The sequence below is a fragment of the Cynocephalus volans genome, chromosome 4 (genome assembly GCF_027409185.1).
Source record: "Cynocephalus volans isolate mCynVol1 chromosome 4, mCynVol1.pri, whole genome shotgun sequence".
Classification (NCBI taxonomy): domain Eukaryota; kingdom Metazoa; phylum Chordata; class Mammalia; order Dermoptera; family Cynocephalidae; genus Cynocephalus; species Cynocephalus volans.
In genome coordinates, this window is record NC_084463.1 from 5,364,269 (window position 1) to 5,489,281 (window position 125,013).

Sequence of the window (125,013 nt, forward strand, 5' to 3'; positions counted from 1 at the left end):
CATCGCAGCGCTCCCAGCGCTGCACTCTACCAAGTGCGCCACGGGCTCGGCCCAGAACATTCTCTAGTAGAGACTGTATGCTAAGATATAAGGCAAGTCTGGATAAATTAAAAATGATTGAAATCATACAAACTATGTTCTTTAACCACAATGGAATTAAATTATTAATCAATAATACAAAGAACTTTGGGGAATCTCCAAATATTTGAAAATTAAGCAACACACTTTTAAATAGCCATGAGTCAAGGAGGAAATCACATGAAAAATTAGAAAATACATTAAACTTAATAAAAATGGAAACATAACATGTCAAAATTTATGAGATGCAGCTGAGGGTAAAAGACACAAAGAAATTTTTGTTTGCACATTTCTTCTTTTCCGTGGAAGGCTTCTGATTCTATGTTTGCATATTGAGAGTGGTCAGTATAATGAGAAATTATACCAGTTCTGTGCCCGTGTGTGTCTTTCACATTTTAGTTGGTATATTTGTGTTGGAACATATTCAGTACATTTATTAATGCTATTGCATTAGAACTTGCTCATACTAAGCAAGTGAACCTTCTCATTTGAGTTTTTGTGATGACTGGTGGCTTAGGAATAGTCTTTTTATGAAGGATGTATCTGGATTTGTTTTGGAGGAGGGTAAGGCGACCACTTGATCTATCCCATAAGAAGGCCTGTTAGGTCTTTTATAACAGGTATCCTCAGAACCTCTTACATTATCATTTTAATCAGGGTTCTGGGTGATAAAATAGAGCATCAATTTATATGCCCAGCTGACACTAAGCAGCTACAAGTCCTAGGTGATGTTAGATGTAATCTGAATTCATAGTGAGCTTGGAGAATTGGAGAACTAGTCATAAACAGAAATAACTTTGGGGGATAGTTTCCTGGAGAGGTGCATGCTAGAACAAACATGAAATGCAGCAGGTGTTGTATGGTTCCTGTATTCCACAACACAACAGTTGTTGAACATTTCAAGTACTTATCCTCTCTCACAGTTCTTGTTAATTGGCCTAACTGGACTATTATTGCAGGGAGCATTGGAGTTACCCTTAACTAATTTCTACATTTAAATTCCAATCATACTGCTAGTGAGGAAAATGGAGACGAACTGGTCAGGCTCCCTCACCTCATATCCAGCTGAGCATGACTCAGCCTGTCTGATGTAAATACGTTAATTGTACATGTGCACCCAGGTGTTCCTTGGCTATCTGACTCTAGTATAAAAGACAAAGGCTCTGATCCACTGGCAGGCTGAGCTCCCATCCAAATAAACATGTCAACCTCGCACCAGGATCTTTTTCCAACTACCTGGCTCACAACCTGCATATGAGGGGTCTATGACCCAATCTGCATATGAGGGGTCTGTGACCCAGTTTGCACAGGATGGGTTTGAAGGGTCTGTGACCCAGCCCGACACTGCTAAAACCACTACACCCATCATTACTTTTTAAAATAGCATATGTCCAACAGGACTGTACAGTGGTAATAGTGATGGCTAACATTTTCTGAGTACTTAATGATGTACCAGACCCTGTTCTATGTTTGTTACATGTATTAGTTAATCTGTCACAGTAGCCATGGAAGTAGTAACTATTATTTTCCCTCATATTCTGGATGGAGAAACTAAGGCATGGAGTGGATGAGTGATTTGCCAATAGTTAACTAGCTAGTAAGCAGCAAAGTTAGGATTCAAATCCAGAAGCCTGCCACCTGAAACTATGTGCTTGACACCTATGTAACCCAGCCTGTGGAAGCTCAGTTGTTTGGTATAAAAACTATAGCCAGGGCCCCAGAATTCTTTAGTCAGGGATTTTAAATCTTTGCAGAAAAGAAGCTTGACATTGGAAAAACTAGGAACTGTGGTAAAACATCTCTCTCATTTCTTTGATGGTAAGCAGGACTGTATGTATGTGTGTTTGTTTTTTTGTTTTAAGACTGTACAACCAAAATGGCCAGATCCAGCAAGCCCACTCCCATGGGGGCAGAAGGACAGGGAGGTCCCTGAGTGATCAGTTATCTCAGAGAATCTGGTACCCAAGACTATCCATCACACAAACCAACCAAGATAGAAAGAAAGAAATTAGAACAAAAGTAGGATTTCCAGGGAGACAATCTGTAGTGCCAGAGCTGAATATGAATGCCTGAGAATCAAGGGCAGAATCCTTGACGATTGGATTAGAGAGGGAAATGTTTTGTTTTTTTCTTTTTTTGTTTGTTTTAGAAAGGCAGAGACAAAAAGATGAGCCAAAGGAGTCAGGAGTCTGTATGAAGGAAAATCAATTGAGCCTCCACCTGGAACTGATAATCTGAAGTCTAATTCCAGAGAATAAACACAGAAGCAAGTTCAGGAAGGAACCAAAAATCCTTCCTGAGATTCCACCAGAGATCACTTTTTCCAAAGTAACCTTGGGCCAGAAATCTGAGGAACTTCGTCTAGAGTCTGCTGTATCAGGCGAGACTGTGTGGAAGCCAGGAAAAAAAATTGGAGCTGGGTATTCCACAAACTGTGCCAATCCAACCAAGCTTTTGCTAGACCTCACTGATATTAGGATAAAAAAATAATCTGGGTTTTGTAAACCTATCCATTGCTATGTGCCCATATTTGCTTTCTTTTCCTTCAGTTTGTTTATTTCGGTTTTTTTTTTTTTTTTTTTTATTCCAACCAGGTCCAAGCTGAACCAAGGGGAAAACTGATTTCCCTCACCTAAATCAAGATAAATAAAAGAAATTCTCCAGAAGCAGATAAGGTGGGGTAGAGCCAAAGAATCTGAGGCTGAGAGAAAAGTGAGGAAGTAGGATGGGGAAGGGTTCTGAATAGCAGGGCACACTAGTACCTTTCTTTCTGGGGATTCTTACCTCAGCTTCATGTTTTTTGTGCAGTGGCCTTGGGCACCAGGTGAAAAAGTCTCCGTGATTTCCCATTGTCAAGGCAGGAGGAACAAATAAATGATTGCCTCCATGGAATTGTGGAATGTTTATTATCCTAAGAAAAAGCATTTGTCTTCTCTCACAGGGGAAATCCTGTCATCTTATCTTAGAACTGCCACTGAAATAAGTACTGTCATCTCCATTCCCTTACATTAATAAGGGAAAACCAGGAGCACAGGACCTAACCAGGTGGCCTGTCTGTGGGCACCCAACCAGGGGCAGTGGCTAAATTCAAAATCAACCCCGACAGCTGCTCAGGCAATTGAAATTACTTTGAAACCAAACCTTCTTACCTGATCCCTATCCAAGTGCCTGCCCTGTCCTTTCCTCCTCCATCCTTGCCAGGAAGCAGGATGTGGAACTCTTCAGACTTGAGTCAGGCAGGGGTCAACCTCAGAGGTGAGAAATGGAACTCATGGACTGATTTGGGTGTGAGCTCCTAGTATGTTTAAGAGCCAGGAAAGGTCGATGCAACCTGGCTTGCATTCCAGCTCACCCTATCTTGCTGACTTTCTGTACTTGGACAACTTTATGGCACACAAAGGTGCTTTCACAGCTCTGAAATTGACCAGAGATTGAAGGACTTTTTAAAAGTCTCTCCCTATTTTTAAAAAATACAGTATTTTTTTCTTTAAGATTTTATACGTTGTCTTTCCTTAATCTCTTCTGTAGGATTTATGCAAATAATGTGACATTAACAAAATTCATTATTATTTTCTGTGACTAATAAGTAAATATTTTACATTCCTGCTTCCTTTCTTTCCCTTCAATTTCTGGTGCTTATTTTTCAAAATAGCTTTCCAAAGTAAATTTAGGAAAAGGCATGCTTTATGTCTTTGTCTTCCTATTCTCACTGGTCTCTTTTGCAGTCTTGTCTATAATACACTCACGCATACAAACCAAAAGAAAACACATTTATAAGTTTATACAGGGTAATGACTGAGCTGAGGTTATCATTATTTCATTAATCCATTACATGGATTAATTTGTAAAAATGTAGTTTAGCAGGTGTGGAGTCTGATTGACAAAATAGTTCTCAGTTCTACAAAGGACAGAAATGGAGGAATTTGTACTAAAAATGCAAAAAGAAATAGAAAAAAAAGAACTTTCTAACCCCTTGTAATATAGAAGTTAAATAGTGGAAAGAAGACCAAAAGATGCAGTGAAATCTTCATCTCTAGAAGAACAAAGCTAGCACTGGAATTCCATGAGAATGTATTACTAAATGAAATCAGGTTCTTATTTGCTTTAAGGTTATATAATTTTGTAACACTATCACTAATTCTGTCTACTGGAGATCGTTAGCATATGTTTTACTCAATATGATTCCCCGTAAGTAGTAGAAAATCCTTATATTTATGAAGTCTAAATTAAAGCAAAGACTAGAGAAGATGGCTATACCAAAAATAATGGTAGCTGATTGTATAATTTTTCCTAAGGTAATAGGGTTTTACACATTTCCTCAATTTACAAATAGTGGAGATTTACAAATCACACGTGAACCTTTGAAATTTTATCAAATGTGTGTTTAACAAAAAGTGAATTATTGTTTTAGACAAGTAGAGACTTTCAAGCCTCCGACTTTTTATAAATGGCAGAAGTGTACATAGCTGCCGAGGATCTGTCTGACAGGAATTGGCAACGATAACAAACAGAACAATGAAGGTCCATTATCTTAGAGTTCACAGAAGAATGGCTTGGCACCTAGCCAGCTGTATAATCAGTCTATTTTAGTGTTTATCACACAATCCAATGGATTTTTCCAAATAATAGTAAGTTAGGTGTGGCTTTTATTTCTTTTTATCTTTTTAGTAAGAGGATTTCCTGACAATCTGTCTAGAAGTTATGATAATATCTTTGTATATTTTCATTAAATGGTACATTATGCACCTATGATAAGAAACAATGGGTGTTTGATATTAGTTTTTTGATTTGGCGGTGTTTGGAGAATTTTATTTTCAACGTTTCTCTTTTGACTTTGTTAGTCTACATCCAGGCCAACTTAACCTTCGTCAAATATGTGCTTAACCTAAAATATGTGCTGTGTGATGCCCCATTAAAATGAATAAGGATGGCCACATTGCCCATACAGCAGCAAAGGCAGTACTGCTACCCAAACCTCACATACAACATATAACTCTAGGGTTATACAAATGTGTCCTTATAACTAAATATCTGTATTTATCAGCACACTGCAGTAATTGCTGCCTAATTAACACATTTCTGATTTTAACTGCCCTAATTGTCACAATATATCACAACTAAAATCTAAATTGTTGGTTGTGAAGAGAACAATGGGCCTCAAATTCAAATCATTTAAGGTTCTATTTATTACTGAAGCTGCCATAAAAAAGTCAAAAATTTGTTTTTTATTATTAATAAGGAAATTCTTAGTTTTTATTAATTGGAGATATTACAAATCCACTGGTAAATTTTCAAATACAATTAAAACATGACTTACTCTTCTATGTTTTTGGTGGAGATTCTAAAATTATATTAAAGTAATTGCTCAGACTTCAAATAATACTTAAAATGTTCAAAAATCCATTAATAACTCTCAGCAAAATATGAATAGTATAGGGCTCCTTCAATCTGATAAATGATGTCTATGAAAACCTACAGCTAACATCGTACTTAATGGTAAAGACTGAATGCTTTTCCCCTAAGATTGGAAACGAGGCAAGGATGTCTGCTATTAGTTCTTCTATTTGAGATTGTACTGGATATCTCAGGCTGTGCAATGAAGCAAGAAAAAGAAATAAAAGGAATACAGATTGGAAAGGGAGAACTACAATTGTCTTTATTTGCAGAAGATATAATTACCTTTTGAATATCCTATGGAATTACAAAAATAAAAATGCTGCTAGAACTAATAATTGAGTTTTAGCAACTTTGCAGGATACCAGGTCAATATGTAAAAATCAATTATATTTCCATGTACTAGTGATGAACAATCTGAACTTGAAATTTTAAAAAGCAATGCCCTTTACATTAGCATCAAAAAGTATAAAATATTTAGGGCTAAATCTGACCAAACATGTTAAGACTTGTACATTGAAAACTGCAAAACATTGCTGAGAAAAAATTTATAAGACTTTAACGGAGACATACAGTGTGTTTATGAATTAGAAGTCAGTATTGTTAAAATGTCAGTTTTTCTGTAGTAATTCATAAACTGGTTCTAAAATTCATATGAAGATGCAAAGTACCTAAAATAGTGAAAACAATTTCAAAAACAGAAAACAAAGTTAATAGACATATGCTACCTAGTTTCAAAATTACTATAAATCTACAGTGTCAAAGTTGTGTGGAATTGGCATAAAATAGACATTTGGATCAATGGACTTGAAGAGAGAGTGCAAAAATAGACTCAATTTTTTTTTCAACAGAAGTACCAAGGCAATTCAATGAAGAAAGGAAAATCTTTTCAATAAATGGTGCTAGAAAAATTGGATAGCCATATTAAAATAAGAAAAATAAACCTCAACACTTCACATTGTATGCAAAAATTAACTTGAAATGCATTATAAACCTAAACATAAGAATTAAAAGTATAATAGTTCTAGAAGAAAACGTAGAAGAAAATCTTAATAACTTTCAGTTTGTTAAAGAATTCTTAAGTATGACACAAAAAACATAAAATAAAAAAGAAAAAATTCAACCAACTGGGCTTCATCACAGTGAAAAACTCTTGCTCTTTAAAAGACACTGCTATGAAAATGAAATGGTAAGCCACAAAGTAGGAGAAAATCTTTGCAAACCTTTTATCAGACAAAGGACTTTATCTCAAAAACAAAAATATATCTTCTAAATCAATAAAAAGACAGCCTGTTCTAAAAATGGGCAAAATAATTGAATGGACACTTCAGCAAAGAAGATATATAGATGACAAAAATAAGTGCATGAAAAGATCATCATTAGTCATTAGAGAAATACAAATTAAAATCAAAATGAGATACCACTGCACACCCTATAGAATGGTTAAAATTATAAAGACTGACAATATCAAGTGTCGGTGGGAATATAAAGCAACTAGAATTCTTAGATACTGCTGGTGGGAGTGTAAAGTGGTACAGCCACTTTGAAAACCAGTTTGCCAGTTTCTTAAAAAGTTATAATATGACCCCACCATTCCATTTTTGAGTATTTAGTCAATAGAAGTGAAAGCATATTCCATACAATGATTTGTACATGAATGTTCATGGTATTTTATCTGCAATAGCCAAAAACTGGAAAAAACTCAATGTCCATCAACAATGGAATGAATAAACAAATTGTGATATAGCCATACAATGAAATAATACACAGCAATGAAAAGGAACTATTGATACATGCAACAGAATGGATGAATCTCAAAATAATTATGCTGAGGTGAAAGAAGCAAGATTTAAAAAAGAGAGCACGTGCTGAATGATTCCATTTAAATAAAATTCTGGGAAATGCGAACTAATTCGTAGCAACAAAAATCAGATCAGGGGTTGCCTGAGTCTGGATTATAAAGGACACAAAGAAACTTTTTGGAATGGTAGATGTATTCATTATCTGGATTGTGGTGATGGTTTCATGAGAGTGTATATATGTCAAAACTCATCAAATTTTATATTTTAAACATGTACAATTTATTGCATGGCAATTATAGCTCAATAAAGGAAGGGAAAAAATAACACCGTGTTGAACATTGATCTTTTTATTGTACCCCTTTGTTTATGAATTATGAAATGTTAACAATCCAAGTTTTTATATACTTGATCCAACATCTAAAAATCTTGTACTTAAAGTGTTTAAGTTATACTTATTATAGTTGAGTTAAAGTTATATTTAAAATGTCTAAATGTGGTTTAATGATACATTATCATTAAAAGTTATTTTAGAAAATGTGGAAAATACAGAAAAATATGAAATACATTTCTTTGCACAGGAATAACAGCTGCTATTTTTGTTTTCGGACTTTTTCATACATATATAGACAATAATTTGTTAAAAATGGGAGTACGGTGCACATAATATTTTATAAATTGATTTTAATATAACACTATGAGCATTTTTACATGTAATTACATAATTGTTAAAGTTGCAATTTTTCTTTTGCATAAGAAAATTACATTGTTTATTGTGTACATTGTTATATTATGGTATATATTGTATACCATGATTTATTTAACTTTTCTTGTTTGGTGGACATTTAGGTTATTTTTGAGTTTGCATTGTCATATAGAATGTTGTGTTCAACGTCTTTGTATGTGTGTGTGTTAAACCATCTTGTTTTTAGTATAGATTCTTAGAAATGGATAAATGACTAAAGAGTATGACTATGTTTAGGATTTCAGACACATGGTACCAAATTGTTTTTCAGGAATGTCGTACCAACTTACATTCCTTTTGGAAGTATATAAAAGTATATGAGAGAGCCTATCTCACTATATTCTTCAAAGTATCGAATATTATGGAGCTTTTACATTTTTTTTTTTTTTTTTTTTAAAGATGACTGGTAAGGGGATCTTAACCCCTGACCTGGTGTTATCAGCACCACACTCTCCCGAGTGAGCCACGGGCCGGCCCCAGCTTTTACATTTTAACACCATTTTTTTCTCTCTGTTTAAGGGAACAAGAAAATTCCTTGAAGGAAATTATTATTTTGGTATGACATCCTGTTTACAGGATATGAATTAGCTTTATGGAAAAGTAAAAACCAAAGCACCACATTTATGAGACGAGTAGTGTCATGTTCATTAACATTGCATTAAACTGAAAGTCATATTTGTTACTCTCACAAGCATGTTAATAATGTACTTTTCTTTTGCTAATATACAGATTTTCTGCCATAAATAGCCTCTGCACTGTGATTTTGATACATGGACAAGTAAACATTTTGTAAGATTTTTAAGGCATAGCTTGTGAAATGATCAATTCATTTTTCTTTTTAGCTTAATGTTTTATGATAGGTTTTCAGTAGAAATTATCACCTGGTGAAGAGAGACAGTTACTTAGCTACAAATATCAAGTATAATTTTATAGACTACGAGTAATCAAAACTGTGAAGAGTCACTCTACAGTCTACAGTCTAGATAAATTTCCTGTGTTTTCATTGCTGTGTTATATCAGGGACAAAACTAAGACACAGGTCAGGTGCATTTTCATTTTTGTGCATTCTATCAAGTGCTGAGTCTTCTGGGTCTTTGTTTGATCACCCTGAACTCTACCCAAGATTGATGTGTCTCTGCGGGTCCAGCACTAATGAATGATTTAGTCACAGACAGTCTGTGATGCTGGAAGGTCCTTGGTCCTCAAGAGAATTCAAGCAGGGCCAAGGTCCATAGGCCCAAGGTTAGATCAGCTTTCAGTGGAGTATTTGGAAAGAAAAATGTAAGAAAGCAGACAAAAAGTTACACTATTTGAGGCCAAAGAGTGAATAAATATGCTGTGGATGAGGTCTACAGGAACCTGCTTAGAAAGAAATGATATAAAATGTGATTTAGAAGTAAGTAATGTGCATATTCATTAGGTATTACAGTATGTTACATAGATGCATTGAAACGATGAAGAGTGACATTGAAATGATGTGTGAAAGTATCTATCCCTGTGCCTTTCATGGTGCTTGGTGCTTTGCGGGGATTAACAAAGTTTGCTGAGTAACCAAATGGTTGTTATATTGGAATCCAGAAAAAAAGTGGAGAATAAGAACTCCAGCAAAGGAGGAAGACCTTGGACTTGGATGTTACTCTCAGAATAACTTTAGATGATTTTCTGTGTGAAGAATGAAGAAATGAATGTGAAGATGAGCAGCCTCTCAGTATTTCTGTTCTTTCCCATACATACTTTTAGAGGAAACTGGGTAGGATGGGGAGAAGAATGATGCTTTCCTTACCGTAAGACAGGAGGCCTCCGAGGCCCCATGCCTGAGAGTAAATGAGAGATCAGAGTTGCTTTGCCTTAATTCAATTTTTTCCAAAATAATGGGTCAGAGAAAAAAAACAGAACCTCAGGAACGTTGACCTAGTTACACGGACATTCCAAGAAAAAAAAAAAAAAGAGTGAGTAGTATAACTATGAAGCCTTTAAGACTACTTATAAGTTTGAATTTCTGTTATTTTACCTCCCCACACACGTGCTTTTCTTCTTTTGTGAGCTGTAAAATTCCTCAGAAACACTCAATTTTCTGGCACAGAGACTAGGAAGGGAGAGAGAAAACGATGGCATTGTTTTCAGAGTCAAAGAGGGAAGAAAACTCAGGCTGGGCATGAGAGGTAGTGCTAGAAGAAAACTAGAGTCAGACTTGGATCCTCTGGGAGAGAAGGATGAGTAAAGGGGCCAGCTGGAAAGGAGACAGGTCCACCCAAGGCACTACTAGTTTCTGGGTAGGAATAGGTGGGTGTGCTCTACAGTGGAGAAGAAAAAATCTTTAGTTTTTTCTTTCCATCAGATACTAACACGCTCTTTAAGATCAGAAAGTTTCCTTTCCCCAAAACATCTTATAATCCCACACTGATTTTGCAATTTTGTCATTATTAATTAGCACCCTGCAGCAGAGCAGCATGCAAATTCCGGATGATTAACTGAGTATAAATCCTGGCCCCGCTGACTGCCAGCCATGTTAACATGTACATTCCTCATGTGTAAAATTTTTAAAAAGAAAGGGAGGGAGGGAGGTAGGGAGAGAACAGTATCTTCCACCTGGGTTTGCTGTGAGAATTAAATGATATAGTTCCTATAAAACTTGTAGCAGACTACCTGGTCTAAAGCAAGTAGTTGCTAAATTCTGTGATTGCTGTTACTGATTCAGTTATGCAGGTATCTCAATACTGGGCATAGAATACACAAGGGCTTACTGACTTGGTCAGTGAGAAGTTAACCCAGATTTAGAGTAGTGTGGCAGACACTGCTGGATGTTCACTGCATCAGATATCTCTAAGGTGTACTTCAGATCTTTCAGCCTCCCCTGTCTCTGGGGCTTTGGCCTCTTGTTTTGGCCCAGGTGCTGCTGCAGTGACCACCTCTGCCTGCACTCAGACTTCATGCCAATGCCATGTGATGGTAGTTCCCATGCCCATGGCACACATTTCCTAGTTCCCTCTCTGAGGCTTCCCTGCTGAGGCTGAAGCCTGAGATGCCACAGGAGCTGCTCAGTGCCCATGCATGCACAACTGGAATTGCAAGGAAGTTAATGCCTGATAGGGTGACCTTCCACCCATAGGAGATAAGATGAGTGGTTGAGTTTCTCACTGGACAGATAGTTCTGAGATAGTCATTCACACTCCTGTCTGAAGACTGTCCTATAATGTCAAGCAGTCAGTTGTACTTGATGGCTTGTGATGGCCAGTCCAGTAGAGACCTGGGATGGCTCTCCCTCCTTCCCTACCTAACTTGCCTCTTCTCACTCTTGCTCCCATGGCTTTATACTTCCTGACAAATTCCAGCACATAAATTTTGCCTCAGGCTTTACTTTCTGTGGAGCCCAGGTTACAACATTTACATATCCATTCTCTACTTCTTCCATATATGGTAAGCTTACATAGAGCTTCAATTTTTAGCTAAGCACGTGACTATGAGAGTAAAAACTATAATTCCCACCTTCCTTGCAACTAGACCCGGTCATATGACTAAGTTCTGACCAATGAAGAATATGTATATATTGTCATATATATTTTTGTATCATATATTTTATATACTACATATTATATGATTATAATAATACATACACATATCTATAATAATATATAATATATAATTATATATAATATATGATGTATAAAATAATATATAGAGAGAAGCAACCTGGAAAGTGTCTTTAAAGGAATGGGAGTGCCCTTCTCCTTTTCTTCATTCCTTCCTCCTGGCTTTAATGTGAATGCGATGGCTGGAGCTGGGCAGCCATCTCTGGCCATGAGGTAGAAGTCACATGCTGAGGATGGTAGAGCCCCTGATGATTGGGAAAATACCACACCAGCTCTAGACTGCTTACCTGGACATAATTTTAAGGGAGAAATAAATTTCTATTTTTATAAAGACACTATCATTTTGGGTTTTCTGTCAATTTCTGCTGAGCTTAATCTTAACTGTTCAAGTAGAAAACTGGCTGTCTATATGAATAAAGTGGGGGGAAAGGAAGAAAAAGTAGCATCAAATGACATTTTATATGGCATTTTTACTGGGTTTAGAAGGTCTGAATCCAAAGGTCAATGTTTTTGTCATTATATTATACTACCTCTTATAGATTTAGATTATCTGAACCAAATATCCTGTGACCTGATCACCCTTGAGTTAAGAGAACATTGATATTCCAGACTAGCATAGCAAAAAATTTCCTATTCAGCAGCCTGGCCTGTCAGTACTTCACATCTGCCTTAATACATGCTTTTTATTACAACAGTATTTACTGTGGGTCAGGCCCTGTGCTAGACCTCTCAAAAACCTAAAGAAATAGCATCCTATGAAGGACGAGTTTAAGAGGTTCTGAACACTGGTCTGGGATTTCAGTTAGGAAACTTACAAGAATCCTGGATTGAGACAGTGGTAGGTAGCAGAATCAGGGAGGAGGGAGTGGTCTGGAAGACTCTTTAACAGATAAGATTAGCAGGACTTAATGACTATGGAAAGTGGAGCCTTAATGTGTTCAGGGTTATTCTCAGGTTTCTAGGATGGATGATTGGTTAAAAGATGGTTTCACCAATTGGGATGGAATATATACAGGAGGAAGAGGAGCAGAGGCAGCTGGGGTTGGGGGAGGTTTAAAGGAGAAGCTGATGGGTTCCATCCTGAGCACGTTAAGTGTGAGATATTCCTGAGCACCAAACAGGCCAAGAAGGAGATGAATACATGAGCCTGGAGTTCAGGGGAGAGGGCTCAACTAGAGGTGTGATTTTGTAAGTTTTTGCTTGGGACATTGTTTCTCCCAGTAGATTGAGTTTCCTGCTAATCTTGTGTTCCTAGCACCTAACATAGAGCCTGCAACTGATTGAGTGACAGATTAAATAAATGAATGAATGAATTTCAATCAGTCAAAAAGGAACACATTTTTGTTGTAACCCCAATATATATTTGCACTGAAACATGATTACAAACCTGAGTTGATTGCACAGTATCATTGATCCAGCCACATCATATTTTAACAGGCTTCTTCAGGCCAGCCTCGGAACAGAACCACTCTTCAACATCATTTCCATAGGGGAAAAAACAGAAACACTTTTCAAGTCTCAAAGTAGTTTATACCATACCTTTGAACCAAAAAGCCCTTCACTAATTGGGAATGTCATTCTTCTGTGTTTCCCCTGAAGAATTTACTATCCTGGAAGCCATCATGTCTAAATACAACTGAGAACAGGCCACCAAAGGGATGCAGAGCATTGGGTGACCACTACTTCTATGCTTCAGTGCCAGTTTGGTCACCTTCTTTTGGAATCTGGTCACTATTCAGCCGCAAAAAAAGGAGTCTTGAGGAACGGAACATAGCCATAGCACAGTGGCTTGAAAAGGACTCCGCAGAATAACAATTGGACTAAGTAAAGGACCCAAGGAGATTTGCAAAGGACCTAGAGTTTGCCACCTTTCTTCTCACATAGCTCCTAATTATTTATCAAAATGGCCAACTCTGATTCAGACAGTCTCTTCAACTTTAACATAATCATCACAATTATATATTAATTTCTTACATAAAGAAGCATTATATATTCAGTTACTAACTTATGAGATCTCAAATTGTATAAAGCAGTCTATTCTGAAAGAGCAGGTCGCTCTTGAATTATTTTAATAATAGTATTATTTCAGGAAATAGGTGACAGAGTCACAAAGTAAACATTCACACTACAAGTTTGTCATTTTAATAGAGTAAACTTAGATATTGAATCCCACTAGTATTGCTAAATACAATGGTTGAAGAACATCAATGATTTTCTTTGCACTTAACAAATGCATTATATTGATACTCAGAGATGAGTACATCAAATTAAGAGCAGCAGGTGGGCTGTAAATAACATTAAATTTGGAATCAAGAAACCTAGATTTTAGTCCTACGTTAACTTCTTTGGTGATTTCATTCATTTATTCACTCATTCATTTAACAAATATTTATTAAACACATTAAAGTGCCCTAGACACTGTGCTAATTGCTGGACTACAAGAATAAAAAGAAATATACACTGTCTCTGCATTTATAGACTTGAATTCTGATTGGAAAGACAGACATCAATTTTTAAAAATTCAAGCATTAGCAATGTAACTGCTATTTAGTACTACAAAGAAAAGTTACATGGAGATTGTACCAGGGAAGTTAGTACAGGCTTGAGTTATGATTCAATCTGAAGGATGATTAGGTGTCAACTAGGTGAATGGGGCTGCAAAGTTCTAGTGGCCCAGAAATGGTAGCAAGTATATTCTAGGAATTACAGAAGGCGAGAATGACTTGATCTTGGAGAACAAGTACCAACCAATGACCAGCCATGGAAAGTCAACAGAAAGTTGGTGGGGTAGGGAGGGGGAAGAAGGAGATGTGTGATTATCATAATTATATTTCAACAAATTAACTCTGGATGCAATACTGAGAATTAATTGTGGGGGGAATGTGAGATTATCATAATTATATTTCAACAAATTAACTCTGGAAACAATATTGAGAACTAATTGTGGGGTAGGGGCACAAGTTGACGTGAGAAGACCTGTTAGTAGGCTATATTCCTGGAGTGCAGAAGAGATAACAGAGTGGGTTGGTTGGAAGTGGTACAGACATAAAAAAGTAGACAGAGGGCCAGTCCATGGCTCACTTGGGAGAGTGTGGTGATGATGACACCAAGGCCACAGGTTTGGATCCCTATATAGGGATGGCTGGTTGGCTCACTTGGAGAGCATGGTGCTAACAACACCAAGTCAAGGGTTAAGATCCCCTTACCCGTCATCTTAAAAAAAAAAAAATAGTAGACAGAGGCAAGAGGAGGTAAAATCAATAGGATTCAGTAATAGGTTAGGCATAAAGGAAGTCAAGGAGAGGGAGGTGTTAAGGATGAGTCCGACATTTCTGGCTGAGATAGAAAACAATAGAAGAAGACCAGATTTGTGCAAGACGAACTCTGGAGATCTTAATTTCTGTTTCCACAAAGTAAGAAGCAAACTTTCCTTTAAAGTCTTGTCCAGTTCTAAAATTGTACAATTGTATTATATAATTAAATCATTTTTCAAAAATGAGTGGTATAACTTAAATGGGAATTCTTATACGTAAATGCATTAATTATCTATTGCTACATAAAAAATTACCCCCAAACCTTCATGACTTAAAACAACACACATTTATTATCTCACAGCTTCTCACCACGAGGGCATCTCCATAGGCTGCTTGAATGTCCCCATGACACTGCATCTGGCTCATCCCAAACCAAGTAATAATCCCAAAAGAAGCCAGTGAGAAGGCAGCTGCAGTGCCTTTTATGATCTAGTCTCAGTAGTTACATACTGTCTTAGTCCATTCCTGTTGCTACAACAAAAATACGTTAGTATGGGTAATATATAAATAATAGAAATTTATTTCTCTCAGAATGGAGGCTGGAAAGTCCAAGATCAAGGTGCCAGTAGATTTGGTGTCTGATGAGAGTAGGTTCTCCCTGCTCCAAAGATGATGCCTTGTTACTATGTGTCCTTGCGTGGTGGAAGGGTGGAAGGGGAAAAAGGGAAGAACTCTGTGTGAAGCCACTTTTATAGGGGCATTAATACCATTGATGAGCGTTGAGTCATCATGACCTAATCACCTCCTAAAGGCCCCCACCTCTTAATATGATCACATTGGCAATTAAGTTTTGGCATATGAGTTTTGGGGGCACACATTCAACCATAGCATATTTCCATTTTACTCTCTCCATTACAAGTAAGTCACTAAATACATATAATACTGGGGAGGGAGGGGAATGAGGCTCCACCTCTTGAAGGAGGGAGTATCAAATAATTTGTGGGCATATTTTAAAACCACCACTGTAAAGTTTGAATCGTATACACTTGACACTTCACAATGTGCTGAGCATATTTCCTCAGTAGTGAATAACATTGTTGCATAGATTCAACTAAATTAAAATAAAACTAAAGTGTTATAAACTCCTAGAAAACAGTTGCTTAGAATACTCAGTGCCAGCATTCAGGGGTAATATTTATTTATTTGTTTATTTATTTATATTTCTCTTTCTTTTTCTGCAATGAGGCAAGGACAGTCTAACAAGGTACAAAGCTTACTGAGTCATAAACTTGTGGATATTCGGGTGTACAATTATGAAATGTTATGGCAAGTGATTCTCTGTATATAAATGCTATGTGTGTATGTTGTAAAATATATAACGAATATAAATTAACGTTGTTATGTATGAGAAACAAATATTGTATATGTGAATCAGAGTCAGAGTTAAAGAGTTAAAGCTTGAGAAAAGCTTGCAGATGGTCTAGTCCAGCTCCCTCATTTAGTAGATAAGAAAACGGAAAGTCCACGGGGGAACAAAAAAGACTTTCCTAGAGTTCTCACTCAGCCTGAGGCAGAGAGCCACTATTACGGGATGGTCATTTGGAAATAATGTTGGAGAGGAGGTCCAATGCTCTTTGAGGTTCTCTTCCAGCCCTGAAAATCTATGACGTCATTTTTTTCCCCAATTTTTATTTTTTGAAGGTCGCTTTATTTTTTATTATGGTAAAATACACAAAATTTACCATATTAACATTTTTAAGTGTACAATTCAGTGCCTTAAGTACACTCATAGTGTTTTGAACTTTGAAAATCTATCTTAAAACAATATGCGGGAAAGGCACGGTAGGTGTAACATTCCCCCTTTTTAACACTGTTGCAAGTAGGTTACAGAATAGTCCATTAGATCTTTCAAGGTCACTTAGTAACTTGTTGGTAGGAAGTGGGAATAAAGCCAAGGTTATAGATTCATTCCTTTAGACTCCTTTCACTCTGTTTATTACTTACCTCTAAAATTTTATTGCCGTTTATCACAAACTAAATTGGCTTTATTATACAAGCAGAGAGGATGAAGTAGTAATTTTACTTTGTCTTTGTGGAAGACTAATATGCTCATATCTATAAACACATTATGAATTATCTACTTTTGTAATTTAATCTTAGATAGGGGGAGAATAAAGGTAGGAGTAGACTTGTGGTTTCCTAACTGGTAGTTTAGGTGCATTAGCCATCAAACCTCTATTGACTGCACTGAAATTTTATAGCTTATATCAGCAATTAAATTTGTATGGCTTACTAGGCATACAAAGTAAGCAATAAGATAGTTTTATTTACTTTGTCTGTTTTTACTGAGGACTATTGTATTGGTGAAAACATTGTGAATATGTACCTAATTAAATATGCGAGATAATGTTAATAGTATGAAATATGGTTTGTAATAAAAATTCTCTTGCATTTCTATGTACAGGCTTTTTAAAAATACTTGTGATTTTGCATTGTTATAGCTCTTTAAAAATAGCGAATACATTTTTTGATGGAAAAACATTTTAGTACATTACAACATTTTAGATTAATTTAATATCTAATACTGTTGTAAAATACTTGGCTTGTACAAAACTATATTTTCCAAAAAAATTCTTGGAAATGAAGAGCCTATTTTAGCATGTTATCTATGTTTATTTATTTAACAAGTATGTATTGTATGCCTCATTTGCCATGGTTCTTATAGTTCATATGTTTCCAGTTATTGATTATACATTTGTCTGTAGATTGCCCATAGACACTTAAAATTCAGCATGTTCCCAACCTAATTAACTTGATCTCTCAGTTCTACTTCTGTTACACATTTACCTTAACGGTACCCACTTGAAACCCTGAAATCATTTACACATCTCCTGTTCTCTTACTCCTTAAAGCCTATCGCCAAATCTTTTAACAGATATTTCTTCTTATTTTCACAATCTTCCATGTTGAGACCCTATCCTCTTTTGCATGAGCCTTTATAGCAAAACTGTCTCTGTGAGGTGTCCCTGGTGATCTCACCATCCATTCTCGCTGTCACTAAACCAGGCACTCCACATGGCTGCCACTTTCCTTACTAAAATATAAACAAGATCACATTATTTTTCTTCTTAATACCCCTTATAGATGGATTACTATTTCCTCAAGGATGAAGGACAAATTCTGCATTTCCCAAATGGATCTCAACTTACCTTTCTGAAACCTCTGGGTTGTAAACATCCTTATATCCAAACATCAACCCCATCTTGCTACTCACTCCCCAAAGCTGGTTGCCTTTCCTTTGCTTCTCCTCTTAGGGAACTTCTTTCTACTCATCCCTTCACTCTCCCTTCCTCCACTTGGTGTTCTCTTCTCTAGGCCTCTAGTTGCCCTCTTCTGTCTCCCTTGACACTACGTGTCTATCTTTATTATCGCTCATATTGCACAGCATTGTTTGTTCATCTTTCCCATCACTGAACCAGAGGCCAGGAACCAAGTCTTATTCAAACTAGCAAGGGGCCTGCAACTCATTGTTTTTTCTAGATTTAAAAACAAACAAACAAAGACAAAAACAAACAAACAAAAAATCAACCTTCATTTATAAACCATTCTTGCAAAAGTGAATTTTCATTTTCAAGAAGTGCTTTTTAATATGTGCTAGTGAGACAAGTGCTTTGTAACTATCATTGAAATTATAGAATTCAGAATTAGCCAATATATTGTGGTGAAGTATGAGGGTACTTCAAAAAGTTCATAGAAAGATTTGTATTATCTTTTAATTTTATTTTTCAACGAACTTTTTGAAGTACCCTGTAGAGAAGACATAGCAACAGACTAGGTTTGAGTATTTTATTTTTAAGCATATTACGGGCATTAAAAAAAATTATTTTAACTACTGATTATCTACTATCAGATTTTTTTTCTGAAAAAAATTAGTTTTAGCAAATATGTGTGATTTCCCCCCTCGAAATCTGAAGTGTTGAAATAAAAATGAGAAACAATTTTCGATTAAATCTTCAATCTTTCATTTAAATGCACATATATGAGGGTACATCAAAAGTTCATGGAAAAATAGAATTAAAAGATAATAGGAATCTTTCCATGAGCTTTTTGAAGTACTTTTATTTGATGTAAGGAACAAAAGAAAACAATGGGGTGCGAGTATTTGTGCGTGTAGATTACATTTGCGATCAATGATCAACAGTAAACCTGACCCCTGACCATAAAATTCTGTCAGATCAGTTCACCACAATTTTTAGGAAAGAGTGTCTTTGCTGCTTTTCTGTTACTGTGGACCCATATTGTAGTAAAACTCAACTTGTTTTTTTTTTTGTTTTTTTTAATGCTACAAAAGTAATATAGAAAAGAATGAAGAATGGAATAAAGAAAAAAGAATACCAAACTATGGGTTTCAATCTTTCTTTTCTCTAACACTTCATTTTTTTTTTTTTAAACATAGCTATGATAATACTGTATGGACAGTTGCATAATTTGTTTTTACCCCTCACTTAATACCATAAAAACTTGTCATGTTGTTATATACATTACATAAACATTTAAATTTTTACCTAAAATGCTACAGAGTAGATGTAGAAAATTTTTAGACAGTGTTCATATATTTTATTTTTGCATCTTATAAATAATATTGCGATGTGGAGTTTATGAATAAAGCTTTTGCTCAATTTCAGATTATTTTCTTCAGAAAAAATCCCAAATGGGTTCCAAGAGTTACGAACATTCTTACAGGCTGAATCACAATGCCAAATTGCTTCCTAAAGAGGTTGTTTCCACTCCCATTCCCAATGTCTGAGAGTACCCTTTTTATCTCACCAGCCTTGAATATTATCTTTTACTCAAATATTTAGTAATATGAGTATGATAGCCAACTGAAATGTTTCAATTGCTGGTCTGTTTGCTGTTGCAGAATATAAAATAAAATTAAGGCTTACAAGTCTACTATGTATTTGGATTTGGTCATAGCTCTGCCCCTTACTAACTATGTTACATCGGCCAAATTACCTAACCCTTTGGTGGCTTTCTTATTCATTGGTATAAAAAAAAAAAAAAAAAAAGTCAAGAGGAGTATTTACTCCTAACAGAGAGATGCTGTAATTATTAAAAGAGATAGTCATGCAAAAGCATTTCATAACAGTGCCTGGCACATGACCAACAATAGTGAACCCTTCATTTTCAGTTGCAAAGGTGTGTTAAATACTTTTGTTTGGTTAGTATATTATTTAGGAATTTGACTTTGACTATCTTTATGCATGCAACCTGACCTGGATGGCTGAACAATTACCTGGATAATTCTTGCACCCTGGGGAGAAGGTTCAGAGTGTAACCTTTTGGTGGTCTCTAAGAACCTGTTTGGTTACAGAGCACACACCTGGTTCCCATCCTTAAGGAATTTGCAACCTAAAGGCTTTTAAGTTTAACCCTTAAGTCTCTTGGGGCGTTTAATTGTTGAGAGAGGTCTCAAAGGGCAATGGTGGAAACTCACTGAAGAGGAAGCTTAGTGAAAGCAATCTGGAGAGATTTCTGGAAAAGCTACTGAGGGAAGGCAAATGCTAAGAGAGGAAGGATATGAATTATTTGTCCTATACACGTTAAATACACTCATGGTTTTTGTCTAAATCTAAAGTTCGCTCACAAAAGGTAAACTAAATAAAGCATTGCAAACAGGGCAAGGTGGGCTAATCTGACTGTGCACTTGCTATTTGTATAATCATAGCAAGTTTTGCTGTTTGAATTCCAGCGGAAAATACCGAGGGGAGGCAGCATGCTGTAGATGACAGAACACTGGTGCAGAAGTCAGGAGCTCTCTCTCCAGTTCCAGCCACTCAGTAAAGTGACTGGGCTAGAGTCAGACTATAATCGAAGGCCTAACTTTCTCCAAATCTAGAATAATTTAGGTTTGGCTGCTCTTTGGGTCCCTACTTCCAACTTTGTCGTCTTAATTTACTCCTTCTACTGCCAAAGAATGTCGGTGGGAAAAAAAAAAATCACATATCCTTGCTTGGATTAAAATTTGCACTCCCAGTTGGGGTCATATCTATTGCGGTTTTGGTGGATTAAAATTTTTAAAAGTTTAAAAACTGCCCCTGAAAAAAGCAAGTTTTTCTGGTTGATTAAAACCTGCCAAAATAATGTAAACGTTCTTTCTTGCAACACATACAAATTCCTCTCCAGTAGGCCCATTTCTCTCTCCTAGTCCAGGATTTTCAAGCCGCACCGCCTGGTAGCACGCTCGATTCGCTGTGGGAAGGAAAATTCCTCCTCGGGGGCGATGGAGACGCCCTCCGTGAGTGTGCTGGCACCAGCGGGAGTTTCAAGTTTCCACTCGTGGGGGAGGCGGCGGGCGAACTCCGAGCTTTGGGCTGGGCGGCTCCGCTTCTCTTCACAGCAGTAGGCTGCGCTCCAGCCCAGCCCTCTCAGGACGCACTTGCCCCTCCTGCGCGCTCGCCCCATCTCCCTCGGGGCTGCCGGGTCCCAGCCTTGGACCTCGGCCTTCCCGGCCCGGGACCGCGACCCCCGGCGACGCCCAGCGCGAGGCCTGCGGCTGCGAGCCCGCTAGGCGGGGCGGGGCGCGGGCGGCCTTTGCGGCGGCGGCAGCGGCGGCAGGGTTGGCGCTCGGGCCGCGGCGCGAGGCCGGCCGGGCGGCCGGCAGGGGGAGGCGGGGGGCGCGGGGCAGCCCCGCCTTTCCCCCCGAGGAGGCGCCGGGCGGCCATATTGCGGAGCTGTCTGCGGTGGTGGCGGCGGCGGCGGCCTCTCCTTTCCGTCGGCCCAGCGCTCGCACCACCGCCTCTCCCTTCCTGCCGCAGCCGCGACGCCCGGCGCCGCCGCGCAGCGCCCCAGCCACACGCCGGGCGGGCGGGAGCCGCTAGCTGTCGGGGTAAGCCGCCGGAGTCCTCCCTTCCCCCACTTGCCGCTCCCCGGCTCTGCCGGAGAGGCTGAGGTGGCGGCGAGAAGTTGCGGGACCCGCGTCCCCCCGGGGGCAGCGCCGCCGCTAGGGCCTGGCGCGCCTCAGTTCGCGCCCAGCGGGCCGAGAGGGCGCCGTTGTAACGGCCCGGCCAGCTAGGCCGCTCTCGCGGCCGGCGAGAGCCGCGAGAGCCGCGAGGCCCGGCACGAGTAGTGAGGGGGCCGCGGCCCGAACGTTCCTGTCCAGGCCGAAGTGGACCCGCAGCCGCGCGGTTCTCGTCCCCGCGGGGTGCGGCGTTAGCCTTCGGCGTCGGCCTCGGATCCCCCACGCTTCTAGGGACGATCGTTTCCCGCCGCCTGGACTGGGTCCCGGGCTCGGGCTGGCACGTCCCCAGGGTAGTTTGAATATACAGATATTAATTGTAGGTAGAATTCTCTCCGGCAGTGCAGCGAAGACGTTTATTAGAACTTCTCCGCCGGCCTCCAGTTTGAAAGTAAGGGTGATGAATTACTAGAGAGCGCGCGTTCCGCCCTAGTGGCAAAAGGGATGTTGCATTACAGGGTTTGGGGCGCCAGCCGCTCCCGCCGCCCGCACGCGCGAGGCCCAGGCCGCGGTGGCCGCTGCCGTCGCCGCTCTACCTCCTGCTGCCGCGGGCGCCCGCGGAGCCCTTTAACTTTCTGGGGCCCCTGAGGCCTCCCAGTTTAGTGTCTCTGACCCTACCTGACAAGCTCAGTATGTTACAGTCCCTCCTTCCTTTAAAAGGTCCTAAACTGAAGGCCAACTTTGAAAGGGGGCGGTACGTTATTTCAGTTTAAATAAAACAGATCAGTTGCTATACAGATATATTTCTTTAAACACTCCCAGTTTTTGGTTTTTTTTTTTTTTCTTCTTCAAGAGTGATTATTAATGAGGTTGGAAATATGTTAAAAGTCAGCTTCATCAAAAACGTTTTAAAAGACAGTCGAGATTTTGCAGAAGACATGTTAGTGAGGGGCTCGATGGCAGTCCTGTGGCACTAAGACTGGCATGATGTAAATGTAAAAGCCTAAGATAGTAAGGGTTTATTTGGTAAACGAGTACTTTGACGTAGACATTGCAATGTGTTGTTTACGGAGCATACATTTTTTAGGACACTAAGTACTCTTATATGACGGAGCGCAGAACCAACAATCAATCGCCCAGTTCATTTTGCTGGACAAATAATGGCTTAACATTTGCCAAAACAGCATCATTAGATTTGAGAAGAGAGACTAATATTCAGGATTGCAATTTTTTAATTTTCAGGATTTCTTTGCTTTCACCAGTGTGCTTTATTTTTCAGAGAAGAATAATAATTTACCTCAAATGTGACAAAATGTAGAACATTCCTAATGAAGCTGTGTATGCTGTAAAAAGGATTACACTGACTTTGTTTCTTTGCTTAATCACTTTTTTACATATGGAATTTAGTAAACAGTTGATATATTATTAGTAAGGAATGAATAGATAGACATTGGAATTCTTTACAGTTTTCTTTAATTGAGACAGAATTTGATTATGGCATTTAAAAATGTTAAATTCTTTCTCTTGTGAATCATATACATTGTTTTGTTCACTCCTGTATCCTCATACATGGAAGAGCATATAGGAGAGGCTCACAAATAATTGTAGAATAGATGTAATTAATTTCGGTGTGAGGAAAATATTTTGGGTCTGTCCTTTCTTTTGGAAGTTGTGATTACTTAACTGGAGATTAAATTGATTATTTTTTTTCCCTTTGATGGTAAGAAATGACAGACTTTACTGTTCTTTTCCTCTCTTGCTATCTCTGAGTAGTCTAAGGGATTGAGAACAAGGGTTGTTTTTTGTTTATTGCTTCACCATTCCCAAGAGCAGAGTTGGATGTATTTTATTTTCGGCAGGCTGTTGAAATAAAATTCTTAATATATTTTTATTTTACCTTCAGTTCTCAATCTTTTAGTATAATCTACTATGTATGATCTAATAGAGTCTGAAATATTGAATGACGGTGGGAGTCTTGTTTTTCATCCATTTTTAATTTGATGCATTTTTACTTATGCCATTTAAAAATGAGAACAAATCTTAACCATTATTTCCTATAGTCCAAAGCCTAAAAAATATGTCTTATTAAGATTATGAAGACTGAGCTGTGCTGGTGGAGAATATCTGTAGGGTATAGCTAATATAATTTCATGTTACTGCTGTGAATCTGGAAAGTCAGCGAAGTTACTTTTGTATATGACTTGGATGGCTTGGACCGTCTGCAGACCAAGAGCTAGTGGGCACTACTTAACTACCCTGACACTACCTCTGGGATACAGAATTTTGTGGAGTTGTATTGCATTGCTATGGACTTCACCCTTACAAGGTTATTTTAAGTTTTATGGTGTTACTGATGGGCTAAGGCTGTTCTGGGAACTTTCCTGACTTCTGCTGGGGTATGCTCACTTCTTTAGTGGAAAAGGTGTCCAGTTTGACCCCAGAGACTTCTTCAATTTCTAGCCTATTTTAGAGAAATCCCAACTTTCCTATTCATTTATGTTCCTGGTATATTGCTTAATATTTATATTGAATGTATATTTTAAACCATTTTTAAAACTATTAAAGTACTATAATATATTTTATGGTAAAGATAAAAACCCAGGAAGATGTAAAGAGAAAGGTAAAATTCCACCTCACTCCCCAGACCCCGGTAACCCTTTCCCAGTTGTTTTTCATAGATAACAGCTGTTAGCAATTCCTTTTATATAGAAAATGGCAACACTTATGTAAATATAAACATATACTTTATACCCCTTATTTGTGATTTTTAAAGTCTGTTAAAATAAGGTTATATTGTAACAAACACTGAAATGGTGTTTATTACTTGTGTTGAACATTGAGTAAATCATATTTCTTGGATTTTCATCATTTGAATGAAATCACATAGTAGAATTTCTTATACTACTTCTCAAAGTGTTTGTTTATATGTACATATGCAAATTTTCTTCATTAATGATTGAAGGTGAAGTTCTCTTTTTGTTTTCTTTCTAGAGTAAGGTGTGTGATTGACAGTGAAAGATGGCATCCTTTAAAACAAAGGGTTTATGCCTTGGGTTCATGAAATGTCCATATAACATGTGCATCTTTTTATCTGGGAACTATTTGGAAAGGAATAATGGTCTATATGATTCACTTTATTTTTTCATTTCATTTGATAGTGAACTGTAGTGTCAGCTTCCTGAAAGAGATGGATTCATCCAAGTTAGGGGTTATATAGGGCTTTTTTTTTTTTTTAATTGAATAGTTATTATGTATAGAAATCCTTGCCAATTCATTGATTTAAAATATTTAATTTTATTTAATAGGTATATATTACAAATTTGAATATGAGTAAGTTTTGTACTTTTTTCCTACTGTACTATTGGTAGTGTATTATCAGTATAATTCTAAGGTATGTGTATTAAGTCAGGTGATCTAACGATCAAGAAATGATGGTTACTTTTCTACAGAATTTATATACATTTGAAATAAGAAGCTATTTTTGAGTTTTAGTGAAGTTTGTTTGAGAAAGATTCTCTTTGCTGTTAACAAAGAGCAGGGGACAGCAAACAATGGCCTGTGGGCCAAATCCAGCCTGCTTGGCTATTTTGTAAATAAAGCTCTTTTGGAACACCTATATGCCCACTGGTTTATGTATCCACCGTGTCTGCTTTTGAACTATAATGGTAGGGTTCGTATGGCCCACAAAACTTAAAATATTCACTGTCTGGCCCTATACAGAAAAAGTTTGCCAACCCCTGATTTAGAGAAAAAATCCTGTTGAAAGAATGTTTTAGATACAGTATCAAAAAAGGAGGTACTGCATTGTTTATTATTTTCTTTGAGGTTATAGAATTTGTAAAGTTACAAACTTCAGGGTCAGTGATTGATACAGTTTTTTTTTATGAATTGTAGGTAATCTCTATGGGCTTTCAGGACCTTAAATGTTTTTTTTTTTTTTTAATTTGTGAAAAGTTGAAGTTAAATAGGAGTGGCTGCAAGTGAATTAGTGAAGTGAGCAATCTTTTTTTGAGCCCTTATGTCATTTAAGATGCTTTGACTTCAAATAACAGAAAATTCTCAAACTGGCTTAAACAGTGAGGAAATTTAAAATCTTACATAATGAAGACCAGAGGCTCAAGGATGGCTCAGTAATGACATCAAGGACCTACTCTCTCCATCTCTCTGCACTGTGGCCTTCCCCATTAGCTTCCTACTGACACTGCTTTCCTCTTGTCCACATTTGGCTGCTGTGAGGACTAGCATCCCATCCAGACACAGCAATATCCAAAGGAATAAGAGGGACTTTCTCTTTTGTAGAAGCCTCCCAGCAGATGTCTTCTCAGTCTTGTTGGCCAGGATTGAGGCACATTCTAGACCTAACCAGGGTAGTGGAATTGCCCTTTCTTCTAACTCTATAACCACTAGATTGTTTTTCTTATTCATATACCAAATGTCTTGGGTTCTTTCTTAGCCCTGCCCAAAACCAGATCCAAGATTGATCTGTAACACACAGTCATACATAGTTTAGCATGAACACATGAGTACCAAATTTAGTTAAATTAAATCCTGTTAAAATACTTAAACTATGGCTCATGGGCTAAATCCAGGCTACTGCTTGTTTTTGTAAAGTTTTATTTGAAAACATCATAGCTCATTTGTTTACACGTTATCTGTGGCTGCTTTCCTGCTACAACACCGGAGTAATTGTAATCGAGACTGTGTGGCTTACAAAGCCTCTAATGGGAAGATAGAAGTGCCACATTGTATATCATAAAGTGTATTAAGTGCTGTTGCAGTGTGTGTATCAACTGGAATTATATTCAGTGCAGCAGTGTTCTAAGCAAATCTTCTGTGATATGAGTTCTGGATATTTCTTGCTTCCTCCTTTTTTTTTTTTTTTTTAAATTTTCTTGTTCTGTAAATTAACTGATAATCTTTCAGTAAGTTAACCAGAGTAGGTGTGTTTGTAACTAAAAATCCTGTCTATTACACGGTAGAATGTGGGCACATGAGTGCAATATAGGGACCTTTCATAAAAGGCAAAATGGAGACATGTGAAATCTCATGTTAATTGATTCTAGAACCCTTTGGCTTTTAAGGGTGTGGAATGGATTAAATTTGTTAGCCATCATGAGGACTCTTGATATTTAGGCTGTTTATGGATTCTAGGCTTAGAAAAACTATACAAACTTAGTTTGGTTGTTAAGCAAAGTTAATATATGAGTATATACTAGAAACCTTACTCCTTACATCTAATCAACAAGCAACATGATAATTAGTTATCATTAAATGTGTCAAACTGGCTTTTAAATTTAATTTGATTGTTAAATTAAATGAGATTATTAAAACAGTTTTGGCCAGAGATGATAAAGGCCTAAATTTGTGAAACCTAGTTGTGAGTAGCTTTTTTCCAAGTTCATGTTTGCTGTCTTTTTGTAGTGTTGCTTATTAGCTTGGTCATTTTACAACATTCAAAATGAGAGGAAAATAATGCACTGACAATAATCAATAAAAAAATTAAAATGAGTGTTATGTATAAACTTAATTCACCAACAGAATCAACAAACATATGAAGCCCAACTGTGAAGCAGGCACTGTTCCAATTTCTGAAAAGGAGGATTAAATATCTAGAAAATTAATGAATAGAATTGCTATATAGCCTTATTGACTGTGTGAGAGAATACTGTTTAATTTTAAATTATTTGAGAAGCGTATTGATTTTGTTCTGTTTTGAAAATAATAAGCTACTGTAATGTCTGGTGTTTTGAAACATATAAAGTGTAGAATTATTTGTGAGAACTTCTCAGATAAATTTGAGTCTTTGCTACTTTCTTGCTATGTAGGTGGTTTTCATGAACCTATCTTTGTTGTTCCATTTTAAAATGTTTATTATATGAATTATAATGTCTTCTTAAATGTAAAATGAAGACGTTGGACTGGATTTAGCTTTCTTACCTTTTAGCATTTAAAATTAACAATTGTCGGGTCTGCCGCCGGCCGACCGGAACAGCCCTAGCCTCGTCGCTTTCAGTGGGCGAGTGAACGGCCCAGGATTCCCCTTTCCCTCCTGTCCCCTTTGGAAGGAGATGGGGGAAGAGAGCCGTGAAGAGAGGTGAGCACACCGCCAGCCCCAAAAACAGCCCGGTTAAAGGACACTCAGACGCGGCGGGGGTTCTGTCCAGCAGTTCCGTTTATTATCACACAAGCACTTGCTTTTAAAGGCAAATAGGGAAGGGAGTTTTTTACATAATCTTATCAGCCTAAAGGTCAAGGGAGCATGCATCCTGTCTCAATGCCTAGTTATTGCAGCCTCGAGTGCGGAAGTGCGTATTTGGCCAATAAGGGCTAAGGCAAGATTCCCGCAGACACCCCCACCCTATGTCCTCCCGGCGCCATCTTAGGCTGCCACATTAATATGCCCTTGTGGGCCCATAATGGCGCCGCTTGTAATGTCACTTAAGGTGGCGTTAGTTTTTAAAGCCCCACAAGTAATTGCAAATTATATTTATATTACTTGTTTTTCTGTTCACCTTAGGAACAATACAGATGTTTTTCTTTTAAATTGAAAAAAACTCTTTTAGAAGATATCCTAAATTTAATGTAAAACTTTGTTTTTAATATTGCAGTTTTGCTTTATATTTAAATTTTAGGAAGTTGCTTTGCATTTTCAGTAACATTTATATATTGGTCAAAAATGTTGACTATTTCATTCCCTTGAAAATATCCTTAAAACAGAAATTAGTTGTTCATGAACAAATATTTAATATTTTATTTCAAACTGCGTAGCACCCTTACAGGAAATTCATTTACAGAGATGGTCGTATGAGTTATTGATGTTCACTTACAACACCTTTAGAGGTGTAGTCTTTTGGCTTGATAACAATAGAGGACAGAACTTTACCAGCCTTTTTCTTAAAAAGCCCTATTAATTGTGATGAGATTGTCTAGAATGGTATCTGAGAAAAGCAGAATAGGGTAGTCAAAAGAGCACAGGAATAGGATTTAGAAGGACTTCTGGCTTTGTTAACAAGTGCCATGGCTTTGGGTAAGTCATTTATTTGAATCTTAATTTCTTAGAAGAACGAAGGATTGTAATACCTATGTTGGGTAGGAGGAGGGAGGTCAGTTATTGTAAGGGTGAGGTAACATAGGTGCAGTGTGTTTTGAGTGAGCATTCTACAAATGTTCCCTCCAGTCACTACCCCTTCTCCTTGCTTTTGGCCTTATTTCTTTACTTGTACAAGGGAGCTAAAAATTCTTGTCCTCTTTGTTTTGACTGGGAATCACACGGCATCATACAGGTAAAAGTGCATTTTTTATTGCTGTTAAATTCAGTATTAATACTGAGCTAAAAATATCATAAGCATAAACATAGTTCTTTGTGTATTAGAGATTTTTACACTTGGTGATCTGGGAACTTGGATGGGGAAAAAAGTTACATCTTTACACATTCTCTTCCATTATGAATGTAAGCAACAGTAGCATTTGCAGTACCAAAGACTGTTTCCAGTAGAAATTGTAGATGTTTTCATAATACGTTAAAGTTGCCTCAAAATGACATTATACTCATCATTTCTCACAAGTTATTATATCCACTAGTAGATTCTGTTATATAAAGCATTAATAAAAAGGCAAATATATAACCATATCATAAATTTGTGTTTTTTATATTTTGATAATTGTATTCCAGTACAATTGATTTATTTTGTCATTTTATGTATTTTGTGCATTTAAAATACTTTTCTAGGAGGGGGTTCATAGGCTTCATAGAGGGGCCCACGCAGGGAAAAAAAATGATTAAGAGCTTCTTTTGTAAATGTTGTTGCTTTGATTTGACTGTCAGTGTTTCCTTATTAGTTTGATTTGTCCTCTTTGTTGTACTGCTTTCCAATCCCCCATTTAATTGGCAGAAGAGTTCTTTTGGAATCTTTTAGTCTATGTAGAGACCATAGTTGTGTTCAGAGGTCACTTCTGAGTCTCAAAAGGCAGAGCAGAATTACAATTAAGCTTCAGAAAAAAAATATCTTAAAAGCAAAAATAGGCAGCCTGGTATGATTTATTGAAGCTTCAGGGTAGGACCAGTGTGGACTAGACTTAAAACACCTGTTTTACCACCTGATAGGTGGGAGTCTTGTGCCACTGACTTAACAGAGCTCGGTGTGTTAAACATGATGTTAATTTTCCATTGTATGAGGGAAAGCGGGGGCTGTTTTAGGGTTACCCTTAGAGTTTAAAGACAAAGTAGAAATGTTTTATGTGAATTTTCTGTCTCTAATATGTGGCATTGTATTTGAATACATCTTTATATGGATAATTTTCTGGAAATGGGAGATGTGTATGCCGGCAGCATCTCTTAAGAATACTTGCTGGGTGTATTGCTGCCATGATTGCACTTCATTGCATCTGGGGGAGTCAGTATGGAAAAGAGGGGGAGAGTAAGACCACTTTAAGAAATTTAAAAGTGGGAAGAAAATTAAGAAAATTAATTAAATTTAAATTAAAAGGCTTACAAATTAAATTAAGAAAATTAAGAGTAGAGAGGAAGGAGTAAAATTTTTCTCAATATTTATTATGATGAGGAAAGGGGGGAAATATACAAGTATTTGATATACAAAAATACATCTTTGATGTGCAATGGTTTAGGTGATTTATATTACCCTTTTTTTAAAAAAAAAAAAGAAAGGAAAACACATAAAGGAAAAATTAGTTTCAAATTAGAGTTGGAACCCTAGGAGAGGTATCTAAGTATCTAGCTCTCTTGGCTTTTCATGTGACATTTTATGAAATTGTTGATTCTGCTACTAACAGATGCCAGTTTCAGTTAAAAATAATCATTTGTAGAAGGACTAGAAATGTACCACTGAGGTTGAATAATATTATCTTGATATAAGTATTTTTCAGTAATCACTAAGTTGGCTTAAAAACTTAGGTTTATCCTAAAAATTTTAAGGTAGAATTCTTACATTTATAAACTATGTTGACTTTAAAGAAACTGAGGCGGAACATACAAAGCACAGGATTTATTGAGCCAATATGGCAATTGCAACCTGGGAAACACAGGTTAGGTTGCCCTCATTAAGTGCTTAGTTTTTGTATATCCAAATATCCTTTGTAACAATACCTGTGTTTTTACATAGTTGAGATACATGGTTAGCTTTACATTCTGCCTTTCCACTTAACTGTATGTAAATGTTGATGCGGTTCATCTTAATATAAAAAGCAAAACAAAACAATATTCCATCGTGTCATCACATAGTTTCAACATTACTTTGTGATTTTAATCATTGGGTATTATAAAGAGGGCTGCTGAGATTATCTTGGTACAGATTACTTTCTTTTATATTTATTTCCTTGGGGATTTATTCCAGGAGCAGAATTTCCTGTTCAAAAAAGGTCTGTAGCTTTTGTTACACGTTGGCAACTTACTTTCTAGAAACATGGAGCCAATTTATGGTGCTACAAGCAATACTTATCTACGTGTCTACCAACTTAGTCTTATCAACGTGATTGGCATGTATAATTAATACTTATTTTGCTAGCTTAATGAGGATATTAATCAATAATACATTAAAGCCATTTCAATTTTTAGTTTTAATCAGTAGCACAATTATGCCTTTTTTTTTTTTTTTTTCCTAAGATTTAGTGAAAAGGTTTTCATTTATCTGTTTACTGAGTGGAATCTGAGTGATATGTTTATGTATTTAATCATTTCTTTATTTTGCGTAGCAACTTTATTTTGGCTGTTGAATATTTTTCTATTGTTATTTTTATTTTGATATTTCTTTTATTCTACCTTGGTAGAGATTTAAGATAAAGTATATTTATCTGTTTTCATCATAACTTACATATCGTCCTTAGTCATGTTATATTATTCCTTCAAAACTAAAATTGTTTTTTTAAACTCTCTTTTTGAAAAAAGATTAACCTACTTAGATTTTATTAAATGGTATTGTGAAGTTATAGATCCATTTTATTTACTTTGAAAATTTTGACCTTTCATTTTAAGAAATTAGTTTTTCTTATTACAAAAGTTCTACATTTTCATTTTAGAAATTCACAGATTCATTCTAAGAGTCTCTTACTATTTTGGAGTATAATTCTGATCTCTTCATTCATACTTTTAAAAAAGAAATGTGATTATATACTATTTGTGGTTTTAAAACCTGACTTTTTCTTAGTGGTTTGTCAGTACTTTCCTATGTCATTTAATATATTTTTATAATATTTTGGTTGGCTGTATTGTGATCTAGCGGAGCTTATAGATGTATCATGATTCACTTGACTATAAATAGCACTATAATTAGAATCTTTGTGGTTGTACCATTATATACGTTTGTTCATATTTCCTTTGGATATATTTCCACAAATAAAACTATTTGGCATCTTTTTAATATCAAAAAGAGGAAGACAGACTGGTATGTGGTAGAGCTCTGGATGATCAGTGTCAAAAGACTTGTAGCTTGGCCATTTATTACCAATGTGACTTAGGACCAGCCACTTTTAAGACTGGGCCTTGTTTCCTCAACTATAAAGTAGCCATAATGTGACCTTCTTCTTTGCTTCTCCAGTTTTTTGTTAGTAGAAAATAAAGGATAAGAACATACATCTATGAAATATTTTATAAATACAAGATGCTAAGAAATCACTTTATGTTCAATTGGTAAAGAAGGAGATAGTGCCTCGTTATTTCTCTCAGATAATTTAAAATTAACTGAAATAAAATAGAGGGAAGAAGACTGACTTAATTTTTGAGAGAACATTGATCTGGAAATATACAGTTTTTAGAGACTCCATTTAAAATTTACAATATTTGTGAAGGCTTTTGTTAGGCCCTCCACTTCTTCACAGTGCATAAAGATCAGTTAGACTTGCAGGAGATATTGAAAACTTGTGTGCTTTTATATATCTTGGCCTATGGTATATTTATTCTTACATGTCAGTGGAACTCCCTTATTAAGGCTGAAACTTGAGTATGGAGTATTTTGCTTGAAAGATCATTTTCTATAGAGAAGTAACTCTAAAATTGAAAACCTGGATAAATTATTTTTTAAAGGAAAAGATTCAAAAAGTGGCCAAGGTTTTGATATAGGCACTTTGTCTCGTACGAGGGGTCTTCAAAAAATTCATGAAAGATTTGTATTTTTTTAATTATATTTTTCCATGAACTTTTTGAAATACCTTTGTATATGTGTGAGAAGTTTGCATAAACTTGTTCAGTGAAATATGAGATGAGGCAGTGTTTCTGAATCAGTATTTTATAGATCATGTGTTTTTAACACTTAAGTACACTGATAAATGTTATAAATACACATTTGATTATTTTATATATTCAAATGATAAATATTTTTAAATATTCTCACTGGAAAATTAGGCAGATCACTTTATATTTGGAGTTGCCTTATACTTAGACATTTAGTTAATGACCCTAATGCATGAATTAGTAAGGAAAAAAGATTGGAAATTACTGAGGTAAACTTTCAACCTTAGGGATTAGAAAATAAGCCACAGAGTAAAGACAAAGCTACTAGCAAAGAGAAAACTAATGAGGAATGTGACAGAAATAAACAAAAGGGAAAAATAAAAGAAACAGAAAGTCAACAAAACTGAAAACTGATTTAGATAGAAATTAACAGTATTAGGATGAAAAGAGGGTCATAACTTCAGATATAGTAGAAATATAAAAATCATGAGAAAATAACTTTCTAAAAATGTGTAAATCACTCGACCTTGAAGAAAAGCAGATTTGGCTATGGGGTAGGGATTTAAGTGTTTTGGCCATGTTACGGTTGAGGTAATCCTTGGTCTTAAGGGCAATTCTACATTTCAGTGAAGTCCGGTAGCTTCCAGGTGTGTAGCATGGTAGTTATTAGTGTGCAGAGCAATGGCTGTTTTATATACCTTAGGTGAATAAGCTACTCATATATTTTTCTCTGCTTAGATTTTCAAACTTTCAAGAAGACAAAATATATTTTTTGTTATTTATCTTTTTGTAGATTACATTAATCAGAATTTCCTTTTGTCTTTGGCAGTGCAGAAAAAAGGTTGAAAAGTATTCTTGAGCTTAACTCTCTAGAGTCTGAATCCACCTGTCCTCACGTTTACAGTACCTTTTTCTACCAGGCTGGGTAGAGGAATGAACCTGACTCAGAGAGAGGCAGCATTTGGGCTCTTAGCAGTCATGTTTCCTTGCTGTGTGTTATCTGTAATTAAATTAAAACTTCTAGTAGATCAGTAAGCTTTGTATTATATTATTTGAGATGTGTGGTATTTTAAATCTCAGATTTCGGTCTTTTAAGGAAGTGTAAAATGCTAGTAGAAGACACTGAAAATTAGAATAAACTGAGAACTCCATGTTACTTTAAACCCACATTTTAAAATGTTTTAATTATTATCTTATTCTATACAAATTAGAGTTAAAATAAAAATCTTATAAAGGTAAATTGTGCTTTCTTTTTCTTTAACAGAAAGTGACAACAGAATACATAGAAGTGAAGATTTTTTAAAGAAGGTAGAAAAAAGAGAAGGAAAATGCCGAAACCAGTAAGTGAATTTAATTACTTTTGACACTGCTTACTTAAGAAGATATCATTAACATTAATTTCTTTTTGGAGCAAGGCAAAATATTGTGGTAGAGTTGTTGGAAGAAAAAGGGACTGCTATTACTGTTATTTGTTTTCGATTGATGTGGCTAGTGCATAGTACTATGTGGGCAGTGAAGACGAGGTGTATGGATAACATTGCAGATAAGGTTGAAAATCATGGGTTCTGGGGTCAAACTGTCTTCTTATCCTGACTCTTCCAGTTAATCTGGGTGACCTTTGTTAATTTAGCTGAATCTGTGCAGTTCTTAATTTCCTCTTCTATAAAATGGGGATATAATCAGTTTCTTACTCAAAGGAGTATGGTGAGGATTAGAAGAATCTTGTACACATTCAGTGCTCAGTAAATGGTTAAACCAGAGGAAATAATGAGAAGTCAGGAGGACCCATGCATTGTTTATTTTCTTATAATTCTAGCTTTGATGCTAGTGATACCAATACTGATATTACGTAGTCTTAGATTATTTTATTTAAGAGTATACCTGTGATCATTTTACTTAATTTTATAATTATATGGCTCTTCTTGACTCAGGTTTATTCCTTTTGTCTTAGGGTAAGGACTCTTTTCTTCATCTAATAAAATGGGATGTTTTTTTAAATTGTGTCTCTTTTGGCCAATTATATTTTTAAAGAAAATTATTGGTTATAGTTATTGGAATTTTCTGGTATGGATATCACTTTGGAATGACTTTTTAAAAGACTTAGCAGGAGCAAAGTGCATTGTGGGAGGGAGAGAAGAATAAAAATAAAAGGCATGAAGATCAGAAAGCAAGAAGTAAAATGTTCTATTTGCAGATGACATGATAGTTTATGTAGAAAACTTCATGAATCTATAAAGCAACTACTAGAATTGATAACTGAATTTAGCAAGATTGTCAAGACACAAGGTTATAATTTCAAAAAGTCAATGATCTTTTTTAGCAGCAAAGTTTGAAAGATGAAGTAACAGTATTTTTAACAGCATCAAAATGATCTAAAATATATATGGAATTACCAAAGTTTATTTGGAATAACTAAAGCAATTTAAAAAAAAAAAAAAAAAAAGTGGAAAAACTTACAGTCCTGGATTTCAAGACTTATTTTCAAGCTACAAAAATAAGACATTGTGGTACTGGTGAAAGGATAGATAATAGGATCAGTGGAACAGAAATACACCTGCACACTTGGGTTTTCATTAGATTTTCAACAATGATGTCACACAATTCAAGGAGGAAATTTAATTATTTTAAATAAATGGTGTTATCCATACAGAAAAACATGAACATTGATTCTTGGCTCACATTTTATAGAACCATTAACTCTAAATGGATCACAGACCTGAATGCAAAAACCTAAACTGTAAAACATCTAGAAGAAAACAAAAGAATTTTTGCAGCTTTGGGATAGGCAAAAATTTCTTAGGTGTTATACAGAAAGGTTGAACCATTAAAGAAAACATTGGACTTCATCAAAATTAAAAACTCTTGCTCTGTGAAAGATAGTAAGAAAACAGCAAGGCAAGGCAAAGTGGGAGAAAATACGTGCAATATAAAGTTCTTTTTACAGTTTAATAATAAGAGAACTCAGTTTTTAAAAAATGGGCAAAAAATTTTAACAGATACTTTAGAAAAGAAGCTATATTAATAGCCAATAAACACATGAAAAGATTCTCAATGCTTTCAGTTATCAGGGAAATACAAATTAAAACAACAGTGAGATACCACTTTATACTAACTAGAATGGCTAAAGTTAAACATTGATAATATTAAGTGTAGATAAGGATGTGGAGCAACTGTAACTCTAATGTATTTCCAGAAGTTTACAACTCCTTTGGAAAACTCTTTGCCAGTATAATTGAGTAAAAACATTTCTTTATTGTTCCTTAAGGTCAAAATTGTATATATAATGGGATACTAATTGTGTGTGTTGTTATTGCATTAAAAATTCCATGAAAAATGCTTTATTAATGTTAATAGTCAATGATTTTTTTTCCTTAAACTTTTTAGTTGAGAATATAGCCATCCTTCTCCCCCAGCCCACCCTAGTTGAAGAAAAGAAAAGAAAGTCTGTTTTTTCAAAACATAAAGCTTTGAGAAATTTAACTTGGTCTCCACATTTTACATCGATCCTCTTGGCCCAGTTAGTACTTAGAAGAATTGTAACCTTGGTCCAGTCACAACTTCTGTAAGCCTACTTTTTTTAATTGTAAGTTGATTTGGTAATTAAGTGCTTTGTTTGCCTCAAGGAATTACTATTAGGATCAAATGAAAAGGGTTTTTTTTTTGTCTTTTTCGTGACCAGCACTCAGCCAGTGAGTGCACCAGCCATTCCTATCCCAGCGCTGCACTCTCCCGAGTGCGCCACGGGCTCGGCCCCAAACGAAAAGGCTTTAAAAGCAGCCTTATGGTGTTTTTTATTAAACATTATATTTATAGGTAAGATTTTAATTTTTTACAATGTTATTTATGTTAATATGCAATAGATTTATTATATTTAAATAAGTTAATAAGCATTTAAAAATTTTGTCAGCTTTAATTTCTAATGTGGTAAGTACTTATAGATATAACCCATATAAATGAAAACTTTTTGGGGGCTTAGTAATTTTTAAGAGTGTAAATGGATACTTAGTCTAAGAGATTTGACAGCCTCTGGCCTAGGGCATTATTAGAGTCTCTGTATTTGAAGGTGCATTACTGCTATGTCTGGGTTCCAGCCAGCAGGAGGGGAGGAGAAAACATAGGGAAGTGTGCCCACTATTTTATGCTTAGGCTCAGAAGTGATCTACATGTCTAATGCTCATGTTCTGTTGGTGAGAGTTTAGTCACACAGCCATAGCTAATTCTAAGAGAACTTGAGAAATGTACTGTAGCTCAGCAGCCATATGCCCCACTATAGTTCTAATAGAATTTGGTGGTCAAACAACAAGCAGCATTTGCCCTACCACATGATTAGTTTAAAGGATAAAAAAAGTCAGATGAGTAGTTGCTAAAATTGAGCAAATATTCGTGATTTTAAAAATACAAACCCATACCTCTTAAGCTAGGTGTAGAAGAAAATCTACAGCAGAAGTTGTTCTTAATATGTTAAGGGTGGAAACATTCCCTTTAAAATCAGGAACAAGCTAAAAGATATGCACTATCACTGCTCATATTCAGCATTGAACAGGAAAACCTGTTGTATAGAAAAAATAAATCAAAAGCTTAAGAATGGGAAAGGAAGAAACACTGTTTGAAAATATTAAGATTGTTTGTTGCAAATTATGGCCACAGGCCAAATCCAGTGAGCCACCTGTTTTTTGTACTGCCCATGAGCTAGTAATGTGTTTTACATTTTCGATGGTTGAAAAAATAAAAAGAATAATAATATTTCATGACACATGAAAATTACATGAAATTCAAATTTCAGTGTTCATAAAGTTCTCTTGGAACATAGTAAGCTCATTTATCATGTACTGAATGCAGCAGAGACAATATGCTCTGCAAAGCTTAAATATTTACTATGATTTGGCCCTTTACAGAAAAAGTTTGCTGACCTCTGCTTTACATAAACTCAAAGATTTACAGGCCTATTATAACAATTAGCAGTGCAACTGAAAATAGAGTCAGTATAAAAACCAGTTGCATTTCTACAGAAGCAAAAACTGAAAACAATTTGGAAAGATATTTCATCAGATTCATAGTCCTGTATTTGAAACCCTTGAAGATACATGAGTTTCAGAACTTGGAATTTTTGAATTTTAGAAAGGTGAATATACAACATATTACCTGCACATGTCATTATATCATGAAACTTTTATCAAGGTCTGTGGCATCACCTCAAAAACATTAATATTTCTGCAGACTAATGTGTGAATATTCAAGTGAAGTGAGATAAATTTTTTCACTACAAGTGATAGTCTTACATCACTTCATGTCAGATTTTTGCTCAAAATTAACTAATAAACTTCATTTTCAGTGCTTTTAGGATGTCAAGATTATGAATTAGGGAGTATGCACCTGTATTTACAATAGCTACAAAACCATGATGATTTAGGGGAAAATATCTACTAAGTGGTTAATATGATTTTTGTGGAGAAAATTATAAATTCTTTCAAAAAAGACATTAAAAGACATTTGTAAGGCATTAAGGAAGACCTAAATCAGTGTACAGAGAGAGCCATAGATAGGAAAGTCAATACTGAAAAGATGTCAGTTTTCATCCCAAGAGATAGATGAATTGTCTACTTCCAATTATAAATTATAAGGGGATAGTTTGAAAAGTGCACAATTTTATATGGAGCCAAGAGCAAGCATAAAGAGCCAAGAACAGCCAAAACATTTCTGCAGAATAATGAGGGGGAGACTTGCCCTACCAGATATCAAGACTTATTTAGGGCCGAGCCCGTGGTGCACTCGGGAGAGTGCAGCGCTGGGAGCACGGCGATGCTCCCTCTGCGGGTTCGGATCCTATATAGGAATGGCCGGTGCACTCACTGGCTGAGTGCCGGTCTCAAAAAAGACAAAAAAAAAGAGACTTATTTAAAGACACAATAATTATGATAGTATGATATTAGCTGAATAATTAAATTGACCAGTGGAACAAAATCAGATGGATACCTCTACAGACATTTGATTTGTGATAGAACAGTCTTATGTTGGGATATTTAAAATCCCCATATCATTATCCATGTGGGGATTAAAAAAATGAAATTTGACCTCTGCCTCATCATCATAAGTAAATATCATTGAAGATAAGTTACGAAAAACAAAACTTTGAAATATATAGTAGGAAATATAAGAATATCTTTATGGCTCTGGACTAGGGAAGGATTTCTTAAATATGGCAAAAAATTGATATCTGTATGTAAAACATTCATAAGTTAAACATTAAAATTAAGAATATCTGTTTATCATACAGAAGGATACCATAAAGTAGAATGACAAGCCACAAACTGGGAGATAATTTTTTTTGTAACACAAATAACTGACAAAGGATTAGTATCTAGATATATAAAGACTTCCTGCAAAAGAGTAAGAAAAAAACAACCCAGTAGAAAAGTAAGCAGTAGATGTGAACAGACATTTCAAAGATGAGGAAACTGAGTGGTCAACAAACATATTAGTTTTCTATTGCTCTATAACAAAATACCACAAATCTAGTACCTTCAAACAATGCCATTTATTATCTGACACTTCTGTAGGTTAGTAATTTGGTGTGATGTGGCTGAGTTCTCTGTTCACAGTCTTATAAGGCAGAAATCGAGGTGTCAGCCAGCTGTGTTCTCATCTGGAGCTTGGGTCCTCTTCCAAGCTCATTCTTGTTACTGGAAGAATTCATTTCCTTGCACGATGGTGCATTCCTCTTTACTGAAGCATGAAGTCCCCATATTCTTGCCAGCTATTGGCCCAGGGCCACTCTTATCTCTTAGAGGCTGTTCTCAGGTCCTTGCCTCATGCCCCCTTCAATTCAGCAATGGAGAACCTTTTTCATGTCAAATTTCTCTCACAGTTGAATCTCAGTTGAATCTCTCTAACTTATTCTGCAGCTAGTCAGAGAAAACTCATTGCTTTTAAAGGGTTCATATGATTAGCTTAGGCCCACCTACGTAATCTTCCTATCTTAAGGTCAACTAATTAGTACCCTTAAGGACATCTGTAAAATCCCTTCTATCGTGATGTAGCTTAATCATTGGCACACCAGGGGATGGAGATCATGGGGGCCATCTTAGAATTCTGTATGCCACATATGTATGCCTCATCAGCAGTCAGGGATCTGCATGTTAAGACCATACTGAGATTATCATTTTATACCCACTTACATTGTCAAATTTTAAGAAATCTGGTAAAACCCACTGTTAGTGAAAATACAGATCAGCAAGAATTCTTTAGCACTATTGATGGTAGTGTAAGCTGATACAATCACATTGTAAGACAATTAAGCATTACATGGTAAAGTAGAAGGTGTTTATACTTTATTAGCTAGGAATTCTACTTCTAAGTATATATTTCTTCTAGAGAGATTCTGACACACATGTACTAGGAGGCATGCAAGGATGTTCATAGCAGTATTCTTAATAGTCGAAAAATTGGAAATAGTGTTCTTTGACAGGAAAATGGATAAGTAAATTATTGTTTAGTCACACAGGGAATATTGTTTAGCAGTGAAAATGAATTGTAACTAACAAAAATATCAGTGAATCTTAGAAATATAGGTGTCAAAAATTAAACTATAGTGTACAACAATTATTGAAATAGAATATACATACCCAAAAGACTATATCAAAAGTGTATATTTTATGAATTTTCATAAAGGGAATATACCTCTGTAACCATTGCCCACATCAATAACTTTTATTAGCAAATACTGTACAATTATAGCTAAAAAAATTAAAAACTAAATATTTTACATATAGATACTTATATTTGTGATAGAACTTTTTTTGTTGTTTTTTTTTTAAAGCAAGAGAGTGACAAATACAAAATTCAAGTTAGTGCCTACCTGTTGGGGCATTGGGGATAGCAAAATTCACAAAGAAGAAATACAGTGGGATATGCAATATTATTTGTTATTTCTAATATTAGATTGGATGGTGGATTTATGGGTTTCATTATTTTATTATGCTTCACTGTTTACGTATGTTACATGTATTGTTTTGTATGTATCAGTGTTTCTTAATAACATTATTTGAAAGAAGGGTGACTCTGTAAGATTATTTAGTTTTATGGTTATAAAATGCAAACATTTTTGTGGCCCTTTACCAATTTCTCCCTGATCTCCCCTCCCCCTTTCCCACATCTGGTGGCCTCAGTTCCATTCTTTCCTTTTGAAAGTTCAAGGAATTATTGTGATTGTTATATCAGTAAGATCTGATTAGAGAAAGTATTCCAGATAAAGCCACAACATGTGCTGAGGTTGTAGTTGTTAGAATGAGTAAGACATATAAGGGGAAATAAGAAGTCTAATTTAGAGTTCTTATAGTGTGAGTTAAAGTTAAAAAATTAGATTCGGACCACATCATGAGGAATTCTAGGTGAAGATGCTTCTCTGGGGTAAAAATTATTTTAGGTAAGGCATGTTAAGTTTGAGATTGAATTAGAAAGGTATTTACACAAGAAAATTAGTATTTAAAATAGAGTCTTCCGAATAAAGGACTGTAGGCAAATGCTTTTTATAAAGTGAAGAATACATTTATTTGCAGTATGAATAAAACCAAATATATGATTTTTGTGTTGGAAGAAATATAGAGTGATGAATGACATTCAGAGAATTTGGAGTTAGACCTCAATTTAAATACCTGTTCTGCTGTTTGATATCCATGTGTCTTTGGGCAAGTAATGGAAACTCCGAGTTTCTGTAGAAATGAACATAGTATCTTCTATTATTATTGCAAGGGCTAAATGAGAATATAGAAAGCCCATGGTTTAGTGCCCAGTATATGTTAAGTATACGTGGATGTTTTTAAATGAGGACTTTGTTTTACAAATAAATTAAGATTTCCTGTGATTAAATTCAAATTTTATCTAATAAAGACAGTATTATAAATCAGATAAAAGTATTTCTCATGCTTAATACTTAATAAGTATATTCTCTTTACTACTGATTATCCCTTTTGTTTTCATTACAGATCAACGTAAGAGTAACTACAATGGATGCTGAGCTGGAATTTGCCATTCAGCCCAATACAACTGGCAAACAACTTTTTGACCAGGTATCATTTAACCACATAAAGTATGTAACTTTTGACACCATATTGTGGATGTTATTGCATACTTCTTTCCGTGTTTTCCTATACCTTTACTGATAATCCAACTATGAAGCACTTGGAATTTTTCTCAGTACCTACTCAGATATCTTGAACCAGGTGTAGGGATATTCTTTATTCTTTCTCATTTCTACCTTTCCAAGATAGGACTTTTTAAAAATAATTATCTGCAGGTATTTATTTAGTATTTGCTATGAAAATCATTGCAGTGGCAACTAAAAGGGATTCAAAGATATTCTACATAGTCCTTGAGTGCAGTGGGTTGAGATCCTAGACAGAGAGGCCAACAGGAGCAAAGGCATAGAGAATTAAAGGTTATAAGGAGACAGCTAACAGCAGTTTGGTGTCATGGGCTCATAATGTGCTAGGCACGAGTTAGGACATGGAGGTCAGGTATGTCATGTTAAGGAACTTTGACTACTGATCTTGTCTTTTTTCTGTCTTGAATGCACATTAGAATCACTTGTAGAACTTTAAAAAAAAAAAAGGCAATGTTTGGAAACCACTTCCAAAGATTCTGATTTAATTGTCTGGGCCTACTCTAAACCATCAGTATTTTAAAATACAGGTGATGCTGTATTGTAATACTGTAGGTAATCAAGTTTTATGGAGAAAAGGAGGAAGAAGATTGGTACCCTGAGGTCAAATAAGAAGGTGAAGAGACAATTGCAAAGAGAGAAGATGATATATCTTGCATGGTTTGAGACTTAGAGGACAACTTTTACATAAACTTCTACTTAGGAGAAGGACAGTAATAGTCTGTGGTCAGAGTAACTTGATCTTAAAGAATAAGAGTTTCCAGTATTACAGCAATAAATGACATATTAGATATCTGGTTTTATTAGATATCATTCTATCACAGACTGATCCAAAATCTGATGAAATAAAATTTTAAACCTCCTGGAAAACTGCTTCTTCTCTTGACAAGTAGTATACTTAATCTCTCGATTAGTTTATTAATGAACTTTAAAGCTGTGATACATTTTGGAAGATGAAAAGCCTTTTGTGTGAGTGTATGAGCAAATTTTTAAAGCAAAAATCATAAGTAGCTACATGCACCATACCTTGTGAACTAATATCCACTTCTGTTGGTTCTTCTAGGCCTCCAGTTTGTAAATATATATATTTTAATAAATATAAATATATTTTAATAAAAATGTGAGTGGAGTTAGCATTTATTGTACTTCATAGCAAATTGAAATGTTATTTATAGTAAGCAAAATGTTTGTGGTAGCCAAAAACTAATTGGCTAGTGAGCCTTTTTGGTTTTGGATACTAAGAAATAAAATATGTGATATTTATTAAGTAGAATTGCTTTCATTTGGATACCAGAGAAAATGAAACTTCATTTATTATAGTGCAGTAATGTGTAGTGGTTTAAAGGTAGGCTCTGGAGCCAGGCTGCCTGCAATAGTCCCAGCGACAGTTGTTTGACTTTGGGAAATTAATCTCTTTGCCCCGTTTTTCTCATTTGTACAATTAGGATGACGATAATATTACTCCTTCAGAAAGGTGTTGTGAGAATTAAATGAGAATCCATATAAAGTGCATAGAACAGTATTTTATAGTTTTTAAAAATGTATATATGATATATATGTAATTCATATTGTGAATGGAAGTCTAGATTATTGAGTGTTGTTATCTGTCATGGGCCCTGTTCAGTAATTCTTTCTGTTCTGTTTCCTGACAACTTCCCTTGAGCCCAAACACAAGGATCTAAAAGCAGGCTTTACCTTACGTGTAGTGAGTATGTGGGATGAGTTGGCAGGTTCAGGTCAGATCAGGAGCAGACTGGGTCCTCTCAAACGAGAGTACATAGCTTCCTGAGTCCACATGTAGCACGGACCCACTTTTGATTATGGTGTTAGGTTGAGGCCAGCTGGTATGTGTTGGGGGACTCCGAATGAGTGCTTAACACCCTTTGGTTTGTCATTGCTGACTCTTCCTTGCCTAGCCTCCTTTTCCAGCTTATGCTTGTGGGATTAAAAAAATGGAGAGTGTTCATAACCTCAAGGAGTGTGCAAAATCTTTTAGGGTGCAAGAAATATTAAACTGTTTATATTTTTATCTTTCCTCTTCCAAATTCTTTTTTAAATATATGCTTCATAGTGTATTAACATAATAGTGTATAACTTGTAAATAAATATGCATATATTGTAAGTATATGCCCAAGCATTTTTTACTTAGAGAGGTATGTGATCAGAAGTTTCTGAGAGCACCTCTAGAAGAAGTAGGAAAAGAGCTACTGGAGAAATAGGGCTTGTTAGGGAATTTCACAGCTGAGCTCTCTTCTTCCTCCTGGTATTTCTTGTGATAGTGTAAAGTTAGTTAAGGTGCTATTCTTTGTGCCTGCTGTGGCACATCCCCCTCTTACTTAGCCAATATTGTGAATTTCACAAAGCATGGAAGCAAAAGCTGAGGCCAGCTTCTTTGACAGGCTTTTCTCTGAAGCTCTTGACTTGTACATTTCCTACTCCTGCTACCCTGAAAAATGTTTTCTCTGACTATTATTGGGACAACCTATCTTTTGCCAAAGTTGAATTTTTTGGGATCTCTATTTGTCCATATTAAATTTTTTGTTGTGTGGCATTGATGAGCTTTTGCACTATCAGTATGTCTTTATATACCATATCCTTCAGAAATTTTTCGGTTTGGGGGTTTTTTTTTTTGATGGTAAGCTTTTCTACTTCCTAGCACAGCTATGTGTGGGGTTTTTTCCTTATTTTTAATGTTTTATGTGTATCATATCAGTGAAATTTTTCAAGAGAGGGAAAGTAAACTGAAGGGTTCAGTTTGCTCTCTTGAAACTAAAACCCTGGAATGTTTTAAGATTATTTAAAAAAAAAACAAATGAAGAATCATTATCATTTAAGAACTGATGTTGAATGTTTCTTTAAAGCTTTTAAAGTATTATTGAACTCTCACCCTTCCTAGCTCATTTCCCTCATTTTATTTTAAATATAATTTTTTTTTTTAACACATGCTCTTTTTTAGTGTGGGCATAGTCCTGGATGTGTATCTTAGTTCCACCACTTTATTTACTCTAATTCTTTTGAGTGCCTACCAATGGCTAATCTTTCTAGGAGATGATATGGACGTTAAGATGAATAAAACAATAATCTCTGACGTTAAGTGTTACACAGTCAAAGAGTAAATAGACACACTACTAATAACACAGTTAGTTATGATAAGAGTAAATGTTCTAATAGCAATATTTATAAAATATTATGGGAACATCAGAGAACAAGTGATTAATTTTATCTAGATGATAGGAGAGCTTTATTCACAGAAGACATGTTAGTTGAGCTAGGCCTTGAAAAGTAAATTATTCAAAAGTTGGTAAAAGTAAGAAGAAATGTTCTAGGCAGAGGAAATACCATGAGCAAAGGTGTAGAAGGGTAAAACTTATGCCATGTTCCAAGAATGGTTTCCTGCTTGGTTGAAGGGAGACATAAAATATATCAGACTCTTTTCTTATCACCAAAATGGTATTTTCCCTAAATACCGGTAAGGTACTTGGGGGGGTAAATTGAAATAGGAACGTAGGATTATTATATTTATTTCCTAGACTATTTTTATTTGTTGAGGTCTTGATGGGCAATAAGGAGAAGGATATGAAAAAGTGGATCAAGTAAGGTTTGAAGTAACACTACAAAATTAAATATAGAAAATCTGAATTTAAGTTTTCAGAGATGTTCCTTTATTATGTTAAATTTAGGAAAGACCTTTCATATGGCAAAGGAATATACCTTTATCTGTATAGTTTTGTTCTTTTGCAGTGTAGTGTCATGCAGTTATAATGTAAATGTTGAACTGAAATTGAGGTTTTTTTTGTTTTGTTTTGTTTTTTTTAGGTGGTGAAAACAGTTGGTTTGCGTGAGGTTTGGTTTTTTGGGCTGCAGTATGTAGACAGCAAAGGTTATTCCACGTGGCTTAAACTAAATAAAAAGGTAAAATACGTATAACATTAAGCTAATAATTAATTTGAAGGTCTCATGAATTTGTGCCACAAAATCTAAGGGTCTGACTGATTCGAAGCCTTCTTTTGCACTTATCTTGTTAATCATTGAAGTGACATGTCTTTTATTTCACTTAAGTACCATCAACTTATCATCTTAGAAAAAAGAAACACTTTTCTTATTTGAAAACTTAGCATACAAGAAATATTATTTTAAAGTAGGCATTATATATAGTATTACTAAATACTTTGACTTTGATTTATACATCTGCATAATAAGCTTCTCAAGAATATCAACAGAAGTTTTTATTTGGTTATTAAGATTTGTGAGTAAAAGGCCACATTTGAGAGCATAGAATCTTTTTTCTCTCATATATTTGTTTACAGATTTAGAATCTTTCTTATAGATTTAGAATCTTCTATTTCACTTACCACTTTCTTCCAAAAACAATTTAATGTGACTAGGTTTAATGATTATGAACTTAAGATTTTTGTTTATTATACTTGAAATTACTATTCCAGGTGACCCAGCAAGATGTTAAAAAAGAGAATCCCTTACAGTTCAAGTTTAGAGCAAAATTCTTTCCTGAAGATGTTTCTGAGGAGTTAATTCAAGAAATTACCCAGAGACTTTTCTTCTTACAAGTTAAAGAAGCCATCTTAAATGATGAGATATATTGCCCACCAGAAACTGCAGTTCTTTTGGCTTCCTATGCTGTCCAAGCCAAGTATGGAGACTATAACAAAGAGATTCATAAAACAGGCTACCTGGCTAATGATAGACTCCTACCCCAGCGGTAAGTGAAACATACCTTTTTGTTATATTCTCTGAAAATTATATTCTAGAAGTTTGTAAATAAAAAAAAATTTTTTTTTGAGATTTTAAGTTGCCAGCTGGGTCAGAGTATACTTTTAAAAATCATGACCTAGAAGCTACATAGATTTATATGCTCTATATATCTATTACCTAAAGTTGATCTACCTCTTCTCTCCTCATTCCCATAGGAAAGGCAATAAATGGAGGCAGTGATAATTTGGGCTTAAGGGAAGGATGTGACTGTTGTTGCTTAGTAAAATTCTAACCCAGGCAGATAGGTGCTTAATAAATGCTTTTTGAGAATAAGTGGCAGGCCATGTTTCCTCCATAGAATTAAGTTTCTAAATTTTTAAAAAGACTTTTTAAACTAGATGTCAAACTCTTAGGCTAGTGCTCTGTTCTTACCTGCAGTGTACTGCTGCCTCTATAACATTTACTTTAAAATATCATGGCATAGGAAAAAAATTATTAGAAGACCTAGATTTTGAGTACTAATTCTACCCGTTGCTAGTTACATGACCTTAGATGCATAACCTAAAATCTCTGAGTCCCAATATCTAAACCTGCAGCGTGGGGATGATAATTCTATTCTGCCTACCTTCCAGTTTATGATTACAATTCATGAACTGTATGATTTATATTTTTAACTGTGAGGTGTGATATAGTATTATTTGGTAGTATTTATGAAATCTAGAAAATGCAGCATTAAGCATTACTTTTAAATATCTCAGTTCTTAATTTTGGTAACACACATGTCCCTGATATTAGAAAGTACATTGAGATCTTTCTTTTAGAACATGGAGAGAGGTTATTACTGTTCTTAGTCCAAATTCCTCAATTTTAAAGTTCTATTTAAGTGCAAAACTATATATTATTAACTTAAGATTTCAGTTTTGCACCGTTTCCTTCCAGTATTGAAGCTCTTAGTGTAGTTTCTTTTTCATAGTTACTAAATATGAAGAAAGGCAAAACTACCTCATATCCAGTCTTATTAATTTCCTTTGTTTATAAGACCTTGTTTATTTTTGACTAGTAACTTTATTATCTATTGATATATGCTTTATAAGGTACTACTAAATATAATAAAATTTGATTATTAAATGATATAGTATTCTGCCCTTTTATATAGCAATAATAGTTATCTTAGGAGAAGGTGGGATAATGCATGTTGTTCACCAAGAGACAGGAATATGAGATATTTGTTAGTCTATCAGATTTTGATTATTCCAACCCAAAGTTCTTTGTCTCAGATTTTTTAAGCACTTAATTGAGTAAAACTAGTACAGTAGAATTTCATTTCAGATAAGGATTAGTTTTTACTTTTAATTGAGATATAATTTATATACATTAAAATGCACAGCACATTAGGTTTTGAGTTAGTATGTACAGTAAATCTTTATAATCAAAATTATCTTTAAAATGTCTTAAATGTTCATAACAGAATAAGCATGCTTTATCTCAGCAAGAACAACATAGGTAGTTGTTCTTTCAGTGTCAAATCAGATTGCTGTTTGGTTGAGCACCAGATGAAGTAATTGACTTACATTTAAGAGTTATGTGATTTCAAAGTTTGTTAAGCACTAAAATCACACTCAAGCATAATTTAATTTCTTTATTTTTAATGCATGTGTGCTCTAACCCACATTGTTTAAAAAGGAGGAAGATAGCTGAACTGCTTTAGATAGGGTTGTTTATGGTCACTAGCACAAATGCTCTTCAGGATATAGTCCTTAATTTTGCAGGCTGGTGTTCTTCCAGAGTTTGTAGTCTATGAAGGACTAATTCAAGCTATGTAAGCTTAAAAGAGGCTCAGTCATAAATTCATAATACTAATATTTTGGTTTGGAATGGAGGAAATATATTCACATGTATGGTGTATAGTATACTTTTTCTCAGTATCTAAGTACCTGAGGAGGAAATGAGTAACCAGAAAATTATTTGGTGAAGATAAATCAAACAAAAAATTCAGTGATTCTGATGGATGCTTAATTCTTATATTGAAAAACCCAGATGAGAATTCTATTCTCCCACAGTAGAGTTTAGCTTGCTGATGGTATGAATGATCAGCTCCAACAGATAGTGTTTCTTCCCTTTGAAAGAGCTAGATATACACACATTTTTACATGCCAGGTTTCTAACTTGGGCAGCTGGGTGGTTGGTAATACCTTTTACCAAGATAAGGGGAAGAAAATATACATTTTGGAGGAGAATGAATGAAGTTTTGATTCTGTTGCGTTTGAAATATGTATAGTATAAGAAAGATATCTAGTAATCATTTGCATATGTAGGTCTGGATTTTTTAGAGCAGTATGGCCAATAGATACAGTTTGGGAAGGAATCAACAAACAGGTGGTAATTAACCCATGGGAATGAAAGAGATAGACCTGAAAGTACATATGAAGTGAGAAAAAGACCTGGGACAGACCTTGTTGGACCTCAACTTTTAAGTTCAGAGGAAGAGGCTTCTGTAAAAGTATAGTGAGAAAAAAATGACCAGAGATTCAAGAATAATACCAGGGGAGTGTTATATTATGGAATTCAAGGTAAAAGAATGCTTTAAGGAGTGTGATCAGCACTGTTAAATAGTACAAAGAAGGTGGAATATGAGGAGAACTAAAGTGTCTGTTGGAATAAGGAGACTGATAGTGATCTTAGTTAAGATTACTTTCAGTAGAATGGTGGGAGTTGACCAGATTGTGGTTAATTGGAGGCAGTGGATGTTAGGTATGGAAATTAAGTTTAGTGAAAATCGACAGTCCTTAAAAGAAGTATGGCTTAGAAAAGGAAAAAGAAAAACAAAAAACAAAAAACCCAGGGGTAGGGAGGCATGGGTTTCTAGACTTATTCTTTAAATGAGGGGGGAAATTGATTATTTCAATTTATTAACTGTACAAATTTTAAAGTACTTCATTGCTGGCAGTGGGCATATAATGGTGAGTAATTGGCTGTGCTAGGTTATGCCTCTGAGGCTGATTGCATGTCTCTTGAAGAGCCCAGAGGTTAGATAGCAAGAAAGAGTACATACACACATAAAAAAATGTGGAAACCTAGGTGCTCTAAGGAAGAAGACAAAACTACTCTCTCCAAAAGCAGGAACTTGAAAGAGGAGGCATAGAGAAAGGAGCAGTGCATAATACGAACATAATGGTGAATCTGAGACTTCATTAAAGAATCCACTCTGTAAGTAGTACTTAACTCGTCCAGGGAAAGATTCCATCTTAAGATTCCTTTATTTTGCTGGGAAATCCCTGGGTTTCATGCAACATTTTTACATAGCAGAACAATAATATTTTGACACTGCAGCTTTAGCTATTGCTAAGTAGGATCTGGAGATTCACCAATAAAGAAAGGTGGATAATTATCATATAACCCAAAGAGAATAGAAATCATAATCTGTAGTCAGCATAGCAGGTAGATTACATTTATAAACATGTTGACTTTGCTGATTTTGTGTTAAAATATTAGTGGTAGAAAATAAGAACATTTGTATTTACTTACTTTTGAATGAGGAACACTGGAAGGATATGAAAGAAACTAATGTAAAGTTAATTGAGGGAGTAAGTGGGTGGGAATATGGCTTTTCACTGTATACTTTTTTATTGAAAATAATATACACAAAACAACAAAATTAAATTTAATAGCAAATACGTAAATACGTAGAATAAAGGAAGAATGAAGGCCCATGAATTCTGGTTTTCAATGTGTTCTTTAATTTTTCTATTAATAATGAAAAAGACTTTTCATCTAATATTTTATTCATTTGAAACATTTGAATTTCCATACACTATTTTTATAATAACTATTTTATAGCATGTACTATTCAAAATAATTTAAGAATCCTAGAAACTTTTAGTTTTGAGATAATTATGGTTTCAAATGCATTTGTAAAAAATAATAGAGGTCCCCAGGATCCTCTCCTCCTAGCCTTCCTTAATGGTAACATCTTGTGTAACTATCGTACCTGTGCAATATTACAACCGAGATACTGACATTGATACAACCCAACCAACTTATTCATATTTCATCAGTTTTACATGCATGCATTTGTGTGTGTATGTATTTAGTTCTATGCAATTTTATCATGTGTATTGACTTGTATGACAACCACCACAGTCAGGTTACTGAAAGGATTCTAGACTTTTAAAAGAACATTGATTTTGACTCATAAAGGCATTGTAATAGATTCTTTTTTTCCTTTTAAGTGTTTTGGAACAACACAAACTGACAAAAGAACAGTGGGAAGAAAGAATACAGAACTGGCATGAAGAACACAGAGGAATGCTAAGGTATTTGGGGCTATTTTCTACACGTTTTTCCTCAAATTAAAGTATTTTTATTTTATAACTTCTATTATTACATCAGATTATCCCCAAAAGATCATTTGACTTAATCAATAAATATAAAGCACTAAATTTTAATCCAAGATATTTTTGCAAGTTTAGTTTGATATTAGATACTCCTACTTGAATATATTACATTTAGCTTTATTTCAACAGGGAAGATTCTATGATGGAATACCTGAAGATTGCACAAGATCTAGAAATGTATGGAGTCAACTATTTTGAAATAAAAAATAAAAAGGGAACTGAATTGTGGCTAGGCGTTGATGCTTTGGGCCTGAATATTTATGAGCATGATGACAAGTAAGTAAATAAGTTTCAATAGTCATTATTCAGTGGTCTAAATAGCTTTAATCTTATTTTCTGTTTGTAAAAGTTGTTTCTTGTCTTGATTACTCTTACCGCTTTTATTCAAATTAAAAGATTAGTTAATGCCCCATAGACTTGCAGAGCACCTTGCAGTTTCAGAGTTCTATTTCTCAGTGTATTTATCAAATAGGGTGATTTATTTGAAGTGTGCTTCTTTATCTCTTGTGAGTTATGTCTAGTAATTTAATTAAAATTTGTTCCCTCAATAGATGAAGAATAATTCCTTACATGTTACTATGCCTCACAAAAAGGTTGAGATTGAAGTTAACATATATAAGAAGTCAGGGGCAATGAGAAAATGAAATTAATAGACGTGTGTTTATTATATTTTAGAACACATTTTTTGAACATTTAAACATACGAGTTTTGGATATTTTTAGACATCAGTAAAATAGAATATCCCTGTATTATGCATAATGAACAGTGTGATTATATTTTAAAATTAACCATATGTATTTATTTTTTATTATACATATGTATACACAATCAGTACTGTATTATACATATATAATATATAGTATGTATGTATGATATATATAGACTACATATTATACAGATACATACAGTACAATATAAAATACATCAGACTCTTATAGCATTTTTCAGGAACAATAGCTACAATTATCTTATACCTTTCTTTAATTTACTTACCATACCACATAACATCCAATTCTATGCCAGTAATACTTCTCCTAGGTATTATTGTTTATTCTAGGTTGGCTCTAGAATTTTAGTTTTCTTTATTACAGATATCTAATAAAATATACAGTTCAAAGCATGTATAATGACTCCAAAAGAGAGCATTTTAGTAATTTTACCTTAATATTTCCCCAGGTTTATATTATAAAGCAAGTTAGAATGTTGTATTGTTCAAAAGAGAATATTTTGAAGTTTTTAAAAAGCAAAAATGACTTCAAGACTAATTTTTTTGAACCAGATCTTCTTTTTCTTTCTTTTTAAAATCATTGTATTAGTTTCAAGGCTCCCATCACAAGGTTGTTTTGAGAATTATATGAAGCAATTGCTTTAAAATTTTTCAAAGTAGCACATAAATGTAGTTTAATATCACCTTTAAAATATTGTGTTCTGCAGCCTCCTTAGTTTACTTTGACTTATCTCAGTGGCCATTAGAGGGCAGTATAATACATGCATATTGAGTAAAGAATGTGTTACCTAGAAAAAATTATTTGCTGTGCTGCAGTACCTAGGCTGCTTAAGAATTAAAAAGACAATAAGTAGGTAAAAATTCATGCTCTGTTATCAGAAGCCAGACTAAAAGATGTGTTTTGGCTAGTATAAGTGTCAAAATCATTTCTCACTCTTGTTATTAGGACAGCAGTGATGCATTTGATGGATAGTCTGAAACAGTAAAATATGTGAAAAGGCAGAAACAAAATTACTTATTCCAATCTGATGCCCTATATCTTTGAGTGTAGGGTGGTTAAAAAAAGGGGGAAGGGGCACCTGTTTTATAGTTTTAAGGTGTAAATTCTAGCTTTACCATCTGTCCATATATTCGTGTATGTGAGTGTTTAAACTTTTTATTGAGACATAACTTACATATCACAAAATTAATCCTTTTAAAGTATATTGGAAATTCACAAATATGCAAACATTTTTAAATTGAACAGAGGAAGGAAATAATTTTTTTGTATTCAGTAACTTATGTCCATAATTCACATGAGAAGTTATAAAGGCCTTATTTTTTCCCCCTTTCTTCTTAAACATATTTAAACTGATGGTCGTACTAGCTTGAGTCCAAATAGAATAAAAACTAAATAGAGCTAGTACAAACCCCTAGAGGCTCAGTTCTACACTTCAGTCACCAGATAGTTTTTTTCTAAGTAATTTTAGGAAAATAACTACTATGATTTGATTTATCAAGTTTCACCTTAAAATATAATGTCATCAGTATGTTATATGAGTAAGTTAATATATTTTGAAAATCTGGAACTCTGAAGGCTGGTCATTCAGTTAAACTTGTCCCAGAAAGTTGTTGGGAATTTTGACCATTGTTTCCTGCCTCTAATTAAAGGGATGCTCTCATTTTTTAAGGTTAACACCTAAAATTGGTTTTCCCTGGAGTGAAATCAGAAATATTTCATTTAATGACAAAAAATTTGTTATAAAACCAATCGACAAAAAGGCCCCTGTAAGTAAAATTTTTTATATATTTTATTTATTAACTCTTTAAATTTCTGCTGCTTTCCTATGATATCACTTGAAGAATGGCATTATTCATTTATTGAATTGCTTCTGAGGAACATTCTCTTTCCATAGACTTTCTGAGTGATGAAATAATGAATGTTATTAAAAATATAAGGTTTTAATTTTTTTAGAAGATATAAATATTAGACTTTTAACTGAGATTCAATAATAAGCTAGGTAATATTTATTAGGAGGTGGTTGAAAACAATCACCATTCTTAAGAAGCAACTTTAAAAAATTTGTGCATTGGTGGCTAGAATGTAGTAGAGGTAGTTCTATTCTAAATGATCTCTTGTTTATAGAGTTTTGCATTGTGAACTTTGTATTTTTGTAACTTGAAGGCTTGAACTTAAGAAATCCTTTTACTTAAATTTTAAACATTTCTTTGGTGTCAGGTATACTCTAGTATTCTAGCTCTATTAGTTATTGAAAAGATAAAAGATAAGGAGATTAATTCTAGGTTAAAAAACTTGATAGCCATGAACAAAGGATCAATTTTGACATTAATGGCAAAAGGCAAAACAAACCAAAAAACCTCCTCCTCTAAGTTGAAAGGAACAGAGGTGCTCATAGTTACTCTGGAGAGGAAAAAAAGAATAAATGACATTTAATGTATTGAGAAGATAAGAATATTAGCCTCTTTACAAAACTGGTGGGGTGTGAAAAGGTGAGGAACCAGTTATGTGGAAATATGTCATATTTACTAGAAATTATGACATGTGATATATGTATTACGACATTAGAATTCATACCTCATGATGAAATTTAGTACAAGATTGTTGTGAGAGAGACTATCCTTCAGGAAGATTTTAAATTAATAGTACTTTATGTTTAGGATTTTGTTTTTTATGCACCTCGTCTGAGAATCAATAAACGGATTTTGGCTTTATGTATGGGAAACCATGAACTATACATGCGAAGAAGGAAGCCTGATACTATTGAAGTACAACAAATGAAGGCTCAGGCAAGGGAGGAGAAACATCAGAAGCAGTTGGAAAGGTATGGAATTTATAGCCTTTCATTTTTAATTGCTAGGAGTAGGCTATCTAAAATTTAAGACTGCTCAGTTTCTTTAGCATACTCTAGATTGACATTTTTACATTATTTTCATGTATTGAAATTGAAAGAACAGTATTATAACTCTCACTTCTTTTAAAATGAGTATGTATAATTTTTAAGTTGGCAATCTTTGATATTTCCGAGAAAATAGCTTTTCATGACTTCACTGATGTGCTTTTTTTTTTTGCCATGCTTGCTTTTCACTGACAGACATTGTTTTGGATATACTAGTTTGAAATTTCAAATATGTTTTGTTTGTGATTTATATTTCTTAGTTTTTCAGGGTAAATATGCTGAATATTTAACTTTGAAGCAATGGTAGTGATGTTGTAGAACTCAATTGAAAAGTCACTGTGCAAAGTAGGATAACACTAGTACTATCTGCAAAAGATATTGATATTTTTAACTTTGTTTCTCTTAGACTTGAAAACGATACCATTAAATATATTAAATTGGTAATTTTTAAAATGGAATGATATTGAATAAAATCCTCATTGACCCTGGAACCAGATTCCTCTGTCCGGCAGCATAATACCCAGATCTGTTTTTAGGTTAATTTAGACTTTATGCTTTATTTGAAAAAATTTAGAGACCAAACTAAAGTTAACCTTTATTGAGGAAATCTTTATAGAACAACATGATAATCTAAGAAATAAAGTAGGTCTTAAAAAAAAAACAAAATTGAGGTTCCCTAAACATGTATAAACATATTTCAAACATATTTGAAATAATATGATTTGTGTCTAGTAATTAAGTAGGTCCTCTGCTAGATATCTTTTTGCTACTATACTTTGCATTTAATGATTTTTTCCTTAAATGTTCTGTGTAATTGGATATTAATTTTACTTATTTTGTAACATTAACTCAATTTGTCTGCCTTAGAGAAGTTAGCTGCTTAACAAAACATTTTTTATACGGACGTGAAGTTTGTTAGTAATTCCTTATCCCAGCATTAAAGATATTAAGTTGGATTGTTACTTTTACTGAGCTCTGTCCTTTATTTTACTGTTGTCATGTGCCTTAGGATTTCATTGTGGTTGTAGTCTTACGTGCTTTTTAAAAACATTTTTTGTTGGGCTTTACTTTTCTATATATTTTTATTAATCATAGCCTTTCATCGACTTCTCTCAGAGGCAAAAACTTTTTATAGTCTTTATTTTTTTAAATCTTCTTTTCCTTAAAGCTTTTACTGTAAGGTCTTCTATCATGAGTTAAAGGAGAAGTTACTTTATGTGCAGTTTTCTGGATCTCATACTCATCCCTCTGTTATGCCTACCTGTTCTGCTTGTCCATAATGTTGATTTATTTAATTATATGTTTATTTACTTATTTATATTTGTCTATATGTTCTTTATTTCTCAGCACAGAGAGGAATGCTATATGGCTTCTAGTATTTGTAGTATGTTTAAGTAGTACCATTTGGGGATGGTGCTGTATTTTAGTTACCGTAAGGCCTAGATGGAAATAGAAGACTTAAGTTTCTTTTTTGGTGCGGTAATCCATGGTTCCTTTCCTGGACAAATTTTATACCTTTTCATTAGTAAGCAATTATTGACTGCTTTATGTACAGTAGGAATTCAGCAACTGTTTATTTGAATGCCTAGAGGATATTTTATATTAAACTAGCCTCCTAGGGATTGGCAGTCTTTCAGAAATGGCATCCCAAGTCTTCATTTATTCCCTGCTTTACAGGTCAGAGAGAGAAAAATGGCAGCTGTATATGTGGAAACAATTTTGGTCAAGCCCCTTGACAAAGTAGCCAGCAGACATACTTGGGGGAATGCTCAGAGGTATGCTGCCTGTGCTGCTAGAATCTCTTGGGCAAGAACAGTACTTGGGAAAGGGCAGCACGGAGGCCTCTTTCCTTATAGTACCTTGGTATATGTGGCCATATTTTCTCCCCATAACTCTCATAACTTTGGGGGTTTTTTTGGCGATGAAAATGACCTTATTATATACCATGGGTGGTGGTTCCCTGTAGTCTTTGCTCTTAAGTTATTCACATCCAAATCAAATGATGACTGATTCTGTAATTATTGAACAATTTTGTATGGCTCAAATTGTCACCAAAGTTAAAAACTGAGACCCTCATTTACAATTTGGATTCAGATATCTGTGAACCAATTGTAAGTTAGCTATGGGAAATTCTGTGTCATAGCTGGCTACCTGTATCACTAGGACATAGCTAGTGATACAAAGAGAACAGGATTTGGAACTAGATGAGTCTGGGTTTTGAATCATCTTCTAACACTTGTTGAACAAGTAACTTTTGAACTTGTTCCCTTGCTCTTAATATGAAAATAATATTCTTACCTTCAAGGGATTTTGTAAGAAATAATGACAGTGGTATACAGGCATTTAGCAAACTACTTGGTGCTCAATAAATAGTAGCTATTATAATAATTATTAATATTATTAATTCATAGTCTGAATATAAATTGAAAACAGGTTAGTTTTTAATATTCACTTAAGAAAAATGTAATTGGACCCATTTGATATTCTTTAAAAAGTAAGATATTCTTAAATTTATTTTTTGCATGTTAGTACAGAAAACTGGGTTTACTCATATGTTGTGCCCTTGAAATAGAAAAACTGGGTTGAAATGAGTGTTTCCAAACTCAAACTCTAAAGAAAAATATCTACATCTATGGTTGAATAATCGGAAGAAACTTTATGGTTGAATAATCAGAAGAAGCTTTTTGACTAGGCTTGAAGATGAGAAACAGGCTTGAGGGTTAGAGAGAGGGAAGGTATGTTCAGAAGAGGAAGCCAGCATACACAGATGTGTGGAGGTAAGAATATGCATGGCATGCCTAGGGGCCAGTGAGCTGACCAGTTTAGTCCTCCCAAGTGAACAGTGTTTAGGGGAGAAGCAAGATCTTCCAGTTTCATAAGAGAGACAAGACAGAAAAGACAATTGTTTCTCCCCCAACTTGTGACTAAGTTACAGTCTTTTTCGTTTGTTTGTTTGTTTGTTTGCTTTCATCCCTCCTTCACCTCCATCCTTGAAGAAGAACAAATGAAACATCAATAGAGAAAAGCTAAATGAAACCAGTTCCCATCTCCAGAACGGGCCGTATATACCATAGCTGGACCTGAAAGGTTCTGAGTTGACAGAATATGATTGTAACCTTCAGGTTTTGAGATCTCATTTTGTGCTGTAAGTGCTCAAGAAGTGTTGTGTGGCCTTGGGGAAGGAAGGAGTAAGGCAGCTGTCTTGGGTAACTGTGGCAGCACTGGATGTGATTGCACAGAGACTGGGGAGTGGTTGAGGTAGGCTAATCAACGTCCTAGGGTGACTGACAGCTTGGCATGGAGAAGAGTAGCTCTTGGCCACACTAGCGATGTGAAAAGTATTATTCTATTGCTCTCAGCTATGTGCAGAAAGGGCAGCAGCCTCTGTGGAGCCACCAGGCCCTTCTTATGGCCAAGGAATTTGGGACACTGAAACATTCTCTTAAGCCTTTATCACTCGTGTCTTCTAGGGGGGTGGAAGCTCTCAACTCCTTAAATCTCTTTTTGTCTGTATACACTTTATAGGTTGAAGTAGAGTAAGGAGAGAGATGTGAATGTGCTGCAGAGTGAGACCAAGTCCTAGAGTAGGGTATAGGTACTGGTTTTCTTCCTGGCTATTGAGAAAGTACCTTATAGGGAACCTCAGAACAGAGATGGAGCTCCCCTTGTATGAATGAGCTCCAGGCCCTGCGTTCTTAAATGGTGTGAGAATTCATTAAACCAGCAGGGAGGTGTGTGACCCTTATACTTCATGGCTTTTGCTTGGTGCCACTAGGAGGTCACCATAGTGTCTGTCTGATCTCTTGCTAACTTGTGATAACTCTACCCATTTGCCCGAGAGCAGTGCTCTTTCTGTGTTGGAGGTGCAAGGATATCTAGGAGCTGCAGGAATTTTAAAATTCAGGTGTATAGAATAAAAGGAAAAAAGCTTTGATAGTAAAACTTTGCTGATAAGTTTATTACAGATTGGAATTTGAGGAACTACATGGTTTTGTGCCTGAAATTCATAACTGACACCAGATGGTAGTGATGTCTTTTTGTGGAACATTAAAACATACTCAGATAAGTTTCAGGGATGAGATCATAACTGATTTTTTAAGCTAAAAAAAAATTATTCTTTGGGCGCGAGGGGAAAAAGGGAGGGGGGAAAGAGGAACGGGTAAAGGGACAGGAAAATCAACGACAATGTATACTGAGAAGTTAAAATAAAAAATAATAATTCTCATTAATGTAGTGATTTGAATATTGGTTAAACTTAATAAGTAGAAAATATTATCTGATAACACAGTTTCTCATCTGACTTTTATTCATCTTCATATTTTTGTCCCCCAACAGAGTCTGACCCATGGTAGGCTAATGGTAGATGTTTGATGACTTAGTTTGGCTTTATTTAAAAGAAACAGTTTCATCAAGTCTGTGGCAGATGCAGCTAAATGACCGAGGCATTTTTTCCCACCAAACTCTGATGATAATCTTTTTAAACAGCATTAACCACCTACTATCATTCTAATGGAATTGTCAAAGGAGATAAAACTGATTTGTCATCTTGTATCTAGGCATGAATGCACGAATGGGTACTACTCAAGAAATTAAGCTGGTATTAATTCATTTTTAAAGATTGAAAATTGTTACCCCCCAGGTTTCTTTTCCTGTTCAGGATACTGGACTTCGTGTACGCCCTTTAAGCCTTTATTATTTCCCCAAAGGAGGGCTCCTGATAATCTAATGAAGGCATTTTCTTGGGGTATGGCAACTGTGCAGTTAACTCTTGATGCTGTCATATCATTTGTTGTCAGAGTTCATTCTGTATGCAAATGGTAAATCTCCTATTTTTCCCCATGTTGTTAAGGCAGACTCAAGTCATACTTTGAACACAAGGGATAGATTTGACAGTTATACTTTCGTAGTCTTGTTCTTTGAAAAATTGTCCTAAAATATCCAAGTTTTTAATATTTTTTTAAATAGTCATTGATTGTATTTATTGTGACCCCACAGTAAGAAATACATTGGAACCCAGCACATGTAACTATACAAATAAGAGTATGGAACAGGACAGTCCTGTATTTTTAACCATGCAATATATTGAACACAAGCGAATATAATGGAAAACCTGTTAAAGTATTTATGCTGTAGTTTCTTCCTAGTTGAGTCACAGTTAGTATTTAGGTTTCATATAAATAATATTTCTATCTGTTAATTTGTAACATGGCAATTGCAATTTCTTTTAAGGGCACAATTAGAGAATGAAAAGAAGAAAAGAGAAATAGCAGAAAAAGAAAAGGAAAGAATAGAACGTGAAAAGGAAGAGCTAATGGAACGTCTAAGGCAGATTGAAGAACAGACAATGAAAGCTCAGAAAGGTAAAAGTTTTTTTTTTGATAGTGGATTGAAAATAGTTGCTCTGTTATCAGAATGTAGTATTTCCTTGCTACTATTAAATTTTATTTGTATAATGTAGTACAGTCGTATTTATTGTCAAATGAATACTTGGTGGAATCACGTTGTAAACATGTTTAAGGCATATTCGATTACATCGTGCTCATGTTCTTTTTAATTTATTTAAACACATAAAATATTTTTCGTATGTACTCTTGTTATATATTGCAAATGACTATATATATTAATTTATACCTATTACTGTTCAGAGTTCCATAAACAAAAACACATATTTTATATTTTTTGGCTTTTAAACAAAAGTATTTATGCAGTGCTTTATGGATATTCAAGTACTTTAAGGCATTTAAGTAACTTAACATTTTCAGCTATTTTGACTATATACACTTTTTTGGAGCACAACTTCTAAAAAAGATATGATTTCAGTGTATTAGAAAATATACAACATGTAGACATGTTATGTTTTTTGTTTGTTTTTGGTAACGTGTTTGTAAGAACTTAGTTCCTAGGTGGCATTTAACTGAAATGTTACAGTATATAGAAAGAATCCATTTGTAACGTGTGGATTATATTAAGCAACGCTAGGATATACTACTTTCACACAGCAAATAGTGGAGAAAGCAAAAGAAGAAAAGTTATTGTGCAAAATAAAATGTTTTGCTTCTCAGGGAGTAATGAGAAATCTGCCCTGTTTAGAAAACTAGATTTAACATCTGCTTTCCTAACAACTAGTAGAACCAGCTGTTTATTTCTATTGGAAGTAGCCAATAAACTTATTTAAAGTTTATTTTCATTTCGTACACCAGCCTACTGTGGTGGGGAGATGCTCTTGAGCAGTAAGTAGGTAGAATAATTTGTAAGTGGGTAGTTAGAGGAGGAAGTCACAAAGATTGCTATAAATCTGTAAGCTGGTTGATCATTCCAATTCCAAGAGCACTGGAAACAATATTTCTAAGAGAAGAAATAGAAAAAACCCCCTGGGTTTTATTCTGACTAATTGGTAGCCTCACTTCTCAGAGCTATAAAAGACCTAAAAACTAATTTAGTTCAAAGCCCAAGGGTAATAGAGCTTTTGTTTGGAGGCCACAATTCAGGGGTAGAACTTGTCTCCTGAATTCCAACTTGGTGCTGTTTCTTCCACTCTAGGTGCTTTTTTTAATCAATTAAAATAGACAATTATGATGTGCCTAGTTTGTGCTGCATTCTAGGAATATAAATACATAGCATACAAAAAAATATGTGTAGTTGGCAAAAATATATACATAAAAATATTAATAAAGTGAGATAATGTGTACAAAGTGACATGTGAATAGTATAAACAATACTTTTAGAGGAAGAATGCTGTTGTAAGAAAATGGATTAAACTAAAATGTGTTTTAAAAGGGAAGTTTAAAAACATTGATGATATTGGTCTGATTTTATTTATTTATTTTTGGCAGTGGCCAGTACAGGGATCCAGACCATTGACCTTGGTGCTATTAGATCGTGCTCTAACCAACTTAGCTAAACAGCCAGCCTTTTTTTTTTTTTTTTTACTGGTCTGATTTTAAAGAAAAGATTGAATTATAGCACTTTTTCATTTACATAACACCTTTTCTGAGAAAATATCTACTTACTAAATCTTTCAATCTCATTTATTTAGGTTGTATAATAAAAATATTAATAATTTACATACAGAAAACTACTCAAGTAAAGAAGCACTAAAAAATATAAGGAAGACACAACTTAAGAAAGAATATAGAGCATCCCTATCAAGACAATTTCAGATCAGTCATCTTAAGGCAAAGGACATCCAAGTTGTTTTTTGTTTTTGCTTTGTTTTTCTAATAAAGCTTTCACAGGCTATCCTAAAATCTGCATGATTATCTTGTAATTTATGCTAAATTCTCATTCAAATGCAGTAACTTTGCCCATCTAACTCATGATATTTAGTAGATTAACTTGTAATTTTTTGTTGAAGAGGAAACTTTAATACTTTATTATTATTAGAAAAAATTTTTTATTGATGTCTTCATTATTTCAAATCAATCATTAAACAGAACTATTTTTCCACATTACATTTCCATAATGAATTATTGTTAAATTGTTTATCTTTTTTATCATTTTTTAACCATCTTGAAGATAACGTTGGTAACAATATTTGAGATGTAATATAGCCAGACCTGTATTTGGTTGCCGTTTCAACAAATGTTGAAGTGAATTCCCATTTTCAAGAAGACAAACAATAGGAAAGAGTTGGAGTATAATGATTTCATTCATTCTGGATACTTATTAAGCACCTTGTGTATAGTAGGCACTGTTCTAGGTATTGCGGATAGAGTACTGAACAGATGAGGAGGTCCCTGCTCTCATGGAGCTTACATTTTATTGAGGGAAGACACAGTAATAAATAATAAAATCATTTTATGTGGTTTTAAGTGCTGTCAGGGAAGTAAGCATGATAATGTTTTAAAAGCAGTAGTTGTGGGTAGGAGGGGGATGTCCTTTCTAGATGGAACATGTTATTTACAATTAGGAACAAAGGTTTAATTCTGTCATTAACTTAGAACATGACCATAAGCAAGTCATTTTAACCTCTCAATTTCCTTATGTTCCTATTCCTAAAATGGATATCAATTATCCCTAACTTAGTGTACTGAGGTTTTTAAAAAATTTATGGTTGTATTTTTTTAAAAAAGAAACTTTTTCATTGAAGTAAAGATAGATACAGTAATGTACATAGCTCTTTAGGTATAAGGCTCAATGAAATTTTACAGAGTATATTTATTCCTGTAACTACCCAGAATAAGATACAAAACATTAACTGCACTCCTGCACTCAGGGAGTCTCCCTTTTACCTTTTCTCACTCATTTTTTTTTACCCCAACTTTGATTTATATCATTCTGACTTCTATATCATCAGAGTTTAGTGTTCCCTATTTTTTTCTAATAGCTTTTTGAGATGTAATTTACATGCTGCACAATTACCCATTTAAAGTATGCAGTTTAATGGTTTTCAGTATATTCACCAAGTTGTACAGCTATTACCACAATCCATTTTAGAACATTTTCTTCACCCCAAAAAGAAATCCCATACCCATTAGCAGTCACTCCCATTTCAGCCCAGTACCTCCTCCCCTGGCCATAGGCGACTGCTGATCTGCTTTCTGTCTCTATAGATTTGTTTATTCTGGATGTTTCATATAAATGGAATCATCCAAAATGTGGTCTTTTGTGACTGGCTCCTTTCACTTAGCATAAATATTTCACAGTGTATCCATACTGTAGCATGTATCAGCACTTCATTCTTTTTTAAATGCTGGATAGTGTTCCATTTTTACAGACACAAAACATTTTATTTTTTCATTTATCAGTTGATGGACATTTGGGTTGTTGCCACTGTTTGACTGTTGTGTACAGCGCTGTTCATATGTTTCCATTTTGACGGGGTATATACCTAGAAGTAGTGGGTGATATGGTAGCTCTCTGTTTAACTTTTTGAAGAACTTCCAAACTGGTTTGTAAAGTTATTGTACCGTATTACATTTCCACCAGCAATGTATGATTTCTCCACATCCTCACCTACACTTGTTAATGTTTGTGTTTTGGATTATAGTTGTCCTAATGGGTATAAAGTGGCTTCTCATGGTTTTGATTTGCATTTCCCTAATGTCTAATGATATTGAGCATCTTTTCGTATATTTCTTGGCCGTTTATGTATCTTCTTTGGAAAAATGTCTGTTCAAATTTTCTGCCTATTTTCCAGTTGGGCTATTTGTCTTTTTGTTGTTCATTTATTATGAGGGTTCTTTATACATTCTGGACACAATCCCTTATTAAGAATATGATTTGTAAGTTTTTTCTCCCATTTTGTGGGCTTTTTCAACTTTCTTGATGTTGTTCTTTGCAGTTCAGTGATTTTAAATTTGGATGAAGTCCAATTTATCTGTTTTTCCTTTTGTAGGTTGTGCTTTTGGTATTATTCCTAAAAATAGTCTTGCCCTGTTTTTGAACTATATATAAATGAATTTATGTGTTCTTGTATCTGGCTTCTTTTTTGCTCAGACTTACGTACATAGCTGTAGTTTCTTCTTTTACATTGTTCTGTAATATTCTATTGCATGTATACCACAATTTATTCATTCTACTGTGATGGACATTTGGTATATTTTCAGAGTTTTTTAGCTATTATAAAATAGGGCTGCTATGAATATTCTTGAACATAGCACTTGACGTAGTTATATGTTAATTTTGGGAGGTGTGTACCTAGGTGTGAAATTGCTGGATCACAACTGTACTCAGCTTTAGTAGATACTGCTACCAGTATTCCAAAGTGATTGGATCAATTTTTATTCCAGCTATTAGTGAATGAAAATTCATTTGGCCTACGTCCTTCCCCACTACTTCCATCACTTGTTATTACTAGGGCTTTTGCTTTGTTTTGTTTGTTTAACCATTCTGGTGAGTACAGTGAGTATATAGTGTATTTTCTTAATGACCAGTGATTTTGAGAACCTTTGCAAATGCTTATTAACTATTTGTAAGGTGTTTTTTCAAGACTTTTGCCCATTTAAAAAATTGTATATTCTCTTTTTCATGTTGATCTGTTTTTCAAGTTTACTGTAAAAATTCTCTTTTGTAGTCTACCTTTTTTTCCCACTCACTTAATGGTGTCTTTTAATAAGGGGAAGGTCTTAATTTTAAGTTCAGTTTATCACTTTTCTTTATCATTATGAATATATTCTTTTTTGCTACCTTCTAGAAACTTTGTTTTCCTTTCCTTTGTTTTCACACATAGGTCCACAATCCATATGTAACTGAGTTTTATAAGGATCAAGGTTTATTTTTTTCCAAATGGATTTCTAGTTGTCCCAGACCCATTTATTGCAAAGACTATTCTTTTCCCCATTGTATTGCCATTTCACCTTTGCTGTAAATCCAGAAGACTGTATATGTGTGGGTCCGTTTTAGATTGTATTCTTTTCCACTTGTCTATTTGTCTATCCTGTTGTCAGTGCCACTCTGTTCAATTACTGTTAAGAAAGGTTTGATTGACATGTCTTATACAAATGAGTAATAGGTATATAACAAAATACATACAGTCAGTGCACATTAGGAAGCATGTTTCAAAAGCAGGGCAACCCTTAGGCTTCCATATTACTCAGATTTTACAGTATTTTTTATGGTGTTAATTGTTACACATAACATACTTCTATAAATTGCAATCCTGAAGTTGAGAAAAGGAAAATAAATATTGAAAAAGTTATTGTAAGTAGTCATTTAGTTTATAACAGGACAAACTACATCCTCAGAAGAGTTTAATATCTGCCAAGACTGGACTCCTCAGTTCAAGTAAATATCCTAGATATTGTACATATTTCATAGCGTATACTGTCTTCTATTGTATTGCTAGGTGGTGCATCTCCTGGATCATTCGTGAGTTCATAGTTTTTTCTTTTTGTTTGCTATATTAACTCTATTTTTCCTTTCTTATCATCTGTCGATTCCCATTCTAGTTATTCATAATCCCTTTCTGTATATAGAGCTCCTGGAGAGACGGTTCTAGAGATGGACAGTCCGAGGGAAGAGGAAGATCAGCTGTTGGGATGTCTTTACAAGTGTTTGCTCTAAATTTTGTGGGTTGAGGATGTTGTAATGGTTTCTGAATGTGGTGACAAACTCCACAACTGATTTATCTTTGAAGTCGGCATCTATGTCCGGCTTTTTCATGGGGTCTTTCCCCTTCTTGCTCAAATCTGACCTTTACAAATATTTTAATCCTTAACAGTTCATTTTTAGCCACAGAAAGATCTCCACATGCTCTTACATTTGTAGTTTTGCTTGATATTTGGTGGTTGTACATGTTTTATCTTAATGACAACCAAAGTGGGGGAGGGCTTTTGTTTCTAGTACATGGTTTTAGTGGTTCACTGTTTTGTTAAAATAAAATTAGTTGTGTGTCTGGGTCCCTGTCAAAAATCTCCTGAATTTTTAGCAGGTTTTTCTCAATGTAGAGGCTTTCGATTGTGGACCCAAATGTTAAAGGTAAAGTTTCTAGAAGGCATCAAAGGAGAATATGTTCATCACCATAGGGAAAAAAAAGGTTGATAAATTGAACTTCTGTAATTTTAAAGGGGATTCTGGCCCTTGGCATCTTCTGTGGAGGGTTTGTAAGATGTCTGAAGATCAGTGTCTGTATTCTTGTTAGTGTCCACTGCACTTTTATTCTTTCTTCACACTTTGTTATTTCACCTCTCCTAGATGAGCAGTATCAATCGTAGTTATTTTAACATCGGCTAACTAATATCTGGGTAATCTATGGGCCTGTTCTACAGTCCAATGAGGTTTTTTTTTTTTTTTTTTTTTTATTGTTTTTGTTTTTGTTTGTTTTTGTGGTGGGGTTGGGGAAAGTCATTTGGTCCCATATCATGGCATCCCTGGTAATTCCTGGTTGAATCCCCAGCATTGTGTGTGGTTTGGATGATGTTATTTTCCTTTAGCGAGGATTTAATTTTCTTTTGACAGGATATATGCAGATCACCTTGATAGAGTTAGGCTGAGTTTCAGGCTTTACTAAGGTTGGTTTCTTTTTGATTTCCCCTCATTATTAGTCTGTGGCCATTTGGGGTGTGTCATCTGAAAAACTGGGTACTTTTACTAGGGCCCTTTTATCTTAGAGGGCCCTAAACTCCAACATTTGACTCATAGATGCAAGAGAGTGTTGATCTCTCTGTTCAGCTCCTTAGCCTTTTCCAGCTGCATTTTGCTTGTTTTCCTAGTGTCTTACCCAATACATTTTAGGAGTTGGTAAACATTTTGAAGGAAAATACCATGCAGATTATGGAGCAGGCTTTTCTTTTCTTTTTATTTTATTTTATCAATATACAGTGTAGTTGATTTTCGTGTGCCTTTACCGATTCCTCCCTCTCCCCCCTCCCACCCATCAACATCATATCTGTTCACTTGTCTTAACAAGTTCAAGGAATTGTGATTGTTGTGTCTTCTTTTCCGCCACCCCCACTTTGTTTGTGTATTTATTTGTTTTTAGCTCCCACAAATAAGTGAGAACATGTGGCGTTTCTCTTTCTGTGCCTGACTTTTTTCACTTAATATAATTTTTTCTAAGTCCATCCATGTTGCTGCGAATGGTAGTATTTCATTATTTTTTATAGCAGAGTAGAATTCCATTGTGTAGATGTACCACATTTTCCATATCCACTCATCTGATGATGGACATTTGGGCTGGTTCCAACTCTTGGCTATTGTAAATAGTGCTACAGTAAACACTGGAGTACAGGTATCCCTTCAACCTGCTGATTTCCATTCCTCTGGGTATATTCCCAGCAGTGGAATAGCTGGGTCATATGGTAGATCTATCTGTAATTGTTTGAGGAACCTCCAAGCCATTTCCCATAAAGGCTGCACCATTTTGCTGTCCCACCAACACTGTAGGAAGGTTCCCTTTTCTCCGCAACCTTGCTAGCATTTATCGTTCTCAGTTTTTTGGATGTTAGCCATCCTAACTGGAGTGAGATGGTATCTCAGTGGGTTTTGATTTGCATTTCCTGAATGCTGAGTGATCTTGAGCATTTTTTCATGTGTCTGTTGGTCACTCGTATATCTTCCTTTGAGAAATGCCTATTCAGCTCCTTTGCCCATTTTTTAAATTGGGTTACTTGTTTTTTTGCTGTCAAGTTGTTTGAGTTCCTTGTATATTCTGGATATTAATCCTTTGTCAGATGTATATTTTGAAAATATGTTCTCCCACTCGGTTGTCTTTTAACTGTTAATTGTTTCTTTTGCTTTGCAGAAGCTTTTTAGTTTAATATAATCCCATTTGTTTATTTTTCCTTTGGTTGCCTGTGCTTTTGGGGTCGTATTCATGAAGTCTGTACCCAATCCTACTTCCTGGAGTGTTTCCCCTATGTTTTCTTTAAGGAGTTTTATTGTTTCAGGGTGTATATTTAATTCTTTAATCCATTTTGAGTTGGTTTTGGTATATGGTGAGAGATATGGGTCTAGTTTCATTCTCCTGCATATGGATATTCAGTTTTCCCAGCACCATTTGCTGCAGAGGCAGTCTCTTCTCCAGTGTGTAGATTTGGTGCCTTTTTCAAAGATCAGATGACTGTAGGTATATGGGTTGATTTCTGGATTCTCTGTTCTATTCCATTAATCCGTGTGTCTGTTTTAATGCCAGTACCATGCTGTTTGGGTTATTATAGCTTTGTAGTATGTTTATAGTCAGTTAGTGTTATGCCTCCAGCTTTATTTTATTTTTTTTGCTCAGAATTGCTTTGGCTAATAGTGAACATGCAGAAAAAGAAATCAAGAAAGCTAGCTCATTTACAATAGCCACCAAAAAAATAAAATACTTAGGAATAAAGTTAACCAAGGATGTGAAAAATCTCTATAATGAGAACTACAAACCACTATTGAGAAAAATTAAAGAGGACACAAGAAGATGGGAAGATATACCATGGTCTTGGATTGGAAGAATTAACATTGTGCAAATGTTCATACTGCCCAAAGTGATCTACAGATTCAATGCAATCCCCATGAAAATTCCAATGACATTTTTCTCTGAAATGGAAAAAAACTATCCTAACATTTATATGGGCAGGATTTTCTTTGTTCACCCTTTTCAGCATCTTGATCTCTCAAACCTTGGCTTCCTTGGCAGCCCAAGCTCTCAGTCTTTGTGCTCCTAGCTTGGTAGAATACTGCAGGTCTCAGGCTGCTATATTCCACTCTGCCTCTATTCCACTCTACTAGGAATAGCGAATGCCTTTTTTGTGTGTGCAAAGTAAATAAATACACAATACATACAAAAAGATAAAGACTTATTTTCACTTCTTTCTTACACAGAAGGAAGCATACTACCTATATCCTTATGTACCTTGCTGTTTTCAGTTAATTTATCTTGTAAATCCCTCCATATACATTTTGTAGAGCTCTTCCTGGTTTTTTGTTTTGTTTTGCTTTTGTTTATGGTGGCATAATACTCCATTGCTTAGATGGAGTACAGATATTTTTAAATTTCTTTTTTAGAAAAATAAAAATAAAATAAAATTGCTATTTTAATGAGTAATTTGTAGTCATATTCTCAATTCCATTTCTTTCAAGATAGTATTCATTCTTTTTTCAGGGTAAAAAATGTGGTACTTAATGAACCATTGCCTTAGACAAGAAAGGGGAAGAAAAATCCTTTTATAATCTGTAATCTTTTGGGGATATTTTTCTTTTTTTTTAACTAGTGCTATTAACATAAGAGGTCATTTGGCTTGCAAAATTTTATACCTGTAAAATTAAGTAATGCTTGGGCTTGAGTCTAATTGAGAAAGAGAAACTTTCTTAAATTTTATTAGCTTGAATTTAGAGTAACTTTCCTGGTCTACTCCCACTATAACCATCTACAACACTATGACATTATTAATGAGAGAAGCAATTTGTTTTTGTAACCTTTATCCTGAGAGAGCTGATATTTTAAATAAGCCAGATTCCTTGGTACCCTCTTTCCACATGCTAGACCTCAAAAAATTTAAGTTGTAGAATTTTATGAACCAATTAGGCAAAAAATTGACATTATTCACCTTTCTCATTTAATCCTTCTTTATGGGGGTTTTAACTGGATCCATGGTCTAGAGGGGTACTCGTTTTGTAGAAATATTCCAACTCATGAATTCATGAACTTTTTCTTTAAAGGGCTAGACAGTAAATATTTCAGGCTTTGCAGGCCACACAGTCCCTGTCCTCGCTACTCAACTCTACCATTGCAGTGTGAAAGCGGCCATATACAATATCTAAACAAGTGAGGGTGACTGTGTTCCAATAAAACTTTATTTACCAAAAGTAAAAAATAAAAAAAGGCACTGGGTTGGATTTGGTCTATGAGCCACAGTTTGCTAAACCCTACTTTAACTCAATTAACTGGAAAGAAAAGAATCACGGGAAATTGTTCATGGAATATATGACTATTCAGATATATGAATATCTCTTTTCAAAAGAGTCTGGAATAGATTTGAAGTTTTCAGAGTTCATTTTCAACATTTTAAAAACTTAGACTAATTTTGTGTAATTCTAAATATACTACAAAAAAGCCATTGGGCCGACCCCGTGGCTCACTCCAGAGAGTGCAGTGCTGGGAGCGCAGCAGCGCTCCTGCCGCAGGTTTGGATCCTATATAGGGATGGCCGGTGCACTCACTGGCTGAGCGCGGTGCGGATGACACCAAGCCAAGGGTTGCGATCCCCTTACTGGTCACACACACACACAAAAAAGCCATTGCCTATCTACCATTTTTCAAATTGATATTTATTACAAAAAGCTGATAGAAAATAGTGAATATTGGGGAATATTCATTCAAAATTTTACTTTGTAACTCAAATTTATTTCTTTTTCATGTCTCATAGTACAGAAGGAATTTTTATTATGTGAGAAAATAAAGCATTGGGGCTTTTTTATTTAGTTTTTCATTGTGGTAAAATACATATAAATTTATCATCTTACCCATTTATAAGTGTACAGTTTAGTGATATTAAATACAATCATAATGCTGTGCAACCATTACCACCATTCATCTCCATAACTCTTTTTATCTTGTAAAACTAAAACTTGGTACCCAATAAACAGTAACTCCCCCCTCCCCACTTCCCTCAACCTCTGGCAACCACTATTCTACTTTCTGTCTTTATGATTTGACTAGTCTAACTACTTAACATAAGTGGAATCATACAGTGTTTGTCTTTTTGTGACTGGTTAATTCCATTTAGTATAATGTCCTCAAGATTCATTCATGTTGTAGCATATATCAGAATTTCCTTCCTTTTTAAGGCTGAATAATATTTCATTGTACATATATCCCACATTTTGCTTATTCATTTGTCTGTTGATGGACACTTAGGTTGCCCCTACACTTTAGCTATTGTGAATATTGCTGCTATGAGCTTGGATATACAAATATTTCTTTGAAACTCTGCTTTAGGTTCTTTAGTTATTTGTTTGATTTAGATGAAGCCATGAGCTTTGTGGACTTTATTTTATGTATCACTCAACCGGATGGAAAGAATGATTGTAAGAAAAGTTCAATAGGCTAGTTTGATTGTCCAAATTTTAGAAGGCACATTTTAAAATGAGGAATACTAGAATTTAGCTGTGGTAACCTGCAGCGTTGTATAGATTTCATCTTTATAGCCAAAGAGCCACATAGAATTTTTATGTTATTTTATCAAGAACTTAAAGTCTAACCAAAGGGCCATTTTTCTCTCCAACCCCCTCAAAATCTCCCAAGTCTTAACTGCAATTACTTAAACTAGTTCTGATCAAGACTAAGACAATTAAGAATGGTAAGTAAAAGCTTGTACATTAGTTACCTTTCAAACCTCATGGCACATAGATTTTCAGTTTTTCCTGTTTTCTAATGTATACAATAAGGGAGAGGTAGGGCGTTGCACCCTATTAATAGGTGGAATTATATTGTTTTTGTCACAGAATCTACTTATTATTAAATAAGAATTGTCAAAATAATGTTTAAAGTTAGCACTTTTAAACCCACTTATAATTTTTCTGGTTTTGTGCTAGTAATATTTTCTTTCCTATTCAACTGATTAGAATAAGAAAAGACAGTTTTATGATCTATACACTAAAGGATTAAAATTCATGTCATTCATCTCCAAATATTATTTGTCTTCACGCCTTAGGTACGGATATGTACTAATAACTCACAGTTTTCAATAATTAATATAATTCACATCAAAATTCATATTTTGGGTCAGTATTGTTTTCAATGTTAATTTCTTGAGTTTCCTTATTTAATACTTAGTTGAGTAAGTAAAAACTTACATAAATTTAAAATGTGTTATTTTATAGATTTCTGAAACATGGCAATTTGTTTACTGAGATTAAAACTTTAAATGGAGAGATTATTTTTTAAAAAATAAAAGCATGTGCTTCTACCCTTATGATATAATTTGAATTACAAAGGACTTTTATTTCTTTGCATTTTTGAATTGTGTAATAGATTTTTAAAAAATTATTAGCGTTTTGCCAAGTCAATGAGGTATATGTGCATTTACATATCTGCTAATTTTTAGAAACTGTATAGATTAGATTCCTTACTACTATTTTGGCTTCTTTTGATAGTGAGAGTAATTGGAATTAATCATTGTTTTGGTTGGGGTGTGGTATACATATATTTGATAGAACTGGAAGAACAGACTCGAAAAGCTCTAGAACTGGATCAGGAACGAAAACGAGCAAAAGAAGAAGCAGAACGGCTTGAAAAGGAGCGTCGAGCTGCTGAAGAGGCCAAGTCCGCTATAGCAAAACAAGCTGCTGACCAGATGAAGAATCAGGAACAGCTAGTAAGGAACTGTCTTAGATCTATCAGAGGGAAAAAAAAAAAAAAAAAGTTAAAGCATGGAGTGAAATTTCTACATCTATTATACCTGTTGGAAAGCAAACCAAACAAATAACAACAATGTGGAAATAAACCTAAATATTTTATTATTTGTCTAAAAGAAAACCCTAAAAATAAAACAGAATAAAAGACATTTTTCTATAATTTATTTGTAAATGAAGACTGTTGCCAACAAAAGATTCTAATTCACTTTGACTTTGGACAGGTTCTGCAATAAGTCAACTGGGCATCTTTTGCTTTAGATAAATTGGCCCAATATGTTCTAGTTCTTATAAATATAGACCATAATTGGTTAAGTTTTGTGTTTATTTAGTGAACTTGCAAATAACAAGTAGGCAAGATCCTGGATTTAAGTATTCAGGCATTTATTTACTTGCTTTGCGTTTGGGTCTTTTTGAACTTTAGTTCCTTCTCTTTGAAAAGAATACTACCTAATAGGATTGTTGGGGAATTAAATGAGATTATTTGACAAAGTACTCTTTAAAGTATCATATAAATATAATTTTTTATTTTGTAGATCTTAATGAATAGTTTGTTTATTGATAAAGGTTAAAAAAAAATAGCATCTGAGTTACACGTTTAAGTTCCTACTACTGTAACGGGATTAATTACTAGTTTATAAAATAATAAAAATCTTTTTACTTTGTCTTCTTGTTAGCTCATTACTTCAAGGACCTACTATATCTTTTTTTTTTGAACCCTGGACCTTGGTGTTATCAGTACCATGCTCTTACCAACTGAGCTAACTGGCCAGCTGAGGACCTACCATTAATAAATAAGCTGTTTAAGATCTTAAAGAAATATTGCCTCTATGTTTTTTTAATGGAAGGCCATCTCTAAGAAAAACATGTAAAACAGCTCAAGCACGTATATTAAAGCTCTGTTGACTTAACATATCATAAGATTATTCAGAATATATTAAGTTTATATAGTCTTGGTAATTGTTTATTTTAGGCAGCAGAACTTGCCGAATTCACTGCCAAGATTGCACTTCTAGAAGAAGCCAAGAAGAAAAAGGAAGAGGAAGCTACTGAGTGGCAACACAAAGTAATCATTTGTTTGTTCATTTACTATCTTTCATTGAATAGCTATTTTGCCCCAGCAATATGCCCAGCAGTGTGCTGACTTTATAGAGATGAATATAAGTTACTGTCATAATTTAGAGGGGAAAAGATATGTGTGTGTGTTTGTGTGTGTAAATATGTTGGAGTAAATATTAATCTATTGATGTACGCTAAGTACTTTGGTAACATAAAGGGAGGTGATTAATTTCTATGGGAACAAGATAGGTATCTGGGAAACATATACATTTAAGCTGAGTCTTAAGTAATAAATTAGATTTGGGGTATAGAAAAGATTGGGAGTGGTTGGGAACTGAAAAGGTAGCCGTTCCAGACAGAGGGAACTGGATGAGTATAGGAAGTATGAACGTACATGACAGATTTGAGGACAACGAGTAAGTGACCAGTGCTTAGAGTATAGGTTCAGAAATGTTGGGAGATATGGCTGGCAAGTTAGATGATAGGGAATTAAATTGTGAAAGGCTTTAAATAAATGTCCCTCTAAGGTAAGGCAGTGAGGAATATCTGTAGACATTGGGCTCTGAAAATTTTAAAACAGGATTGTAATATGATCAGGTATGATTTTATAAAAATAACTTAGAAATCAGTGTGAAAGATTGATTTCAATAGTGGATACTTTAAGAGATAAAGATCCAAACTATGGATATGGCAATGAGAATAGTGGGAAGAGTTAAAAGACATTTTATGATAGACTTAAAAGGGCGTGATGGTAAAAAATCAGTGACTGGATATGAAATTGAATTAGAGGTATGCAGTAAGGATGATACTGAGATTTCTAATAAGAGCGCCTAAGTAGATGAAACATCCATCATTTGTTTAAAGTAGCACACAAGTATAAAATCAGGCTTTAGTTGCAGAAGTGGGGAATATAAAGTAACGAAAGTTTAATTCAAACATTAAATGACATTAACTCTTAAACAAAACTATAATCATTTTTTAATACCAAAAGAGGATGTATAGTTATATATGATTATTTTTCTATAATAAATTGTACTATTACAGAAAATGGTTTTCTGTTACTCTTAGGTAAATTTTCTTTGTAGCAGCTTAAATTTCATTGGAAAGTTTTTGATATATTGAAAATTACGTGTTTAGATAGGAGGGTACTTCAAAAAGTTCATGGAAAAATCGAATTAAAAGATAATACGAATTTTCCCATGAACTTTTTGAAGCACCCTCATATATATGTATATATATATAAAATACTACAAAAGAAATAAAACTTTGTTGATCTCCTTGTTAAACTACTTTCATTGTATAATTTTATAGATCCCTTTTAGAGATGATTTATAAACTTGAGACACACAAACTTTAAAAAATAACATTAAGGATGCAAATCCTGTGAATTGTAGAAAATTAGGGAATGCACACAGAAGAAAATTAATCTCACAAACTAGGGTCACCACTATGAAACCTTAGTGCCTATCCTTTTGGGATCTTACTGTTTGTGTGTGTGTGTATATATATTTATGTATTCAAAATGAGATCTTACTGTACATACTACTCTGTTTAGTGAATTTTCATCTCATCTAATATTAGACCATATTCAAAATTTCTCAGTTTACCCAAAAAGTCTTTTAAAGCTAATTTGCCAGGATAATGTTCAAAGTAGGACTTCGCATTGCATCTGTTTAATCTAAGTCTTTTAATGTAAGGATTTATTGAAGGGACTCACAGAATTTCCCTCCTCTTGTATTTGTCTAGTTGCTTCTTCATGGTATCCTTTTATCACCTATATTCCCTGTAAACAAAGTTAGACCTAGAACCTTGAGGAATTCAAATTAAAAGTTTTTGACTATTCTGCATCATAGGAGAGACTTACATATAAATTTATCATCCAAACTAGAGTGCTTATGAGTATAAAAGAGGGTGGTCTTAATATTTACACCAGGACAACAGTACTTTTCCTGGCAAACCAGGATGATATGATCACCCAAATAATTGGTGATATATCAGAAGACACTTAATATCTAATTATCCCACCATTAGTGATTTTAATTCATCACCGGATTAGAGTAATGACAGTCTAATATCTCCATTGTATGGTTACATTTTTCACCTTGTGGCTCCAATGTAATCTATCAGATGTGGCATTCTTTGGCATTCTATGAGTATTTCATCTTTCATAAATTGTTGCCATAACAGTTTTAGCAACAATTGGTGAACTTTGCCAGAATTAATAATTTGATCAGGGTTTGCAAAGTGGTGTTTTAAAAATTTTATCTTTTTTTCCTGCTGGCACTCTTCTATAAAAATAGAGCTTTCATTGATAGGGCCTATTTTCATTACCCTGAAATGTAGTTTCTTTTAGAAAGGCAGGACAACTTGATTCTTTCAATTACCAATTTTTAGAGTAAGTTACTCATAAACTTATATTTAATGTTCAGGCTTTTGCAGCCCAGGAAGACTTGGAAAAGACCAAAGAAGAGTTAAAAACTGTGATGTCTGCCCCCCCTCCACCTCCTCCACCACTAGTCATTCCTCCAACAGAAAATGAACATGATGAACACGATGAGAATAATGCTGAGGCTAGTGCCGAATTATCAAATGAAGGGGTAATGAACCATAGAAGTGAGGAAGAGCGTGTAACAGAAACACAGAAAAATGAGCGTGTTAAGAAGCAACTTCAGGTATTTAGAATTTGCAGTTGTATGTATATTTAAAATATAGTTTGCATTTTCCTCATCCAAGGCTAACTCCTTGTAAAGAATATATGACTTTTAGAAGCCTTTAACACTGGCTGGTGTAGCAGTTGGTTTGTGAGTGTTTGGTTTACAGTCATTTTATTTCTTTCATTGTATGACCCCATTAGCAAATGTTTGTTAGCTTCGTGTAATCAGTCTTTAACTAATGAGTTATTTAATTATAGCTTGACCTATTTTAAAAGGTAGAAAGTACTATAATGCTGTTTTTATTTTTTATTTTATTTTATTTTATTTTATTTTTATTTTTTATTTTTTATTTTTTATTATTTTTTTTTTTTATTTTTGTCGTGACCGGCACTCAGCCAGTGAGTGCACTGGTCATTCTTATATAGGATCCGAACCCGCGGCGGGAGCGTCGCCGCGCTCCCAGCGCAGCACTCTACCGAGTGCGCCACGGGCTCGGCCCTTTTTATTTTTATTTTTATTTTTTTTTTTTTGTCGTTTTTTCGTGACCGGCACTCAGCCAGTGAGTGCACTGGTCAGTCCTATATAGGATCCGAACCCGCGGCGGGAGCGTCGCCGCGCTCCCAGCGCAGCACTCTACCAAGTGCGCCACGGGCTCGGCCCTATAATGCTGTTTTTAAAAAACAAATGAATTTAGTTTTTAAGCAATAAAGTGTACATTCAAAAGCAGTGATATTTAATAGACTAACATGTTACATAATCTGTTATTTGTTCAGATTTTATAATAGCAAAAAGCCAGTTTATTAAATGTACATAATTAGATTGAAATAGGAAATTTTAATATTAGAGCTTTCTGTTTTTCAGATAAGTTCTCTAACTTTTTAATTGGTAAAATCTTTAAATATTAAAAAAGAAAATGAGATAAGACTTCTGGAGAAATCTTACAGTATAGATTTTAGATCCTACAACATTACTCTATAATGGCTACATTGCACGTCATTTCAAGTATTGGATGGGAAAGTTAAGGAAATATAGAATAATAAACAAAATTTCATGGTTAATGAATGTAGAAATGAAAGGCCATGGATATTCCTCCCTAACCACAACTATCACTATTCCTAAAAGTAAAACAACCTTACTCACTTATAAGAAAAAGACTTCACAGTGGAAATTTTAATATATTAAAAAGTCAGAGATTTGGTATATATGTATTTTTCATCTTTAAACCATTTTCATAAATTTTTTAAATGTAAGAAAAAAAATAATAGCAGTACTTTTTATTTTTTAAATATAGGCATTAAGTTCGGAATTAGCCCAAGCCAGAGATGAAACCAAGAAAACACAGAATGATGTTCTTCATGCTGAGAATGTTAAAGCAGGCCGTGATAAGTACAAGACTCTGCGACAAATTCGACAAGGCAATACAAAGCAGCGTATTGATGAGTTTGAAGCAATGTGAGAGCTGTTATTTTGCATACATGTTCTTCATAAGCTGAACCACCAACAGAGAAAAGCAGGCCTATGCAGATGTGATGGAATGCATCCCACCTTGCCAAAGCACTTATACCAGTTTGACTGTGGTAGCTAAAAGACAAATTTAAGGGGAGCTCTTCAACATTAAGGCAGTGTAATGTCATGCTTGATTTTCTTTTTCTTTTGGGCGAGGGAATGGAGAATGGTGTTCCATCACCTCTTTTCACTTTTTTCATTTTTCATTTTTTTTTTCTGTTGAAGATTAACACTAATTATGTTTGACAAATGTGTATGTGTGGTTTGAGCACTTTGTAAATTTTAAAGGATAATGGTGAACGTTTTGAGCGTTTAGATAGAGCATTCTGTTTTCTCTTGCCCCTTCCATATTTAACCTGCATATATTTCCACATTCTGTCTCACTCACATTTCTATGTGCCCTTCTCATATCCTGCCATGCCTATAGCATAATTCTGCCACCATACAGATCAGGCAGTATTTCAAATGGTAGTAGGTAGCAGGGTGGACACTCTCTGTGCATTGTGTAGAAGATATCTATGAATCATGAAAAGGATTAGAATGTTTAATAGTGTAGTGTGCAGCTGATGGATAATTTTTCTTAATTCCAGTTAATTACATTTTTGGGTATTGGTTATTTGCTTACTTAATTATGGTCATCTTTGACAACTGAATTGATTGGTTTTTCATCTTCTATAATCCTCTGATGGTTTTCTTTGCCAGCCAGTTCACAGAGGTGTACACAGCAGGTAGTAAGTAGTTCCCTAGGAGAGTTTATTGATGAAACACTACCTGCAAATAAGTTGTCTCTGAAAGATTTGAAAAGTCTTGTTCTTTCGTAGATTGGTTTAGAAAAATAGATATCTAATAAAAGAAAATAAACATTTCTTGGTAATTATAATCATTAAAAAAAAAAAAAAAAACGGGATCTTTGTGGAAGGGCAGCATATGAAAACATCAGTCCTAAAAAGGGGACAGTAATACTACCTCATTACTACACCTGCGATAACTGGTTGGTCAAACACAATGGAGTGTGTAAGCTATATGTTTTATAATACATAGTGATAGTCTCAATCATGAAGGGATACTCTTGAAATTTCATTTTCCTTCAGAATATCTTAGAGTGCTAAATATTTAACTGCCTTTTTGTTGAGTTGAACTGTGGGATTCTGATTTGTATTAAAATTGTAAGCTCTCATTGGTATACTAAGGGTGTTTTATGTCTGAGGAAGTGTGTGTGTGTGTGTGTGTGTGTGTGAGAGAGAGAGAGAGAGAAACAGAAAGAGATGTTACCCTTGTAGAATATGAAGAATGTCTGTACATTCATTTCTTGATATGATGGTTACATAATCATTTTAGCATATTTGGTTTCTAAATCACTGTGCTTATTTTTTTTTTTTTCAATCTCTAAAAAATACTTAATTTGGTTTGTTAATCCTATCTTAGACATTATAATATTAGGGTTATATTAATTTCAGTTGTTTTACCGAAGAATCTTCCCAGTAAGAAAGATGTTCTAATATTATATGTTCTAATATTTTCTTTATTGTAAAACACCTAGATTTGAAGATACAGAAAAGCCTTGTTTTCTCTGTGTGGTTCAGCTACTTTCCATTTGGTATTATGCACTCAAATTTACATTTGTCAATTAAAATTGCCATTTTATTAAACATTTTTCATGCACAGTAGATTCAGATTGTGTCTGAAAATATCTCTTGTGCTTTTTTGATTTTGCTGACTTTAAAAGGATTAATCTGGGCAGACATTACAAAAAGGAAAAGTTGTGTTTAATATATTTTTTGGACTTTGTAGGATAAAAGATAACTGGTTAACCTTGAAGTAACTGTTGTACAGTGGTTGTGCACATGGCTCAAAATCCTATGGAAGAGAATATTTCTACTTGCAGTACATCAGAGGAATAAGTGGTGGACCCTATGATTCAAGCTTTGAAACAGAAGTGTTCATATTTCTAAAGTATTAAATTGTCGTAATAGGTGAAAACCTGGACTTCTACTGGATTTTTATTAATTTTCCTCATTTTGAATTGTGTGCACTACCATTGTTACATCAGTTTGATACAGTGTTGAAAAATTACCAGTTATATTTGCTGTTTATAATCTCTTTGTAGATTAGGATTAAAATGGATTTAATCCATTTTTAAAACTGTGTGAATTTTTCTAAACAGGAACAACCATTTACAATATGGTTCTCATAGTGATTAAACCAATTATAACTTTTATCATTAGCAGTTGAGAGCACATGTTCATATAGCAATGTAAAAATACACTAATGAATATTTGGTAAATTCCAATAGACTTTTTACCATTAGCATAATTTTGTGTTGTACAATTAAGTTACAATTACATCTCTAATTTTGGATAATATTCATTGGTTAACAATAAAGTGACGAAAGATCATGCCTTCAAGGTCCACTGTTGTTATTTAACATGGATTTCTTATATATTTCCTGAAAATTATAATCTGTGTCAGAACCATGAATCATTACATCTTAAAAATGAGAAGTGGATAGGAAGAAACTTTAAATCTCATAGATTTACTCTTTCCCCCCAATTTTACCTCTTTTGGTATGGAAGTAATAGTGATTAATTCTGTGGAAAAACTAAATCATTAAATTAAATTGATTCTCTAGACAACAGAAAGTAATTTAGGATTTCCAGTCATTGTTTTTATTATATAATATTTAGTTTCTTTTTCCGGAGGAAGATAGCAACTTCATTGTTGTTGATTCATCTCATTATTAAAATTCTAATATTCTTTAAAAAACTCTATGCTAAGTGCATTTATTTAAATACATATTCTTATTTTAAAGCTATATTACAGAGCAGTTACCATAAGCCTAGGAGATAATTGCCTTTTTAAAAGCTTTTTAGTAATTTTTAACATAAGATTTTTAAATAAACAAGTGTTAAAGCTGTTCTAAAAATAGTAAAAGCCAGGCGCCTTCCCAGTTTATATTTAACTGTCACTTTATCACTTCTATTCTCAAGGGCAGGTAGTAATTTTTTTACTCTGATCCTGTCAGAAAAGAAAATAAAATTTTATCTCATAGTATTTTGCTTTATATCTAATTAGAGTTTTCCTTTAAGAACTAGAATTAGAGACTTTATTGGAACTTACTCTTGATTATCATTAGAAAATGGATTCAGTATTAGTGTTGTGATTAAAAAAATTGTCACCACGTCCTGTCCCAATTTTGATCACCTTGTTGATTGGTGATGTTTTTAGAAATAAAGATGGTAAATTAAACTTTTTTAATCCAAAGCATCCCATTCTGTGTATGCACAATGAAAACAATTAGGCTTTTTAAAAGGTAAAGCTTGAAACTAAAGTATAAGGAATTACTAACTTTAGCATTAATTTACTGAACTGATTACTAAATCAAAGCTTACACATTGTTAATAAGAATAAAGGAAAACAGTTAAATGCAAAGCTACACAGGTTCCTCTTGTTTGATCTAAATGAACAGAACATTAGCATTTTCTTATTTTGTACCTTCATTCTTTTTTTTTAACTAGAAAGTAATCTACATATCAAATATTTTAATGTGGTCTATTATGTAGACTGACAATATTCCAGCACATTTCAAAAGTTCAGTGGATTGTGCAGATTCATAAAATGTTCACACAATCTGACTTCTCACGTTCTACACTGGTCGTTAGGAACAATTGGCTCACAACAGTGTTCCGTATGTCAAAGCTTACCACATTGTCATCCTGGCTTTTCCGATTAAATAATTCTAATTCCCACTTTTTTCTTTAGTAGGCCTACTACTTAATTTGCTCATCATTTTCCCAGTGGAAAGATCATAACTCCCTGTTTTGTCTCCTGAATACTAGTGACCTCCTTTAAACTCTGGAATATAAGAGTTTTCTGATTTGGGGTTGTACCAAGGGTACTTCAAAGAGTTTATGGAAAGCTTCATATTATCTTTCAATTCTATTTTTCTATGAACTTCTGTGTTTTTTTGTTTTTTTCTTTTTGCAGCTGGCTTGTAAGGGGATCCCAGCCCTTTGACCTTGTTACCAGCACCATGCTCTGAGTGTACATGAACTTTTTGATGTACCCTTGTATATACTGTTTTAGGAGTTGAAATTTCCATCATTTCCCACAGAATTTTAACCTTAATGATCATGACTAAGATAACTACCCCATAGCACATATCCTTTGAATTCAGTTTTATGTTTTGGCTCTGGAGTTCCCTAGTTACTCAGTGGTTCCATGTTCTTATTTAATGACATTCATTTAGCCAATACGTGTTTATTAAGTACCTATATTCAAGTACTTAGAAGTAAGATTAGAATGACTGTGACCCTTTGTTTTGGCCTATCTTAAAATATGTAACTTGAAATATTAATTTCATTAATGTTAGATCATTTGCATTTATCTATTACAATATCAAATTTCTTTAAAATGACAATGTCATATTGTTGACTCATGTTATTTGGATGCCCAGATTCCTCCATGCTTATAGTTAGTCAGTTGTTTCCATTCGTGCAATTTATTTTTTTTATTACCCTATTCTGATTGTTCTTCACTTTTATTTAATGAACATTTAAAAAATTTGGATTCATTTTGATATTCATGCATGTTATTTATTTAGTATGTTCCTAAAAATCGTTTTACTGTTTTTAGTTTTTTATCTTTACTAAATCAATGTAGCCAAAGGTTCATCTTCCTAGTGGTAACATGGGATCAGAATTTGTGAGATTTTTTATGTGCTTATCCTTGGAAAAGTTCCTTTTGATAAAACATGGATTTAGTATATGAAATTCTTATACTGTGCTGTAATGTATGCCATGATACATACTCCTTTTAGTTTTTTTCAACTTAAATAAGTTATTTTATCTTTTCAACCTAAAAACGTATATATATATACCTTAGAATCATAAGGGAATATTTTTCCCTCCCTTTATTTTTATTTATACTGAAAAGTCAATGAAATTCAAGTCTAGCATTTGAATCCTACATGCCATCATTTCATTTATATATTTACTTTTAAATTTTAGCTGTTTTGGCTAAAAGATACAGTTGTGTGATAAAGGAAACTACTACAAAATAAGGAAGATCAATAGCAGGAAAATTAGTGAATAAGAGAATATGAGTACTCAGTATAGGTTTCTCAAGTATGCTTGTTCTCAGATAAATTATTTCATTTTCCTTTCACAGGTCAAATTTTCAACACTGGTTAATAAAGATATCCTACAAGAGACCCTAATTTTAAAAGTTTTTCTAACTTTATAGGAAGACTCATTTTATACCCACCTGACAAACCAGTAAAGTATAGTAATTGGTAATATCTGTATTAAATATTGAGAAGTTTAATTGGGTTAGTTTCCAGTTGAATCTTAATGGTTTGCTTGTTTTTATTGTGGGAAAATATACATAACATAAAAGTTACCATTTTAACCATTTTCAAATATACAGTTTATAGGTATTAAGTATATCCACATTGTTGTGCAACCATCACCACCAACCATTTTCAGAACTTGTTTCATCATCCCAAACTGAAACTTTGTACCCATTAAACAATAACTCCCCACTACTCCCTCCTCCCTAGTCCCTGACAACTGCTGTACTACTTTCTGTCTCTATGAATTTGATATTTCCAGGTAACTTATAAGCGTAGAAGTAATACAGTATTTGTGCTTTTGTGTCTGGCTTATTTTGCTTATCACAAGGTTCATCCGTGTTGTAGCATGTATCAGAATTTTATTTTAAGTTTGAACTAACATTCCATTATATGTATATGCCACATTTTGTTTGTTCATTAGTCTGTGGACACTTGGGTTGTTTCTACCTTTTGACTAGTGTGAATAATGCTTCTATGAACATTGATGTATAAATATCTGTTGGATTCCCTGCTTTCAGTTCTTTTACCTACATACCCAGAAATGGAATCGCTGGATCATATGGTAATTCTGTGTTTAATTTTCTGAGGAACTGCCACACTATCTTCCACAGCAGCGGCATCATTTTACATTCCTACCAGCAATGCACAAGAGTTCTAATTTTTCCACATCCTCACCAACAATTTTTTTTTCTGTTTGTTTGCTTGTTTTTGATAATAGCCATTCTAACAGGTGAAGTGGTATCACATTGTGGTTTTGATTTGTACTTCCCTACGGTAACTTTCCCAAATTATAAAAATGTTGGGAATCTTTTTATGTGCTTATTATCCTTTGGTATATCTTCACTGGAGAAATGTCTATTCAAGTTTCATCCATTTTTTAATTGAATTGTTGGTTTTTTGTTGTTGTTGAGTTGTAGGAGTTCTTTATATTCAGGTTTCAGAATACTAATCACTTATCCCAGTATTCAGTATATTAATCCCTTATCAGATATATGAGTTGCAAATATTTTCTCCCATTTTGTGGGTTGCCTTTTCACTCTTGATATTGTCTTTTGGTGCACACAATTTTTTAATTTTAATGAAGTTTAACTTATTTTTCTTTTGTTGCCTATACTTTTGGTTTTCATGTTTTTTAAAGAAGGAAACAGTCCTTGATGAAGAAGGAATTACTAAAAAGAGAAACAAAGCAAAAGAGATATTATGTACGGTGGTTAGAGAATATACGCTGTAGAGATGAAAAGAAAATAGAATGAAAAGTGTGAGTTGCTGTGTCCTGACTCTAGGATGGTAAGTTTAGAATAAGTTGGGCCAAGAATTTATGGAACCTTGCTGAGGACAACTGGTGTCTTTGGGAAGGCACAACTGCAGAAGGGAACAATAATTAACCTTGCTCAAAAAAGAAAATGCATGTTGCTATGTAAGGTATACTAGATGGTGTGGAAGATGAAGAAAGCATAATAGGAGAAATATGTATACTGTATTTAGCCTGAAGAAAGACTGCCATGGGAATGAATTATTTAAAGGAAATATCTAAATGTAGTTTTCTCTCACATTTGCTACATGTAATAACATTTTTCCTTATTTTCCATATGACCTCTACACTTAAGATTTCAGTTTCTATTCCCTTATCCATGACCTTTTGGGGATGGTTCGTTAGTGGCACAAGAAGAACTAGAAGTTAAAAACCTCCAAGAACAAATGGATTCGGTTCTGGGTTCTAATTCCAAGCCTTGTGTTCTCTTGTACTCTAGTTTTTATAACTGAATCCATTCCTTTCAGAGCATTTCTCTGTAATCAGATATGGATATTTCCATTCCAGATTCATTGTCTTTAAAAAATGTAATGCCTAACTAAGGTTTAATATGCATGTACTTTTGAACTGGTAATACTTGTTTATAGTTGGAGAACTATGACCACAGAGTGGTGCTTATAACAATACTTCTATCAATCTCCTTTCTGCTGTCAGATGATCCTAATGTAGTAACTGGAAGAAAACTGAAGGGTTTTTTCAAGCTGGTTTTTAGGGATTAGAAAAAGAATTCTGTCCGTTCATTATTGATGGGTTATATTCACCAAAACACAGCTCAGTGAAGATTATCTCAGAAAATACACACATAATTACTTACTGGCTATGACAGCTTTGAGCAGCTCACTTTATCTGGAAATTTCTATAGGTTTTTTAAAAGTTGAGAACCATATTTGATTATGCTCATCAAACATAACTTTTGTTAGAGGTATGATTTGATACATCTGCTTATGCCCAAATAGTAACTTGGATTTTTTCCCCTTTTTATTTTTGCTTGTTTTCCTTTGACAATTCCCAATACAATCGAGTTATCAATTTTTAGGCCATAAAACTTTTTGAATAATAGGTAGAAATAATCTTTTGACAATCAAAGTTACAAGTAGATGGTTTCTCCCCACCAACTTTGAAATATAATGACTTACTGTTAGTATTAGATTAAATGTAGAATTTTGCAGCTTTTTAATTTGTGTATTTTAAAAGCAGTTTTTATTGAAAGACAAAAATCTTTCAGTGTATGTAAAAGTAAATCATAATTCAGTGGTCTATTTTTTTTAATTATATCATTAATATTTGCAAATGTACTTGACATAGCTTAGTTGGGTTTCTTAGATTTAGGTTGGTTAAACTACCTGTCATTTATTTCCAAGAAATATTAACATCTTTTAAAAGTAGTTGATCATAAATATAAAAAAAATTCTTTTGTTGATAAATACAAAATAAAATCAAATCACGATCATTTAGTAATTTATGTGCATTCCTAACCTGAGAGAATACCTCTGTTTTATAAAAACTTGAGTACCAGACAATATAAGATCTGGAATAAGAACCCAGAACCTAATCTTCTGGGTATAGTTTAATGTACTGGAGTGCTTGTATTCCAGTATAAGCTGATGTTTTAAGGATATTTAAAATGGATTTGGGGGACATAGGCTGAATCAAAGGTTTTGCATAAAATGTACTCATTGAAAAAGTAGTTTTGCATGTTTAGAGGAGGTTATTGATATGAAAATATTTGGAATGTTTTCAAGCTTGGGAAGACTGTGAGCAAGTATGTCTTCTAGATTACTGGTATGATGTATACAGGTAGGAAAATGTTCTATGCCACCTCTTATTTTTGACCCATTAATATTTTAGTCCTTAAACATTAGATATTTAAAAGGTTTTCCATTTAATGGTGTTATGGAAATAATGCTGGAATGTGAGGAAGGCATGGCTTTTATTCCCTTTTCCATAAAATAAGATATATATGTATGTATTCACAGAGCTATTCATTATTTCAATGATTTACAGAGCAATTGCTATTTATGCAAAGCACTGTTGGAGTTATGGGAGATGGATGAGACCCTGTGTCTGTGTCAAGGAAATTACCGTGAAGTCAGGGAGTAGAGACATGGACTTAAATTAATGTGTAGAAAGTAAAGTAGTAAGTGCCAGAAGAAAGAGATAAAATGTGCAGGAGTTAGAAAAATGAGAGGTCACTTAATTCAGTTTCAGGTCATTTTAATTCACCATTCATTAATGTGATCTTTCCTTCTGAAGTTGAGAAAATGTTCCTTGATTTTAGAGCTTAGGTTTTAGATTAAACACAACAGGACTTCAAAAAGTTCATGGAAAATGAAATTAAGAGGTAAAAATATAAAATATAAACTTTATTTCTCAACATAAGCTCTATCAAGTGCAAGACACTTTTGTAAATGATGATATGTTCAGTTGATCCCTAAAGTACTGAGGGTCTTGGGTATTTAAACATGTCAATGCAGTCTCCTTTACATTATTAACTGAAGGAAAATGGGTCCCTTTGAATTTTTTTTTTTTAAGATTAGGAAACAAAGTCTGAAGGAGCCAAATCAGTACTGGAAGGTGGATGCCTCATGATTTCCCATGGAAAGTCTCACGAAATTGCCCTGTTTGATGAAAACAGGAGCATTCTCATGGTAGAAAAGGACTCTCTGGTGAAGCTTTCCAGGTGTTTTTCTGGTAAAGCTTTGGCTTTCTCAAAACACTCTAACAATAAGCAGATATTATTCTTTGGCCTGCCAGAAAGTCAACAAGCAAAATGCCTTGAGCATCACAAAAAACTGCTAACGTGACCTTTGCTCTTGACTGGTCCACTTTTTCTTTGACTGGGCCACTTCTACCTCTTGGTAACTATGACTTTGTACTCTGTCTTCAGGATCAAACCAGTAAAGCTGTGTTTCATCACCTGTTACAGTTCTTCAAAGAAATGCTTCAGGATCTTGATCTTACTTGTTTAAAATTTCCATTGAAAGCTCTGCTGTTGTCTGCAACTGATCTGGACACAACAGTTTTGGCACTCACTGAGCAGAAAGTTTGCTCAACTCTAATTTTTCAATCAGAATTTTGTAAGCTGAACCAGTTGAGATGCCTGTGGTGTTGGCTGTTGTTTCTGCTGTTAATCATTGGTCCTTTTCAATTAGGGCACTGAAGATTAGTTTTTGTCCTCTCAAATTGATGTGGATGGTCTGCTGCTGTGGGCTTCATCTTCAACGTTGTCTTGTTCCTTCTTAAAATGAGTTTTCCATTTGTAAACTGATTTCTTTGGGGCATTGTCCCCATAAACTTTTCACAAAGCATCAATGATTTTACCATCTTCCACCCAAGATTCACCATCGATTTGATATTTGTTCTTTTTTCACTTTTAGTAGAATTCATGTTGGTTGCTGTGATAGGGGCTCTTTTCAAACTGATGTCTTATCCTTCTTAGTGCTTCACGCTACATCCTTTTCAGACATGTTATAGCAAGATGGTGTGAGTTTATTTTGGTGCAAAAATGTTTTGAAACCTATGCAGTTTTTTAATAATATGCACTTTCCATGAACTTTTTGAAGACCCTTCATTTTGCTCTTGTGCCCATAAATTGTAGCTTTAGTTCTTAAATGATTTTCTTGGGCCACAGATATTTTGGGAGGTACAACCTAGATTTGTTTCAAAAATGCTAGTGATAGTTCATGTTAATTAAAAGAAACATCAATCTTAGTAGCTTGTGGTCTCTGTCTCTCCACCTCTCTTCCCTGAGAGTGACACTAAATTCCAAGTGTGTGTACCAGAGGGACTCAGAAGGGCTTAGCCTGTCTATGGTCACCATCTTTCCATTGCTGTTTCAGCTATTTAGTGCTGCTGAGTTCTGATCCCTGCTCTCTGTCTGTATAATATTTCTGGGCATTCTCAGAAACTGTCACTAGTCAAATTACTCTCTAGCCCATGGTTATCCTCAATCTAGAGGTGCAGGGATCCTTTCGCAGATTCCCCTGCCATTTTAGCAAATGTTTTATTTTATACAGAAGACATTTAGATCCAGCACTTAACCAGTTCACAATAGATACATAGCCAGTCCGATTGGCATTAAGAGAATCTTTGGGATCTATATGAGGCAGCGTAATGTAGAGGTAATTGCATGGGTTTTGGATTCCCACATTGGGTTTGAATGCCGGCCTAGCCACTTCTAGCTCTATGACCTTGGAAATCCTTTCAGCCATTTTGAGCCTACGTTTCCTCATCTGTTAAATGGGAGTAACACTTAATCTTGTGAGCATTGATTATAATAAACATGGAATACTTTGCAGCCTCAGCATATTGAAGTTGTTAATAAATAGTGAGTTCTGTCATTTTGTTGTTTAAAATATTTTTGTTCATCTATCAGTATTATGGGTATTGGTATTTGTATCCAAGTCCTTTGGATCCCATTTTTAATGTCTGTTTACCTTTTAAGGATTTTACTTGTGATTGTCTTAGAAGGTATTGCTTAGCATATGTTTTTTGTGTGTGTGCCAGGCCTTGTGCTAAGCATATAGAGATAAAAAAAACTTAGTCTGTCCTAAGCAGTACATGGTTTATGTTTTACTCCCAGTAGACAAAATAAATTGTGTGTTCATGTGTTATGAATAAGTGAGGTTCCCTCCTCAGCCTCTTAGTATTGGTGTGTCTCAAGGCTTAGTACTTCTCTGTCTGAACTTGGCTCTCTTGGTGACCTTATCCAGTGGCATTGCTCAATCATATACCGAAAACTCTCAAATCTCCAGCCAGAACTTCTCCCCTGAACTTCAGGTGTACATATCCAACTCTTCACGTGACATTTCCACTGTTATATCTAATAAACATCTAAAACTTATGTCAAACCAAACTCAAGATCTTACTCCCTTAAACTTGCTTTTGCCTCAGTCTTCCTCTTCTTAGTCAATGAATGGCAAGTTCGTTTTTCCAGATAATCAGGCCAAAACCTTGAATCTGTATGACCTTTTTCTCTCTTAACCTACATCCAGTCCAACCACAAATCTGTTGGTCTAACATTCAAAATAGATAATATATTCAGAATGTGACCACTTCATACATCCTCCACAGCTGTCACCCTGTTTTACCCACAAGATTGCTTGAATTATTGCAACACACTTTCATTCCTTTTTCTTGATTCTTCTCTTACTATTTTACTGTCTTTTAAGACACCTGCCTTAAACAGGTAAGTCAGATCATGTCACTTCTGCTCAAAATCCTCCAGAGGTTTTTTTTATCTCAGAGTAAAAGCCGTGTCTTTCTCAATGGCCATTCATAGCCCAGCATGATCTGGTCCCCTGTTGCAGCTCCTGTGCCTCATCTGCTGATTTTTCCTCCTCATTAAGTTGAAGTCACACTGGCTTCCTTGTTCTTTAAACCAACCAGTTCAACTCCCATTACCTCAGCTTGGTACACTTTTCCCCCAAAACTTTTATGATTCACTCCCTTGCCACCTCCAGGATTTTGCTTAAATGTCACCTCAATGAGGCTTTCTCTTACCACGCTATTTAAAATTGTACTTTCCCCAGTATTCCTTAACCATTTCTATATTGTTCTCTATAGCATTTACCATCTATCATACTATATATTTTATTCATTAGTATTGTTTATTGTCTGTCTCCTCTCACTAGCATGTAAGCTCCACAAGGGCAGGAATTTTGCTATTTTGTACACCGATAAATGCTCCTTGCCTAGAGTGGTGCCTGGAGAACCATGGAATCTCATTATTTTTTAAGTGAATGGATGGATGAATTCTGGGAGCTTGGAAAGAAGGCACCTAATCTTGCTGGAGAGTTTCTGGGAAGGCTTTCTGGAGGAGATTTTCCCTAAGCCAGGTCTTTCAGGATGAGGTATTCTTTTTTTTTTTTTTTAAGATGACTGGTAAGGGGATCTTAACCCTTGACTTGGTGTTGTCAGCACCATGCTCTCCCAAGTGAGCTACCCAGCCATCCCTATATAGGGATCTGAACCCTTGGCCTTGGTGTTATCAGCATCACACTCTCCCAAGTGAGCCACGGGCTGGCCCAGGATGAGCTATTCTTAATTAGGGGACAAAGATAGAAAAGCTATCCATATAGAAGGAACTACATATGCAAATACAAAAAGACCCGAAGTGTGATGGAACTGCCCATTTGTATTGGAAATGTGTAAAGTTTGAGATTCAGAAGGTAGTGCCATGAAATATTGGAAAATCCTGAGTGGAAGCATGTTTGGTGTTGCCTATGACATTTCTTTTTGGACAATTTGAGTTTGGAATGCTGATGGAATGTCAGTTGAAATTTTCCAAGAGGGAAGTGTAAGGAGAGAAACAGTGGGTTTAGTACAGAACCTTGGTGAGCAGCAACACTGAAGTACTGCCACAGCAACAGGAGTACGTTCAAGAGAGAGAATGACAAGGACCAATAGGAGAGAGAACTCCATAAACACTACAGGACAGAAAGTTGAATAGCGTGTGACCACCAGTGCCGCATGAAAAAGAGAAGTCTGGGATGATATTTAAAAAGTATGCTGGTTTTGGCAACAAGAATCACGGAAAAGAGCGATTTCTTTGGAATTAGAATAGTGATCACTAAACTGTACGGTGTCTTCAGGAAAGTGTTTCCCACAAACATACACATAATTCTTATGCTCCAAAGAAGAACAGGAAAATGCTCTTTCTAGCAGTGTCCTCTCAGTTCCAGATGTCTGAAGCTGACAGTCTTTGGCATGAACCCCACCCCACACGTCTGCTCAAGTCCATGAGATTATACCTAGTAAAGTAAAAATCTGTTTCCATGCTAACTTTCTAGGGTAAATATGCTCCCTGTGTCACTTCACTGATTTAATCCATTCAAATAATGTCATTCATTCATTAAACATTTATTTTTAGATGCCTGAAGTTAGGCCCGAGGATTCATAGATAATTTAAAACATCATCTTAAGCTAGAAGAGTAAATGGAAAGAGTTAAGGAATAATTATGGCAATGAGATGGGTAAATGAGATGTATACAAAGAGCTAGTGAGCGACCAGCCTTTTACTGACACTGGCAAGGCTGTGGAAGTTACTGTAATGTCAGTGCTTACCTTAGGAACAAGTACGATTCCCCCCAGCTTCCCTTTTGGGCTCAGGGTACATCTCAGTGGATGTCCAGTGGTGGTCTCCATGCTGGTTTGCACAGGGCTTCCAGGATACATCACACCTTAGGAGAAATTTCCAGTGCTGGAACTGAAGGCATCAGCCATGTGAGTAGAGGCCGATGAGGTCCAAGACTGAAGCCAGCTCTGAAGCTGAGTGTGGGGCAGTGCTAAGTAGTGGTAGGAGTGTCTCGGGCTCAGGGTTAGGGAAGTTCACTTAGAACGTGTGCTACTTCTGTAGACCTCAGGAGCGGTTAAGATGGATTTTGCATATGATCTGGAGCTAATAAGGAACTTTTGGTGGGAGGAGTCCTTCCATTTATTCATCCAGATATTTTAGTGCCTAGTGCCTTGAGCCTGCCAGGCGCTGTGACCTGTCATTCAGAATATTACATTGACTAAGACTTAAGCCCTTGCCCTCATGAACTGACTTTCTATAGGAAAGACACAAACACCAGTAAACAGAATAATTTAAAAGTTGTGAATTGTAATATGAGGTTGAATCATGTGAAACTGCCAATATTCAACCATCTTTGACACATAAAAGTAGCAATTTTATATTCATTTAATGTTATGAAAGAAACAAGGGACTGAGATGGGAAAACTATGGGGATGATAATCAGGGATAGGAAGGACAGAAAAGTCTGTGAGGGGGTAGCATATAAATTCACCTGAAGGAAGAAAAGCCTAGCTCCTCTTCCTCCTTTTTTAAATCAAGATGGCAGACGCAAATGTAAAGGGATCAAATGAGTGCACTGACCCTGGTGGGGACTGTGTCTAACCAGGAGTCTTACGTCCTGTCTAAAGAGGGAGGAAAACAGCTCCTCAGAAGCAGTAGGTACAGCTGATCTTCCAAGATAAGCCAGAAAATGGCTTTTGAAGAAAAGCATTCAAGGTTATATAAAGTTGAAATGTAATTTTTTTATGTGAAATCTCCCAAATTTTATGTCAGCTATTTCAAAAATTTTACAAAAAGGTTTGCAAGCCAAACAAGCTACATCTGCTTGCCAGAAGTGGCTCACTGGACACCAACCCACAATCATTGCTTTGAAGTTTTCAAAGGAACAGGTAGATGGAACAGCACACGCAAAGACCTTGAGGCAAGAAAGGGCTTGACTTGTTCAAGGAAAGGAAAGGAGGGTGGTGTGTCGAGTTGAGTAAGTCCAGAGGAGAATGGAGTGTGAGATGTAGTTGGAAAGAGCGGGGTCACAAGGAGCTTTCTAAGCATGGTGAGAAGCCTGCAGGATCTAGGCCAAATATCTACTGAGTAGTTTGACCCTGGAGGACAAAAACATTGCTGCTGGAAAAAGCTAAGAAAATTCAGTAGAAGTTTGAGGGACAGAAGTGCAAATTTAGTTTGTACTCAACAAACTGTAAACCCTGGGGTTACCCAGGGCCATATCTGCCTGGAGGAAGGGGCACTTTCTCTTAATCCACACCAGGATGTTGTAAAGGCTGCAGGTGTCCTTGTAGGCAGGCGTATGGTTCCACTTTACAGTTCAATCACCTGCCAAAGACAACCATAGTGGCAGAGTATATGTTAGGATTTTGGTTTTCTTTGAAGTTGAATCCCATATCCTTTTGACTACAAAACATGACTGTTCCAGTTTAAAGCCAATTGAGACATGTTTATAAGCTCTTTGGAGGATTGTCTTGTCTGCATAACTCAAAGTGAGTATCTATTAAGTTGGAGGCCAAAGAAGAATGCTTTAGGTCTTAAGAGTGGCAGGGACCTGGAGATAAACCCGTTAAAATGAAGGCGAGCCTCCTTCAGCTGCTTTGTGTGGGCTAGTAACTCCAACCTGTCCAGACCTTAGTGCTCCCACTTTCAAGATTGGGTGGATATAGAGTTGGCTTGTCAGCTCGGTTAGTTACAGTGCCATGTTACAACACCAAGGTCAAGGGTTCAGATTCCTGTACTGGCCAAAAAAGAAAAAAAAAAAAAAAATAGAAAAGAACTCCCAAAGATGAGGTGAATACAGCTTAAAGATTTAAAGTTGAAATATGTGATTTACTCCTGCAGGGGAGAGAAAGCATTCTTTTCTTTTTATTAAGGGACTATTAAGGCCCTTGAAATCAAAGAAGGGTCTGAGCTCAAGAGAGCTTAGAAATCTAGAGGAAATTGGAGAGGTGATGATGGATGTGGGTAGAAATAGACTTTCTTGGCTACCCAATAGGTGTTGAATAAAATATTTCAGAAACTCAGTGAGCAAGACTTCAATGGTATGAACTGAAGTCTGGAAAAAATTCAAAAGGTTCAGGATCAGAGAGAAGGCTCTTGTCTGGTGAATTTCAGCCTGGGGAACAGAACCAGGGAGAAAGGTGGCCACAGCATGAGGTCTGAGAAAGTCAACGTGGAGCATTTGAGACAGGCTTAGAGCCTGAGTGAATGACTGTAGGAGGAGAATGCTAAATTAGTTTTCAGAACTAATGTGATAGAGTATTTCATTAAAATTCACCAGCCTTTTCTTTGTCACTTATTAGAATATTCGAAGAGGGAGAGAAAGCATAATTAATAACATTTTCCAGATGCTCTATGTGGGTTATTTGATTTACTTTGTAGATAAAAATGGATCTGATTTAACTTTCCTTATGATTCTTTAAACTATTACATTTTTGCCTGTGGAATTAAAATGAAAATTACACTTTTTAGAGAAAATGACTAGAATTGCCTGTATTTTGCTTTTAGATTAGTATATTCTAATTACCAAATTAGAGCAAGGGTTGGCAAGCTACTTATGTAAAGGCTCATAGACGCTGCTGTAGTGCACAAGCAGTTATGGACATGTGTAAAAGAATGAGCATGTCTGTGTTCCAAAACAACTTTATTTCCAGACACTTAAATCTGAATTTCATATAATACTCAAGTGTCCCAAAATATTCATTTGATTTGTAAAAATAAATGTAAAAAGTGTTCTTAAATCATGGTCTGTACAAAAACAGATGGGAAGCTAGATTTGGTCCACAAGCCATAGTTTGCTGACCCTTGAATTAAAGGATTTAAAAAAACAGTCATGTTCTCGAATTTTGATGTGCTCTCAGAGGGGTCTTATTTTGTTGTAATGAGGGGATTTTCTAACATATTTGAAAAACTTTCAGCAGTGGTTCTCAAGCATGCATTCAGAGTCACCTGGAGGGCTTGTTAAAACACAGATTGCAGGGCCCCTCCCTGAGTTTCTCATTCAGTAGGTCTGCGTAGGGCCCAAGAATTTGCATTTCTAACAGGTGAGGTTGCTACTACTGTGTTGGGACCACACTTTGAGAATCACTGATTTAGAGATGAGAGCACCATACTGTGGGGATGACACACACAGCTGCTTCTTTTACTGAGTGTCCTTAGAGTAACTATTGACTTTTCTACACAGATGGTTTCTTTGAGATCTTTAAAATTCCAGTGGTTCGGGGCTCTCTCCAGTGGATCGTCAACTGGTGTCGACTTGTCCTTTCAAGAAATACTACAGGCAAAAGAAATAGAAGGGAACATGGTGCCAGGGCTGCTGTGGATGCAGACAGGATCCTGGAGGCCGGGGCCACGCTGAAGGTGGCCAGCTGCCCTATTCATGATTCGAGGTTTCAGGCCGGCATAAAAGAAGATTCCTGGGAGCACCCCAGCCGCGCCACGGGACCGAGCAAGCAGCCCGAGGCGGCGGGAACCGAGAACAGGGAAGGCGACAAACCAGAGGCAGAGAGTGAGCGCCCGACCTGGCACAGCCCTGTGAGTGACCCCTGGCCCGGCCCTGCTCGGGGGGCTGACGCCCACCCGGCTTCCACCTGCATCACCAGGCCACTCACTGCCCCGGGGCTACCTCATTTTCTCAGGTGGTCGCAGCTCCGGCCTGGCTCGGCTCCTCACTGAGCCTTCCCACTTGCTTGCCCCGGCGTGGGGCTTCCCGGGACCTGCCAGCTGGCCTCCCCTCCCACTCCCTCCACGGTTCTCTGGTGGGGCCGGTGGCGTGGGGCATCCCCGGCCAGTGTCAGGAGGGCAAGGAAGTACGGGCGGGGCCGACTGTCAGTCCATCACACCCTGGACTCCAGCCCCTGGTAAACTTCCTGTTACTGGGAGGCAGATACCATCTCTGTGGCCACCAGTTCGGAAAAACGCCTAACCAATTTCTGGATGGGAATAGTGTGGTAGGAGAGTTCCCAAGTCCACTTGAACCTGCCAGAGAGCTGACTGCAGGCGGGCACTGGACTCGGTTCGTGCCGGGGGATACAAAGGTGAACTGTGTGCTGCGGGCTCCTTCCCCGAGGAGCTCATGCTCTGGTGTGGGAGATAAGACAAGTACACAAATAACCGCGATACCAGGAGGAAGGTGATAAGTTCTGAGAAAGATCTACACAGTGCTACAAAGGCACCCAGAGCGACCGGTCGTCTGTGCCTAGCAGAAACCTGGTAGACTTCCTGGGCGAGGCAGTGCTGAGCAGGGTCTTGAAGGCCCAGCTGATAGACGACGGTTGCAGAAGACATGTCCCACCCCAGCACAGTGTGCACAGAGCGGGGAGGCGTGCGGCCAGGGAGGCGGAGACTCGACAGAAACCACACACCCTGTGGGGTCGCCACTGCACGATCCAACAGCCTGGGCCAGAGCACACGGAACAGGGAGAAGTCCTGCATGGGAAGTGAAAGCTCAACAGAGATCACACACCCTGTGGTACGTGATCCAGCAGCACAGCAGAGTCCAAGCTGACCAGAAAGGTGGCTCCCCGGAGAGGCCCAAGACCCGAGGTAACCATACACACAAGGCACTAGAGGCCAACTGAGCAGTCACGGAGGTAGCCATACCAAATTGGCAACCACAGCAACATCTTAGTTAGTCAATAGTCTCAAACCAGTGGACTGTGAAACCCCCTGCCACAATGAATAAACATAAAAAAAAAAGATACCAGAAATACAAAAAATCAAGAAAGTACACCACCAGAAGTTAATAAATCTCAAACTCTAGATCCTATAGAACAAGAAGCCCTTGAAATGACTGACAAGGAATTTCGAGTGATAATTCTAAGGAAACTGAATGAGATACAAGAAAACTCAGCTAGACATCATGATGAAATGAGGAAAAGTATACAGGACCTGAAAGAGGAAATGTACAAGGAAATCGATGTCCTGAAAAAAAATGTAGCAGAACTTGCTGAACTGAAGAAGTTATTCAGTGAAATAAAAAACACAACGGAGAGTTTACCAGTAGGCTTGTCGAAGTTGAAGAGAGAACCTCTGAACTTGAAGATAGGCTGTTTGAAATAACACAAGCAGACAAAAAGAAAGAAAAAAGAATCAAAGACATTGAAGAAAATCTGAGAGAGATATCAGACAACCTTAAGCGCTCAAATATCCAAGTCATGGGTATTCCAGAAGGGGAGGAAAATGGAGATTCCATTGAAAACATATTCAACAAAATAGTGGCAGAAAACTTTCCAGGTATAGGAAAAATCACAGATCTTCAGATCCAGGAAGCTCAACGATCTCCAAACGTATTCAACCCAAAAAGGCCTTCTCCAAGACATGTCATAGTCAAATTGGCAAAACTTAGGGACAAAGAGAGAATCTTAAAAGCTGCAAGGGAGAAGCGTCAAATCACCTATAAGGGAGCCCCAATCAGGCTAACATCAGACTTTTCATCACAAACCCTAAAAGCTAGAAAGGAATGGGATGATATTTTCAAAATACTAAAAGACAAAGATTGCCAGCCAAGAATACTCTACCCTGCAAGGCTATCCTTCCGAAATGAAGGGCAAATAGTATATTTCTCAGACAAACAAAAACTGCGGGAGTTCACTACCACACGACCACCCTTACAAGAAATCCTCAAGGGAGTACTGGGTTTGGTTCCTGAAAAATAACTACCACTGCCATAAAAACCCAAGAAAAATCAATACCCACTAGTATAATAAAAATGGCATTCATGAAGAGAAAACAATCAAACAAAAACGCTATCTACAACCTAAGGAACCAACAAACACAGAAACCAAACAGTAAATCAGAAAGCAAGGAACAAAAGACACCTAAGACAAGCCAAACAACCAATAAAATGCTAGGAATAAATCAACACCTTTCAATAACAACTCTTAATGTATAAGGCTTAAATTCTCCAATCAAAAGACACAGACTGGCTGACTGGATCAAAAAGGAGGACCCAACTATATGCTGCCTACAAGAGACCCACCTCACCCATAAAGATTCACACAGACTAAGAGTGAAAGGATGCAAAAAGATTTACCACGCAAACAGAAAAGAAAAACGAGCTGGAGTAGCTATTCTTGTATTGGACAAAATAGACTTTAAACTAAAAACCATAAAAAGAGACAAGGAGGGACACTACTTAATGATAAAAGGACTGATCCATCAAGAAGACATAACAATCATAAATATGTACGCACCCAATGTTGGAGCAGCCAGATTTATAAAACAAACTCTATTAGACCTAAAGAAGGAAATAGACACTAATACCATAATAGCAGGGGACCTGAACACTCCACTGTCAATATTAGACAGATCATCTAGGCAAAGAATCAGTAGAGAAACACAAGATCTAAACAAGACTCTAGACCAATTGGAATTGGCAGATATCTACAGAACATTCCATCCAACAACCTCAGACTATTCATTCTTCTCATCAGCACATGGATCATTCTCCAGGATAGATCACATATTAGGTCACAAATCAAGTCTCAATAAATTCAAAAAAACTGGAATTATCCCATGTGTCTTCTCAGACCACAATGGACTAAAACTAGAAATTAATAACAAACGAAACTCTGGAAACTATACAAACACATGGAAATTAAACAGCATTCTACTTAATGACATATGGGTCCAAGAAGAAATCAAGCAGAAAGTCAAAAAATTTATTGAAACTAATGAAAACAATGATACATCATACCAAAACCTGTGGGATACTGCAAAAGCAGTATTGAGGGGGAAATTTATTGTATTAAATGCTCACTTCAGAAGAATGGAAAGATGGCAAGTGAACAACCTAACACTTCACCTTAAAGAACTAGAAAAACAAGAACAATCCAAACCTAAAGTTAGCAGACGGAAAGAAATCATTAAGATCAGAGCAGAACTGAATGAAATTGAAAACCAAAAAACAATTCAAAAGATCAACGAATCAAAAAGTTGGTTTTTTGAAAAGATAAATAAAATTGACAAACCATTAGCATGGCTAACAAAAAAGAGGGAAGACTCAAATAACAAAAATTAGAAATGAAAAAGGCGATATTACAACTGATTCATCTGAAATACAAGGAATCATTCGAGACTACTATAAACAACTATACGCCAACAAATTTGAAAATCTGGAGGAAATGGATAAATTTATGGACACACACAAGCTCCCAAAACTGAACCATGAAGACGTAGAAAATTTGAACAGACCAATAACAATAAAGGAGATTGAAGCTGTTATCAGAAGGCTCCCAACAAAGAAAAGCCCAGGACCAGATGGATTCACAGCAGCATTTTACCAAACATTCAAAGAGGAATTGACACCGATTCTTTACAAACTATTCCAAAAGATTGAAACAGATGCAAATCTCCCAAACTCATTCTATGAAGCAAACATCATCCTGATACCCAAACCAGGTAAAGATATAACCAAAAAAGAAAACTACAGGCCGACATCCTTGATGAATATAGATGCAAAAATCCTCACTAAAATACTAGCAAGCAGAATATAGCAAAACATATGTAAAATTATTCACCACGATCAAGTGGGATTCATCCCAGGGATGCAAGGTTGGTTCAACATATGCAAATCAATAAATGTGATACACCATATTAATAAAGTCAAACACAAGGACCATATGATCATCTCTATAGATGCTGAAAAAGCATTTGATAAAGTTCAGCACTCACTCATGACAAAGACCCTCTATAAGTTAGGTATAGAGGGAAAGTATCTCAACATAATTAAAGCCATATATGCCAAACCCACTGCCAATATCATCCTGAATGGGGAAAAGCTGAAAGCTTTTCCTTTAAGAACAGGAACTAGACAAGGATGCCCACTCTCACCACTCCTATTCAACATAGTGTTGGAAGTACTAGCCAGAGCAATCAGAGAAGAGAAGGAAATAAAGGGCATCCAGATTGGAAAAGATGAAGTCAAACTGTCCCTGTTCGCAGATGACATGATCCTATATATCAAACAGCCTAAAACCTCTACAAAAAAACTGCTGGAATTGATAAATGATTTCAGCACAGTAGCAGGATACAAAATCAACACACAAAAATCAGTAGCATTTCTTTTCTCCAATAGTGAACATGCAGAACGAGAAATCAAGAAAGCCTGCCCATTTACAATAGCCACCAAGAAAATAAAATACTTAGGGATTGAGTTAACCAAGGAGGTGAAAAATCTCTATAATGAGAACTACAAACCACTGCTGAGAGAAATTAGAGAGGATACAAGAAGATGGAAAGATATCCCATGCTCTTGGATTGGAAGAATCAACATAGTGAAAATGTCCATACTACCCAAAGTGATATACAAATTTAATGCAATCCCCATCAAAATTCCAAAGACATTTTTCTCAGAAATGGAAAAAACTATCCCGACATTTATATGGCACAATAAAAGACCACGCATAGCCAAAGCAATGCTGAGCAAAAAAAATAAAGCTGGAGGCAAAACACTACCTGACTTTAAGCTATACTACAAAGCTATAATAACCAAAACAGTATGGTACTGGCATAAAAACAGACACACTGACCAATGGAATAGAATAGAGAATCCAGAAATCAACCCACACACTTACTGCCATCTGATCTTTGACAAAGGCCCCAAGCCTATTCACTGGGGAAGGGACTGCCTCTTCAGCAAATGGTGCTGGGATAGCTGGATATCCATATGCAGGAGAATGAAACTAGACCCATACCTCTCACCGTATACTAAAATCAACTCAACATGGATTAAGGATTTAAATATACACCCTGAAACAATAAAACTTCTTAAAGAAAACAGAGTAGAAACACTTCAGGAAATAGGACTGGGCACAGACTTCATGAATACGACCCCAAAAGCACGGGCAACCAAAGGAAAAATAAACAAATGGGATTATATCAAACTAAAGAGCTTCTGCACAGCAAAAGAAACAATTAACAGAGTTAAAAGACAACCAACAGAGTGGGAGAAAATATTTGCAAAATATACATCTGACAAAGGATTAATATCCAGAATATATAAGGAACTCAAACAACTTTACAAGAAAAAAACAGGCAACCCAATTAAAAAATGGGCAAAAGAGCTAAGCAGGCATTTCTCTAAGGAAGATATACAAATGGCCAACAGACATATGAAAAAATGCTGAACATCACTCAGCATCCGGGAAATGTAAATCAAAACCACACTGAGATACCATCTAACCCCAGTTAGGATGGCTAAAATCCAAAAGACTCTGAATGATAAATGCTGGCGAGGTTGCGGAGAAAAAGGAACTCTCATACATTGTTGGTGGGACCGCAAAATGGTGCAGCCTCTATGGAAAATGGTTCCTCAAACAATTGCAGACAGATCTACCATACCACCCAGGTATCCCACTGTTGGGAATATACCCAGAGGAATGAAAATCATCAAGTTGAAGGTATACCTGTTCCCCAATGTTCATCGCAGCACTCTTTACAATAGCCAAGAGTTGGAACCAGCCCAAATGTCTATCATCAGATGAGTGGATACGGAAAATGTGGTACATCTACACAATGGAATACTACTCAGCTATAAAAACGAATGAAATACTGCCATTTGCAACAACATGGATGGACCTTGAGAGAATTATATTAAGTGAAACGAGTCAGGCACAGAAAGAAAAATACCACATGTTCTCACTTATTGGTGGGAGCTAAAAATTAATATATAATTCACACACACACACACACACACACACACACACACACACACACACACACAAAAAAAAGAAAAAACCGGGGGGGTGGGGAAGAAGATATAACAACCACAATTACTTGAAGTTGATACGACAAGCAAACAGAAAGGACATTGTTGGGGGGAGGGGGGAGGGAGGGGGAAGGGAGGGGGGAGTGAGGGGGAGGGAGGGGAGGGAGGGGGAGGGAGGGGGGAGGGAGGTTTTGGTGATGGGCAACAATAATCAGCCACAATGTATATCGACATAATAAAATTTAAAAATAAATAAATAAATAAATAAATAAATAAAATAAAAATAAATAAATAAATAAAATTCCAGTGGTTCAAAGACCAAAGATAACTGGAACCAAATTCATAACTTCCCCATCTATTACAATATTTGTCCTCCATCACTTTCTGACTGTTTTAAACACTTAAAAACTAGAGATTGCTTTGCAACAGTGTTAGGGAAAGTAATGTGCAGAGGAGAAATATAAATAAGTATTATGTATATAATATTTTAAAGATTTAAAGTTGAAACTTTATATATATATATAATAGATACTAATGTATTAGTTTAAAAGGTAGTATATGAGGAAGAGGGACCAAAGAAATAGAACATTGCCAGTAATGTTGCCATTGCATATTCCTTCTCTATCATGTCATCCCTTTCTTTGCTTTTACTATCTGTGCTTGTATCTACAACCAATATAATGTCTAGTTTTGCAGGCAAATGAACCTTATATACATAGTTTCATTACACACATATGCACATCCATTTTGATGAATATAGCTGGTTCATTCATTTTTGCTGAAATGAGAGTATTCATTTTATGAATGCACAATTTAATCATTCCCCTGATGATGGACATTTGGATTGCCTCCAGTATTTGTTTTAAATTTTATATAAAAAAATAGCCATAAATATCCTTCTGTTCATGTCTTCTAGTTAATATGAGCAACAGTATTTCTATTGCTGAGAACTAGGGAGGGGATTTGTCAAATTACAGCATATGCATATTTTCAGCTTTACTTTGTAGCCATCAAATTGTTTCCCAAGGTAGGGATATGTCCACGTCTTTACCACACTGGGTATTACTAGACTTTTAAATTTCTGCCAATTTGATAAGTTAAGGATGGTAATATTATTGTGCTTTTAACTTGCATTTTCTTGATAACTAATGTGGTTGAGAAGTTATATTTATCTGTCTTTCAAACCTCTTCTTTGACATGACTGTTTTGTTTTTTGCCTGATTTCTGTTAGCTTGTTATTTTGATCTAATTCATTCAGAGATTTTTTTTTTTACATTCTAGTTACTAATCTTTTGACATTTAAATGTTTTACAAATATCCGCTTCCATGTTGTGCCTTGTCTTTTCACCTTTTCATTGTTTTGATGGGTAATTTTTAAATTTTATTATAGTTTAATTATAGACCTTTCTCCGTATGATTTGTGTGGATTTTTTCCTGTGTGTGTCTTGTTTAAGAAATTACTTTCTCTTTGAGGTCATGAAGATATTCTATATTTTCTTGTAAAAGTTTTGGGGTTGGCTAACCAGCTCAGTTGGTTAGACACGGTGGTATAACACCAAGGTCAAGGGTTCAGATCCCCTTAGTGGCCAGCCACAAAATAAATAAATAAATAAATAAAAATAAAAGTTTTGGGGTTTTACATTTTTTTTCTAAAAGTTTAGTTATTTTTCCATTTATATCTTTAGCTTAACTAGAAATCAGTCTTATGTATGGTATGAAGGTGGAACCAATTTTATTTTTTTCTGTCTGGATGACTAGTTGTCTTAATATTCTGTTAGAAACAGTTCCTCCTATAGCTATTGATTGCATTTCCATTCTTTCCTATAACTTGTTCTCTGTTCTGTTCCATTGGTCAATGTGTCTATCCTTGTGTCCATACTATTCTGTCTTATTATGATAGTCTTAGCTTTTTAGCAAGTCTTGATATCAATATCTGGTTGAGCTTTCTTTAAAAGTTTCTCCTGACTAGTTTTGGCCCTTTGCTCTTCTACATAAATTTTACAATTAGTTTAAATTATATGGGGAAAAAAACTTAAGGGACTTTTGGTTAGAAATGTATTAATAGATTACTTTGGGAAGAAATGACCTCTGTACATATTAAGCATTCCTAATCATGAATACAACTCTCCATTTATCGAAGGCTTCCTTAATGCTTTTCAGTAAAATTGTTTAAATTTTTGCATTAAGGTCATGTATTTCTTTTGTTAGATTTATTATTAAACATCTTATTTTTTGCTCTCTTTGTTTGTGGGGGTGGAGGTGTCTGGCCTTTAAGGGGATCTAAATAAACCCTTGACCCTTGTGTGTCATTAGCACCACACTCTAACCAAGTGAACTAACTGGCCAGCCCAATTTTTTGCTAAATTTTTAAGAGGTGCATTTGAAAAGTATTAGTGACTGGTGTAGAGAAATGCAATTTATTTATGTTTTCTGACCTTAAATTAAGGAATCTTGCTTAATTCTTATTTCTAATAATTTGTAAAGTCTTTTGGGCTTTTTCATGGTCATCTTTTACAAATAATGCCAGTTTTCAGTATTTCTTCCTGATCCATATAACATTATTTTTTCTTACCTTATTGAGTTGACTGGATGGAACTTTCAGTCCAATGTTGAATATAAGTGGTGTCTCATTTTTGATTTAAGAGGAATGCTTTTAACATCCCTAACATTTTGCCACTAAATATGTTTGCTCAAGGTTTTTGATACATGACCTTTATCAGATTAATGAAACTCCCTTTTATATACATATAGCTATTTTGTTGAGTTTTTTGTAGTTAAAAGAGGGTTTAAAATTTATTAAATGCAATTCATGTGTATATTGAGATAATACTCGTGTGTGTGTGTGTGTGTGTGTGTGTGTGTGTGTGTGTGTGTGTGTGTGTGTGTGTTTAAAAACTAACACACTGAACTAGGTTAATAGAGTTTCTAATGTTAAACCACGTTTGTCTTCCTAGAATGACTTGATATATGTCCTAACCTGTGGCTTGGTGCTCCACTATCTGGGGACATCTGTATCGTGAATATCCCACCCCTCTGATTTGTATGTTATCTCCCCCTCACTCCTTTGCAGTTGTGGCTGTTTTCAACCAAAGTACTGTAGTCTAATCTCATGGCACCACCTAGTGACAAACTTTGGACATTTCTGATTTATCTCAACCTCTATTCTTTCCCAATTCGGAGAACGAATGTATACACGTGGACTCCTCGTATCACTGCTAACTCCTCCTTTAATTCTCTTTCCTTTCCTGTCCCTTATATTTATCTACTTTACTTTCCCATCCTCCTTTCTCTTGCTCTTCTAGGTTTTCTCCATATTTTCATGGAAGTCATTCTTTTTCCCTTCCTTTGCTCTTTCTCTCTCCCTTGGTACCTCTGCCAGGCTAAACAACCTCAATCATGGTTAATCATGGTGAGGGTACTAGTGGCTAAGGAAAAAATACAGCTATCCATTTTGAAATGACATTTGGTACAATAAAGTGCCAACTCTGCTAACCTTCACAGTCCCTGAAAACACTTAAAATTCCCTTTAAAATGTTCTTAAATTTCAAGTGCTATTTTAATCATTTTCTAATTAATTCTGCTCAGTTTAACATCAAGCTCAAGTACTGAAGAAAAATTATAAAACTGTTAATGTCTCATTGTTTCTATGTTCCTTTATTACTATCTTTGACAAATTTGGAGTTTCTACTTAGTTTTTCATTATGGGTTAAACTGCTTAGAAAATGAACAGCCATTCATAATATGGTTTTCATGGGCAAAAGCCCAATCACACAGGCTTTTTTGGACCATAACTCGTTTATAAGATAGAGACTGACAGTAACAGCATTTCTAATTGCTTAACCCAAAAGTTATAGAAAATATTGTAAGCAGTAATTTTCCTGGTCAGGGAACTGACACATGGGTAAGCTTGGCCAGTTTAGCAACACCTTTGTTGAGTTAATCATGGCTTTGTTTTGGTATCTCTGAGAATGGCAGGTGGGTCAGTTGAAGAAGACAAACTGGAAAGCTGAAATTGATTTCTTTAACACTGCGATGCCAGCATGGCTGCAGGGGAGGTAGTTTTCGTTGTTTGTTTGCTGGTCTTAACCCATCCCAGTTTTTTGGTAGGCAGGTACAGTGTATTGAGAATTTGCTTATCTAACTGGAAGAAACTTTAACAGTGCCTAGATTAATGAAGAGAAAAGTTCAAATAAAATAAAAAATCTGGTAGTCAGCATTACTGTGACACGAAGTTCTGATGTTTGTGGCTTTGAGATCCCTTATTCTTGTGAAACTGCTTAGCTCGTGTAGACTTGGTACAACTATGAGAATTCTAGCATCCATTTAAAAGGGAGATTTAAAGTTATTCTTATATCTACATTCTAATAGTGAAGTTTCAAAAATGGATTAAAAAAAAGTTAAAGTTTAGAAAAGAGATTAGTTTGGCAATTTGTTTACCCAACAGGCCCTACGTAATCCACGGTGACAAGGGTATTCCTGGCATTCTGAACTGCTGAGCAGGCAGTCCACGCTTCCCATTCCATTTCTTCCTGTGTCCTTTCACTAAATGCTTTCTAACCTCTTGATATCTCTTTTGAAAGGTGGGGACCCAAACTGTATGCATTGTTCCAGATGCGCTCTTGCCAAAGCAGTATAAAGCAAATGTAACAGGAAGAAGACTCTATCCCTCACTAGGTAAGTACAACTGGCAGCTGCGCCAGGACTAACTTGCCTTCTCATTAGACCTGCCCCATTGTTCCACTGCCAGGATGCTGGTGGGACCCCATTAAACCTGAATCTTTTCATCCACGGACCGGGGGCTTTAGTCTAGTGAATTTCAAGTCTAGGGAGCTGACCAAGCAACCTCTACCATTACAGCATCTGATTCCACCCCCTCCAGGTTCTTTCTCAATTTTGTATCTCTTGGGTTCTTTGTCAGTCAAGAACATCTTCCACCTATTTAATAATTTTGAGGTCAGCTAGAGTTTACTAAAATGAGATTCTACCTGAAATCGTGGTGAGCTGATTAGACGTGCTACTTTCGAATGTTCTCTTCCCTTTGTGAAAGAACCCCCTTGATGTAAGAGTATTATAGTGTAAGCTCACACATGATACTTGTGTTCTGCTAGGAGGTTTTTCTTTTTTTCTTTCTTTCTTTCTTTCTTTTTTTTTTTTTAAAAAAAAAACGTATTCTAATACACTTAGACATGAAGTGCTATATATACATATATTGGGTAGAATAGGAAATGAATTGATTCATAAGCCAGGTTAATATAGTATTGTGGGTTGATCTCAATTTGATAATATTTTAAAATCATTTTTCAACATAATTACCATGATAACTGTAAAGACTATTTTGACCCATGCCATTTCTAAATAAAACCATAGCAATGCAGTTTAACTTATAGATCTTAAATGGTATATGTGAATTCCTCCAACTTGCTGATTAAGGATCCCAAAGTTCTATAAACTTAACTCTAGCTAAATGTGAATATATTTGAAATAATACTTTAAGATGTGGAATAGATGGCCATTATAGAAATACTATTTTTTAGATTTTTTGTGTGTGACCAAAAAAAAAAAAAAAAAAAAAAGGTCAGACATGTCCACTTATGTTGGGGAATATTTAGAAATGATTTTCTTTTTTGACCTTCAATTGTGTATTGCTCAAAATTTAGAGTCATGCCAGGATCTCTCTGACATTTCATGACACAACCAGAATACTTTCATTGTGTCAAAATCCACTGAAGGGCTGTGACACATCCATCACCATTGGCTTTCACTCATTTAAAAAGGGGTGTAGCTGATTGTGAATTCATAGAATCCAGTTAGGCTTATTCCTGATATCTGAGCTCAAATCCTTGCTTAAAACACATGCTTAATGTTCCATAGATTGCCACAGACAACACTCTTAGCTATTCATCTTTAAACCATTTCTTCCAGTGCAGAAATTCATGTATGTAACTCTTTTCCATTTTGTTTTCTGATTAGTACAATTTCTCAAATTAAATTTGCCTAATGTTTTACAATTTTTCCTCATTGATTTTCATCTGTTAATGTTTTTGCTTCTTAGAGAGACTCTTTTGAGTGAGTTTGAGCTATTGTTGTCAGAAGTAGGAAAAGAAAGTTTCTGCATGACTCACGAGAAAAGTCATGATCAAATGACAGAGAGATTTTGAATTATCCAGAGATGAATTTATGAAGGGATCATGGGACTTGGCAATTGCCACATCCTTCAGCTTAAAATGTCACATATTTGGCAGCCTTGGAAGAACTGCTTGGTCCCTCTATAGCTGATTATAATGTTATTGACCCAAGAAAAAGAACAGGGACTTCTGAGTGCCACTGTTTCCTGATCCTTCTCCCACTGTCCTTAGGGCTTCTCCATATCACTGTTATCCTGTCTTCATCGTGACCAAGGGGGCCTGTGGGATTATGGTGGTCAGGAATTAGAGGTGACGTCTAAAGCCATGGACAAGATATAGCTGACTGGTTTCTTCAGAGATAAAACTCCTGACAAACTCAGGATCAGACTACATTCAAATTACTAACCAGCCCCAAAGGCTGGCACAGTTTGGTGTATCCAGATCCACAAGCTTCTTGCTCTTAAATTTCAGACCTTTTTTTCTCTGAGGCTCTGGGCTGATTTTAGCTTAGCAAGCTGTGGCAGACCTGATCTGAATGTCTTCTCACCTGAATCCCCTAGATGAGAAGTGCTTAAAGTGGGTCAGATGGAGCTGGTGTAAAAAAGTTGAACTCATTCCTTGGGCACACATGCCTCACAGGCTGCTCAACAATTTCTCTTATGATTCACGTCACAAAGGTGTATGTGACTGTGACGTGAAAGGGAGAGTGTTTACACCACCATCTTACCTTCACATCATAATTCCAGATCACAATGTTGCAAAATCTCCTACATTAGAGACTCCTTTTAAGTCCAAAAATGATTCTAGCCAGGCTGAGGTCAGAGTGTAGATTTTGTGGAACCACCTTTATTTTGGTGCTGTCACTTAAGTCACTGCATTCCCGTAGTGACATTCCATTCCCCTTCATAATTCAATAATAAACTAAATGTTGACTTACGACATGTGGATAGCCACTCAAGGCCATGCCATTTTCAAGCCCACTATGGTAATGTGTAAGCTGCGTTTTCTTTTTTTCCTGACTTGGCTGTTCACTTTCTGTATCTTTGTGCAGGTCTCTGGCAGCTGACACATGGCGAGCGTTAGGATAAGGACATAAAGAGACATACCTGGTGTTCCGAATGTGTATATCTCCCAAAGTCCGGAATCTCAGCTGGAACTGGATGGACCAGCACTCCTTCCACCAGGGCTCTTGCTGACGTTTCTCTCCTCATCTCCGTTTACTGTTGGTTTTCCCTTTCCTGCTATTCTGTCTCTCTCCAAACCCCTCTCGATTACCTTTCCTCAGGACAGACCTTAGGAGGTTGGGCCAGGACTTGGGACTTCTGCATTGCACCCTGCAGTCCCAAGCCAGCACCACTGCACCCTGTCTGCAAGGCGCCATCCACTACACATGCCTGAAGGCATCAGCTTCTGAGAATGAGAGCCCATTTTTTTTCTGCATGACTAGCTTGTAAGGATCTATGGGGAGAATTTCCAAGAATTTTCCACTTTTTCAAAAATACGTATGTGACTTAATTTTGGCTTTGAATCAAGAGCAACATTGAGGTACAGCTCTATTTCTGTGCACATTATCTGTGGAATCTGCAGAAATTGATGCCACATTCCCTTTCCAGTCCGGGCTGTTTGTAAAATTGTATATAAATGTAGCAATAAATACATTCTGACATGAGCCTGAGCCTGGCTTCTCACTTCGTTCTGCCTCCTGGTGGTAGGCAGTGAGTTTCACACGCTCAAGGACTGCCCTGCTGATTCAGTGGCCATCCCAGGTTCTAATCTCTGATTTCAGAAAGTGCTAGTTTGGAGTTGGCCAGTGTTTGGAGAAAGAGGGTTGAGGACAGTACAGTGGCAAAGCTGGGGCGTGAAGCAGCATTATTAATTCACGAGATGCCACCAGTCCTGGCACTCTGAGGTGGTTTAAATATCCAAAGACTGAAGCTTAGGGGATTGGGTGACAGTTTGCGATACAAGTCAGCTACTTTAACACTCCCTCTTATATCCTTCGAGAATATATACTTATTGGGCACAAAGGTACCCCTTAAAGATTTTCAGAAAAACCACACAAAATATGCCAACGTGACAAAATTTTCCATCACCGTTGTTTTTCAAGCATACTAAGTAACTCTAGTTGTTTTAGAGACAACCACCTCCTACAGGGAACACGTAAGCAGATAACTTTATTTGGCAAATATAATACTGTTTGTCTAATATCAAGGAATCTTTGTTCCAACACTGGTCTCTTCTAGTTTATTTGAAATCTTGGGTTATCAGGCATTTTTATAACTTAAAAGATAACCATGTACTTTGTTGTGGTTTCTTATCAAATTGCTGTTTCTCAGGCCTTTCCTTGATTATAGGAGGAAGTTGGCATAAGTCACTTGGTCGTAAGAACTGGCAATGCAATGGAGCCAGAAGTTGGAATATCCTATGGCAGGGGTTTGCAGCACCTGAAAGACTACTTTTTGTGCATCCAAACAACAACAACAACAAAATGCAGACTGGAAGGGACCTGAGGAACTCATCCAGTGGAGCCTTTTTTGACACTGAGCAGATGATTCTGAACGACTGTGCCACAGCTAAGTTTGCTTTCACCTTTACATAGATCCATCAGAGAGCTTGAGGCTCCAGATCAAAAGATAAAGTACAGTGTGGGCTGCCACCTTCCACGGCAAAGTCCCGGGTGATACCACCAGGCAAACCTCTCCTACGCTTAGCTTTTTCTGGCCAGGACTGGCAATGCAGGGGGGACATTATCAGAAAAGATACAAAACAAATGATCAGTTGCTTCTGTTTACAGTGTGATTAGAGATAACCCCAATTAGAGATAATGCTGTTTAATCAGAAGTTCAGAAACTGTAGTGTATGGAGCTGTGGAAGACAGGATTTTCAGCCTGCAGGTGTTAAAGCTGGGCATGCATTGTGGCTCTGACCAACCTGGAGTGACCTGGACAAGTCACTTCAGCTCTCGGGGTAGACGCTTCTGTTGTTAGAGTCTCTTCTCCCTTGTGAAAGGAGAGTACCTGATTTTTAATGCTAAAGAGGAAGGTCATAGGATGCCAAAACATGGGCAGTTGAGTTGCAGAAGAGAGTTATGAAGATCACTCATGTTCAGATACTAAGAAATACATTGTTAATAAGTCAAAGCACCATCTAGTCAAACCCTTGTGAGGAAACAACATACTCAGCACTCACTTTCCACATCCTCTTGGCTGGATTTCTTCTTGGTGGGCTCTCTTCTGCACAGGGAAAGAAGGGACAGACCAGTGGGAAGTTGAAGCCACTTTTCTTCACCCACAAACCGCCCACACTCCCCGACTGGTCAATGCCATGAAGAGCGTCCCCTGACCCTTGCAGCTGTCGGACTTCAGTCCTGGTCAAGTTCTATCTCCAATCATATGAGAGCAAAGCTGACGAGTGTAGCAACCCAAAGGGAAGGAAAGCAAATCACTTCTACTCACCCACACCCACACCCACACTTAAGGAACACATTGGTGTGGAGGTTTTCTTCCTTCAGCATAAGTACAACACTCAAAAGTGCAACACCCTGCCCTGGTGGCCCACCCTCATTCATTTCAGGGAGGTAGGATGAGTTCCTTGGGTGAGGAGCCTGAGTAGCCCAGTCCTGTTCTTGGATTTTCCTTTTCGAAGCTGACTGGCTGCAGGAAGCACACAGCTTCTCCATGCGCAGTCTGCTCCTCCACATCCGGGATTTACAGAGGCAGGCACAGGCTCCCACGTGGGAGGGCAAGTCTGCCTAATTTGGGGTTTAATATTAGGAAGCCCCACTGCCACAGGCATAAGCCCACCTTCTCCAGCGCAGGCTTTATCAGTGGTAAAGGTGATCTCACAGCCGTCACCAGCTTATTCTTTTGCTTTATTTCTCAATGGATTTAGCACAGCAGCTGTCACTTTAATGTGCATCAGAAATCGCCTGGAGGATTTTTTAAAACACAGATGCTGGACTCCACTCCTAGCTTCTGATTCAGCAGGTCAGGGGTGGGGCTCAAGAATTTGCATTTCTCATAATTTGCATTTCTCATAATTTGCATTTCAAGCTGCCAGGCGAGGCTGGACGCTGCTGCACTGGTGACTACACCTAAGACCCTAGGAACACTTGGCTGAGGGAAAGGAGCTCTATTTATTGTTCCTTTCAGACTCCAGAAGAACTGAATGTTCTCAAGGCTGTCTGAGTCAGCCAGGCATCCTTTGCTGAACGGGGGGCCGGCAAACATGCCTTGGTCAGTATGAGTAAGTCTTACAAATCAATATCCTCTCGTAGCCCACGGCCTTCGGGAGAAACAAATGGTTCCGGATTTTAGTCATTTCTGTTCTAAGCAGAACACGAGATGAATCAACGCCAGCTGTGCATCAGCCATGAGAAGGCTATTTTAAAACAGAATCCAAGAGACAGGTAAAGTTCTCCTTTGATCAAACCTTGGAGAACACTGTGTGCAAATAAACATTTATCTGGGGCTTTTTAATAATGATAGAGCCAGTGGATTTTTTAAAACTTTTCATTGAAATATAGAATACAGGCATTTGCAGATTAGGGAACAGTATGATGAATTCTCACAAACTGAATGTACCAGTGGAGTCGGCAGAAGACCAGGGACAGCGTTCGTCCCCAAGGACCCTTCCTGATCCTTTCCTCCGATCCTGGGCCTCCCTCCAAGGATCAGTGTAGACCGAGTTCTAACACGGCAGATACGTTTTACCTGGTTTGTACTTTATAATTTACATTTAAATGAAGCCATTTCACATGTACTCTTTTGCGTCTGGTGTCTTTGACTCAGCAAACTCACAAATTCCTAAGAATCGCCTGCATCCCCTCTGCCCGCTGCCGACCACATCATGCCTCACCCAGGCCTCTGCTCCCCGCTGCCCGCTGCCTGCCCGGCAAGCTCTTCCAACCTCCCGGCACAGTGTGGCATTTCCAGTAGAGCCAGTCTCATCTGCAAATGTCAACAACTGGATTTCCCCACCCCAGGTTTTCCTTCCATCTTCCTCCATCCCTATCAGAAATGCCACCCCCTTCCCCTCTGCCTGTTTCTGTGAGAACAGGTGAGGCTGTCCCATGGTCCCCACAATGCCCACAGCTCAGAAGCCCATTCATTCCTTGCTCTGCGTGCGTTTGGGAGCATCTTGCTCCACATGGCTCTTCCGGGACCTGGTTTTCCCCGCACCACAGGGAACACATGGCCTCTCAGGCACCATGGCGGGGAAACAGGCTGGAGGACCCGCAGAGCTTTTTACCACTTGGGCTCAGGAGTGGCACTTGCTTTTCTGCTCATATTTCAGGCTCAGAACTAGTCACATGATCCCTCTTAGCTAAAAGGGGGCTGGGGAAGGTTGGGGAGCACAGGGTAGACTTGGTGGGCATCCCTGACCCTGCCACAGTCTTCAACCCAATGCCTTCCCTAGGGCCAGGTTAGGTCCCACCTTCACCTCTGGACACTCACGACCTCCTTCTCTCCCCATTTTTCAACAGTACCCATACTCTGTACACCAGTGGTCCCCCAGGTGACACATCTGTAGACATTTTTGATTGTTACAGGTTGGTGTTTGCACTGTACTGGCATCTAGCGGGCAGATGCTGGTAAAGATCCTACAATGCACAGGATGGTCCTCCCACCACAAAGAATTGCCTGGCCCTAAACGTCAGTAGCAGCGTGGTTGAGAGCCCTGCTGTCCACGCTGCTGTTTTACCTGTGTGTGCTCTTGGACTACTACAGCTGAACTGCAGCTGCGAGGGAAACAGGCATGATGGACTAGGGCCAGGCTGGACTATAGACTGTGGCCAGCTGCCCTGGCCCCTCCAGAAGGCCCGACAATTCTAAGAAAAAATGAAGTGCAGAAATGACCAGATTATGGAGCAGGGGAGAGAAAGAAGGGGACTGAGTGATATTTGTAGTTGCTTTTCCAGCTTCAAAAACATAGAAGACAGAAAACTGGGTATAGCTTCCCATCTGGCGGGCTCCTGCCTCCACAGGGACTGCCTGCTGGGCCGACGCCACCTGTCAGCGGAACCTGCAGTCCCCACAGTGCATGAGCTCGGGCCTCCTGCACCCTGAACCTCACGTTTCTTCATCGCTGCTTTCTTTCTGGCTGGTGGTTGAATTGAGGCAAAGTAACCCACGTTAGCAAATCTGAGTTGTTGCTCTTCACTGTCCTAACAGAGGACTGGCTTCTGTGGTCTGGCTGTGCCCAGCATTGGTCTGAAATGAGACGCATTCTACGTCCAACTCTGCCATTTTCTGCTGTGTGACTTTAATCAAGTCATTTAACCTCTCTGGACTTTAACTCCTACACCTGTAAAAGAATGAATTTATGTCTTTATTTATTTATTTATTTAGACCAGTAAGGGGATTGCAACCCTTGGCTCAGTGTCGTCCACACCACGTTCAGCCAGTGAGCGCACCGGCCATCCCTACATAGGATCCGAACCTGTGGCCTCGGCGCTACCAGCGCCACACTCTCCCCAGTGAGCCATGGGGCTGGCCCATGAATTCGTATCTTTAACAAGTATTTTTTTCTCCCCAACTAGATAGAATTTGTAGGTACCCAGAACCCAACTTTGGTTCTTTTTGGCTTAACTTAATACAGCAATGGTATTCTGTGTCCTGTTACCCTGGGGCAGCCTGCTCACCTAGTTCTGAGGGATGGTTATCAGAAATGAAGAGACTTGGTACACGTTCTGAGAAGTGATTTCTTGTGGCAATGAGGAGCGGGGTCACCCGAGAGAATGGCATTCTCCTATTCATTCATTTGACAGATATTTATGACCATCCCCTGAGCCCCGGCCACTGCTCTCAGCACTGGAGGTGCAGAATGAGTGGTGGGAAGGGGTCCCTGCCCTGCCCGGCCTCACCTCTTCCTCATCTCCCAGTACGCCCAGCACGGGGCAAGTCCCCCCTGGCTGGAAACTTGAGGGAGATTGGGAGAGTTGGAAGTTGCTGCTTTTTCCTCCAAGAGAACTGCTTAAGTGGCGAGCCTAGCTGCTGGTGTCTCTCCCACCTCAACCTTCTGTCTAGCCTAGTCCAAGAGCCTGGGGGTGGGGGTGGAAGGTGGGCTGTGGGAGGGCAGGAAGGGGGCTAGAGTGTATAGATGGCCATGGGATGGAGTGCTTGTGCTTAAATCATCACGAGTGGACTGGGCTGCTTGTGACTCCTTAGTGTGCCTGGGCCTAGGTCCAAGGCAACTAACAACATCTTGGAATAAAAGCTGCCCTTTTTTTCAGGCTGCAGTTGGGGTTGGTGGAGTTGATTTAAAATGACTCTGCCCTGGTAAATCTCTCCCCGCTGTGTGTGGTAACTTGGCCTTGGATGCCTCTTTCCTTGCTCTGTTGGGAGCTGGTAGCTCCACTCTGGACTGCACAGCCTGGGTCTTGACCTTACCCATTGCTGTCTCTGGGAACACCCTTCAAACCCACACATCATGAAGCTAAGACCGTGTCCCCATTCCTAGCCAAGCCCAGACTCCTCTATGCCCCTGACCCCCTGCCCACCTTGGACACAGGGCAGTGGGGGAGACAGGGAAGGGGCCAACCTCAAGTAGCCATGACCTTAGAGGAGCATCAGGACTCACAGCCCTGGGCCACAGTGTGTGCAGGTGTGAGTAGCCTGGGTCCCAGCCGCCACCTGTGCTGTGTTCACCCAGCAGATCCAGATGCAATCCAAGGCAACGCCTGACGTGTAGCAACCAGGGAGCTTTTTTCTTTCCCCGTAGTCTTCTGCACCTAACTTAGCAATTGCTGAATGAATGAGTAAATAAATCAAAAAAGAAACAAACAAAAAAAACCCCAACACAGCCACTGTTCTGTGGCACCCCTGACATGGCAGAAGGAGAAAGACAGTGGGTAGACCAAGCAAGCACCTAACCTAAACACAGCATCAGGACCCAACTGAGTTCTGCACTAGAAGAGAGGGGTCTTGCTTCTTAGAAGGGCTGCAGAAAGCTGTAGGTGGAGGGTGACATGTATGTGGCATTTTGTCTCTGCTGCTGAAGGGTGGAGGAGCCTGCAGGACACAGCCTGGGGAATGACAGTGCTTGCTAAGGAGGAGCCAGAGGCCTAGAATCTGCGGTGGGTGTGGAGGGCAGATGGTGCATCTGGGGTGTCACAGTGACGGGGGAGCTTTGAATGCTGTCGTCAGACATTCTGGCTTGATCGCAGAGCTGGGCGTGTGTGGTGGGAGGTCAAAGGCTTCTAAGAAGTGCGTCGTTACAAGGTGAACTCCAGGCTGGCTACAGGGCAGAAGGATTGGAGTCGGGGGAAGCGGGAGGAAGCAGTAGGAAGCGGCTGCTGTCAGGAGAGCTCCTGAACCAGAGCACGGGGAGGGACAGAAGGTGGTGAACGTGACATCTACTAGGAGGCTGAGTGCAGGACTTGGGGGTTGCTATGGGCGGGACAGGGAAGAACTGGGATGAGGCACGGGTCTCTGGCTAGAGAGGGAATTCCTGTCTTTTGGTGCCTATTATGCCCCAGGCTCTGGTGCTGGACAGTCCACACAGGTGACTCATCTAATTCTATTGACAACCCTGTGATGTGGGTAAAATAGTCTCTTTTGCAACAGAGTAAGTAGCTGAACTTCAAGATTAAGGACCTGATTGAGGATGTACAATGTGGCAATGGGGGCTCCAGACTGGCAACCCAGCCTGTCCCTGGCTCCAAAGCTCATGCCCTTTCTGTTGTACCCGGCTGCCACCTTCTCCCAATGGCGGTTAGCCCTGCTGCGGTCTAAGCAGGGGACAGCTGGAATCTCACCCTTCCTGCCACTGGCTGGAGATGGGAAATTCTTCCACGTGAGCGCTGTCTCCCCGCGCCCGTCTCTCCTCGCCATTTGCTTTTTCTGCTCTGCCCCAAGGCCTGAGGCACAAGATCAATGTGGTTACAGCATTTTGCTTTACAGCCTGAAAGAGACTGTTTCCCTGGAGATGCAGTTCTTCTCTCTGGGAGGACGCAGCTGGCCTCAGTGACACTGGCCTGTGGGAGGGTCTGACAGCATGGCTGAAGGCGGGTGGTATGGTTTCGATCCCAGACAGGCTAGAGTGCCCCAGACTGTGGGAGCTTGTGCTCATTCCTCAGGTTAGCAAAGAGGACTCAGAAAGTCTGGCGATATTGCTACCCATTTCCATGAATTAACAAACCAGCAAGATAGGCCCCAAGTTGGGAACCACTCCTGCCACCCTCAGGCCCTTAGAGTGTCGCTCACCCTCTTACCTTTTCCCCAAAACTAACTGGAGCTGCAGCTAGATTAAAATATTCCCTGCAGCACCCTCTCACCACCTGGCATTTCCTGCTACCAGTCGGTATGACAAGTCTGTGTGTTAAATCCTTCTTAGAGAGGTGGAGGGGGATCTCTCAAAGTCTGTCAACGTCTTCCTCTTTCCCCATCCACCTACAACCACTGCCAACTGGGTGATCTTGATGTCCCCAGGCAGCCTCTGGCTGGGGAGAGGAGGCAGCAGAGTTGAGGACCCTTACCTCTCCAGGTGATTCAGAGCCAGGGAGAGGAGATGGGCGTGGGAGGGTAGGAGCGGGGAAAGCTGCTGGCTGCACAGAGGCTCTGGGGTTTGTAAGAAGCTGGCCCTGGTGCGCCCTGACCCACACCCCACCAGGGCCTGGGGCCTCTCCCACTGCTCTCCTCCTGCCTTTGCTGAACAGGCAACGACAACGCTGAGCTTGGTCTAGGACATGCATCTTGCTGTGCTTCTGCCTTTATAATGTGCAGCGTTTTAATGTGCTTTGCATTTACTATGGAACAATGTGCTTTGTCCTGTCTTGTTAATTTGGTAACATACATAGAAAACCCAGAAATGTCCTCAAGTGTTTATTGAATAGCTTTTCATGTAGTTACCAAATTGTATTTGCCATTACCCTTAAACCTTCACATGTATATTTGAAACAATTATTCAAAAGAATGGCAATTATATCCTTGGAAAGTGGAGAGCAGAAGAAAAGAGCTTTGAAGGCTGAGACAGTGAGCCAGCACTGATAGGGGGTGGGGGCCCCAGGGGCTGAGGGGGTACCCTCTGTGCACTGGGACCCGCCCATCCAGGCCTCTGGACAAGGACTGGGGAGTGCATCTAAACACTGTATTTCCTATTCTTTCAGTATTCTGTCCCTTACTGAGTTCTCCTGGGGAACTGAGAAGAGAATCTGCTTGGCCACCTACTTAAACTTTCCTATTTCTAATCTCATGCAAATAGAAAGCAGGGGAAATGCAAATGGCAGCTGCTTCAACATAAAAGGTGTGCTGTTTGCAGTGGGCATTGTCAACAGTCTGAAAGCTAAATGTGCCTTCTCAAAAGACACCCAAGAAGGGCTCTAAGCATGATTGGAAACATTAGAAATAAATGTTTTGCTTTTTGCTCTCTAGGACTACAAAGAATGCTAAGGAGTGGAGACAGGAGCCCAGGCTCTAAAATGACCTCCTTCCAACATGAAACCAACCAGTCTTACTTAGCAGAGGCAGTGGGCCCTGGGTTTTTCTGGGTCCCTGAGCACTGAGTCTTGGTCAGCTGGCCTGAGTCCTAGGCTGGTGCCACCCTCACAAATCTCAGGACAAGTACATCTCTGGGCAATGTTTGCTGTACAAGTGATGTCTTTGTCATGACTGTTTATACATGAAAGCTGTGTGGAAGGTGTGTGGATCCACAGAAGTAGAGAAACAAAAGTTCTAATTCCTGTTTTTCCTAGTCTTTCCCTGTCCCCAGGTAAAGTCATAGCATGGATAAGTATGTGCAGTTACAGTATAACTGGCTTTCATTCCTCAGTTCTGTAGAATAACTCATGCCAAAGAGGATCAGGGGCCCATTCTAGTACTGCCTTATGACATAGTAGAGTGGGAAGAATTTTGGAAGCACATAGAGAGGGACTCTACCCACAGGGCTGCCTTCGAGCGAGTGCTTTAACCTTTCTGAGTCTTAGTTTGCTCATTTCTAAGCAGGGATAATGCTTGTTTCATAGGATTTTAATTTAACTTATGCAAATATGGAGCACTGACCCTCCGGTGAGTAGTCTCCCTTCTAGCCCTTCTCTCCGACTTTGAGAGCAGCAGTTATAAACTGGGAAGAAACGCTTAAAGAGAAAATCACTGTCGTCTGGCATCTCCCCAGAAATGTGCACTGTCCGTCCGAGACCACAGAGCACTACCACTCTGTCCAGACCAGCCGTGTGGTAAAGGACTAATGTTCCAGTTCACTTAGGTCAGGAGTGTGTGGGGTCGGGGAGAAGACATTCAGACAGGGTTGCTGCGCATCACCTTTAGGAGTAAAAGTTGAGTTCGGAAGGGTGACAGTAATGCAGTCCAGGAACTACGTAACTGAGGTTCTGGAGTGTTTACCTCCTTTTTGTAATCATTTGTTATTCCATTTATTTCCCCACTATGATACGTAGAAAAATTCTTAAACCAAGAACAGCCTAGTGATGGGGGCAGCAAAGAAATGGAATCCTACAATTCTTTTAAGCCTTAAACATCACTTCTGAAATCCTGCAATTGGCCTCCTCATTGAATATATCAGATTACATTGATTGCTAGAATTCAGACTCTTTCACAGCATAACTATATAGATATGGAAGACTCAAATGAGACCACCTGAAAATTACTATGTGCAGTGGATTGAATTGTGTCCCCCCAAAGTTTAATGTATTAGAAATTTAACCCCTACTGTGAGTGTTCAGTGTGGGAAGTCCTGTCATGGTAATTGAAAGGTGAGGCTTTGAAGAGGTGATTGGACTGTGAGGACTATACCCTTGTGAATGATTGATCCATTCTTGGAATAATGGAAATGGTTCTGGTGGCTTTAAAAGGAGTGAATGAGGTCAGTCTCTCTCCTCTCTGCCGTGTGAGACCCCTATGACACTGTCACCACCACTGAGGTCTTCACCAGATGTGTTCCCTGGACTTTGGACTTCTCAGCCTCTGAGACTATAAGCAATAAGTTTTGTTTTCTTACACATTACCCAGTTCCAGGTATTTTGTTATAAGCCACAGAAGCGGACTAATACACTATGCATTTAAATACTCCTATTCATTTACATGACAATGGCTATTACTTATTGAACACACACTATGGATTTGCATGTTCAAGGGGTCTTACTTGTTTCAACTCATTCAGTCTTAACAATCCTAGGAGATGGGGTAATTATTACCCCATCCAGGAACTTGCCAATCTGCTACATCTAGATGTAGAATGGGTTCCTACTCTTAACCCTGAGGCTGATGATTGATTGCATCTGCAGAGGAATACATTTTTTAAAAGGTTACTTTAAAAATCTTTAAAAAGGAAAACTTTGAAATGTTAAAATATTTAAAAAATCCTTTTGAAACTCTTTAAGAACATGAAAATGAAAACCATTAACTCTAAAACAGCACCTGAGGCTGAGGGACAAAAGCTAAGGATACCTGCATTTAAATGAGAGGCCCAAGTGCAGGTGTTTTGTTTTGTTTTGAATAAATTCTCCATTACAGTTTCTTTTTACAACTCCCCCCTTCCCAAATGTTACTTAATTCATCAGTATTTATCCTTTCTCTTCAGACTATAGTACTGGAGGGGAGAAATAAAGGACTAGCTCCAGTTAACATAGTAGCCTAATCAAATGTTCTCCTAGCTCCTCCACTCACCCTGCAGACGTACCTGGGGAGCCTCTCCCACTTCATGCCTATTTTGGACATGTGGAGTTCTTTGCCAACTACAACTGAACGTTAGTAATCACATCTGCTGACAGAGCCAAAATAAACAGTCTAAATCCTTAAGATCCCAGTTAAACACTTTAATTAGGTGTGTGTGTGTGTGGGGGGGGGGGGTGGATAAAGAATACCTTACAATGGTAAATGGCAACTCTAGGAAAAAACAAAACAAAACAAAACAAAAAAAAAAAAGAAAGGTGTGAAAAGCAAATGTTGTAGGAAAAACCTATCTGAAATAAGTTTCTTAGTTGCTGACATAGAACATGAGTGTGTTAAATCTTGAAGATCAGTGGAACATTTTGGTACTGTGACCATATCTGAAATAGGGTATTTTCACTGACAGAAAATAATTAGAACAATTGGGTTAGAAAGACACTGCTTTTAAAACAGCAGGGATAAGTGAAGATTCTTGTTTTAGCTCAGCAAGAATGGGGTGGATGCAGCATTGTATCTACTCACATCTGTCCTTGAGTTATCCTCATGCCCACCATCGCCACCATCTTGGTGACAATAAGCCTTTTTGGTGACAATAGGTGTTACTACTACTTTACATCCGAGTTTGAAAATGACTCTGAAAGATGATTTGCCCAAATTCTACATATTGTGTCATATATCTACAATATGAGCGTTCTTCAAAAAATTTGTGGAAAAATAGAATTAAAATCTAATACAAATCTTTCCATGACTTTTTTGAAGTATCCTCATATATATATATATCCATATACACCCCATAGTAATATGTGCAGGACTGGATTCAAACACAACCCCTGAGCACCTGACAGCTGTCTGCAATCTCTTCCAGTCTCTGCAGGAATTTCTCAGAAGCAGAACTTTTCTCTACAGTGATTTAAGTTTTTCCACCTCAACTATCAAAGGGATAAAAATTTCCATTTCTGTTCATTAAAAGCTGTTGTCTATTTTTTTTTTTTTAAGTGTATTCATGTCTACTATGTTGCCCTGGAGATTCTGGCCTGACTACGAGAAAGCGAACTCCTTAAAGGGAGACCTGCCAGCCCCCATTCTCTGTACCCCAGCATGTCAGGGCTTCACACGCATCGGTGCTCAGAGTTAGTGCACAAGCCCAGTACACACCACCCATCAAGAGAAGTCTTTGCAATACTTTTTAATCTCTTGACAGCCCTCATCATCAGAAAAGAGGACACCAGTGCAATCCAGCACTTCTTATAAGCTCACTGGACAAAGTTCCTACTAACCACCACTGTCTTAGCAGACACATGATGATACTACACAATCACCAGAGACAAACACCTCAGTGACAAATTAGAAAGAAAACGCTCTCGCCATGTCTTAAGTATGACTAGTTGTGTTTGACATTTAATTTCAATTTTCATAGAAAATAATTATGGCTCCAACATTTACATTGACACTGAATATGCGCTTATCCTACCAAATGCTCACGTTATTAACCACTGAAGGCAGACAAGCCTCGGGACTAGAGAAGGAGGATGCTTTTATGTATTTAACATTTAGGATGCTATATGAGGTCAATTTCTTCATGAAACAAAAACAAATCACCATAAGAAAAATGAAATTTTTAATTTTTTTTCTCAGTGGCAGAATCACATAGCTATTTTGATATGAATTTCCAGTAAGTCTAAAATACTGCCTTTGGAATTGTAAAAATTCCATTACAGAAACACACAGAGCAGAGGATAAATAGAATCACAACAGTTTATCAGATAGTTGCTCTAAACATATTCTTTGCTTTACTTTTCCTGTAAGAAAATTTTGCAGGATCAAACTGGAAATTCTACTTATCAGCATACAACTATGGTTTGGGAGAAAAAAAAAAAAAAACCTAAAAAGGTAAAATCAGTAACCTGGTACACTTGCAATGAAATGCTGTCTCTGCAGAAGTTTGAATGTTTTGGGGTAGTAAGGGAGCAAATTTATTATTTCAAAAAAACTGAAGGAAATCTAAAACACATTCTTTATAAAAACAAACCATTACTCTTCAATGTCTTTTTCCCTTGAGACACAAGCTGCTTTAAAAAAGGTGGCAAAAGCTTTTATGGACATTTTGTTATTTATCTGAAACACTTGGACAGAAAATGGGCAAATCTGGTACATGGTTCAAGAAATGAAACTTTACAAATTTTACAAAACTAAAACACGCACAGACATTTTCCACTGCCAAATGGTCAAAACCTTAAATCATTTTTAAATCTGAAAGACTAAGGATCTTAGGGAAAAAGCCCCTTCTAATACATAACAGTACTATTGTAACAGGAGAAATAAACAAGTTAACAGAAAGCATTAAAAAAATAATTAACCATCTAAAATAATCAGCACTGTTAAAAGCTAGAGTTGTATGTAGTCTAATTTTAAAAGAAAGTGTAACTACATAAGAGGATGGTAATGTTCCTAACTACTTAATGTTCTCATGCAAATGATGTTATGTGATGCCATGTGTGAAGCACTGTGAATAAACATGCTCAGCAGCGTGTACTTCCAATAAACTCAAAATTACACATGATCATATTAAGAATATCTTTCACCATGGACAGTCCTAAGACATCTAAAAAGTCTACAGAAAAGATCTGGATAGAGAACACAGGGTTACACTTTGTTTCTTATGAAGAGTCACAATATAACACATACACTCACATTTTAGCTATAATTATACTAGCCACAATTTTTAATCTTACAGAATAAAGCTATACTATGTGAAATCACAATATATTTAACCTCTTTGAAACCATTTTTAAAGGGTAGATCTGCCATTTATTAGAAGCCAAAACCAACAGAAAAATGTAATTGATAAATGCAGTCTTTAAAATATTTGTGGTTAATTATATGCTAATTTTCAAAATATGACAGATTTTTTGGTTCATGAAAAAAACAAAAGGTCATTAAGGGAGTCCCATTTGTCAACAGAAATGCAAAGTTCATGAAGAAATTTCAATACTTATTAAAACACATTTTTACAGAAATTGTCGTTAAACACAAGAAACATCTCTAATAAATAATGGGTTTGACCAGGTAAGAAACATAAATGAATGAAGATGCTTTAATGTAATTGTCTCACAATCCTCTTTTGAAGGACATCATTATTAGATTTTCTTTGAATGTCAACTGAAATACAATTATTATTTCTTCTATTAACATATACCAGGGTTGACTGCATAATATGCCTGTTTTTCTCCCTCTAGGGCAGGGATCAGCAAACTATGGCCCACCGGCCAAATCTGGTCTGCTGCCTGTTTCTGTAAAGAGTTTTATTAGAACATAGCCACTCTCATTCATATTGTCTGTGGCTGCTTATACACTATAAAGGCAGAGGTGGATAGTTTTCAGAGACCATATGATTCCCAAAGACTGAATTATTTACTATCTGATCCTCTACAGAAAAAGTTTGTCAATCCTTGCCTTGGGGGGGGTTTCCTAGACCAACGTAAAATAATGCACGTGTTTCTTTGCTTTTAGTCTGCTTTCTCTTACTGCAATGTATCTGTGTAATCTATCTTTTTTTCACACTTCATTTTATTTGTTGGTGTATACCTTGGAAGCTTGGCATCTCAGTGGAGTTTTCATCTTTAATATATTTGGAATGTAAGTGTTATCTCTAGCCATAACCTGTTTGATTTCAGGTCACTCAGAATTCTCCGGGAGTTAGATGATAATAAAATGGATGAGCCACACATTAACAGAATGGCCAGAAAATTGTACATCTTATTTTATCTTGAATAAGGAAGTTGGATAGCAAAAAAAAAAAAAAAAAAAAGCCAAAAATAGTTTAAATGCCATTAAATCAGAGGGAAAACAGCTTGAGAGTTTTCAAAACACACACACACACACACACACACACACACACACACACACACACACACACACACACATCCAGAGCCATCCTCCCACCTACCACAAACTAAGAGCTACAGCATAATCAAAGTATATTTGTTTTATAAATATATTACTGTCTATGTACATATAGATACATTCATAAAAGACATGTTAAATAATTACCTGTATAATCAATACTACTTTAAGTTTTTCGTGTGTATTTTAAAATTACACATTCTATTAAGATTATCAAAATAATTCTTTAAAAATACCAAGAATAAAACCAGTGAAGAGCTGCTTTTCATTTAAGTGGTTCTAAATCTTATCACTGGCCATCTAGACCTCAGACTTGCTCATCCGCAACTCAAAGAAACATAGTTCAATCAGGGAAAAGTTAGCCATCAAAAGCACCCTCGCCCCCATATTTAATACTTCATAACAAATATGTATGTATGTATGTATGTATGTATGTATGTGTGTGTGTGTGTGTGTGTATATAATGCTCTCTTTAGTTATATTACATATTCTCATAAATGAATTTTCATAAAAACACAAAGTTCAAGTTTCCACCAGTATCAAATATTTTATACTGGTGTGCATTTCTTTCAAATGTTTAGGTCAATGACAATCTCTTATCAGGATACAGAGATCATACAAAGGAGACCAAAAATGTCTGTATCACATGCAAAAAGAAAAAAAAGGGAAATACTAAGGGAGGGCCAGTATTTGTCCATTTGGGTACTATTTCCTCTGGACTAAGACACAGAGACAACAAACTGGCTAATTACTGTGTAAACTACAGTCAACTGTCAATTATTCAGGGGCAGAATATTCCAGTCTGAATCCTTTTTTCT

The 125,013-nt window shown here is 36.5% G+C and overlaps 1 protein-coding gene across 2 annotated transcripts; it reads left to right on the top strand.

Moving 5' to 3' along the window:
• Positions 1–21,572: 21,572 nt before the first annotated feature.
• RDX (radixin) lies at positions 21,573–78,810 on the top strand. Of its 2 annotated transcripts, XM_063093300.1 has the most exons (14): positions 21,573–21,749; positions 34,265–34,340; positions 41,982–42,065; positions 45,974–46,069; positions 46,600–46,874; positions 51,097–51,180; positions 51,391–51,537; positions 53,659–53,755; positions 54,647–54,810; positions 60,115–60,245; positions 72,460–72,620; positions 73,631–73,723; positions 76,146–76,388; positions 77,662–78,810. In XM_063093300.1, the coding sequence occupies exons 2-14, from the start codon at positions 34,329–34,331 to the stop codon at positions 77,824–77,826; spliced, it is 1,752 nt and encodes a 583-aa protein (XP_062949370.1). In that variant the 5' UTR covers positions 21,573–21,749; positions 34,265–34,328; the 3' UTR covers positions 77,827–78,810. The 2 variants fall into 2 exon arrangements, with proteins under 2 accessions (XP_062949370.1, XP_062949371.1); XM_063093301.1 differs by lacking the exons at positions 21,573–21,749; positions 34,265–34,340; positions 45,974–46,069; positions 46,600–46,874 and having other exon boundaries at positions 42,007–42,065.
• Positions 78,811–125,013: the final 46,203 nt, after the last annotated feature.

What these genes read in the sequence shown, in the direction of transcription:
- RDX (XM_063093300.1), top strand. An exon ending in GACAATGAAAGCTCAGAAAG is followed by an intron (nt 60,246 to 72,459) that starts GTAAAAGTTTTT and finishes TATATTTGATAG; the next exon opens with AACTGGAAGAACAGACTCGA. An exon ending in TGAAGAATCAGGAACAGCTA is followed by an intron (nt 72,621 to 73,630) that starts GTAAGGAACTGT and finishes TGTTTATTTTAG; the next exon opens with GCAGCAGAACTTGCCGAATT.